The 108554-nt window shown below is 41.2% G+C and overlaps 3 protein-coding genes and 1 pseudogene across 3 annotated transcripts; all 4 read left to right on the top strand.

Annotated features, from left to right (window-relative positions):
- Positions 1–24386: 24386 nt before the first annotated feature.
- LOC147306422 (tumor necrosis factor alpha-induced protein 2-like) lies at positions 24387–46648 on the top strand. Its single transcript, XM_086274762.1, has 14 exons — positions 24387–25923; positions 26705–26906; positions 28605–28715; positions 30842–30946; positions 31207–31843; positions 32097–32208; positions 33370–33492; positions 40446–40540; positions 40656–40748; positions 40851–40974; positions 41076–41195; positions 41311–41466; positions 42075–42196; positions 44396–46648. Exons 2-14 carry the CDS (start codon positions 26726–26728, stop codon positions 44583–44585), a joined length of 2169 nt encoding a protein of 722 aa, XP_086130888.1. The 5' UTR covers positions 24387–25923; positions 26705–26725; the 3' UTR covers positions 44586–46648.
- A 1199-nt stretch (positions 46649–47847) lies between these two features.
- Positions 47848–78736, top strand: LOC147306421 (tumor necrosis factor alpha-induced protein 2-like). Its single transcript, XM_086274998.1, has 23 exons — positions 47848–47913; positions 48505–48785; positions 51768–51878; positions 52984–53097; positions 54649–54759; positions 56609–56713; positions 57317–57427; positions 62909–63022; positions 63632–63742; positions 66031–66144; positions 67549–67659; positions 69029–69139; positions 69507–69590; positions 70097–70730; positions 72671–72782; positions 72926–73048; positions 74303–74394; positions 74510–74602; positions 74705–74828; positions 74926–75045; positions 75161–75316; positions 75991–76112; positions 77152–78736. Exons 2-23 carry the CDS (start codon positions 48518–48520, stop codon positions 77306–77308), a joined length of 3198 nt encoding a protein of 1065 aa, XP_086131124.1. The 5' UTR covers positions 47848–47913; positions 48505–48517; the 3' UTR covers positions 77309–78736.
- Positions 78737–80250: 1514 nt separating this feature from the next.
- On the top strand, positions 80251–105160 carry LOC147306419 (tumor necrosis factor alpha-induced protein 2-like). Its single transcript, XM_086275879.1, has 15 exons — positions 80251–80299; positions 80944–81131; positions 84224–84301; positions 95656–95796; positions 96879–96953; positions 97211–97847; positions 98101–98212; positions 98420–98542; positions 99458–99552; positions 99668–99760; positions 99863–99986; positions 100089–100208; positions 100324–100479; positions 101280–101401; positions 103290–105160. Exons 2-15 carry the CDS (start codon positions 80957–80959, stop codon positions 103477–103479), a joined length of 2241 nt encoding a protein of 746 aa, XP_086132005.1. The 5' UTR covers positions 80251–80299; positions 80944–80956; the 3' UTR covers positions 103480–105160.
- LOC147306420 (uncharacterized) lies at positions 91287–93015 on the top strand (annotated as a pseudogene).
- Positions 105161–108554: the final 3394 nt, after the last annotated feature.

Below are 108554 nucleotides of genomic sequence, written 5' to 3'. Positions count from 1 at the left end.
AAGCAACTGATTCCTCCCTCCCAGATGTGCACCATATCATGTAATAAGGGGGCAGCATGTGTCTATTCCAGAACTTAAGAGGATATGCAGTCACACTTGACTTGAAGCAATACCAGAGCCCAGCTCTGTGTCCACAGGTGAAAACTACAGGATTCTTATGCGCACTAGGTGCTCATCCAACAGGCACAATATCATCATGTCAACACATTCCAGCAGTTTCACAATTCAGAGAAACAGGCAACTTACTGTTACACAATGGTGAAATTGGTGCGAAGAGGAAGCAGAATTAAAAATGACATATTTGATAGAGTTGCTTGGTTTCAGTTTAACATCATTTTGTTCAGTGGTCCTGTTGTTCACTGTGAATAAGTAAATTAAAATTCAAGTCTTCATTTGGACGCTGTCCTGTTGGCTCACTGGATGATGTTGGCACATGCCTGTGATCAGGAGTAAAATTCAGCTCACGAAATGTTTTCTAATCGCATTTCACTCTCATTCCCTCTGCCTGTGTCTGCTGCATACCATCTAATAAAGCAGCATTATCTCACATGGCAATTTCACCTGTACAGAATACACATAAATGGGAAAGTGCAATCAAGAAAGCGACTGCATTATCTTCTCTTTGGGGAGTCACAGCAAGCCAACAAAACAAAACAAATTCCTGCTGACGACACGTCTGTGTGAGGCTGACCCATTTCTTAACCTGAAGATCTCTTAGAGACTAACACTCAAGCTACTCTTGCAGCACCTTCATCTAACCCGAACAGAGTATTTTCAGTAGTGACCAGATTCTCCCAACATCAAATCAAATCAAATCACTTTTATTGTCACATCACATGTGCAGGTACATTGGTACAGCACATGTGAGTGAAATTCTTGTGTGCGAGCTTCACAAGCAACAGAGTTGTGCAAAATACAATAATGTAAACAAGCAAAATACAAGAATGGCTACATCTGAAACTAATAAATATATGTACAATATATAATAGTATATGCATTTCTGGATGTGTATACTAAATATTTTTCTACGTGTGTGTGTGTGTGTGTGTGTGTACACATATTTTACAAATTAAATAGCGTAAACAATAAATAAAATATATAAAAATATACAGAGTTGAGACATGTGCAAAACAGTGGCATTTATATACAGTATGGAGTGCATAATGTTAAAGTTCCAGTAGTGAAGCTGAGGTGTCTATGACGTGTTCAGCAGTCTGATGGCCTGATGGAAGAAGCTGTCTCTCAGTCTGCTGGTACGGGATGCTGCAGAACCTCCTTCCTGATGGAAGCAGTCTGAACAGTTTATGGCTGGGGTGACTGGAGTCCTTGATGATCCTCCCCGCTTTCCTCAGGCACCGCTTCCTGTAGATGTCTTGGAGGGCTTTGTTTGGCTTTTATGCCTGAAAACACCTCAGAGGTTCTCAACTAACAGCTTCATTAAAGTGTATCCTTAAACACAAAACCACGTAAAAAGTAAAGAGATAACTCCAGGTCTTGAGGTGACAGTGCTAACCACCACCACATCACTTTTTATGTCCAAATGTTGCATTTCTTCATGAATTCAACAAAACTAGCGGATAAAAGTGGCCAATTAGAATTAGGGATGGGTACCGATATCGGTTCTGACATACAGTAAACGGTAGTAACCAGACCGAAAAGCAGCGCACATTTCGGTGCTTTATTTCGGTGCTTTTTTCCCCCTGAGATGTCATACACTTTGGATTCTAGCCAATCATTTTACCTTTCCAAGGATAGTAGGCGGCCCCGGGTACGTACGTTCTTTTAGAGCGGAGCTATAGCAAAAGATGCAAACTCAGCAGCCTGCAACAAGTGCTTTAAGGTGATACTGTGCAAAGGAGGTAACCCCTCGAATCTGATGAAACACCTGGCGACGCATAGCGTTTTTTTTAAAAGCCAAGAAATGCGCCGTATTTGATAGCTTGCTGCGAGACCTCACACCGAGCGCATCTACTGCGGGTGTGGTGCCTGTTATCGGACCCGGAGTTAGCAACATCCCCCAGGAACCCGAAGAGGAGAGTCCTGGCCCCTAGCCCTGCCAGTGTAGCAGAAATGATGACGGATGATGATGGCACCAGCAGCTGTTCTTCTCTGTGTGAGTAGCTGTTCGTGTCTAATTTACGTTGAGTAGGCTAACCACGTTAGTAAATTAATGCATGTAAGGTGAACTAGCAAACACCGTCGTAGTTACATGCGGCTGTCTTCTTGTTTGATGGCAGATACTCCCTTCACCCTGGCCAAAAAGGCTAAAATGACCAAAGAAAAAGTGGAAAACAGCTAAACATGAGAGGTTTTTGGACAAAGTTTGTGTTTTTTCCGTTGTTTAAGCACTGCTTCCAGCCAAGAGTGATTTCAGAAGTACCGGTTTGGCACCGGTATCAGATAAAACCTAAACAATACCCATCCCTAATTAGAATCAGCAAGTGGCAGATGCATCTACAGTTGTGAATGATAAAAAATATATTTTCAATAAAATATTTCACCTAATTTTAAGGGTATATGAGAAAACAAGCTAAATGCTAATACACAATGTGTTTCAGCATATATTGTTTATAAAGATCTATTTTCATGTGGATAGTCAAAGTGCAACTCCAAACCCCTACACCACCCCCTACATGAAACATATTCCAGCGGCTCTCTGGCCTTCTATGCTGAGCTGTGAAAAAATGTACAAGGTGAAAACATTTTTTTCATACAGAGTTAGGTGCTTTCATCAACTCCAGTGACATACGAGGAAAGATGTTTCATGTTAATTTCATTTAAAAAAAGACATGACAGCATAAACCCTTATTGGTACTTGTCTCATGTTTTCTGTAAATTCTGAAAGTTCTGTATTCTTGCCAAGTTTCATTCAAAATTAAAATGCTGTTACATCCCATCTCTTTTTAATATTACCTGTAAAGTCAACATTCCTACAAAGTGGAAGCATGCAGTGAGAAACAGACATTTACAAAGTCACCCCCCTGATGCTACGTGTCATTTTTTGCTGAAAAGTAAATACCACCTTATTGAAGTCGGGCTGTTCCTCATTTTGCTCGTTGACCCATTTGAAGCCCTGGAGATCCAGCTGGTCACACAGAGCCTCGGGGCCTCTGATCCTCAACAGTCTCTGCATTTTTGGCCCATCCACATGAGACAGTGCTGATGACACTGCATGCATTATTTAAAGTCTATCCAACTCCCAGTGTCATAGCATTTTAATCTGCAACCTTTCATAACCCTCTCTGCTGGGCTTATATTACGTTCCCCTGTTGATACCGACTGGCAGAGCTGAACAGAGGATAAGAGAGAGAAGGCCTGTTATAACATTGATGATTCTCTGCTGCTTCACCTAGTTAAATAATCAGGTCACAAATTTAAATTAGCATTTTTTAACAACAGGCTAAACTAATGACATTTCCATCAGTCCCGGCTGTACTTTGTATTGGTGTAATTTAGCATGCTAATGCACTAATCTGAGATGATAAACAATTTAAACTTCCACCTATTAGCAATCATTGTGTGCACATTACCATACTAAAATCAGGATTATATTCCATATTTCTTTGAAACTCAAGGAAGCCAATAAGGACAGCAAGAAGCTGTGGAAAATCATAAATGATATGATGGGATGAGATCTCGCTCTGCTGGTGTCACACATCAACACAGATGGAATATTTATAAGTAAAGCTAAAGATATAGCCAATTATTTAAAATCTAATATGAGCAGAAGAGATCCCACCCTATCACACTCATACAGGATGCTATCATGAATAATAAGCAATGCCAATTTAAGTTTGAGGCAGTGAAGGTTGAGACAGTGGAGCGTTTATTGATGTCACTTCCTGATGATACACCCTCAGGTTCTGATAATACAGAAGGTAAACTGCTCAAACTGCTTGGAGCCAAGTTTGTGTCCCTTCCGATATGCTACGTATTTAATAGATGTTTGGCATGCAGCTTATTTCCATTGCAGAGAAAAGAATTGAAAATAATTCCTATTCCAAAAACTAAGATGTTTTTAATAGTGTCAATTGCAGACCCATTAGTCTACTCCCTGTTCTAAGGGGTCCAACTCCGAATTGACCAGCGTATAACAACAAGATTTGCTGAACGTTTTTGACTGGATAAGTAAAAATAACAAAAATGTATCTAAATTGAATCTATGTTAACTGGAAGTAGACTACGTTTAGTCAACAGTCCACAACTGAATCTTTCTGTAGCCAGATCAGTATTAGAACAGGTCACCCAGATTAAACTACTCAGTGTTACCATAAATCACCACTTTTCATGGTCTCAGCACACTGACTCATTTATTAAGAAAATGGGACAGGGAATAGCTATGGCTAGGAAATGCTCTTTCTATATCACTTCTTTAATCATGAAGGATGTCATTAATGCACTATTATTATTATTATTATTATTAACTCATTTGGCGTATCATTCAATCATTTGGTCAGCAGTTAATAAGACAGACCTTAACAGACCAAATAAGGCGGCCAGATTAGTGTTAAGATGATCATACTATACCAGTATCGATTAAATGCATAATAAACTTTTTTTGGCTTCCTGTACAATTGGCTAAATTACACTACGGCTTAGTTTTATTTATAAAGAAAGCAATACTGTTAAACACCCCATATTTGTTCTCTGCTCAGATGAAATACATAATCATGCTACATGATTTGCAACAAATCGAAAAATCTGTAACTCCTCAGGTTAAAAACAACTTATACTAAGAGCATCTTGTAAGTGGAATAAATTGCCTCATGCAATTAGAGAACTAACTATTCCTAATTTAAAAAAAACATTTAAAAGCCTATTTAAAAAGTTTTTAATTATTGTAAATATTGTAAGAGGGTAATGGTGTGATTTGTTACTGATTTTTGTGTACTGTGCCTCAGTGCTATTGATATTTGTATGCTTATATTTTAACAATTGTAAAACCTCACTGTGGATTTAAGAGCCACATTTCTCTCTCTCTCTCTCTCTCTCTCTCTCTCTCTCTCTCTCTCTCTCTCTCAGTACTGGAATGTATAGCAGTTGAAATTTTTTAACAAATAAAGTTTTGTTGTTTTCTGGACATGTGCTGTGTTGGTTTAGTGTCACCAGTTTAGTCTTATAATTTTATAATCATAAGATCACATGGATGTACCCACCATCACGTCAGCTCCACCCAGGATTTGGATGGTTGATCCCAGATGTCTAAACTAATCTATCTTCATTATCTCTGCTCCATGCAGCTTCACTGCTACACCTGTCTCCCCGTCATTCACACATTTGCATTCTGTCTTCCTTCTAGTGACTGTCATTCATCTTCTCTCCAGTGCACACCTCTACATCTCTAATTTCGCCTGCTCCACCAACCTAGAACCCTTTCAGATCCTCCCGTGCCACCTGTTCTTGGATCAATGACTTCCTAACCAATCGGTCCGACCCCCCACCACAGATCACTAAGGTTCCACACCCCCAGACTCACAAACAGCCTCTTCCCCCAGGCCATTTGGAACCCCCATACCCCACCCATGTCCAATCACCTTACCAATCTGAGCCATGGTCTAAGTAGCCCTGATCACTCAGGCCACTCACACACAGACTCTATACTCAGACCAAGTCTTTTGCACTACTTCCAGGTGCTTTGTTGTCCAATATCTGTCTTTTCTATTGTGTGCCTTTCTCCTGTTGTGTATATTTCCCCAGTTTGTTATTTATTCCTGCTGTCTTACTATATATATTTTGCACTGCACTGTTGGCGTGGAGCACCCTCAATTTCATTGTACATGTACAATGACAAAATGGGCTATTCTATTCTATTCTATTCTATTCTATTCTATCTACTCTCACTACAGATCACAATGCTGTCTGCAAACATAATAGTAAATAGAAATTCCTGCCCAACATCACCTGTCTGTCCATTATAATTGCAAACAAGAAGGGGTTTAGAGCTGTAGTGAAACCTGTCTGTCACTTCTCATGCACACTTACTATCTTTCTATCTACATACATGTCCTGCACCGCGCTCACATACTTCTCTGCCACTCCTGACTTCCTAATGCAAAACCACAGTTCCTCTCTTGGTATCCAATCATTTGCTGAGTGATGACTTTCTCTAAACTTCTCCATCAACACTTTCCTCCACTGCTGGCTTGGTGCTTGCTCTCTTTCTCACTTTCCACCTTTTCTCTCTCAGTGTGTTTGTGAGGAGGGGCTTATCGCCTACAGATTCCTGTCTGGCACACTTGGTTGTCCTCATCTAATCACCTACCTGCAGTTTTTAAAGCTAGACTCTTCCACCCACTTCCTGCTACTTGTTAAATAAGTTATAATGGCAACAATGTTCATGCTTCTCAAATTTTCTACTTTTTTTGTGATTTACTTTACTTTTTGCTTACTTACCTGTCTGCTTTCTCACCAGTGGCATCCTACTCAGTAGGGTTAGGGTTAGGTTCAACAGAATTTGCATTTGTGTAGCCTTCAACCAACGCAGAGGCTGCAGAGACACACTTGTGTAGCCTTCCAAAAAACCAGCAGCAGGTCACCTGATGGTAGTGGTGCAAAGCGTAGGTTGAATGCTGTTCAGTTGAACAGTTAGACTGTACTGGAAAGGGAACCAAAATTAATCACAAAAAGGAAGAAGCACAAAGTTTAAGGACCTAAAAAGAGAAGCACAGATTACAGATACAGCAGACAATGTTTGTATTCTGTTTAACACCAGGCTTCGCTGCATGATGAAGTTCTTTGACCATTATGAGCAGTTGCCTCTAAATAACAAAGAAATTCTTAATAAAAAGTCTTAAAAAAAAAACCTTCATGTCCTAAAATGTACCAGTTTTAAGAAAAATATTACCTTTTTGAATTTGATGGCAGAAAAACTTATAAAAAAAACTGTGACAGGGCACTCTGCTCAAGGCCATCTTGACCCCATCTGAAAGAAGTAAATGTATCTTCCTCTGTCCCCCCTCCACCTCACCCCCAGTCTACGACACCACTGCAGTTTCTTGTTCCTTTCAGCCCGCGGCAGGTTCGGCTGTCATCTTTTCTCATTTGAACTCATGTTCATTTCCATTTTGATTCAAGTGAATGTTTCAGGTCTTATTCAGCTAATTCATCCAGATCTCTATCTGACAGCAGTGTCTCATTTCCCATCAACCTACCAACCAACCTAAGGCAGGTTTGAAAATCTGTGCGCACAAATCCTAGAAGGGATGATTACCTGAGATCCTGTAAAAAAAACAGGTGTATGATTGACCTGAATTTGACAATAAAATCGTTTATAGCTGCAAACTCAAAGATAAATACGCTCTTATGCAGACATAGAAATTAGGGTGATTTAAAACCTTCATTTTCTGGTGCACCTTCTGCATGATATCTGCAATTGAGTTGCCATTTTCATCTAAGCAAAATAATACAGAAGGGACACTGTGTCAGGAATGTAATTCGGTGAAGTGCATGTGTGTTGAGTTAACTAAAACTTTGTTAAAAAAGTTGTTAAATTTCACTTTTCACTGTTGCTAATATTATGAGATGCTGTAATCAGTAACCACTTATTCCAGTTCTGAAAAGTCCTTCATAAAGGGCGCCTTCAGGTGAAGTACAATTTGTTACTAAATTAAAATAAGACTTTAAAGACCAAACTTGCAATAGAAAAACATATTAAAAGTTAATATACATAATAAGCAAACAAAGACATTTATGATTGGTATTCTATCGGAGGTCTTTGGATGGTCAGCACCCAGAAAAGAGCCAGCAGTTATTTTAGTTACTATTTTGAGTTTCGTTTGATTAGTGCATTTCAGACCCAGAGTTTGAACCTGTGAGTTCAATGTTAACTCTGAGCTACATTTTAATAGTCTTTTTGCACAGAGTGAGAATATGCTGAAAATATTGAGCACTTTAGTGCAGATTAGTAGGAGCGAGAAGAGCTTTTTTGTGAAGCTTAAACTTTGTGGCTAGCAGAATTAGGACCAAGATGCAGGACTCAGGAGAAAAGGAATAAACTCAAAACTCAGCTTTATTGCCAGTAATTCACAGGAAACAAACTAAATCATACGCGGAGTAGAGCAGGAGTAAACAAACTGGAAACACACAAACTTAAGAGAGGACACGACAAAGGGCAAGGGGAGACGCAGACAGTATATACACAAGGTAATGAGGCTAGAAGAAAACAGGTGGGCAGAAATTAGGGGGTATGAGACAAAGGAAGTTAAATTCAATAAAAGGAATGCCACAGAAAATAAATGAGGAGATAGCTTGCACTGAGACAAAGACTCTAACATGTGAACTCCAGGCACAAATAACACATAAAAATACATGAAGAACATAACAAACAGAAGCCCGTCACTAATAAAGAACCAGAACACAAAGCCTTGACAAAACCCACAAAACTCAAGACATAGAAACCGTGACGATTTTGGTTGAACATCTATTCATCATGTTTTCTTGGTTAGGGGTAGAGAATTATTTGGTCCCCTTCTTTTTTTGTTAGAGAAACTATGATTAGAAGCTTTTGTTAGCAGTTCCATTTCTTGAATTGGTGTGTGCTGCTTGTCCTTTCTTATGTGGGAATAATGGGGAGGCGCAAAGTCTGTCATATCTAGGTCCCAATCAGGCTGGGGACATAACGTAAGGATCGCCACACTTGAAATGTCACTTGTAGAGGCCTACACTAGATTTAAATTGATATGTTTCATTGATAAATACAGAGAACAGTGTTGGAAAGAGCTGCGATGAAGTAATACTGCTTATTTTTGATACTGCTGTCTCTATGCAACAAAGAAGGAGGGCGATGTGTGCGTGTGTGACTCTGACAGCCCATCTCACAGCTGGGATACCCAGTCCTCAGGAGTGTGGCGTTCAAGCCGTGGGGGCGCTGGTTATTTTGGGAACCACCGAGGAGGAAGTGCTTATTTTTGCCGCCATCCAAGCCCCCCACCACCAATCACAGCCCGCCTTCCCCTCACCCTTTCCCCTGCCTCCCGCCGTCTGACAGCTCCCCTTGTTAATTTGCACAACCTCAATTAGCCTTCAGCGGGGAGAATAAAGGAAGTGGTCAGACAAAATCCCTTTAAAGGGTCTATTCATTGTAGACAAGGAGAGTGCGTGGGGTGGGAGGGTGGTGGTGGTGGTGGTGTGTGGACGGGATAAAAATACATCTGAGACTGAACGTGTGTTTGATGTTTGCACCATGCAGCAGCGAGGCGGTTCAACCTCTAAACGGGGAACTGGTCTTTGAAATGAGACCTGTGATGTCAAACGCCACTATCATTGAAAAAATCTATTATCTATTATATATGTATATACACTATATACACACTACCTGAAAGTATTAATTCTTCACAGAGAAAAATTATAACTCGGTGAATGAGCATTAGGTGACTTCAGGTTTACAAGCCAGGGTCCCTTGAGGATTTCACCTATTAGGGAGGGCAGGAAAGCAAGGTCAAAGTTAGATATTCATTATCAAAGTTGTAGACGTATACACTGTGCAAATTGGTGTGAGTCTCACCGTCTCATCTGCATGAAGTTTTGAATAAAGAAAAAAACAAACAATTTTATATATTTGGAAAGTAATCAGTTTGGGACTAAAGAAAGGATGTGGAAGAACTTAACTCACTGCCAGTTCTGGTTCATACGATTTGTTGAAACATTTGTTCTTATGCAAAACAATTGCCATTAATGTGAGCAATCATAATTGTAACTATGGCTTACCTTCTGTAAAATGCAAGTTGATTGATAGAACTAGTATCTAGTACATAAAGCAGCCAAATTTCAGTCATTTAGCTGCTGCTCATCCAGATCATGTTAGTCTTCAGTGTTTGAAATGAAGGCAGATGGATTTTTTTGGGGGTTCACCTCTTAACCAAGAGTCCCAGGTATTTATACCCTAATGGGGTGGTCCCCTGAGATGTGGTCCTGAGAGCTAATCATGTGAGTCATTAATGGTCACATGAGCCAATGTGTAGCTCATTACCATCACAGGGGCCAAGGTGTGAGTCCTTTATGAAACACTGTCCTACCCATATGAAGGTCACATGGGTCAAGGTGTTAGTGGGAACTGAATCACATGGGAAGGGATCTTAAGACCCCAATGGATAGCTGACAGCTGGTGTCCTTGGTTCAGTAATGGTCATTCACTATGGACGTACATGACCTTCTTTACTCATGAGTAGTAATTGATATCCTTTAATGGTCACAGAGCGCTTTATTAGGAACAGCAAATTAGTGTCTTAATACCATGTTGTGGCAGGGCGTGGCCTGCGGTGCCATGCAGAGGAGGCGGACGCACCTGCACGGCACCGCAGGCCACGCCCCGCCACACATGTATACTACAATCTTCTCATGATTAAATCACATCATTTTTGCAGTCCCCTAAAACATTAACCAGCAGTGGCAGCAGCAGCCTGGTAAACACAAACAGGCTGGGTCAGTGGATTCACTCTGCTGATAGCAGACTGTGACCTAACGTCTGCAGTATCAGACAGGAGCAAAGTTCAGAGTGGTTGAACTCTGCATTCTGTTCGGTGCAGGTAGAAAACAAAACAAACAAACAAACAAAAAAGAGGTTACAGGTGCCTTAGCTTTTCTGTCAGCTCTTTTCTGACCATTCTACTTTGACCTCTCTCATTCACACACGCATGCTCTGGAGCTCTGGTAATGAAAATCCCAGGAGGTCCTACAATCCGAGCCAAAGGTGTTGAGATCACATTTTCACCATTCTAATGTTTGATGTAAACATTAAGTGAAGCTTTTGCAGGTGTTTCTGCTTTGCACTGGTGCTTCATGATGGGCTTTAATTGCACAAATACTACTGTACCTAATAAAGTGCTCAGTGGATACCCACATACTGTACATCTTTCTTACATCCATGCACTTCATAGCAAGACATTGCAGGTAACAGCTTATCTCCACTTTTTAACTTCTAAAGTCTTTTTTTGCCTTCCTGAGGTGAAGCACAATCACACACACACACACACACACACACACACACACACACACACACACACACACACACACACACACGACTGACAACTTGCTAATGTGTTACATAATGCATGTTCTTTGCTTTGCACTTCCATCTAAATCTGTTTTTACTGACAAGACTTTATGTTGCAACATGGAGCAACTCATGACAGGAGCTCATGTTCACATTCATTTAGTGCCTTGAAAAGACAGACACTGTTGTGGAGTGTGTGTTTGGGGAGTGCACAGTGGTGGAGATGAAGATAGAGGTTGATAGCTTTGTGATTGGGGCATTAGTAGCCAACTGTGACCTTACTTTGTGAAGAAGGCCCACAGCTGTGGATTATTTTGAGGTTGCTCTTTGTTGTATGTTTTTGGTATGACCATGCCAACAACAGTTTTGCCATAATGCTTTTTTGATGACAAATGAACAATAGAGGGACTGTTTATCACCACAAACTACTCTTTTTACTTTTTTCTTTCGTTTGTGAGCTATAAACCTCCCAAATCCCACTCGAACTAGCCGTTAAGACCTGGACTTTGAGCTACGCAATTTTTTAATGCAAATCCTGCCAGGTGAAGTAAAAAATAATGCAAATGTATGTAAGAACAGAATTAAACAGCCGAGTGTGCAATCTTTTCCAAGCTGTTTGAAAAGCCACATATTAGTCTTTTACGTCACGTCGCTGCAGCCAGTGTTGGTGATTTCCAGTACTTTCAGATGTGAATCAGCACATCAAAATAAATAAATATATATATATATCTATATATCTATAGATATATATATATATATCTATAGAATTTGAATTTGATATCTATATCTATAGATATCTATATATCTATAGATATAGATATCAAATTCAAATTCAAATTCAAATTTTATTTGTCACACACACACAACCATACACAGTATGACATGGGGGGTGAAATGCTTGTAGCTGTACAATGCCCGACCATTAAATGACAGAAGAAAAGTTTTACAATATTTACAATTTACAGTGTACTACAAAAATTTACAAATTAATTTAGGAATTTACAGTAAAGAATGTGCAAATAGCAGAAGAGATTATAAAGATAAGGATTATAAATTATAGGAATTATAGGATTATAGGAAATGTGTGGTGGTGCGTGTGGTGACGTGTGTGAGAGTCCAGTCTTATAGTGACGTGTTTGGGAGAGTCCAGTCCTACACCTGGTTCAGGCCCCGAATAGCCTGGGGGAAGAAGCTCCTCCTCATTCTCTCTGTTTTGGCCTTAAGGGAGCGGAAGCGCTTCCCAGACCTCAACAGTGAGAAGAGTCCATTGTTGGGATGGGAGAGGTCCATCATAATCTTCCTAGCTTTGGACTTGCACCGCTTGGTGTAGATGGACAGCAGGTCAGGGAGCTCTGATTGAATGATGCGTTCTGCCGAGCGCACCACCCTTTGCAGATCTCGTCTGTCCTGCTTGGTGCTGTTCCCAAACCAGGTGCAGATGTTTGCCGTCAGGACGCTCTCGATGGTGCAGGAGTAGAATTTCTTGAGCACCTTCAGTAGCAGATGGAAGTCTCTAAGTCTTCTGAGGAAGAAGAGACGCTGACGGGCTTTCTTAACCAGGGTGTTGATGTGACAGGACCATGACAGGTCCTGAGTGATGTGGACACCCAGGTATCGGAAACTGTCCACTCTCTCCACTGGTGTGCCACTGATGATGAGGGGTTTGTAATTCCTCGCCTGCTTTGTAGTGAAGTCCACAATCAGCTCCTTAGTCTTGCTGATGTTTAGGAGGAGGTTATTCTCCTGGCACCAGGTCTCCAGGTTCCTAATCTCCTCCAGGTAGGCCGTCTCGATGTTGTCGGAGATCAGGCCCACAACAGCAGTGTCGTCAGCAAACTTGACAATGGAGGTGGTGTCGGATGTGGCAACACAGTCATAAGTGTACAGTGAGTACAGCAGGGGGCTTAAAACACAGCCCTGAGGCACTCCAGTGCTGAGTGAGATGGAGGGGGAGACTTGTTTTCCCACCCTCACTGATTGGGGTCTGTCTGTGAGGAAGTTGAGGATCCACTGACACAGTGATGAGCTGAGTCCTAGATCCGTCAACTTGGTGAAAAGCTTAGAGGGAATTATTGTGTTGAATGCTGAACTGTAGTCCACGAACAGCATCCTAACATAATTCCCTCTGCCAGTGTCCAGGTGACTCAGAGATGTGTGGAGCAGGTGAGATATGGCATCGTCTGTGGAACAATTAGTCCGGTAAGCAAACTGAAGTGAGTCGATGGTGGCAGGAAGTGAAGAAGTGATGTGATCTCTCATCAGTCTTTCAAAACACTTCATCACAATTGAAGTCAGTGCTACTGGACGGTAGTCATTGTGGCAAGCGGGCTGTTGTTTCTTTGGAACAGGGACAATAATGGACTGTTTGAAGCACGTGGGAACCACAGCTTGGGCCAGGGAGAGGTTGAAGATCTCCGTGAACACCGGTGCTAGTTGATCAGCGCAGATATATAATTATTAATTTCTCAGTTATAAGAAACCCACAAAGAACACAAATATTTATGTGTAATGTGTGTCCCTGGATATTGAATTTTTAAAAAATGTTTTAGTCAGTTTGGTCTTAAAACTCAACAAAGTTTTAAGAGATTTAAAAGATATTTTTGACTTTTTGCAAAATGCAAGCTGGATGCATGAAAATTTGTCTGGCACATACATGATTGAGAACACAAGAGCTTTAAAACGATGTTGGCTGAGTAAAGAAAACATTGTTTTCTCATTGACTGGCGGTATATACATATTTCAATAAAATGTACTTAATATTTTAATAGCTATGTCACTTTTCCATTAGTGTCACTATCACTGTAAATTTTACAGTGATAGTGATGAGAGAAGCTTAAAATGAGCTGGCAGTTTTTCATGACATTTACTAGCAATAAATGTCATAAATGTCTGCTTTTAAGGGTTAAACCTCTTGTCTTCAGGGTTCTTGTCCTTAATGTCAAAATCTTTGTTTACAGCCACACTTTAATATTGTGGTATAACAGGAAAGCAGGTTTCATGCTGTATTTTTGTACAGACAGTAACTAAGTGCGAGGCTTCCCCCATTTTCTTCCTCTCTCCCTTCAGGCTTCACTGGGCAGTCATAATCATCCATTATGTATTTTTCCATTAATTCTCAATATGTGTGTGCTGCCAGCAATAATCAGCCTCTGTGAGAGTTACATTCGTTTTCCATCTGATATAATGCTTAATTGAATCAAACTTTTTATGGATGCTGATTAGGACTCTGGAGACATTCTCAGGAGAGCAATGCAAAATGCCAACACCTTGGAGAAGGCTGCAAATAACAATTAGCAACGTGCACCACTGAGTTAACTCATCATGAAAGGATTATAAAAGCTTGGATTACCATTAAGAAGATCAGATGTCTATTCAGTAATTTAAAAAAATATGTTTTTCATTCTGTTTATTTATGATGAAACAAACCTGATCAGCAGTATGAAGTTGTATTCATAGCGTTCATAGTCTTCCTGTGATACCCACTCTGATAGCTAATGCTGGCTTTCTCCACATCATTGACAGCTGTAGTTTATGCTTAGCCAAAATGCTGACGATAGATGTTAAATTTGATGCACTAACAACGAACAACTCTGCCAGCAGTTGTAAACAAACTAGATGTAGAATATGGCAATGAATGCAAATTCATCTCCAGCACTGTCAAACAAACCCAGTGGTAAACCAACCACGGTTTTCATTGGTGCTGCATTTAAACTTAGATCTGAAATAGGCTTTAATTAGTTTAATGACCCTGTAGCATATATTCAATTCAATTCAATTCAATTCAATTCAATTCAATTCAATTGTATTTATACAGCGCCAAATCACAAAAAACAGTCGCCTCAAGGTGCTTTATAATGTAGGGTAGACCCTACAATGATACATACAGAGAAAAAAAACCCAACAATCATATGACCCCCTATGAGCAAACACTTTGGCGACAGTGGGAAGGAAAAACTCCCCTTTAAAAGGAAGGAAGCTCCGGCAGAACCAGACTCAGGGAGGGGGGGGGGGCCATCTGCTGTGACTGGTTGGGGTGAGAGAAGGAAGCATAAAAGATGGACGCAGCTAGTGACATCACCTGTAGGTTTCTGCAGTCTCATTTTGAACTCTCAAGATCAGATTGTGATTGAAAAGTCTTTAGCTAATGAGTGTATGGTTCAAACCACAGCTAATCCTCAATTTGTGAAGGTAGTGTGAGCAATGTTTACATAGTAAATTCACAATAGGAGCAAATAAGGACCACAGCATTACCAACTTCTAAGCCCTTTTGTTTCTGACTTAATTTGAATTTAATTTCATCTGTTTCAGTACTTTTCCAGTGATCCTTTGAATAGCTTTACACTGATATGATATACAAAGTACCTGCAGAATTTCAGACACCGTTTAGTTTGACTTTAGTTCATATTAAATATTTAGGGACCTGGACACACGTGAAAAACAAATTTGTACTATCCCATTCTCTATAACCCATTTCTGCTAATCCAGTACTGTTCATCATAGCCATCTCCTACTTTCTCTTCCTTCCTCTCTACCCGACTCTCCTCTCTTACCCTCTTCATCTCAAGCCTTCACTTTTCTCTCACATGCCCTCTTCCCGCTGTCAGTTTCCCTTTCTCTGAAGCTCATCTTCTGTGTGTATCTGTCTTTATCTTTTGTCTCCGTCTTTTCTTATTTTCCCCCAAACCTACTTTCATAAAACCATCTCTGACAGCACAAATATAAAAAAACTTACCTCACCTGCTTCCCCCCCTCATTTTTCTCTGCTTTTCCCTGTGCTGCGAGAACTGAACACCGAATGAGTCACAGAGCAGAAATCCTAACACGAAGATAAAATAAGACAAAAAAAAAAATCACTGTTTTTACTGCCTTGTGTAGCTGACACTCTTTTGCCATCTGCCTGTCGCCTTTTACTTCTTTCATTATTGAATTTACTTTTTTTCTCTCCTGTTTGACATAGTGGCTCCCAAATGCTTTCAATGTCAAAATTCCAACTCCAGTGCTGTTTTTAAAACTTAGCTTTTGTCTTAAAAAAGTAGAATCCCCACTACAGCATCTCACATTTTGAACATTGAAGACAACCGAATACACCAACTTTTAGGATTTTAGTAGTTATGTTACAACCACAGGAAACACTTATATGTTAAAGGTTAATTCTGGCAGAATTCAATGAATGTGGATACAAAACAGAAAAGGAATAAACTTGAAGGTTAAAAAAGGAAGGGCATCACGGTGGTTAACACTGTTGCCTCACAGCAAGAAGGTCCTGATTTCAATTCCTCCATCATGTCGGCAACTTTCTGTGTGGAGTTTGCCTGTTCTCCCCGTGTTTGCGTGGGTTCTCTCCGGGTGCTCCGGCTTCTTCCCACAGTCCAAAGACATGCAGTTAGTGGGGATAGGTTAATTGGAAACTCTAAATTTCCCTCTGAAAAGCACATTACCATGAACTGAACTGCCAATATTGTCGCTATCAGTTATGATACAGCATTGGTTTTGGGTTATGTTCAGATATCTCACACAAATTACTTGATACATTTATTGCTTATTTCAGTATCTGTAAACATACAGCTACTCTTCATATGCACAGCTGCAGCTCCTCCAGCTGCTGTCTTTGTCTGTGCTGGTTGAAGCTGCAAGTAGATAGATCTAATAATAAAATGATTGCTGCATCTGTGGTTATATCTGCATTGCATGTGTTTGTGCATTTTCCACTGTGTCACAATACAAAGGATTGTTACTAATACACCACAGTAATTCATGAATTAATAAAACCAGCACAACCATGTCACTGCACACACACAAACCCCTGCGAAAAGCTAATAATAAACCATGCCTCAGATATAGTGTTTACAGCTAAAGCATAGCCATGACTGTATTCACAATTATACCAAGCATGTCTCCCTGCAGACCTTGACAGCAGCAAGTTTTAGCCTAATAATGCACTGGAGCAATGCTAGCTAGAGCTAGCTTCATTAAGTTGTTCTAGCTATGTGTTCAACTACAGCGGTACGGTACTGTATCTAGATAATAACATGAATCATCATCATACTAATAATAAAAAAAGGGTTTACAAAGTGCACTGACAGATGGGCAAAAGTGGAATACTCATAGAAAAAGCGTAAACAAAGAGCCATAAGAGTCACATGAGAAACACACACATGGACACACAATGAAAATTAAAAATGAAACACCCTTAAAAAATATTTTACATTTTTGGTATTACATAAAATAAACAAAGTAACAGATGAAAACCAGAGAGTACACACACATCAGTAACTACCTAAAATACTCACATGCCATCGCAAAAGTGGAAAGCTCGATCTCCTCAGGTAGATTTTTCCAAAGGTGAGGGCCTCCTTTAGATCTAATCCTTGACTTGGGAACAGCCAGGAGGGCGGCACCTGAGCTTGGTGCCAGACCACGACAATTTTTAAAGTGGTGAGTAAAATCTTAAAGTTGATTGTAAAGTGGGGAGATGCTGTCTCCCAGAACCTGTAATGATTAGTTATGGTGATGCATTTGTGTCTTTAGGCTCTGCGTAGGTATTTGCAGACGCAGAGTTTACGGAGAGGGGTTCTAAACCTATGCAGACATGTGCGATCCTCCATAAATCTAACACCACCAAGCGTGATGTGGATGTTGCTGTGGTAGGTCGCTGATTGGCTGAAAATAACCAGAACAGGAACAGGAGTACCAGCTGAGTTTACCACAATGATAAAAAAGCATGAGATACATACAGCATCCACAGACAGTGGTTGGAATGGATGCTTTAATTTGCTTTTTTATCACTCTGCTTCACTTCAGCCCTTTGTATGTTATAACTTTGCTCTTGTCCATTGCTGTCAAGGATCAACAAGATGAACAAAAGGAGCCCACAGCCAATTTGTTTCCTCCTAGTGACAATAAATGGCTACAAGATGTAAAGACAATCTGCAGAAGCTCTCCATAGTCTGTGCGTAGGACCACCACAGGACCATGTTTCCCCCGCATGAAGCTGAGCCGCTGGAGTCTCAACCAGGTGGAGGCGAGAGTGACCTTTCATTAATGCCAGAGAGGAGGGAGTCGCAGAAGCAAGGCTGAGCAACTTTTCAATGCGTGGTTCAACCCTGAGAGCATTAATGTGGTTAAAATAAAACTCCATCATTCTTTAAAGACAATGAAAAATTTAAAAGACATTATGACTGATCATGGCTGAGATGCATAACAACCAGTCTGCCTCAGTGACTGATAAAAGAGTGAAACAGCTCTGCAGCAGTAACACTGATAGACTGACAGCTCGAAGAGAACTTAAATGCACTCGGGGTAAATTGCACAAGAAGCCTTGTGGGCCATTTTCTTCATCATCTCATCCTGGGGAAAAACAATAAAACTACTTAAAAATGTGTCAAAGAATATGCCATCTGAATTTAAATATGAAAAAGAATCTAGGACAGCTCGCTCGCTCTCAATTAGCTGATCCAGCTGAACTGTGCTGAGAGTATTTTACTGAAACTGGAGTCGGTAAAAGGATGAGAGCAATAAAAGGATGCAAATGTAGAAAAGAGAAAATAATTTTTTATATTAAACTATAAGCATGTTGGTAAGAAGTCAATCCTCAATTGTTTTAAAGAATGGACACATCAACGACACAGTGCAGCTTTGCTTGGTTGATTATTCTGCTTCTGCTGTCTCCAAAGAGCAGAGTTCATGCAGTGATGAGGACTCAGCAGTAATGGATGTACAGCTCTGTCAGGTGATTTTCTGTCTGCGATTGATGGGAAGAAAACCTCAAAGCTGTCTGGGTCACCCATAAACTGCAAGTCTGACTGAACAGCATGAATGTATCTGATTTCCATTAGTCAGATTCTCAGTCTAATGTGATATTTTGTTCAAAAAGCATGACTCTGTGGTATTCCAGCACTTGCAGTGTTCAGGCTGTGCGAGCCATAAGTGTTGGTGCATTTCAATGAGCGGTAGCAGCATTAAGATTCCTCTTCACTCCAGGGCTGCCCATGGGTACAAGGTGACACCACACAGTGATGTGGGTGGTATATGTTTCTGCGCGGGTGTGTGGGTGTGTGAAACTAGCGCTGTAACACAGAGATTGCAACAGCCAACGAACTGTAAAGGAGCACACAGCAGAGCAAATCCTAGCCTTATTTACTGGAACTTAGCCCAGTGTTTCCTAAATTGGACCAGGACAGGGCAAGGGGGGCTGCAAAATTTAGCATTTAGAATTTAAACTGAGTTCATTTGATTTTCACTTTCAAACGTAACAAAAAAGAGCAGGAAATATCAAAATGTAGGATGCTCAGGACGGTACCTGGCTGTTGTTTAGATCTCATTTTTTGAATAAAAAGAATAGCAGAAACATTTAGCTAAATAATATTCATACACCATCAACTAGGGGAGGGTTTTTATGACCCCTCAGGTTTCTGCTCTCACTGCAGGTTTTGCAGAGTTTGCAGGCAGAGGCTGTTTTGGGCACACCTGCGTGAGCCTCCACACAGAGCTTAAATAAGCCTGCTATTAACATTCTCTCACTCCCTCTCTTTCTCACCTCCTGATTTTAGCTTTTTTCGGGGCATTTGCTCATCCCATTCATCCATCAACCATTGACGGCCCTTCTACTTTTAGTCCTCACACCTTTTGTTTATCATTGTTATTTATTACCTAAATTATGGTAATTAAAATGATCATTTGTATACTAATTTGTCTTGTCTCTACTTTTTGTCACTGGCTTTGTGACAACCTAATAAACTGACAACCAAATCTGTAAATTAGATATTCATGTGATGGTGTCTGTTTTTATTGCATCAGATTCACACCAGGCCGTCATTATGCACCAAAAACAGTCCTGAACACCTGAGACCAACATCCTGAAGCAAGAAAAAGAAGTGACAACAGACCATCGGCCACTACATCTGGTGAATGTAAACCTGAGGGAGAAAGCAAAGGCCACATCGGGTTTGTCACCCCACTGACAAGGAGAATGTTGGTAAGTGTCATACCAGCAAAGAAAAAAAAGGGTAGATAGCACACACCAAAAGACTGATCAACAAAATATAGACGGGAATCTGCTTCTGTGCTTCTAAAGACGTCTGCCTGGAGTGGAAGTAAAAATGTCTGCAGGGCATTGTTGAAAAACCGTTGTGACAGGCATCTGCTGGAATTCACCGACAACTTTTGTTGCCAGATCAAGACCTGAAGTTATTATTTGCAGGGTATTAAGAGAGGAAAATGTTGAGGAAACTTAAATCATCCTGTAACAGAATGATGGGGAAAGACAAACAGATATGACGATCATGAAGGATTTTGTTGAAACATGCTACTCCCTCTGTAAACACTGGATCAGGTGATGCATGATTTCTGATGGCTAGGTCACTTATGTTTACTGTCGATGTGAAAGAAGAGCTTTAATTTCTGGCCAGAGTAAGTCAAAAGCAGTTAAATGGATGTGACAGTGACTTAGCTACAGATGGACTGTAACACAAACTAGGAGTTTTTTTTTCTTTAAAGGCAAATAAGTGGGAGACTTTAAGGTGTCTGAATCAGTCACCTGATGTCAGACCGGTGAAGCACTGAAACAGCTGCAGTAAAATATCATAAAACAATCTTCCAAAATTCAGACAGCTGATGATGATTAAATATGATTTTATTTGCAATAATGTCAACATTTGTTAAGTGTGACTCAAAAGGACCCAAACGCAGAAACAAGAAGAGTTCACAAAACTGATGAGCTAAATTCAACGAAGGAACAAATAAATATACAAAAAGCAGACTAGGATCGAGGGCAAAATGCACACAGGCGATCTGACAAAGACAAAAAGTCTATTATGAAAGACCTTCCCTTGATTCTAGCTGAACCTCCTTCCTCTTAGTCATTTCTAAGTTCATTCCTGTATGGCTGCTGTTTAAGTCCTTGCTCACCACTGTAATTACACCACAGCTCCAAACATGCCCAGTAAGTAAATATTTACTAATTTTGAAACTTTGAAATGACTTTTGTGTGATGAGAACTGGTTTTTCAGCTACACCTGTACAGTTTTTAACAGATTTACATCTAAGCATTAGTACTTTTCATTCCTGAAGGAAGTGCACCAGGGTTGTAGTGAGCTCAGTAGCATGCTCATCATTTTTTTTTTCAATATTTACAGCATTGTGCACAGTGAGATCATCCCTCAGAGTGTTGCAACATATTTCCAGTGTAGTTTCCTGGAGCAACTGAGGGAGAACATTCATGGTGCACACCAAAATGCCACTGTGCACATCCAGTTTAAGGACCCCTGTTTGGACACACTGGGGGGGATCCAGCAAACTGCAGATGCAAAAGTAAAATGCTGCTTAATGAGAGTTCTGCAAGTCCTGTTTTAACTTTTTGATCACATCACTGAGCCATGATAAAATGAGACTCAAGTGGAAATAATCCGCAGGACAATGACACGAAATAAAACAGCAAAGCATGAAAAAGGAAATGCAGTTACTACAATCAAAAGAAAGTCACTAGAACTGACAAACCACAAAGAGAAACCAGAGGTAGGAAAAGACAAGGACAGTGAGGAGATGCAAGCAAAAGGTTAGTCCAAAGAAACACAAAGAAGCTCAAAAAGAGCACAACACCATAACAATCTGTATATTTCAGCTGCTTCCAGCTGCAAATACTACACTTGGAATCAACTCCAAACCTTTAATCTGTGTCATTTAGGAAGAATAATGAAAGAACACACAAATCTGTTAATGAAAAAGCATTTTGTCGAGTTGCCCATTAAACCTGATCTTTTGTTTGTTTTTTCAATGCAATTTATTTTCCTTGACCCCAGAATTAAATCTGAGTCTACACTTAAACTGCATCTTGGGTAACCCATTGTGTAATTTACCAGATGTTAGGCTTGACAGCTGTTTATTCTGCAGAATATCCTTTTCTTCTCATTAAAAATGTAAAAACAAAGGAGGAGAGAAAAGAACAGAAAAGAAGACACAGTAACAGCACTCCCTCAGCTTTCCCATAATCTCTTTAGCGCCACAGTTTTGGAGGAAGTACTCAGATCCTGAAATACTGCATTAACAGGTTATATGAGTCATGTGGTTTAACTATGATAGACATTCAGACACCTAATATCACACAAACGCTATCAGCTCGCACAAATCATTTACTCAAACCTAGAATCTGTTAAAAAAAAATACACTAAAGCTGTGAATGAATATTTACAATTTCATTTGTAATAGAATAATAATAAAAAAACCCACATTCATACATTTGTGAGAGTTAATATTTAATGCAACAAAGTAGTCGTTGCAGTAGTCGTGTCCTGAGCGGCACATAATGTATAGCTCCTAATTGAGCAGCAGCAGCACTGCTGTGCTTAAAGTCGGAACAGCTGCGAGGCATTGGTGCAGGTCTCTGTACCTCAGACATCACATACACTGCTGCTGGTGAAAGCAGAGAGATGAATGATTTATGACACTGTTAATGTTTGCACATCCATGAGTAATCGAGGGTCTGCTTGATTCTGAGTGACTTAAATGTCTCAGGCGTTTGTTCCCTCTGTTTTATTTTTTTGACACTGAAATAAATTTACAACTAAACATGTATCCTGCAGTTTTACTCTATAATAAAAACAAACACTGTGCTGTTTGCTGCTGTCCACAGATGCAAATGAATTCTTAGTTTCAGGCTTAACCTTAGGCAGAGACAGATAACCTGATTATCAGTGTGAAGTCATTCGACACGGGTTCCTGTTTTCTTTTATATGTGCGAAATGTTCAATGGTAATACTAGGCTAATAACAAACATCCCAATCTGTGCTCCCACATGCACATAACATGCAGTAGAATCTGTTTAGTTTCTCATAAATTAAGCAAATGTTTTATCTGCTTAATTTGTCATGGAGTACTTTGGGAACAGACCTTACCTTGCTGTGGAAGTGCAACTATCCCATTACTTTTAAGCCTCTGAAAATTGGGGACTGTGTATAAAAATGGGTGTAATTCTTAACAGTCAATGCGATACTTTTCCTAAAACCCCTTGCTTCTTGATTGTTTTATTTAAAATCCACTGGTGGTATACAGAATACAGAAGCAAAATGACAAGAACAAATAAGAATGAATAAATTATGGACCTACTGAATAATGCAGTTATTCTAAACTGAAAAAAACTTTTTGAATTGGATTGAACAAAACTATCGTCATACATCATAATGACACGTAATTTATTTTATTTTACTTCATTAAATCATTGTAAAATGCAGGTTCACACAGAGTCAAACAGAGAATAAGCATTGTCTATATATAATAGCACATAACACATTTATAATCTATATTTAGGCACTAGAGGAGACTTTTGGAGCCTTATGCCACATTTAGAGACATCTACCTATCATTTGCAAGTTGTTTCTGTGGTAACAACATGCAAATTAATTGACTAAACACAAACTGGGTCAGGCTTACATTTAAATGAAATGATACTAGAGTAATCAAAGTAGAGAATTTTTAACATTTGTTCGCCACGATACAACAAATACGACCAAATTATCAGATTTCCTCAGTGTAAGATGAGACTTTTAGAGCTCTTCATTAGAATTTAACCTGTAACGCTCGTGGACAGCTGGACTCGCAAACACACATCCGTCACGCCACAGCTTTCTGTTTATTATGCAACACTAATCTGATGCCTGTGCTCAATAGCAGCCTTTGTGTTTCAGAGCTGCTCCTGAGATAAGCAGGTCCATGGAAATCTGCAAACAGCGCAGCACCATCAACAAAATTAAGGAAGTAACTGGTAATGCTCACTATGGAGAAAGGTAACATTTAAACTACCAGTACAGGATTGAAAGTGTGTTATGAAAATAATTACATATACAGGGGCATTAATGACCCTGGATAATTACATGTCTACCTCAGCCTTTCCTATTATAATATCACTGTATTAGTATGTATGTATAATGCTGAAAAAACAGAAACCAAGTGTTAAATAATACTGAAATATTAGAACATTGTTTCACATGGAATCCTTGATTAAATAGTGACATTTCATCTGATAATGGTGCTTTGCATTTGAAGATATTTATGAGTTTTTCTCAGTTTTGCAAACAACACAGAACTTTTGCTCCATTCTCATATACCATAAAAATGTAGGCACGAAGACTCAATGAATAGTTTTTGGCCTGAAACAAATATAGCACGCATTGCCCTCTAGTGGCCTGAGATCACGCTGGATTTCATTTCATTATTACTTGAGCACATTTATCTGCATGTATATCAGCGGTGACCAGGTATTTACTCTATTTTCACCTGTTGTGATATATTGCACATTTTCCCTTCTTTACATCTGTAAGAAAACAGCAAAGAAGAAAAAGTCTCAGAAATACAACACACTGGTTTCAAGAGATTCTACTATTTTTGACATCTATTGTTGTATTTCATTCTTCAGCACCCACTGCAACACTGACAAGGGTTACGCAGCAGAAATAATGCTGCGCCATGTTAGTCTTCTAAGTAAATAAAGCTCAGTATACAAAGTGGTCGCAGCACACGGCACGCATTTCCCTACGTGCTTGATGATAAATGGTAAAGAGTTCTGAATGCTGTAAGGCTCTACTTCATTGATGTCCTTTTCTGTACAATATGAGAGATTGCTTCATCAGCCGTAAAGTATACATTTGACCATGAAACGATGCAAACGAAACAAGCCTGCAGGGAGCTCTGGTTCCGATCCCAGCAATAATGTGTAGGTCGCTACCGAAACGGATCTTTGGAGTGAACGACGCGACCCGATTCCTTGTTGGGAGTCGCAGGTTTTTTTCTTTCTCTCACCCTCTCTGTCGCACTTTTTTCCACTTCACTCCGCTCGTGAGCCTTGTGCTTGCACTGAGCAGAGGGGGGAGGGGCGATAGTTACACTGGCAGTAGTACAGGAACAGAGCTGGAGGGAAAAAGCCAGAAAGAGAGCCAGGGACAACAACAAGAGACAACATCGTCACATTAGAAACGTAAAGTAATCACCCACAACTATTTTCATTTGCAGATGATAAAGGATTCAGAAAGTTCATTCATGCAGGGAATTTTATGTATGCAATTCAAAAAAAGCAGGAAAACACTCCCAAAAAATCATCCCAGGCCTATATGACAGAGAATGTGCATCTTCTTCTTTTTTTTTCTTTTTTTTGCATATTTTAATTTATAATTTATTGTGTTCTGGTTTGCAGTGTTTTGTGATGTTTCACTTTAAATTTGTTTAAAAGGAAAAAGCTGAAAATTTAAATAGTTAAGAGTTGAAATGAAATGAGTTGGTTTTTTTTTTTTTTTTTTTTTTTTTTTTTTTTTTTTTAGCTTTTGTTACCTAGTGGCTAAACAGGAAGTACCAATGACCGGATTTGGTGTGTGATAGTAACAGGTAAATGAAGATTTAAAAAAAAAAAAATTACTTGTAAATATATATATATATATATATACATATACATATATGCTTTCTTTCAATTGTGTAATTTAAGTGATCAAGGTAGCTCTGTTTTGGAAGTTCAGTTAATGCTAGAAATGTGTTTTGGAGTTTGTATGTGTTTTGTCTCTAGGGACCCCCTTAAATACGTATATATAAGCATATATAAATAAAACCACGGTTTTTTTTTTACATTAGTAATTCTGTTTGTGTGTAATTTTATATTGTTGTTAATATTATAAATTAATTAAAGCAGCAAAACAACCTGAAGATTCGGTTGGGAGTCGGAGAACCGGCCCTTTTTTAGTGAGTCGAGCTAAAAGATCCGGTTCTCCAAAAAGAGCCCGAATTCCCATACCAGTTTCGATAGGATGGCTGGAAGTTTATGGGAAAGTGACAGGCTGTCTTTTGCGCCTGCTCATTAATCCCTCGCTCCCTCCCCCCACTGGCCAGACCTGAACTAGAAAACGAAAGTAGGTGAGGCGAGAAGAAACTGCGGGATTTTCTATTACCTGTGTCCGGAGGTAAGCACACCTTTTTTTTCTCTTTACTCTCTTAACTAGCTATACACGGATTAAACTCTTTAGCTATTAAATTATTTTTGTAGTTTGTTTCCACGGATTTAGACTTAAAAAAAAAAATATATATATATATATATATATTTAGTATTACTACACGACCGATAAACTAGCAGTTTTGTACCAACAAGGTAATTCCCAAAGAGCTATTAGCTGAAAACAGGGTATATTTTTATCATGGTTTGCAGCATGTCTTTGAAATATTTAGAAATCTGGACAAATGGAAGTTTTCCCAGACCTTGAAAACGATCAGTATTTCAAAGTCAAGGACCGAAGAGATGAGAGAAAATGCTGCCAAATTATAAACAACAGATTGTTCTGTGTTTTTCTACTGTAATCTATCTATATAAAATGTTAGCTCTAATATAGTTATATGATGATCCTGATGAAAGCCACAGTGAATTGGTTTGTGAATAAACTTGTTCTATATAAAGTGCTATAAATGTGCTGTTGGGGATAAAGTAGGTGTGAATGTACAGGATTTTATTCATAAAGACACTTTCTCACAAATTACTATAATTATTATTAAAATCAAGGGATAGGAGGTAATGAAATACAAATACTTCATTACTTTATTTGAGTATTTATTACTTTTTACTTTTAGTGCCTACATTTTAACATGAACATTTGTGCTCCTGTTCTCCTCCTTACATTTTCAAAACAGACTGGTTACTTTAAGTTTAACATAATTTGTCTTTAAACATTTATTTTGTATTCTTTCTCACAGTTGGGTAGATAATGAAATAAAATGTCACACATGATGGACAAGTCCACTGAGAACCCCGGCAAGAAGAACGGCATGATTGCGAAGCTTACAAGCTTCCGGCGTCCAACATGGAAGAATACGTCACTTGGTGGCAAGAAATTCAAATTACATGCACCCGCAAAGAACTCAGACTCTGCGGCTTCACCACAACCTCCGTCACCCAGTGAGTACCGTTGGGGTCTTCATAAAATCTGCTGTCAAATATAAGCACTGATGGCAAGCTAGATGGTCTTTCTCTTGTTTAGTCTAGAGGTCTGAGCGTCCATGTTTCATCTGACCAACCAACAGTTTTACATCGTGTCCCAGTTTATTTTAAATGACGATCATGTTCACATTTGGCTTCTTCTTTGTGCCACAGAGCTTTAACTTGCATTTCAGGACGTCACGGTGAACTGTGTTCACAAACAGTGATTTCAGGAAGTGTTCCTGATGTCGTACAGTGTGACTGTGACAGAATCACACCTGTTTATAATGCAGTGCTCCCCAATGGCCCGATAATCACAGGGATCTATTAGTTTTGGCCTGGTGCCTCACGGTAAAAGATTTTTCCAGATTCTTTAAAGCTTTTGATGATGTAGTGTAGATGATGAGATATTCAAAGTCTTTACAACTTCACATTGAGGAACATTGTAGTGAAATTGTTCCATGTTTTTGCAGATTTGTGCACCCCTGTCTCCCTAAGATGCTCTTTATACCTGTATAACTCTATATTGTCAGTACAAACACTGGCAGTAAGAAAAAAAAAATGCACACTAGACCTACAAAGTTTCAGACACACATAAAATCCTAATAATATCCTCAGCAGAGGTAAAAACATCAAACAAAGCACAAAAAGACTTGTAAAACTTGTCAGAATATGTCTGTTATGTTTGTTTGCTAAATGAAGGAAAGCAGAGAAGCTTCCTCTGGGTTTTCCCTGATTTTTGTGTAGCCTGTAGAATAAAAACACAGCATAAACCATAAAACATTGTCCAATTCTTTTTGCAGTAGAGCATATCAAAATTTGTGTTACAATAAGACTTTTCAGCCTGTGCAAGAGGGTGGAAGGAGCCACTTTAATGGTCTGTCCTCTGCTGTTCTTTGAGGTGAGGGCTTGGGCTTGTTTGCCAGCCACAGGACACATGAACTCCTCTGTATGTGAGACGATCTCTCTGCCAAAAGTACGCTATGCAACAGGACAATGAACTCATGCACTGCAGCAAATCTACAACAGAATAGTGAAAGAAAACAAAAATCAATGACTTGAATTGTCCCAGAAAAAGTCAATCTGAATTGAATCCTGTGGCAGGACCTGTAGAGAGCATCATTGTGAAGAAGACTGGGGCAAAATTCCTCCACAGTGATGGGGGACTGATAATGTCATACAGGAAAAGCACCAAATCAAAACAACTCCATTTAAGACACATCATACTGGAACATAAACACACTACAGCAGAATTTTACCCAGTGTTTAATTTCCGATGCTAAGCTTTTCAGCCTCTATCAAAGATACAGTTATACATTTCAGTTGTACATATTAGGTAATTTACCACAAGTCATGTGATTAACTCTAAAGCATCATCTGATCAGAAATGAGGTCAGCCTGTTTTTCAAGATTCTGCCGATCAGTTTCACTTTTAGGTGCTGGCGCTGTGCTGCACCAGCCTGTTCTGTTTCCAACATGACTTAAACTTTGCATTCTTCAGTTTGCATAATACAAAGCAATGTCAAAGCCATGGACACACAAACGCCCACGTAAAGGAAAATAAACTTCAGATAGTTGGTTTTGAATCGCTGTGACACCACAAAGACAAAAGTGGTTTTGAAACTAAAGAGTCAGTTTAGCTGTTTTACTAATGTGCTCTTCTTCCCTCTCTGTCAGGTCTGAATGCTGGCTCTGCATCCACCTCTCCGAACAACAACCAGAAAAAAGAGGATGATGAGTTAGATGTTCCTCCTCACAAATCCAGACCACTGACACGATCAAACACAGGTGAAACTTCTAAACTTTAATACTAGATCATTTCTCGTGCCAAATGAAACCATTGGCACTAATTTGCTGCTGGAAAAGCCTCCACCTCATGTTGTAGGGTTTCCATCAGATTGTTGCATCTGGCTCCAAACTGCATTTGTTGCATTTGAACAAGTGCATTACTGAGGCCCAGATCTGATGTTGAGTGACAAGGCCTGATTCCTTATATTTATTCCAGAGATGCTGAGTTTAGGACTGTATGCATGCTAGCCACGTCGTTTTGTCATTGTGTGCTGCACTATTAATAATAAATAAATACATTTTTATTTATATAGCACCTTTCTAGATAAAAAGATCACAAAGTGCTTCACAAAGAGATGACAAAGTATAAAACAGAAAAAGACAAAAGTTAACAAAATGCAATTCTAAAAAGATGTGTTTTTAGTTGTTTTTTAAAAGAGACCACTGAGTCCACAGATCTTAAACTCCGAGGAAGAGAGTTCCACAGTCGCAAAAACTCTGTCTCCCTTGGTTTTCAGCCTTGTATGCTGAATAACAAGTAGGCCCTGATCATATGATCTCAGGGACCTCCTAAGGGCATAGGGCTGTAAAAGTTCAGTGATGGCTGGTGCTTTTCGATGAAGAACTTTAAAGGGCAGAACCAGAAATTTAAAATGGACTCTGAATTCAACAGAGAGCCAATTGAGCTGCATTAGCAACGGTGTCACATGAGAGTACTTAGATGTTTTGGTCAGAAGCCTTGATGCAGCATTTTGGACAATCTGCAAATGCTCCAGGGAGCCCTTGCTTAGACAAGTGGACAGTGAAGATGTAGTGCAATCTCTACATTGCCAGTTTGTAGGATCATTGATTATGTTTGGCCATATACTATGGCCGGATTTAAAAGGAAAAAGATTAAGGTAACCCTAATCTATAAAATTGAGTTTTCAGGAGTCATTAAAAAAACAAACAGAGTCAGCAGACCTGATTGAGTGAGGAAGATTATTCTACAGTTTGGGCGCAACAACCTCAAAAGCACAATTATCTTTGGTTCTAAAGTCAGAGTTACAAGATCCTCTTAAACGGGGCGGAAAGGTCGGCTGCAGAGATCAGGTTTCAGAAGCTTTGCTGTATAACGCCCTGTCATTGTGTTAGTAACAGAATTTTGCAATATATTGAGGTGAAGGAACCAAGTTTGGGTGAACTTTGAGATATGAGTTTCAAAATTCAGGTGTTGGTCAAAAATTATAGCAAGGTTTTTAGTTTTAGAAGTCATTAGTGAAGGGGCCGAGGTACTGACTCATCTCCTTACAGAAACTGCCTGGGCCAAGTACTAGAACCTCAGTTTTACTGCAATTGAGATGAAGTAAATTTGACTGCATCCAATTAGTAATGGCAGAGAAGCTGTCACTGCGGCAGGAAAGGCTGTTAAGGTTGTTGGGCTTGACATAAAAGTAAAACTGTGTAATCTACATAGCAGTGGTAAGAAAGTCCATTAAAACAATTAGTTAGATGGCCTAAAGAAAACTGGTCCAAGGACTGAGGCTTGGGTGCTTGAGTCTTCTCATATGAGAGGTGCAGATGAGGACATATGCTGATTCATATGAATTCTGAAGTATCTGCTCGTGTCTGTTTCCTGAATCCTGATCTGATGCCGTCAAATAACATTTTTTAACCTGGGCAATAATCCAGGCATTAAGAGCATATTTAAAGTATGCAAAATGGCAAAATTTTGCAGTTATAGAATATTTCCAGGATGTAATTGATATCTTAACCATGTCCTCTATAGAGTAAATAAATATAAATATTCAGTCACAGTAGCAATTCAGTTGTCATGACGTGCTGTGTGGCAGGCACTGACTTAAACTAGAAGCCAGAACAACAAATAACATCAAGAGAACAAAACCATGAATAACCAATAATCAAGAAATAGAAATTAAACACAAAACACAGGGTAACACCCGGGACTGTAACAGCACTGACACAGGAAAAATGGTTTCTTTACAATAAAAGCACATGTGAAATTGGCCATATTATTAAATGCTTGTATTCAATTATGTGTGACACTTTGGACACCATCAAAAACAGAAATGATGCCTGCAGTCTGTTATTGAAACTACATTAAACTGTGTGCTTTTCTGTTTCAGATCCCACTACGTCCCCTTTTGATAATACTGTTAAGAGAGTGAGAGAATCTTTTTACTTTAGACGGAAAAAGGACGAGGATAAAGCCACCTCGATCGAGGAAAAAGGTGGGAAGTACAAATATTTTTTTATTTGTTGAATCCCATGTTAATATCCATGGCATAAGTTTAATTACAATTATTTTCATGATATTTAATTATGTGTATATAGTACATGTGCAGCATTCATTTCACTGTTTAGGAAGATTTATTTAGATGTTTAGTGTTAAATACCAAGAGAACCCCAGAGAGCCTGGGTGATTCATCTATAAAATAGTACTGGTAATCTAAAAGAAATTCAAAGATTTGTCTTTGTTATTGTCCACCAGTGAAACCTACTTTTGAGGAATACCTTGAAATGCAAGCCTTTTGTGAGGCCACTCAGCAACTGATAGACAGGGAGAAACATCTGTTTTGGGAGACAGTGGAGGCTGAGGCCAACAAGGAAGCAGTAGAAAAGGTTGCTGCAGACCATAAAGCCCTTGAAGAGCATGTATGGCAGATTCTGCAGAAGAGTCTTTCTCTCAGCACTGAGGAAGAGGTGTCTGCTTTGACATCTGCGGTGAAAGCCATCAACCTTGAGGAAGAGCAGGACCAGCTGTGGAGACAAAATTCTCAAACTCCACCAACCTGGAGGCCCAAGAAGTGGAAGAAACACCATGATGAAGTGCTTCAAAAATTAGTAAATGGGCGTATGGATAATCCATCAAGCCCCATTGGTGATCCCGTGAACCAGTCATCTATAGAGGCAGAGATCCACTCCATGGGCAGGCAGCTGAAGGAGGACCTGCAGTGGGTGGTGGAGGTTGTGAAGAACTGCTACCCACCAGAGATGGACATCTGTAACTTTTATGCAAGAGAGTACCATCAAACTTTCAGCGCAAGGCTCAAAAAGATTGCAGACTTTGTTCTGGATGACAAGGACTGCAGCTTCCTCCTGCGATGGGTGAAGGAGTTTTATCCAGGGTAAGCCACCAGTTCAATTATTGTTTGAAGCAGCATCTTTCTGTGACTAAACATGATGATGTCTGTCAGTGTGAGGTCCTTCATTGGTTTTAGAAGAATAAATACCTGAGCAATTACAGATAGTGAATAATAATACAAATGTAACGGCTAATTTCTTGTTTTCTTAATGTGCAAAATAAAATGCCATTTTTATAGACTAAACACAACTTGGGGTGTTTATAGAAACTCATGTGTTATCTGCTCTGTGTACCAGAATCCTTGAAAAACCTGAGCTGGCCAGTAATATCAATACTGAAGCGCTGGGAAACCTGCTTCCTGACGAGTTACTGAAAGCTCTGGAGGAGCAGTACCTCAGCAAACAACAGGTAACACAGTGTATCTGAGGCGTGTATCCAGTTAATCAGTATGGTCATTGCAGGGCTTAAAGTGAGATGTGTAAATGCAGCATCAAAGAGTTGTTGGTTTTAACGGATATTTTTCTTATACATAATATTGTAGATGTAATTAGGGATGGACCGATCCGATATACAGTATCAGTATCGGTCCGATCCTGACCTAAATTACTGGATCGGATATTGAGAAATAAAAAGTGTAATCTGATCTATTAACTATCACAAAAGCACCTCACAAAACTTGGGACATGGCCTAACCCAGCTTAGTACTTTAGCACGTTGGAGCAGTATGCGTCACTGGTTAGAACGGAAGTTATGTGCGAGACCTGTCAGTGGTCTGGAGTTACTTCACACTGAAAACAATTGGAGCATCGGGAGCCTCACTATGTGCTTCCAAACCAGCATTTCATCAAACAGCAGTGTTGCAAGCGAAACAGTTTCGTGGTTCAAAAAAAAATTAAGAAAACACTTTTTTTCATATGTGTTTTAAGTTTTGTATAGAAATTACACAAAATTCAGTCTCAGGTTAAATGTGACACAAACAGCTTACACTGACATCCATCTTGATAAAAGATGTGTGTGATGAAGCCGTGTTTGCATCTGTTTGCACTGCTTTCCACTCTGGATGTCTATTTATGTTCAGCTTTAAGCATAAAAGGGTCCATTATACAACCTGTTTTTTTTTGTTGTTGAATATAAACATTATTTTGTGCTGATGTTGCACTACTTTTATTTCAGAACCAAAGAGTTTTTGAAATGTGCATAAAATTACATTTTAAATTACTTTTTGAATATTAATTTAAATACTTAGATTTAAAGTTCTGCTAAAAGTTTAAATAAAAAGATTAGTATTGCTGAACTGCAAAATATTTTGGGTGCAGTGTATTTTTTGCATACAAGTATGATAGAATAACTTTAGTGTTTTGTTTTGTAAAACTTGAGTATGAACGTATAAGATATTAAAAAGACAGTTTTATCAATGATAAAATACACTTTATCAGATCCAAATTTATGACATCGGACATAAAAAAGTGGTATCGTGCCAACTCTAGATGTAATTATTACTGTCAGTAATTAAATCTTTACACATGAAAGCGGTTTAAAAGTGACAGCTGTGTGTTGTTGTGTGTTTAGAGCGACCTGATGATTTATATTGACCGAGTGATGGATGAAGCAAAGAAAGAGTGGGATCAAGGAAAGGAGCCGACAAGAGATGATGGTTGCTACGTCAGTCCTGTGGCCTATGATGTCATCCAGGTAGATTTGCTGCAACAACTTGATATAAAAGAGGCTGAAATTTATGCTTTTATAAAAATGTATTAATATAAAGTGTTGGCCTGCTTTAAGGGTCCTTACAGTGAGTCTTGGACAGTGTTGGTCAAGTTACTTGACAAAAGTAATCAGTAACTAATTAGTAATTACTTCCCCCCAAAAGTAATCCCGTTACTTTACTGATTACTTATTTTCAAAAGTAATCAGTTACTTAGTTACTTTAAAAAAATGATTTACAACCTGAATAGGTGATAAAGCGATAGATCTTTCAGCCCAATTCTATTTTTTCTGCATAATCCATCATACTGTACAAAATGTAATCAAATGGAAAAGTGTCTTTTTGAAATTAGTTTTATCAGTATTAATCTTTTAACTTTATGCATCAAGCAAACAATTAATTTATATGCAACATTCTCTGACTGGAAGAAATTAGTTTAACATTTAAACCTATTTTCTGCACATTCCAGCACATAAAATAAAATAGGTTTTTGTGTTTACACTCAGTCTTTCAAATAAATGCACATAAAACACAGCAGAAAAAAAAAATAAATCAAAGACTCAGCGGTCCTGTTGCTCTATTTTCACCTGTATAGCAGGAGTGGGGCAGGTGGAGGTTTGCCCTGGTGCAGGTGTGTCGTAGCGGTCAGTGGAAGGATTTGGGAGTTCCACATTCCCATGGCAGCGTACTGTCGGTGCTTGCTCGTATGTTTAGGGGTTTTTTTCGCTGTAAAAAGAAGTTTTCTTCCCACGCAGTGAACAGTGGACACTAATGTTTTTGTCACTTTTTACGGAATCAAACTCAAAGTAAGGTCAGTACTTCCACGCTTTAAACGCTGCACGCTCATACTCTCTCCCACCCTCCTTATATTATCCATTGTTGATCTGCACGCAGCTGTTGCCACGAACGTCGCACTCGCTTACATCATTGTCATGAGACACTCTCGCAAAAAAATCATGGTTTAAGTAACGCAGTAACGCAGCGTGCTTATGGGAAAGTAACAGTAATCAAATTACCTTTTTTGCAATAGTAAACCCTTACTTTACTTGTTACTTGAAAAAAGTAATCGGATTACAGTAACACGTTACTTGTAACGCGTTACTAGCCATCTCTGGTTTTGGATTGGTTGACTTCTAATTGTTGACCATGATGAGAAGCTTTGAAAACTTTGCTATGTCAGAACTGTGCAATAAAAAAATGTTGTGGTGAAATATTGACAGAACCTTGTTTTGATCATAGGAGAACAAAATGTGCAAAATGACATTTACTCTGTTATCCACTTTAGAACTTTCCAAAGTAGTGCTGACAAATATTTTCATTCTGATGCACATATTAACCAAACTGAAAAAGACTTTGAGAAACTTTGAGAAAAAGACTAACAAACAAGGAAAAGACAGTCATTTATAGAAACTCATTTACTGTCAGATCAGAGTCACAGTTTCAAACCCTCCCATGATTCTGTAGTTTAATCACTTGGGTTTGTCACTAACATTGTAAAGCACTGGGTTTGGTTCCTGGTGCTTAACTGGATCTGAAAATTATGCTTTGGGTGTCAGGCTCAGGAGGGACTCGGAGTCAGACCGTCACTAAAGTTCACGTTTTATTTACACACACAGACACCAGGTGCGAATATATACAGGTGAGGGGGCACAGGAAGAGGGTCTCCGGGAAGCACAGGCACGGGAAGAAGAGGGCTATGTACAAAATCCACTGAAGCTCAGGTAGCTCGGACTCCGGCTTTAGCTCACCAACGGCGGTCCTCAGGCTGGCGAGAATCCTGGCACAGAGAGGAAAGGCAGGTAAGTAGTGGCACGACAGAAACTCAGAAAAAGGCTCAGATAGGTGATGACACTGACGAGTGTTACACAATAATCCAGCGAGGAAGCACTCTCAGCAGCCGCCTTAAGAAGTGAGTGATGATTGCTTGCAGGTGTCCGAGCCAGGGGCTGGAGCCGTCATGACTCCGCCCCGGTAGAGCGCAGTGCAGGGGAGAGAGAGAGATGCAGCACAACAAAAACACTTGTAGCCATACAGAGTCAGCCGAGAAGGCACAGGGTCATGACAGTACCCCCCCCTCAACGGGAGCCCCTCGGCGACCCACCCGGCTTACCCGGATGCCGCCGGTGAAACTCGCGGAGCAGACCAGGAGCCAGAACCGCCGACCGGGGCACACAGGAACGTTCCTCTGGCCCGTAGCCCTCCCAGTCCACCAGGTACTGGACGCCCCGCCAAGAGTCCATAATGCGGGTGATGTTAAACACTTCCTGCCCATCCACGAGCCGGGCAGGCGGAGGGGGCCCGGAAGGAGGGCACAACGGGCTGGAGAGCACGGGCTTGACCTGGGAGACATGGAAAACATTATGGATACGCATATTGCGAGGCAGCTTCAGACGGACGGATACCGGATTGACCAGGGCCTCAATCTCGAACGGACCGATGAAAGCCGGGGAAAGTTTCTTCGACTCTGCACGAAGGGGAACAAAGCGTGAGGAGAGCCATACCTGTTGCCCAACTGTATAGGCAGGCGCAGGGATCCGGTGGCGGTCAGCGATCTCTTTATTGCGCTCCGCCGTCCGCAGCAGAGCGGCTCGGGTGGACCGCCAGGCCCGGCGGCACCTGCGGAAATGATGTTGTACTGATGGGACGGCATGCTCACCCTCCACGGCCGGGAACAGGGGTGGTTGGTAGCCCAATGAGGCTTTGAACGGCGACAGTCCAGTGGCTGAAGAGGTCAGGCAGTTGTGGGCGTACTCAATCCAGGGGAGCTGCTCGCTCCAAGTGGCCTGGTTGAGAGAGACGACACAGCGGAGTGCCGCTTCGAGCTCTTGGTTGGTACGCTCGGCCTGTCCATTGCTCTGAGGGTGGAAGCCCGAAGACAGACTGACTGCGGCGCCGATCTGCATGCAGAACTCCTTCCAAACCCGAGAGGTAAATTGGGGTCCCCGGTCGGAAACGATGTCCATCGGAATGCCATGAAGCCGGAAGACGTGGGTGGTGAGCAGCTGGGCGGTCTCCAGGGCTGTAGGGAGCTTGGGGAGGGCGATGAAATGAGCCGACTTAGAAAAACGGTCAACAATAGTGAGGATGGTGGTGTTATCGGATGACGGTGGAAGCCCCGTAACGAAGTCCAGCGCTATGTGAGACCATGGCCGTCCTGGCGTGGGGAGTGGTTGAAGAAGCCCGGCGGGTGGTCGGTTGGGACGTTTGTTCCGGGCACACGTGGCGCATGCCATAACGTACTCCCTGGCGTCCTTGTCCAAGGTGGGCCACCAGAAAAACCGCTGGAGGAAGGTGATGGTGCGGCGGGCTCCTGGATGACAGGTGAACCGGGCAGTGTGGCCCCAGTGGAGTACCTGAGGTCGGACAGCAGCAGGGACAAACAACCGACCAGGGGGGCCCGTCCCCGGGTCGGGGTCAGTATCCTGGGCCTCGCGCACGAGAGCTTCGATCTCCCATGTGACAGCTCCAACAACACAGGTAGCTGGAAGAATCGGTTCTGGATCGGAGTCTCCTTCCGTACTGGAAAACTGACGGGAGAGTGCATCGGGCTTCACGTTGCGCGACCCTGGTCTGTAAGTGATGGTGAAATTGAATCTTGTGAAGAAGAGGGCCCACCTGGCTTGTCGTGAATTTAGGCGTTTGGCGGACCGGATGTACTCAAGGTTCTTATGGTCGGTCCACACGATGAACGGGTGTTCCGCGCCCTCAAGCCAGTGCCTCCACTCCTCCAGGGCCAGTTTGACCGCTAGCAGCTCCCGATCACCGATGCCGTAGTTCTGTTCTGCGGGTGAGAGACGACGAGAAAAGAATGCACAGGGATGGAGCGTACCTTCAAATCGTTGAGACAGAACTGCTCCCACTCCAGAGTCCGAAGCATCCACCTCCACCACGAACGGTTGCCTGAGGTTGGGCTGACGGAGGATGGGGGCGGTAGTGAACTTCTCCTTTAGTAGGGAAAAGGCCTCCTGAGCAGAGAGGTCCCACTGAAAAGGAACTTTGGGAGAGGTAAGCGCAGTGAGAGGTGAGGCGATCTTACTGTAGTCCTTTATGAAGCGTCGGTGGAAGTTGGCGAATCCTAGGAACCGTCGGAGTTGCTGGCGGTTCGGCGGTTGAGGCCAGTCCACCACGGCCCGGACCTTCTCGGGGTCCGGTTTGAGATCCCCCTGAGAGATGATATAGCCAAGGAAGGCCACCGTGTCAACGTGAAATTCACATTTCTCCGCTTTCACGAACAACCGGTTCTCCAGGAGGCGCTGCAGGACCTGCCTCACGTGACTCTCGTGCTCCGCCTGGGACTTAGAGAAAATGAGAATATCATCAAGGTACACAAAAGCACATCGATTAATAAAATCCCTCAGAACATCGTTAACAAGGGCCTGGAAGACCGCGGGCGCATTGGTTAAGCCAAAGGGCATGACGAGATACTCATAGTGTCCAATATGCGTGTTGAAAGCGGTCTTCCACTCATCTCCTTCCCGGATTCTCACCAGGTGGTAAGCGTTTCGTAGGTCTAGTTTGCTGAACACCGTGGCCCCCTGGAGTAGTTCGAAAGCAGAATTAAGGAGGGGAAGAGGGTACTTGTTCTTTACAGTGATCTTGTTGAGGCCGCGGTAATCAATACATGGCCGGAGCGTCTTGTCTTTTTTTGCAACAAAGAAGAATCCTGCCCCCACGGGGGAGGATGACGGGCGAATTAACCCAGCAGCCAGAGAGTCGTTGACGTATCTCTCCATGGTTTCCCTTTCGGGCTGTGTGAGGCTGTAGAGGCGGCCAGAGGGGAGAGGCGCCCCAGGGAGAAGATCAATGGCACAGTCATAGGGCCGGTGTGGTGGAAGCGAGCCCGCCTCATCCTTACTAAAAACTGCTGCGAGGTCATGATAGACGGAGGGAACCTAAGACAGCTCCGGTGACTTTGAAGGCTTCCCGGGGGGGGAAGAGGGAGCAGATGGCGTGGCGGCCCGAAGGCAGGTCATGTGGCAGCCCACACCCCACCCCATAACTTGCTCTTTCCTCCAGTCGATGTGTGGGTTGTGTTGTGAAAGCCATGGATAACCTAGTACAAGCGGGGTTACTGGAGCCTTAAACACACAGAAACAAACGTTCTCAACGTGGTTACCGGAGAGAGTGAGTGTGACAGGTAGGGTGACGTGTGTTATGTCAGGCAACCGGTGACCGGACAGGGCGGACACGCGGAGAGGATGAGGCAGTGGCTGTGTGCCAATGTTGAGCTTGGAGACTAGCGACACATCAATGAAATTCTGTTCTGCACCAGAGTCAATTAACACAGAAAGGGAATGGAACAACGACCGGAGGGTGAGTTTTGCAGGCAGCAAGAGACGGGGAAGAGGCTTGTTGCTGGACAGGTCGCCCACCAGTACCCTCTCAATTACTGGCGGGCGCCTCCTTTTGCCAGCGCCGGGCAGGCAGAGATGTAATGCCCCTTGCGGCCGCAATACAAACACTCACCCGCGGAAAACCGGCGTTGTCGCTCCGCAGGGGTGAGTCGAGAACGTCCCAGCTGCCTCCTCCTCAGTTCCAAAAGCTCTAGCCTCCCGTGCGTCGGGTTGGGGCTCCCGAGAAGCCAGGGGCTTCTGAGCTCTGGCACGCCCGCAGGCGATCATCCACCTGAATACACAGGGACATCAAAGCATTTAGAGAAGCAGGAAGCTCCCGCATCATTATCTCATCCTTGAGCTCTTCGCGGATATTATTTAACAGAGTGGTCTTCAGGGCCTCAGGTCCCCATTTGGTCTGTGCAGCTAGAGTCCAGAAATCAACAGAAAAGTCAGCCATGCTTCGCCTACCTTGCTTCAGATTAATCAAACGATAGCCAGCAGCCTCCGTACTAGAGCCTTTATCAAACACCGACTTGAAGCGAGACAGGAAGTCATCATAAGACATTCCGGGGCAAGCCTGTAGCTGGGCCTGCGCCCAGGCCAGGGCTCGATCACGTAGGAGCTGGGTGACGTAAGCGATCTTAACCCCGTCAGAAACAAAAACATGAGGCAGTAATTGAAACTGCATGGAACACTGCAACAAAAATCCCGCACATTTTCCCATCTCCCCAGAAAAAGCCTCAGGTGAGGGTAAAAGCTTATCCAGTGAAACCGCGGAGGCAACTGAAGCCACCGCGCTAGCCGCCTGAGTAGCTGTGGCTGCTGCAGTGACGGCAGGAGCGTGTGTTACCTGGGGAGGAGCCGCAGGAGGCTGATCGTCGGCCAGTGGAATCCGTTGGGCGAAGGCCTGAGTTAGAGACGCCACGTCTCCGCTGAGCCGTACTAGCATTTGTTCGTGTCGGTGCAGAAGCTCCTCCAGAGACATGGGGGCTGTCGCTGCCGCGGCTGGGTCTGCTGAGTCCATAGCGATGGCTGGATTATTCTGTCAGGCTCAGGAGGGACTCGGAGTCAGACCGTCACTAAAGTTCACGTTTTATTTACACACACAGACACCAGGTGCGAATATATACAGGTGAGGGGGCACAGGAAGAGGGTCTCCGGGAAGCACAGGCACGGGAAGAAGAGGGCTATGTACAAAATCCACTGAAGCTCAGGTAGCTCGGACTCCGGCTTTAGCTCACCAACGGCGGTCCTCAGGCTGGCGAGAATCCTGGCACAGAGAGGAAAGGCAGGTAAGTAGTGGCACGACAGAAACTCAGAAAAAGGCTCAGATAGGTGATGACACTGACGAGTGTTACACAATAATCCAGCGAGGAAGCACTCTCAGCAGCCGCCTTAAGAAGTGAGTGATGATTGCTTGCAGGTGTCCGAGCCAGGGGCTGGAGCCGTCATGACTCCGCCCCGGTAGAGCGCAGTGCAGGGGAGAGAGAGAGATGCAGCACAACAAAAACACTTGTAGCCATACAGAGTCAGCCGAGAAGGCACAGGGTCATGACAGTGGGAGCTTGAAACTGACACTGATTTGTCAATACATTTGTCTTCAGTTTATCAACGGCATCGTGACAGCAGCACATATAACTGTAAGAGACCGACACAAGGCCCAGGAAATAACATCCAACCTGACAGACTTCATGCAGAGGTAACAAGGCTTCACAAGGCTGTCTTTTAAATATTTAAATTTGAAAATACATTTTAGTTTTATGTTTGGTAATAACAAGATAATAAAAGTGAAAGCTGTTCTTAATCTTCTGCAGGTATAAAGAGTTTCATGAAGACATCATAAGGCAGAACAAACCGCACAGCAAAGCTTTCATAAAGGCAAACCTCAGCTGTGTCGAACAGTTCAGGTATGTTTCTGATCCAGTTAGATGGAAATTCAGATTTTAACTTCATCATAAAAGGAGAATACTTCACTGTGAGCTAATGTGTCCTGTGTGGTCTGTCTAAAGGGACTTCTTTGAGAAGCACGATCTGTTCCCAGAGGATGTGCAGAAAAAATGTTTGCCGATCCTGACTGAGATGAAACAGTCTGCCCACACTTATTTATTAACTCCTGTGCGCAAGATCCTCAAAGTAAGTTCTTTACAACTGCAGATATCAATAATCCTCAGGATTAAATCCTAACATGTCTTAATCAAAGGTTTAAAAAACTTGGTTATTTGTTCCTCACACAGCCACACTACCAGAAGGTGGGAACCAGTGACTGGCTGAAGAAGAACACGTTTGAGAAGCTGCTGAACAGCACTGAAGACCAGCTTCAAGAACTTCAGGGTTCGAGTCAGTCCTCTTACCAGGTAAAAGGAGGAAACTTTGTTTCGGATTGAATGGCCATTATTGCCTTCATTGCTAATGTTTAAGTAAAAGGATTATGATGTGCTCTGACTACTTATATACTTGGGCTAAATTCAGGAGCTGATTGGTCAGCTTCAGCAGGAAGTGACAGTGGAATATGTCCAGAGGCTCCTGAAAGGAAAAGTCAAATTAAAGAACACCAAAAAGCAGGAGGAGGCTTACGAGACTGTGAAAGAAAATGCAGAGAGACTGCACGAGCTGTTTGCCAGAATGGTGAGACTCACCTTCACTGCACACTTTAGCTGAGACATGAATAAAACCCAAAAGTGATCAGATTTCTGCTAAGCTGTGGAAAAAATAAGAATAAGTATAAGAATCAGCTGCATTTCACATTCATTTGGTTTGGAAGTTTTGATTAAAAATAATTTGATTAAAAAGATTTGTAAAATTGAAAAGGCTGTTCAGAGGAGTTGGCTAAAATGTGACCCTCCAAGGCTGGACATAATACACTCAATGGAAAACCAATGGACTCATTCCTTAGGAACAAAAGTGTGACCTATAGAAAGTGATGGACCAAATGGTCTATATGTAAGTCACATTATGAGTCAAAGGCATGATTTCTATAGAAGTCTGGTAATCACTTTAGACTGCAGAAACAATGTTCAACAATGTGCTGTCCTTATTTATTATTCTGTTCCCCTCACTCCCACTTTTTTCCACTTTCTGCATATAAACCCCTGTCAAAAAAAGATACATTTATAAATCTTGGGAAGATAAATGTATAAATTTAAAAATGTGTAACTCAGAAATTAATATCTTACACACATTAGAGTTTTGGGAAACTTGCAGACTAAACTGACGTCACTGATTTGTCTTCACAGGGATCCAAACAAGACTGGTTAAAGGAAATCCTGACCAACATTGCAGAAGTGCTAAAACTCCAAGGTATTCCTGCCATACAGATGCAAATCGTTTCACTGGGATCTGCTTATCCCGACCTCAGGTAACTTTTGAATTGACTCAGACATTATTTACTTTAATACAAAAACATACAGAGTATAACTCACGCAAAACATAATGTGCTCTCCTTTTTTGGGCCTGTTGCATCAACTGTAACATAAACAATAAGGACAGAACTATATCATGATAAGAGGTTTGTGAGACATTAGGTCAGGATAAACAATCGTACTTTTCAGAGAGAGCTGAGGGAAAACAAGAAGCAGACTGAGCGAAACATCTTAATTGGTTTCAGATGTTTCTTGTCAGCAGGATGAGCAACATTCATGGAAACTAATATGAGAAACTGAAAGCTAAATAAAACATGCAGGCCTGAGAGAAGCAGCAGCAGCTGTGTGTAGATGAAGTCAATAATGCTGTTAATTAGAGTGAAAGGAGAGATTTCTTCCAAATGTGGCACCAGAAACCAAACTGTCTCGTTCTTGTCTTATTTCTAACCTTAAAGGAAAAGGAGAAAGGGAATCAGGGGACATAATCACTTCTCTTGATAGCACTCACATAAAGACTGTCTGTGTGTCTGAAAGTATCAGCACCACAGAAGTGTGTGATTTTATGGGGAGTTATTTGGTAAAACTAGTGTATGTCACGATCCAGCATTTTGAATTTTAATATATTTTGATGTTTATGGTTTATGTTTAAGTTCATGTAGTTATCTTTAGCTCATCTATTTTAGGTTGCCCAGTTCTAGTTTATTTTCTGTTAGATTCCCCTTGTGTCTTCGCTTCTTGTGTTTATGTCTCCCGTGCCCATCATGTGTTTCAGTAATGTCTTTGTCTCCCGTCTTCTCCTCTTGTTTACATGTTTTCCCTCATGACCCTTTCCATCCGTCATGTGTTTTTCTGCAGCCATCATGTTCTGTGCTTGGTTATGGCTGCCTCATCTCCAGTTTTTTCCTATGTGTGTATTTATAGTGTTCCTCATCAGTTCTTCACGTTGAGTCCACGTGTCTTAGTCTGTCATGTGTTTTCATGTCTGCGTGTTTCATGTTGTCAAGCGTGTGCCACGTCTGCGTTATGTTTCCTGTTTTATTTTGTAGAGGTCTGGTGTGCCATGTTCATTGTGTTTAGTTTTACTTCCCCTGTGGTGTCATTTTGTTCATTCTAATCAGCTGTTTCCCAAGTGTTTGCACTTCCCCTGATCACCTCCTGTGTGCATTAATCTGTGTGTTTTCATTCATTCCTCATCCAGTCGTCTGTGATCTGGCCATGTCATGCCATGCCAGGTTTCCAGGGTTTCATGTTTTCATGTATTCGTACCAAGTTGTCACATTTTAAGTTTTTTTTTTCATGTTTAGGATATTTTATGTTTTCTTTCTAGTTTTATCCAATTTAGGCTTTTGTTTAGCTTCAAATAGTTTTTACACTTTTATTTTTGTACTGCTCGTTCAGCCATAATAAACGCTATGTTCTCTGTTAGAATCAAGTTTGTTTGTGCGTGTCTGCATCAGCTGACTGTGATTGTGTAAACTGGGAGATTCATGTAAATTTAGGCACATATCAGTGTCACCAATAGTAGTTTCACCTACCATGTATTTAAAACAGAAATGTTTAATTACAACAGCATAGAGCCTTGTTGTTGTGATTTGGTGCTGTATAAATAAAATGTAATTGAACTGAATTGGAAATGGACACATTTTCCACCTCCACTTTTTCAGTACTTTAAATTGGTGTGGTGACGCGTTACTGACAGCTGTTAGTGTTTGCAGGAAGGATGTGTGTCAGGGGCAGAAAACTGAAAAAGACATAACAGGTTCAATAATGCAGATCAGGAAATCAGCTGTTTGATTTGAGACCTGCAGTCTTGGACTACAAGTTTAAAGAAATGAATTAAACTTGTAACCTTTGTATTGACATTTTTCTTATTCACATTGTTAATATCATTTATCAATCATCAATCCTTGTTAATATCATTCATGGTGCATATATAATCATATAAACTAAGCTTGGCAGAAAACAACAGTTATTTGCTTGCATCTCATGGAATTCATACATTTTCATAAACAGTAAGCAAGTCAACACACCAGTGAACTGACAAAGTGCTCAGACTTATTATTTGATGTACTTCCACTGATAGTCTTACTTCAGAGTCTCTAGTTTTGTAATGATAAACAGCATATAAACATAATCATTAGGTCACATCTTTTTTCTTTTTTTTAATAACCTTTTCTTCTTTCTGTCACCAACAGTGAAGAACATGTTTCGGCTCTGCTCAAACTCAAAACAAACCTCTCCCAAGCCGACATGAATACCATCACATCCACTGTGCTGGACACACTAAAAGAAAGCTATACTGGTGGTGAAACCCGGAGGTTTTTCTCCAATGTTGTAATGATGAGCCCTTCATTTCCAACATGTATTACATCATGCAGTGGATAAGATGAGCTGAATTCCAGTGCTTTCAGTCTGTCAGTAAGGATGTACAAAGTGGCTGCCATGGGCAAGCCTGATTCTAATGTTACAGGTACAATAACAAACATCACACTGTGTGTGACCACATGTGACCAGATTGCAGGAGAGAGTCTTTCCTCTCTGCATTTTTGCATTTTGTGTTGTATTGTGAAATGTGCTCTTTGCATGATGCTACAGTACTTTAGAATTTAATGACTCTGTATCTTTTAATATGTTAGATTTGTCTCTAACAGACGATGTCACGATTTGTGAGGCAAACCGTGTGGAGACAAGAGATGTGGACCCAAACGCAGACAAAATAGATGCAGGAGAATGTTTAAATTGAAGACGAGCCTTTATTAGCACTTGAAAAGCAACTATTGAGGGGAACAGTCACTAGCGAGGGGTACTAATAAAACCTACACTGGGAGAAGCTAACATGAAACCTGAAACAAAGAATGAGGAAACCTGAAAACTGGCAACACAGGTAGAGGAATGCAGGAAAAGATGAACAGGGGATGATATGCAGACGAGGAAAAGAGGTTAACACACTAAATATTCACAGAACGTGAAAGCAAAACACTGAAAACAGGACACAAGACTCGCCAAAGTAAAACAGAAAACATGAGACAGTTCACAATGATCCAGACTACACACTAAGACATGGAAACGAGACAGACCTGGGAACAGAGGAAACAGAAGCAGAGACCCTATACTAAATCTATATTAAACATGAGGGTCACAGGAAACAAAAGCTAGAGGACAGGACAGTGACAGATGATAATGAAACATGATAACACACTTGAGAAATGTATTTACATCAAAAAGTCTGTCAGTTTTGCAGCATTTGGCTGAATATGTATCCATGTACACCTCCGAATCCCCCCTGCTGCTACTATCAGCAGTCACATCTAAATCAACACCAGTGGTCGGGTTACACTGGCAGCCAGTTTTCAGACTTTTTGTTGTGTCTCAGGGGAAATGATAATCAGCCTAAGTGTTGCTTTTTATTTACTTATTTATCATTTTTGAAAGATCATCACTTATGTGTTATTTGTTATTCCATTTTGTACAGTTAAACTTTCTCCTTATTTCTTGTCTTAGAGCTGCAGGCTTCTCTCTTAAAACATCGTCACCACGTGCTCTGCTTCACTTGGACGTAAACATAGTTTTGTACACAGAGAAATGGGGACGAGGAAATGTGCATGTTTGTTCCGGATGCTTCTGATTTACTAACATATGCACCGTGGTGACAATAAAATAGGCTGGCATGCACGTTTCACAAATGGGATTTTGCGTTTGATTTCTGCACAGGGTAAAAATATTTCCAGGCAAATATTAGTAAATGAGGCTCATTGTCTCCCCATGTTTCACAGATAATGTGGTCGTGAAATTGGTCACATGCTCTCTCCTCCTGATTTTCTCTTCCCATGGTTCTGATACAAGTTAATCTTGGTTTCATCTTTTGAAATATAATTTTTCGAGAACTGTGCGTCTGTTAGATGTTTTCTGGCAAAGTCTAATCTGACCTTCTTGTTCTTCAGTGTAACCTCATGTTTGCACCTTGTTGTAAACTCTGTGTATTTACAAGACACAAGATGAGAGTTTTATGTCATGGTGGACTCAGACACACAGGCTTTACACCTAAACAGCATTGATGACCCTGGATAATAATAACTCTGCTGGAAGTGTTTCCTAGTCTTCTATTACTGTATTAGATACTGCTGAAATAATAGAACCGACGTCTTGTAACAACATGGATAAATAATACTCTGATGCACTGGAACATTGTTTCACATGTAACCTTATAGCGAAGTTTTCATTTTGATATTATCTATTAGTTTTTCTCAGTGTTGTAAATAATACTATACTATAATATAAGGTACTGCTTTTAAAAAATGTACACAACCACTGAAAAAAGTCAGAATTTCTGCACTAATTTATGTTTGTTTCTTGGTTTATGCAAGTTAGTATAGAATAAGTCTTTATTTTTGTATTTATACAAGAATAAATAATAAATGGAAATATCGTGTTTACAGTGAAGTAATAAAGTACACTCTTTAAAATATTATCCTTTGTCCTGTCATATTTGTTGTGTTTGACATCAGACACAGAAACGTGACATATTTCACATCAAACATATATATTATGTTAATCTGCTCATGTGCGTTATTTTGTAAAGGTAACCAGACAGATAACCATCAAAGTCAATTCATTTTTCAGATAAATGTATAATCTTATGTGTAGTATCATCATCATCATCATTATTATTATTATTATTATGATGATGATGCGCATAAAAACAGCACTTGGAAACAAATCTCACATATTTCTATCATCTTATTTAAAAACCCAATTCTACTTTTTTTTCAAAAAGGTATGGACAAAGACTAAACCCCTGCACGCATAACTACAGCACACACCAGTGGACCACCCTCTAGTGGACATAAATGTCCTAATGTCACGTTGGATTTGGTTTTAATGCAACTTGTGTTCATTTACCTGCCAAACATAGAAACCATGTTGTAAATAATACTCAAAAAGATATTCATGAGATTTTTCTCAGTTCTGTAAACAACACTTTCTTAAAAATTAAGTTTTGCTCCATTTTTCATATACCATAAAAATGTAGACACAAGACTCAATCAACAGTTTTTTCCCCGAAACAAATATAGCACCCACATTGCCCTCTAGTGGACTGTGATCACGTTGCATTTGATTTCATTACTTGAGCACAATTATCCGCATCTATATCAGCGTGAGAGGTTACAGGTATTTTCTCTAATTTCTCCTGTTGTGATATATTGCACAGTTTCCCTTCTTTAGACCTCTAAAAAACAACAGCGAAGGAAAAAAAAAGTCTCAGAAGTACAACACACTGGTTTCGAGAGATTTTATCATTTTTGACACCTATTGTTGTATTTCTTTCTTCAGTACCCGCTGCAACACTGTCAAAGGTTATGCAGCAGACATAATGCTGCGACTTCATTGTCTCACCTGTAAAGTATACATTTGACCAAAACACGCCTGTAAGGTGCTCTGACTCACAGCTCAGACTGGATGACTGGAAACTGTCCCGTTTCTGTGAACGTGACACGCTTGCTTTTGCCCCTCGTTTGTGCGCCTGCTCTTTAAACGGTTAGTGACGTATCGCTTTCATAAAAAAAGGGACGTTGCCCATTATAAATGCCCTCCTACCCCGCCCCGCGTGCTCGCTCTGTCACACCCTCTGACCTTGCCAAACCTGAACTAGTAATCGAAAGCAGGTGAAGCGGGAAGAAACTGTGGAAGTTCTATCACCTGTGCGAAACCGGAGGTAAGTACATCTTTTTCTCTTTACTGTAACTAGGTACGGTTTGCATACACGGACTGAATATCAATCTTGAAAATAAAACTGCGAGAGAAATCACTCTGCTGTCTCTCTCTCCACACACACAGACACACACACATTTGTGTTCAGCGACATCTAATTTCTTATCTCAGCACGGTGTGCAGCATGTCCTTGAAATATTTAGTAATCTGGACAAATTGAAGTTTTGCGAGGCTAAAAACGATCAACAGCAGATAAAAAGTATTTGAAAGTCCAGGACCTGAGAGATGAGATTAAATGGTCCCAAATTACAAACAACGTGTTGCTCTCTGTTTTTCTACCTCAATCTATCTGATATAAAATGTTATCTCTAATATAGTTTTATGATGATCCTGGTGAAAGCCACAATGAATTGCTTAGTCAATAAACTGGTTCTTTATACAGCACTTATACAGGTTTTATTATGTAAGATTTTGTTCATTGAGGCACTTTCTCACAAATTACTATAACTATCATTAAAATCCAGATAAGAAGTAACAAAATAGAAATGCTTCATTACTTTACTTGAATATTTATTACATTTTCACATTTGGGTAGATAATGGAATAACATGTCACAAATGATGGACAAGTCCACTGAGAACCCCAGCAATGACACGGTGTCCACCAAGAGCAACGGATCCATCAAGAGCGATGAGAAGACGTCGACTGATGGTGGCATAAATGTGGGCATGATGGGGAAGTTTAGAAGGAGCCTCCGGCTTCCAACACGGAAGAATCCTCCATCTCCTGGTGACAAGGAATCCAAGTTATCACCAGAATCAGATGAACCTGCAAAGAAGTTGGATTCTGCGGCTTCACCACAACCTCCGTCACCCAGTGAGTACCGTTGGGGTTTTCATAAAATCTCCTGTCAAATGTAAACACAGATGGCAAGCTAGATGGTGTCTCTCTTGTTTAGGCCAGAGGACTGAGTGTCCATTTTTTGCAGATTGGTGCACCTCCGTCTCCCTAAGATGCTCTTTTCATACTCAATCATGTTACTGAACTGTGGGCATTAAACTAACCAGTTGCAAAATTTTCCTCCAGCTGTTTCTTGTTAGCACCACTTACTTCGCTGCCTTTCCCAACTTTAGGACATGTGGCTCACATTTGATATGTCTCCTATGTTCTATGCCTAAAATCTTAACTTACAGTATGAGTGTTTCCCAGCTTTCTGACAGTGCGGGTTGCACATATTTCCCTAGAGGACCCACGTGAGTCAGTCCTCTGAGATGTGGGTACTATTGTACACACAGTATGTGCAGTAAAGCAAAATAAACAAATCTATCAAGCTGACTGAAGGCAGGCACCATTACATTTAGAAAATGTAGGTGCAGAAATGTGTCCCCCTGTCCAAGACATTAACGGTGATGTTTGATTTTAGGAGACATGCATTCACAAAGCTCCACCACGGCAGCTCACTCTGTTTACTTTACAGTATTGTAATTGTAATGTATATATTCATGTAGTTTTCTTTTGTTCTTTTTAAATGTCCTACAGGAAATTTGTAGTGCAGTAAAAATCAGATAAAGATGACAGATTTACTTTGACACAAACATTATGTAGGAGCAGGTAATGGGTAATACACAGCAAAATCTCCAGTGTTAAATTAACACTAGAGAGTGTCTATGTGGGTCCACACCTCTGAGTGTTAAACATAACACTGTTGAGTGTTAAATTAACACTTTTGACAGTGTTATATGTTTAAAAGTAACCTAGTCAGTTTTGAAGATTAACAAAGACTAACACTGAGCAGTGCTGATTTTCTAACACTGGAATATTTCTAACATTTTGAGTTATTTTCCAGTGTTAGAAAATCAGCACTGCTCAGTGTTAGTCTTTGTTAATCTTCAAAACTGACTAGGTTACTTTTAAACATATAACACTGTCAAAAGTGTTAATTTAACACTCAACAGTGTTGTATTTAACACTCAGAGGTGTGGGCCCATATAGACACTCTCCAGTGTTAATTTAACACAGGAGATTTTGCTGTGTAGATATTTATCTGTAATAACTGGACATGATTAACTTTAGCTAATTATACAATATTATACAACAGTATATTTCTAAATAAGACTCTGTATTGTCACTGATTTCTACAAATGATTCAAGTTTGATTCAATTTGATTCAGAAATATTAGAAATATGATCATCTGACTTGGATATGTACTGTCAAAAGAACCCTCTAAACCTTGTAGGGGCGATCGTGGCTCAAGAGTTGGCATCGGAAGGTTGCTGGTTCGAGCCCCGGCTCCGACAGTCTCAGCCGTTGTGTCCTTGGGCAAGACACTTCACCCGTTGCCTACTGGTGGTGGTCAGAGGGCCCAGTGTTGAGGTCATTTTTGGTGAAAAAAGCGTCAGACATCACCATACACCGTACACAGCTGTAGACTGGTGTATAATAAGAAAGCGAATAAGGCAGAAAACTGGTATTGAAGTACTCTGAGAAGGATCCACGCTTTGTGTTCCCTCTTTTGTGGAATCTTATCTGTTTTGTGGAATCAGTTTACCTGTGCTTTAATCGTTTGAAGTTTTATCTGTTTTGTGGAGTTTTATCTGTTTTGTGGAGTTTTATCTGTTTTGTGGTTGTTGAAATGATTTTGAGAGCTTTTAGTTGAGACTCTGACATACGTGGCAAAATACATTTATATTTAAAAATTGATTTAAGGATCCAATAATGAATCAGTATCGGATTATTTAAATTCAAATTGCTTTGAGTTTGGATATCGTTTTTTTTACCCACCCATATTTCTTACTAACTTTCTTTAAAGATATAATGAATTTATGGTTAACTTGTAAAACATGATATTTGTATACAAACTAATGTCATATTTACTTGACCATATATATCATCGCCTATGTACCTTTACGTTGTCAGTACAAACACTGGCAGTGAGAAACAATGCACACACTAAAAATCATAGTTTTAAGCTTTTTGTCAATTTTTGACAAATAAACACATTTTAAGTTGGTATTGAAGATCTCAGTGGATGTAAAGCAAATTTTAATGAGTAGTTAAGATGACCTCAGTCTACAGTTTCAGAATTCATTCCAAACTTTTCAAGCTACTGTGTTTGCAGACAGAATGATGTGCACACATGCACTATGAAAGACATAATTTCCTTAGAAAAATAAAACGAAACACAAGAAGACCGTTAAACTTGTTGGAACATGTCTGTTTGCTAAATGAAGGAGCGTCTGGGTCATACATAAGCAGACAAGTTTTCCTCTGGGTTTTCCTTGAGTTAACATTAACTAGTGCTGGTAAAGATATAAAAACTCACCTCAAACTTTAAATACAAAGAAATGGAAGATGTAAAAATATTGCTCTTTTCCCCAGAAGTTTAATGTCTATTATATTTCATAAAGAAATTTTTTTTTTTCCCCACATTAACAGCAAAATACTAGACTTTTTTCAGCCTGTGCAAGAGGGTGGAAGAAGCCACTTTACTGGTCTGTCCTCTTCTTCAGGTTATCCTTTGAGGCGAGGGCTTTGGTTTGCCTGCTACAGGATACATGAACTACTTTGTATACCAAATTGTTTTACAGTCAAATGTGCCCAAAGTACGCCATGCAACAGGACAATGATCTCGTGCACCGCAGCAAATCTACAACAGAATGGTGAAAAAAAAAGCAAAGAATCAATGTTTTGGCTCGTCCCAGAAAAAGTTCAGAGCTCAACCTGAATTGAATCCTGTGGCAGGACATTAATTGCTGTGACACCACAAAGACGAATGTGTTTTTGAAACTAGGGACTAAAGAGTCAGTTTAAAAGAGAAAGCAGCTTTTACAAATGTCCTCTTCTCCCCTCTCTGTCAGGTCTGAGTCCTGGCTCTGCATCCACCTCTCCGAAGAGCAACCAGGAAAAAGAGGATGATGAGTCAGATGTTTCTTCTCACAAATCCAGACCACTAACACCATCAAACACAGGTGAAACTTCTTAATTTTAATACTAGATCAATGATCCTGCATACTGGATATGTAGAGATTTACTTTCACATACAAATCCATCCATCCATCCATGCACCCATCCTTTTTTGCTTATTCGGGGCCAGGTTGCGGGGGCAGCATCCTTAGCAGAGAAGCCCAGACCTCCCTCTCTCAAGCCACCTCCTCTTGCTTGTCTGGGGGAACACCAAGGCGTTCCCAGGCCAGCCAAGAGATGGAGGAGCCTCCTCCTGGTCCGACATGCCCGGAACACCTCACCCAGGAGGTGCCCAGGAGGCATCCTTGTCAGATGCCCAAACCACATCAACTGGCTTCTTTTGATGTGGAGGAGCAGTGGCTCTACTCTAAGCGCCTCCTGGATGGTTGAATGCCTTACGTTATATCTAAGGGAGAGGCCAGCCATCCTTTGGAGAGAGCTCCTTTGTATCTGCAACCTTGTTCTTTTGGTGACTACCCAAGACTATTGACCATAAGTGAGGGTGGGAACGAAGATCGACTGGTAAATCGAAAGTTTCGCTTTTACGCTCAGTTTTCTCTTCATGAACTCCAGGAAGGCCTGGTACTCTGAACTGTCATTCAGCACATAGAGGCTGACGACAGTCAGGACACGTTTCCTGACCCGAAGGCACAGGGAACATCCTTGCTCCAGGGAGGAGCCCCGGTAAACCTATCCTGGTAAGGGTAAACTGTTCCCTGGGTCTTCTCATATGGGTTTTTGAATTGCTCTTTATCTGGTGCCTCACCCCTACCAGGGGACAAAAGCCCCCCAACATCATAGCCCCTGGGATCTCTGGAATACACAAACCCCTCCACCAGGGTATAGATCATTTATGCATAGATTGTTACCCTTACTATAAAAACTCCAAATGTCATCTGTTTAAAAATCGCTATTATCAGCTTTCATGTTTAAGATCATGCAGTCATGAAAGAACAAACCAAAGTAGCTAAAATCTGCACACTTGCAAATGATTTTTTTTCTCTGTAAAATGTTCTCTTGTCTGTGGAAAGTGGAGGAAACAAAAGATCAGAAATCAGGCCTGTAGTTGGTTATTCAAACTATATTAAACTTTTTGCTTTTCTTTTTTAGATCCCAGTATGCCGAAGTTTGAAAATACATTAAACAGACTGAGAGAATCTTTTCGTTGGAGACGAAAAAAGGAAGTGGATACACTCCCCTCTGAAGACTTGAAGGAAGAAAAAGGTGGGAAGTACAAATACTTTTTACTGTACCTGTTTTTAATTTTCAATGCTTTATTTAAGTATTCCTTTTAACTTTTACTTTTTAATGCAAATATATCTCCTTTCTACTCCTTACGTTTTCAAATCAGACTTGTATTTGAATTTCTTTTTATTTATTTCTTTTTATTTTTATTTCCTGTCACTGTGCACCTTTAAACATCAAGCTGATGCCAAATTGCAACCTCATCCCACATAGCAAAATTGGTATGGCTTAGATCTGGCCCACAGAATGTGCTTACACGTGGCTCACATACCGCAAAGAATGACGACCCTTTGGTGGCCCAGATTTGGTTTGCCAGATGTGGCCCACACATGGGTCAGCACAAGGCCAGTTGCAGACACACTGCTGGCCCAGAACAGTTTCAGCTCTGGCCCCGGATGTCAGCCTAATGTGTACCTTAATCAAGCCATGTAATAACAACAGGTGCCAGAACATAATAGTGCAAAAGAAGCATGACAAAACTCTGTTCAGACAGTGAATGGACTGACTCTTATACAGCGCTTTTCTAGTCTCCCAGATTACTTAAAGTGCTCTATACAACATGCCACATTTATCAAACACTTCCTCTAAACTGAGTGCTTCCTATTTACATTCATACACATTCACACTCTTGACATGCAGACTGGAGGAGCCAGGGATCGAACCACTAAGCTTGCGTTCAGTAGGTGACCTGCTCTACCTCCTGAGCTACAGCCACCCACTGTCAAAGATGTGTAAACCGTCACTAGGTTTTGGATAAAGTGTACCCTCACAAACCTGTCACACCTGCATTTGAAACGTTGGTTACCATAGCAGTATAGTATTGCAACATGGCATTTGGGTCTTCTAACTAAAATGGGAAAATAGGAACATAAATAGTACCATCATTGCCAGACCTTGCCCACATCTGGTTGACATACACCCTGCCATGACTCCAGTCAGTCAGAAGTGCCAGCTTGATGCCAGATCCGGGCCAGATCTGTTTTCTGTGGGCCTGGGCCACATAAACCAAACCACAATCAAGCCAGATGTGGCATTCCATCACATAAACAGTGCCATCTATGCCAGGCCTGGCCCATATCTGGATGACATATGTCTTATCATGCCAGAAGTCAGCAGTGCCGGTTTGATACCAGATCCAGGCCAGACTTGATATGTGGGATTGGGCAGAACAATAACACATAAAAGACAATCTTATTAGAGTGTCCATCGCCAATCTTTATTGCATACAAATCACACTTAGTGGGTAAAGTGACCCCAAACAATCCAAAACAGCATTTTTGGTGCAGATGTTCATGAGTAATAGTTGTGGTACTTCAGGATCTAGTTAGTGCTACAGACACAAATGAGCATCAAGCAAACAGTTTCTGAGAAGTTCATCGCACAATGTGTGAACACAAGCCAGTGCACAAGCCCTAGATAACTGGAGAGAGTTGCATCAGGAAGGCCATCTGGCATCAAATCTTTGCCAAATCAACCTGTTATGAGAAAATTGTGCTGTTACCAGCAGTGCTCTGCTTTACTCTCTGTCAGGTCTTGGCGACGGCTCTTCAGCCACCTGTCTGGAGAATGAAGAGAAAAAAGAGGAAGAAGAGTCAGATGTTTCTTCTCTCAAATCCAAACCAGCGACACCATCAAAGACAGGTATTAACTTTAATACTAGATCAATGATCCTATAAACTGGCAATATTTAATTATTAAACTTCTACTAACATTTGTTAGTATTTACCTTAACATAGTCTGTGTTGACTAAAGTTTATAAACTTGTGAAAAAAGTATGTGAACATTAACTTTGCAATGCCAAATCAAACCATGGGCACTGATCTGCTGCTGGAAAAGCCTCCACCTCTGGTTCAAGGCTTTCCATCAGATTGTTGCATCTGGCTATTATCTGTTGGATAAGTATGAAGAAAACCATTTAAGAGCAGTACCAGTAATGCCAACTCAGCTGTCTAGTCTGTAGCATTAATACTATTAACAGCTGCTGAAAACTCAACCAGAAGTAAAATTGAATGTTGACCAAGTAAAGCTGCTATTTGTATTTAGTAGTGAAACATTAACATTTATGAGTGATTGTTTTGCCCCCTCCTTTTCCCTGGGAAGCTGAAAAATAAAATAAGGAAAAATGTTCATAACTGAATCCTGATCTGATGCCTTCAAACAACATTTTTAACCTGGGCAAGAATCAGTTAAGTTAAAAGCATATTTAATGTATGATAACAGAATAACTTTGCCTCAGTAAAATGGCAAATTTTTTGCACATGTAGAATATTTCCAGGATTTAATGCTATCTTAACCATGCAGTGCAGAAAGTAAACCCACATATAAATATCAAGGCATAGTACCAAGGAAAAATGGGTTTCCTTAGAATAAAAGCACATGTGAAATTAGCTATATTAATAAATGCCTGCATTCCTTTATATAGGACACTTTCAACTTACACTTTTTTGATGGCTGGCTGACCAGCATATATTAACAACTAAATGTACATCATTAATGCACGGATTGTTACCCGTGTCCTTACTATAAAACTCTCAATGTCTTCTGTTAAAAACCCCCATTATCAACTTTCATAATAAAAATTATACAGTCATGAAAGAATAAACCAAAGTGGCTAAAATCTGCACACTTGCAAATGATTTTATCTCTATAAAATGTTCCCTAAAAGGTTTGCTGCAGTGCCCTGGTCATTAAAGTGGACAACAAAAACAACATTTTTTGGGGGGGCACTGACTTCACAACAAAAAGCATTGCTGATGCTTGCCTGTGGAAAAGGGAGTGTCACAGCTACAGAGGCAGACGTATGGAGTGACGACAGAAGGACCCGAGTGCAGATGCAGACGACAGAGTAGTTGGGTGTGATTTTTTATTTACAGTGAGACTCAATGCAAACAAAAGCAGAGTATGGCAGGAATAAACTTACAAAACCTGAACATGGAGAAACTAACAAAAGAACACGAGGAACAAAAGAAACGTAACAAAAACCTGAAACTGGGAACTAGGAGCCTGAGATATGAAACATCGAGGAAGAAACGCAGAGGCAACATGGAGGATGACACACAGGGGAAGATTGACAACCAAACCAGCAATGAACAAGGAAGATGCAGGGCTTAAATACACAAGTAGGACAACAAGAGGATGGGGAACTGGTGGGAACACAGCTGGGACGAATCTGACATAACGAGACACAGGGAAACAAAACTCAATACACTGAACACATGACAAGGGACTATCACAATAAAACAGGAAGCAAGAGACGTTCATGATGACACAGACAAGACAATGAGACATAGAAACATGAGGCGAGGCAAGATGAAGCGCGGAACCAGAAGAGAAACCAGGAACAGTAAATATAATACAACAGAAAACCACAATTCAAAGAGTGAAACTTAAACCAAAAACACAAACACTGGCAGGAGAAAACAAAGGACCAGAAATCAGGCCTGCAGTCTGTTATTCAAACTACATTAAACTGTGTGCTTTTCTTTTTTAGATCCCAGTGTGCCGGGGTTTGATAATGCATTATATAGACTGAGAGAGTCCTTTCCTTGGAGACGGAAAAAGGAAGTCCCTTCTGAAGACTTGAAGGAAGAAAAAGGTGGGAAGTACAAATAATTTTTACTGTACCTGTTTTTAATTTTCAGTGCTTTATTTAAGTATTCCTTTTTACTTTTACTTTTTAATGCAAATATATCTCTGTTCTACTCCTTATGTTTTCAAATCAGACTTGCTAGATGTAATTATTTGAGGTTTTTTTTTTAGCATGTGTGTTTTATTTCCTGTCACTGTGCACCTTTAAACATCAAACTGATGCAACCTCATTGGGCAGAACAATAACATATGAAAGACAATCTTATTAGAGTGTCCATCGCCAATCTTTATTGCATACAAATCACACTTAGTGGGTAAAGTGACCCCAAACAATCCAAAACAGCATTTTTGGTGCAGATGTTCATGAGTAATAGTTGTGGTACTTCAGGATCTAGTTAGTGCTACAGACACAAATGAGCATCAAGCAAACAGTTTCTGAGAAGTTCATCACACAATGTGTGTACACAAGCCAGTGTACTGCAGGTCCCAGCCCTAGATAACTGGAGAGAGTTGCATCAGGAAGGTCATCTGGCATCAAATCTTTGCCAAATCAACCTGTTATGAGAAAATTGTGCTGTTACCAGCAGTGCTCTGCTTTACTCTCTGTCAGGTCTTGGCGACGGCTCTTCAGCCACCTGTCTGGAGAATGAAGAGAAAAAAGAGGAAGAAGAGTCAGATGTTTCTTCTCTCAAATCCAAACCAGCGACACCATCAAAGACAGGTATTAACTTTAATACTAGATCAATGATCCTATAAACTGGCAATATTTAATTATTAAACTTCTACTAACATTTTCTTTAATATTTACCTTAACATAGTCTTTGTTGACTAGAGTTTGAAAACTTATGAACAAATTATGTGAACATTAACATTGCAATGCCAAATCAAACCATGGGCACTAACCTGCTGCTGGAAAAGCCTCCACCTCTGGTTCAAGGCTTTCCATCAGATTGTTACGTCTGGCTACAAACTGCATTTGTTGCCATCCAGGTACAAGTTCATTATTGAGGTCCGGAGCTGGTGTTGAGTGACAAGACCTGATTGCTTCTATTCATTCCAAAGATGTTGTGGTCAGGCCTCTGTACATGCTAGCCAGGTTGTTTTGTCAAGAGCTGCTCCAGGCTCAGAAATGAGCCTTTTAAATCAAATAACCTGATTGAGGGAGGAAGGCTGTTCCACAGTTTGGGTGCAACAACGACAAAAGCACAATCACCTCTGGTTTTAAAATTAGATTTTAGTTTTAGAAGTTATTAGTGAAGGGGCCAATGTACTGGCTTATCTCCTTAGAGAAACTGCCTGGGCCAAATACTACAACCTCAGTTTTACTGAAATTACAATAAAGTAAATTTGAATACATCCAAGTAGTAATGACAGAGAATCATTGATCGTTAATGTTGTTTGGTCTGACATAAAAGTAAAACTGTTTGTCATCAGCATAGCAGTGGTAGGAAAGTCTATTAAAACAATGAAGTAGATGGCCCATTAAGATTATACAGTCATAAAAGAACAAACCAAAATAGCTAAAATCTGCAAAACATTTTTTGTTAAATGTTGGCGACTTTCAAGCCTTTGAGTCGCCGAGCAGCTGAATAGGGGAATAATGTTGACGCGCCCGCTGTTTAAAACGTTAGTCAAAGTTCCAAGTTAAAACTCCTTTATTTGTTATCAAATCCTTAAAATCCGTAGAAAAACAGTGATCAAAAACATTCCAAGCTTGAGCGGTCAGCAAAAGTCGACTTCCCCCATCACCCACTCATTCACAAAATTTCCCTCGGGCCGTGAACAGGTGATATAGCAATCACTATTACAGACACCACGTGACCCAAAGCTACGCCTATCCATAACATTCCGGCCCCTAATTATTACATTTTTACAGTAATAATTACACATCCAACACCACAACTCACAACACACACTTCATCATATCACAGACACCCAGTGAGACAACATAACATACTCAAAAAGTCCACCAAAGTTATTTTCTCATGTCTTCTCTTCTGTCTGCACATGGTCAGTCAGTCAGTCATAGGCCAGAGGTTACCAGCACTTAGCCTAAATATAGTCAGTCTGTAATGTACATTAAACATTAAAGTCAATTCAAAGTTAGTTATGTCACACTGTGTCAAAATGTCATAATCATGGGTCAGAAGTCTCCTGAAGAAGGCATATCTTTGTGATGGGTCTGCACACATGGCTGGTTGGGGTCTTAATCCAGACCTGACGCACAAGCCCCTTTTCATCTGGTGCAGCTCCGGTGACTCTCCCAATGATCCAGGAACCACGAGGTGCAGAATCATCCACTATAAGGACCACATCTCCGGGAACGAAGTTGCGTTTAATCCTTCCCCATTTCTGGCGCTCTAATTCTGTGACTGGGACTCTCTTTGCATATCCTCTAGATATAAGATCTGTCATGAAGGCAGTGTAGTCTTTGTGAAAGTCTTTATCTCTGATGAACCTTTTCTTCAAACCTAAGGCTCGTTGCTCAATTGCACGGTTGTCAGGCATTCTTATGTCTCGGTCTTTTAGTGGCAGGGCAATGCTGTAGTGCCAATCCCCCAAAGTCACCGTCTTGCTGGCCAATTCCAGGAACTTCAAGTCTTCCTTTGACAGCCCCATCTGTTCATCATTGCTGCTCTCAGGAAAATCCATCTTGAACTGCTGTTTCCATAGCTTGTCCAGTATGACAGCAGAAACTCTGTTGGCGGTAACTGTTGCCAAACATCCTGGCCTTCCACAGCATTCTCGATTAAGTGGCCCATTCACAGTCCAGCCGAGCACAGTCCTAATGGCAAAGGGTCCATCACCTACACTCCGGATGACCTCCAAAGGTTCTAGAGCTCTGGGCATATTCATGCCAATCAAAAGCTCAACATTGGCCTTAATTTCTGGCAAATGAACGTGCTTCAAATGTGGCCAGTCATCCAGGTCCTGTTGATTTGGAATGTTACCAGTATCTACAGGCATTTTATGCTGAGTGAAGAGGTTAGGCATATCACAGTACATGTCACTGTCCAATCCAGCAACTTCAAGTTCAGGTACAATGAAACTGTCCACCACTTTCTCCTGTCCCATGGTGCGCAGGAGAATCTTTGTCCTCCTCCCAGCAATATTCAGCTTGTCCATAAGACCCACTGTACAAAAGGATGCTGAACTCCCTTGGTCCAGAAAGGCATACGTTTCCACTATTCTTTGACCTCTCTTTGATTTTACTTTAACTGGCACAATGGCAAGCTTACAGTCCTGTTCACCAGCCCCAGTAAGACCACTAGTCTGGATCGTAACAGGAATGTTATCTGCCTCATTATTAGGTTTGACTTCATTCTTCTCTTTGTGGTGGATATGGAGTATACTTGCATGTCGGAGGCCACAGATTTTACATGAAAGGCGTTTTCTGCATTCTTTGCTTATGTGCCCAGTACACAAACAGCCAAAACAAATGCGGTTCTTTTTAAGAAAAGAAATCTTCTCATCATGAGGTTTCTTATCAAGCAGAGCACATGACTCCAGTGTGTGTCCGCCTTTGCAGAAAAAACAAGCCTTCACAGTGCTGTGACGATCTTGAGCCTCTATCTGATTCTGTCTCTCGACGTCAGAGACTGTTGTGGCGAAGCTACTTCCTTTAGCTTTTAGATGTGGAGAACATTTCCCTCCATTGCTGCCCTTGGCTGCTAGATGTGTTGCTGGAACGTCACATAGATTTCCAAAGATGGGATCTGTTACAATTTTAACTTGACGCTCAAGGAAGGAAACAATGTCAATGAATGCGGCTCTGCGATGTTGCCTCTCCTGAATGTCATATGCTACTGTTCGCCATTTGTCTTTTAACTTATATGGCAGTCTTCTAATCACAGCAAGCATATTGGCAGGTGTATTTAATTCAGAGAGATCATTAATCTCTTCCATTGCATTGCAGCATCCACGTAAGAACAAACAATATGCCTGAAGAGCTTTTCCATCTTCCGATCTAATCAGTGGCCATGAGTGAACTTTGTTCAAATAGGCAGATGCAATCACATGTCCATTCCCAAAGTGCTCATACAGCAGAGTCTTTGCCTTTACATATCCAGCACTTCCAGACATATGTTGGCAGCTTTTAACAAGTTCATTGGGCTGCCCCTTGGTGTACTGTGCAAGATAATGCAGGCAGTCACCAGCATCGCCAGTCTTTGCTTCTATGACCTGTTCAAACAAGCGCATAAAGGCCTGAAAATGTAAAGGGTCACCATCAAAGGTTTGAATCTCCCTTTTGGGCAGTGAAGAAAGACTTTGCTGATGGACCAACATACAAGTTAATTCATTTTGTTTTTCCATAATGGACAACAGATTTTCATTGGCTACTGGAAGAGCAGCTTGTAGCTTAGGCAAAGGTGGAATTGATCCAAAAGCATCAGAAGGCCCCATAAAAGCTGGTGCAGGCCTTTCCCTTTTGATATTCTGTTGCACGGTTTTTACTTGAAGCTCTGCATTCCCAGTGATTGCATTTCCTTTTGTAAGCGTCTGAGGAACAAAAGTCTCTGCATCCGCATTAAGAATTTCAAGGCTGTTTCCCTTTGTTTTAAAATATGATTCCATTCCATTAGATTTCCGTGAAGCGACGCTCCGCATAGCGGATCCAGTTCTCAGCACGTTCACCTTTGCAACAGTTGCAGCTATATCTGCTTCAAGCTGAAGTTGTTCTTTCTTTCTCCTCAATTGTTCCTCTTGTTCTTCAAGAGAGTGTTTTTCTTTCAGCATATGTTGACGTGCGAGCAAGGCGGCCATTTCAGCTTCTGCCCTGAGACATGCAGATGAAGTAGATGATACTCTTGAGCTTGACCTACTGCCTTGATTTGACACACTGTCGGATGGCAACACGTCATCATTAACATCGTTCTGAGGATTAAGAGATGATTGAGGTTCTTTTCCAGTGTGTTCTCGCACCTCCATTTCTCCTCCCAGGGAAGTTTCCTGTGACTGTGCTTTGTCAGATAATGGCCTCCCTGAATGTTTATCAGTTTCAGAAAGCCATATCTTAACATCCTCCATAAACCCTTTATTGTATTTAGAGATGCTTGAGAACCATGTATTTTGTTTATCTTTCTCATCAAATGAGATTAGAGAAAGTAAAGATTCATGCAATGCACTGGCATCCTTAAACAGGTGTGTTAACTCATCAAACTGTTTTTTGACTTGTGAATGATTTTTATCATCTTTCATTAGCTCTTTAAGAGACATAACACTTTTCATTTTGTTTACATGCCTTTTCCGATCTGTTTGGATGGTTTCAATTTTGTTTGCAAGAGCTTTCTCAGTGAGGGAAGTTATTCTTTTATCCTTTTCAGTTTTTCCAACAACAGATGCAGCCTGTGATCCACTCATTTTAAGCATTCAACATAAGCAGCATGCCAAAATCCAAAACAAAGGCAACAGCAATTCCTTCAAACTCAGTTGAACGCCTGCAGAGCCACAACTCACACACACCAAATCCAACAGCAAACGTAGCGGTGGGCGTGTCACAAAAACATCTTCGTATGGTCAGAATCCAAACTGCGTTCAAACAAACAATACGCAGCACAAAAACACAGTTTACATACCACCGTCGTCTTCTCCTTATCTGTCGGTCTAGCCGCTTTTACGGGTGTAGTGGCGGCGGTGTGTGGGCTCGCATCGGCGTTTATTCAGCGCTGATTGCTGGACGGTCCATTGCCGTCGCACTTTTTGCTGACAAATGTTGGCGACTTTCAAGCCTTTGAGTCGCCGAGCAGCTGAATAGGGGAATAATGTTGACGCGCCCGCTGTTTAAAACGTTAGTCAAAGTTCCAAGTTAAAACTCCTTTATTTGTTATCAAATCCTTAAAATCCGTAGAAAAACAGTGATCAAAAACATTCCAAGCTTGAGCGGTCAGCAAAAGTCGACTTCCCCCATCACCCACTCATTCACAAAATTTCCCTCGGGCCGTGAACAGGTGATATAGCAATCACTATTACAGACACCACGTGACCCAAAGCTACGCCTATCCATAACATTAAATGTTTATTAAAATGTTCTCTGCAGTGGTCATTATAGTGGACAAGAAAACAACAATTTTTTGGGAACTGAGTTCAAAACAAAAAGCACTGCTGATGCTTGTCTGTGCAAAGTGGAGAAAACAAAAGATCAGAAATCGTGTCTGCAGTCTGTCATTAAAACTACATTAAACTGTGTGCTTTGCTTTTTTAGATCCCAGCATGCCGAGGTTTGATAATACATTTAATAGACTGAGAGAATCCATTCGTTGGAGACGGAAAAAGGAAGTGGATACACTCCCCTCTGAAGACTTGAAGGAAGAAAAAGGTGGGAAGTACAAATACATTTTAGTGTATTTATTTTTAATTTGCAGTGCTTTAAGTATTCCCTTAAACTTTTTGTTTTTACTTTTTAATGCATTTAGTGTAAATATATCTCCTTTCTACTCCTTACATTTTCAAAACAGACTTGCTAGGTGCAATGCATTTGATGTGCGTTTTTATTTCCTGTTACTGTGCACCTTTAAACATCAAGCCGATGCCAAATTTCAACCTCATTGGGCAGAACAATAACATATAAAAGACAATCTTATTAGAGTGTCCATCGCCAATCTTTATTGCATACAAATCACACTTAGTGGGTAAAGTGACCCCAAACAATCCAAAACAGCATTTTTGGTGCAGATGTTCATGAGTAATAGTTGTGGTACTTCAGGATCTAGTTAGTGCTACAGACACAAATGAGCATCAAGCAAACAGTTTCTGAGAAGTTCATCACACAATGTGTGAACACAAGCCAGTGTACTGCAGGTCCCAGCCCTAGAAAACTGGAGAGAGTTGCATCAGGAAGGTCATCTGGCATCAAATCTTTGCCAAATCAACCTGTTATAAGAAAATTGTGCTGTTACCAGCAGTGCTCTGCTTTACTCTCTGTCAGGTCTTGGCGACGGCTCTTCAGCCACCTGTCTGGAGAATGAAGAGAAAAAAGAGGAAGAAGAGTCAGATGTTTCTTCTCTCAAATCCAAACCAGCGACACCATCAAAGACAGGTATTAACTTTAATACTAGATCAATGATCCTATAAACTGGCAATATTTAATTATTAAACTTCTACTAACATTTTTTAATATTTACCTTAACATAGTCGATATTGACTAAATTTTGAAAATGTATGAATAAAGTATGTGGACATTAAGTTTCTCATGCTAAACCATGGGCACTAATCTGCTGCTGGAAAAGCCTCCACCTCTGGTTCAAGGCTTTCCATCAGATTGTTGCATCTGTGTGCAAACTGCAGGTACGAGTGCATTTTTGAAGACCACAGTGTCATGTAACGGTGTGTGGCAGGCAGGAAAATAGGACCCAAACGCCAACTCACGGGAAAACAGGACTGAACTCAAAATGCAGCTTTATTGCTGACAGGTGACAAACGATAACAGTGATACCAAAGCAATGTAAAACTAAACTGGGAAGAGCTAATTGTAACACATACCAGAAGACACGGGGAGAATCACACACAGCATGAGGGACGACACGACACCGACTCAGAGAAACACAGGGCTTAAATACACAGAGGGATAACGAGGGAATGAGACACAGAAGGAGAGCACAGCTGGAAGTAATCAGGCTGGACGAGACAAGCAGAGCAGGACACATTCACATAAGACATGGACCACCAAAGTAAAACAGGAAGTATCATACAGAGACGCAAACTTGACACAGTGGAGAAAGCAACTAAGGAACACAGAGACATAAACCATAAGGCAGAGGACTCTAAGAACCAAAATACGCGGAGGGAAATACTCAACTTGGAACACAAGAAACTAGACTAGAGGGAGTAACAAAAGACCAACCATGAGAACATAATGCACAATGCAGAGGGACAGAAAACAAGAAACTCAAACATGCAAAGACACACAATTACACAGAACAGAGGGGACACAGAGAGACATGAAGGGCAAGGGAACAAAACTAGAAGCCATAGAATAAATCACACAAGTACCATATTACAAACATCACAAGGAACTAGAAACGCTGGGTCAGGGGAAACATGGAATAAACACAAAGAGAGACGAGGGCTCAAAAATACACAGAGGGGCACACAGGGGGTAAGAGTCACGAAGGGAAAACACTTAGGGAACAACATAACAGGACAACTCAGGAAACATGGCCTAAATAAGAAATGAAATACAGAAATACAAGAAACTAAGAATACTGGGCCAACATGGCCCAGGACCATGACACACAGTTGATTTTGAGTGACAAGGCCTGATTGCTTCTATTCATTCCAAAGATGTTGTGGTCAGGCCTCTGTACATGCTAGCCAGGTTGTTTTGTCAAGAGCTGCTCCAGGCTCAGAAATGAGCCTTTTAAATCAAATAACCTGATTGAGGGAGGAAGGCTGTTCCACAGTTTGGGTGCAACAACCTCAAAAGCACGATCACCTCTGGTTTTATAATCGAGCGAGGGACAGTAAGAAGGCCCTGGTTAGGGGGTCGGAAAGGTCGGCTGCAGTGATCAGGTTTCAGAAGCTCTGTATAAGCAGTGTCCTGTCCATGCAGAGGATTATCTGTTAGTAATGGAATTTTGCAATATTCCTGAGGTCAAGGAAACAAGTTTGGGTGAGCTTTGAGACGTGAATTTCAAAATTCAGGTGTTGGTCAAAAATTATACCAAGGTTTTTAGTTTTAGAAGGGGCCGATGTACTGACTTATCTCCTTAGAGAAACTGGCTGGGCCAAGTACTAGAACCTCAGCTTTACTGAAATTGCGATGAAGTAATGTAACAGATGCATGGCAGACCCGACCACATATTGCACACCTTTAACACTTTTTTCTTAATTACGGTTGTTGTAACTTCACACACGGCTGCAGCTTTTCAGCTGCCAGCCACACACACCAACAACCACCACATCAGGACTGAGTTCATCCCTCTTAAGCAGGTGAGGCGTAATTGCTGATGCAGCTCCAGCGTGTCAGCCTCCCTGCAGCGGCGCCACAGACCACGCCCTGCCACAAGTAAATTTGAATACATCCAAGTAGTAATGACAGAGAATCATTGATTGTTAACGTTGTTGGGTCTGATGTAAAAGTAAAACTGTTTGTCATCAGCATAGCAGTGGTAGGGAAGTCCATTAAAACAATGAAGTAGATGGCCCATTAAGATTATACAGTCATAAAAGAACAAACTAAAATGTTCTCTGCAGTGGTCATTATAGTGGACAAGAAAACAGCACTGCTGATGCTTCTCTGTGCAAAGTGGAGAAAACAAAAGACCAGAAATCGTGTCTGCAGTCTGTCATTAAAACTGCATTAAACTGTGTGCTTTGCTTTTTTAGATCCCAGCATGCCGAGGTTTGATAATACATTTAATAGACTGAGAGAATCCATTCGTTGGAGACGGAAAAAGGAAGTGGATACACTCCCCTCTGAAGACTTGAAGGAAGAAAAAGGTGGGAAGTACAAATACATTTTAGTGTATTTATTTTTAATTTGCAGTGCTTTAAGTATTCCTTTTAACTTTTTGTTTTTACTTTTTAATGCTTTTAGTGTAAATATATCTCCTTTCTACTCCTTACATTTTCAAAACAGACTTGCTAGGTGCAATGCATTTGATGTGCGTTTTTATTTCCTGTTACTGTGCACCTTTAAACATCAAGCCGAAGCCAAATTTCAACCTCATTGGGCAGAACAATAACATATAAAAGACAATCTTATTAGAGTATCCATCGCCAATCTTTATTACATACAAATCACACTTAGTGGGTAAAGTGACCTGTTACGGCCGAGAGGGCCCGGCTGTGGGTGTGGACTCAAATGCAGACACAGAGGGAGGCAAACGGGCGTGAACACAGTGCTTTATTTACAAGTGTCTAGTGAAATTACACAACAGGAGACTATGAATGCTATGAATTATGAAATGCTATGAACTGTGAACTGTGAGGCCAAACTGTGAACATGAAACTGAGTGCTATGGCTAGGTGCTGGATTTCACGGATGGAAAAAAGGGGCAGCGGCTTGGATGGAGGTACGCAGTCACTATAATGAGAAGAGACAAGTAGTCAGTGGCAGTCCAGTGAATCACAGCTGCAGGATTAGGCTATGGAGGTTAGGGCTTACGCGTTGCAGGTTTAAAGTGTCATGCGAGGAAGGGGTGTCCAGGGGGTTCCGGGTGAGGAGTGTCCAGAGAGGATCCAGAATATGTGTGGAGTGAGGGACTTGGCAGGGAGGCAGGCAGGTGTAGTCCGATGGTGGAGAGGAAGAAACCAGATGACAGAACCAGCGTCCAGGCGGAGATGAGAGTAGTTCGGGAAACGTGACTGCCAGGTGGGTCCTATGACAAAGAAAAACACGGTGAGGGAAAAGCAGTAGTTGAGGGTTCTCACAAGGGGTTCGCAACCTAGCACTGACATGGGTTAGCAGAAGATCTGGCAGAGGTCTGTTGTGAATGCTGGTCTTATATGCAGGTGACTTGATTGGAACCAGGTGTGGAAGCTGATTGGAGTCTCTGCCTGAAGGTAGAACCCAGCGGAGTGGAAAAACCCCGTGCTCACCCGGACCATGACATGACCCCAAACAATCCAAAACAGCATTTTTGGTGCAGATGTTCATGAGTAATAGTTGTGGTACTTCAGGATCTAGTTAGTGCTACAGACACAAATGAGCATCAAGCAAACAGTTTCTGAGAAGTTCATCACACAATGTGTGAACACAAGCCAGTGTACTGCAGGTCCCAGCCCTAGATAACTGGAGAGAGTTGCATCAGGAAGGTCATCTGGCATCAAATCTTTGCCAAATCAACCTGTTATGAGAAAATTGTGCTGTTACCAGCAGTGCTCTGCTTTACTCTCTGTCAGGTCTTGGCGACGGCTCTTCAGCCACCTGTCTGGAGAATGAAGAGAAAAAAGAGGATGAAGAGTCAGATGTTTCTTCTCTCAAATCCAAACCAGCGACACCATCAAAGACAGGTATTAACTTTAATACTAGATCAATGATCCTATAAACTGGCAATATTTAATTATTAAACTTCTACTAACATTTTTTAATATTTACCTTAACATAGTCTTTGTTGCCTAAAGTTTGAAAATGTATGAACAAAGTATGTGGACATTAAGTTTCTCATGCTAAACCATGGGCACTAATCTGCTGCTGGAAAAGCCTCCACCTCTGGTTCAAGGCTTTCCATCAGATTGTTACGTCTGGGTGCAAACTGCAGGTACGAGTGCATTTTTGAAGACCACAGTTGATTTTGAGTGACAAGGCCTGATTGTGTTTATTCATTCCAAAGATGTTGTGGTCAGGTCTCTGTACATGCTAGCCAGGTTGTTTTGTCAAGAGCTGCTCCAGGCTCAGGAATGAACCTTTTAAATCAAATAACAGAGTTAGCAGACCTGATTGAGGGAGGAAGGCTGTTCCACAGTTTGGGTGCAACAACCTCAAAATCACCTCTGGTTTTTTAATCGAGCGAGGGACAGTAAGAAGGCCCTGGTTAGGGGATCAGAAAGGTCACGTGCAGTGATCAGGTTTCAGAAGCTCTGTATAAGCAGTGTCCTGTCCATGCAGAGGATTATCTGTTAGTAATGGAATTTTGCAATATTTCTGAGGTCAAGGAAACAAGTTTGGGTGAGCTTTGAGACGTGAATTTCAAAATTCAGGTGTTGGTCAAAAATTATACCAAGGTTTTTAGTTTTAGAAGGGGCCGATGTACTGACTTATCTCCTTAGAGAAACTGGCTGGGCCAAGTACTAGAACCTCAGCTTTACTGAAATTGCGATGATGTAATGTAACAGATGCATGGCAGACCCGACCACATATTGCACGCCTTTAACCCTTTTCTTAATTACGGTTGTTGTAACTTCACACACGGCTGCAGCTTTTCAGCTGCCGGCCACACACACCAACAACCACCACATCAGGACTGAGTTCATCCCTCTTAAGCAGGTGAGGCGTAATTGCTGATGCAGCTCCAGCGTGTCAGCCTCCCTGCAGCGGCGCCACAGACCACGCCCTGCCACAAGTAAATTTGAATACATCCAAGTAGTAATGACAGAGAATCATTGATTGTTAACGTTGTTGGGTCTGATGTAAAAGTAAAACTGTTTGTCATCAGCATAGCAGTGGTAGGGAAGTCCATTAAAACAATGAAGTAGATGGCCCATTAAGATTATACAGTCATAAAAGAACAAACTAAAATGTTCTCTGCAGTGGTCATTATAGTGGACAAGAAAACAGCACTGCTGATGCTTGTCTGTGCAAAGTGGAGAAAACAAAAGATCAGAAATCGTGTCTGCAGTCTGTCATTAAAACTACATTAAACTGTGTGCTTTGCTTTTTTAGATCCCAGCATGCCGAGGTTTGATAATACATTTAATAGACTGAGAGAATCCTTTCCTTGGAGACGGAAAAAGGAAGTGGATACACTCCCCTCTGAAGACTTGGCAGAAAAAGGTGGGAAGTACAAATACTTTTAATGTATTTATTTTTAATTTGCAGTGCTTTAATTATTCCTTTTAACTTTTGCTTTTACTTTTTAATGCTTTTAGTGTAAATATATCTCCTTTCTACTCCTTACATTTTCAAAACAGACTTGCTAGGTGCAATGCATTTGATGTGCGTTTTTATTTCCTGTCACTGTGCACCTTTAAACATCAAGCCGAAGCCAAATTTCAACCTCACTGGGCAGAAAAATAACATATAAAAGACAATCTTATTAGAGTATCCATCGCCAATCTTTATTACATACAAATCACAAAAGATTGAAATCATCTCTGCAGTCTGTTAATCAGACTTCATTAAACTGTGTACTTTGTTTCAGATCCCAACAATAGATCCCAAAAGAGAAAGTTTTCTTTTAAACAGAAAAGGGACGAGGATAAACCCCCCTCGATGGATGAAAAATGTGGGAAGTATAAATATTTTTTATTTGTTCAACCCCATTTAAATATACTTGATATGAGTTTAATTATAATTATTTTTATTATATTTAATTATGGGTATATAGTACATGTGCACCATTCATTTCACTGTTTAGAAAGATTTGTTTCAATGTTTACTATCATAGATATCAAGAGAAAAATTGTTTTGATCAGTTTTTTTTCCCAAAAAAGTGAAAATAAAATTAATTTGGGAACATTGGACATACATCAAAATGGATATTATTTAAATAGTTATAAAGGTCAGAGGTCCAAAAATCCAGTCAGAAACATGTTATAAATAAAAGTGTTTTCCACAGTAAAATTGTGGAACGATAAAATAATAATTGCTATAAACTCTTCTTCTGACCTGTTTCATATTTAGGACTGAAAACTTGAGAAAGTATCAAAGCAGTTTAACAGAGCCTGGATGATTCATCTATAAAATAGTGCTGATAATTTAAAAAAAATTGTCTTTGTTATTGTCCACCAGTGAAACCTACTTTTGAGGAATACCTTGAAAGGCAAGCCTTTTGTGAAGCCACTCAGGAACTGATAGACAGGGAGAAACATCTGTTTTGGGAGACAGCGGAGGCCAACAAGGAAGCAGTAGAAAAGCTTGCTGCAGACCATAAAGCCCTTGAAGAGCATGTATGGCACATTCTGCAGCAGAGCTTTTCTCTCAGCAGTGAGGAAGCATCAGCGTCTGCTCTGAAGTCTGCAGTGAAAGCCATCAACCTTGAGGAAGAGCAGGACCAGCTATGGAAACAAAATTCTCAAACTCCACCAGCCTGGAGGCCCAGCGAGTGGAAGAAGCACCATGACAAAGTGCTTCATGAATTAGTAAATGGGCGTATGGATAATCCATCGAGCCCCACTGGTGACCAGGTTAACCAGTCAACTATCCAGGCAACTATCCAGTCCATGGGCAAACAGCTGAAGGACGACCTGCAGCGGGTGGTGGAGAAGGTGAACAACTGCTACCCACCAGAGATGGACATCTGTAACTTTTATGCAAGACAGTACCATCAAACTGTCAAGGCCAGGCTCAGAAAGATTGTGGGTTCTGTGGGTTCTGTGGATGACTGCAGTTTCCTCCTGCAATGGGTGAAGGAATCTTATCCAGAGTAAGCAATTAGTTTTTGTTTGAAGTAGCATATTATTTTTATGCTGGGATTTATTTATATTTATTTATACGCCTGTCTTTTAGCTGCAAATTTTTGGTGGCTTTCATCCATCCATTCCATTCTCTTCCACTTATCTTTGTCAGCATCGCCGGGGAGTGGGGGGTGGAGCCTATCCCAGCTACCATAGGGAGGCAGGGTACATCCTGGACAGGTCGCCAGTCTATCACAGGGCTAACACATAGAGACAGACAACCATTCGCACTCATAATTACGCCTATGGGCAATTTTGAATCACCAATTAATCTAACCCCACTAACTGCATGTCTTTGGACTGCGGGAGGAAGCTGAAGTACCCAGGTAAACATGGGGAGAACATGCAAACTCCACACAGAAAGGCCCTGGCCAGGTAGAAATGAACTCAGGATCTTCTTGCTGTGAGGCAGCAGTGCTAATCACTGTGCCACCATGCTGATTTCAGTACATTAAGCAACCATTTTACATAATTTCCCAAGTATTCTGATTCTGATTCATTTCTGGTGGCTTAATGCGCTATATTAAATTTTGATACTATTGACCATAATATTTAATCACAGCAATTAGAGCATGCTGTTTGTATTAGAGATACTATGCTGCAGTGGTTTAAATAATATTTATCTAACAGACTTGTTCATGTTAATGTAGAGTTTTCTTCACACATTAAGGTTAATTATGGAGTTCAACAGGGTTCTTAGCTGGGACTAATTTCATTTTAAGGCATAGCATTGTCATTGCTACACAGACACACACCAATTAGTTAAAGAGAAATGCCTTAAAGACATAAAAACATGGATGACCTCTAATTTCCTGCTTCTAAAATGAGATAAAACTGAGGTTATTGTACCCGGTCCTGAAAAGCTTAGAAATATGGCATTTAACCAGATTTTGACTTTGGATCAATTGGCCTTCAGTAACACTGTGATGAACCTAGGAGTCATTTTTGACCAAGATATGCCCTTTAATACACATAGATCAGAAACATTCTGTCTTGGACTGATGCTGAAAAACTAATTCCTGCATTTATTACTTCTAGTATGGACTATTCCAATTCATTGTGGTCATGTTGTCCTAAAAACTCCCCGAAAACTTTCTAGTTGATCCAAAAAAGTTTCCGGAGGAGTACCTACAGGGACTAGAAAGAGAGATCATATTTCTTCCATACTGGCTTCTCTTCATCGGCTAACTGTTGAATCCAGAATCAAATTTAAAATCTTCTCACATTAAAGGTCTTCAATAATCAGATCTCATCTACTCTTAAAGACGTCTTAGTACCATATCACAGCAATAGAGCACTTAGTAGAATGGAAGGGAGAGCCTTCAGCTTTCAGGCTCTTCTTCTATGGAAGAACCAGCTCCCAGTTGGGAATCAGAAGACAGCCACCCTACTTTTAAGATGAGGCTTAAATCTTTCACTTTTGACAAAGCATAAACGGCTAGATCAGATGACCTTGAATCATCCCTTAGTTATGCTGCAGTAGGTCTAGGCTGCTGGGCCTTCCCCATGAGTTTCTTTTGCACTCACCTCTTTTCACTTTCTGTGTGTTTTTAAACCACTCTGCATTTAATCATGAGTTATTATTAATCTCCACCTCTCTTCCACAACATCTGATCCTGTCTTTCTCTCCGCACCCTCAAGTGGTCATAGCAGATGGCCGCGCCTCCCAGAGCCTTGTCTTCCTGTAAATAGGGAGTTTTTCCTTCCTACTGTTTAATCATACAGGGTCGTTTCATTGTTGCAGTTTTCTCTGTGTTATTGTAGTGTCTTATCTTACAATACAAAGTGCTTTGAGGCAACTGATGTAGTGATTTGGCGCTATATAAGTAGAACTAAAGTGAATTAAACTGAAATAACAAATGACGTGTAGACTAAATACAACTTGGGCTGTATCTGCTCTGTGTACCAGAATCCTTGAAAAACCTGAGCTGGCCAGTAATATCAATACTGAAGCGCTGGGAAACCTGCTTCCTGACGAGTTACTGAAACCTCTGGAGGAGCAGTACCTCAGCAAACAACAGGTAACAAAGGATTTGTTGTCATACGTTTAATTTGCTTTGCACGTTTTTAGAATGCTGTTCAAAAAAAGTTATAGTTTGTTTTATTATAGCTCATAGAATATTGTAGATATAATAGTGACAACGGTGTGTTGTTGTGTGTTTAGAGGGACCTGATGATTTTTATTGACCGAGTATTGGATGAAGCAAAGAAAGAGTGGGATCAAGGAAAGGAGCCGACAAGAGATGATGGTTGCTACGTCAGTCCCGTGGCCTATGATGTCATCCAGGTAGAGTTGCTGCAACAACTTGATATAAAAGAGGCTGAAATCAATACTTTTATAAAGCTTGAATAAAGATGTATCAACACAAAATGAAAGGAATCACTTGTGTTGGCTAACTTTAAGGGTCCTTATAGTGAGTTTTTCATTTTGTTTACTTCTTGTGATGGTTTGCTGTGTGGCAGGCAGGATGAAGGTCCCAAATACAAGACTCACGAAACGAAAGATTTAACTAAAGGAGGCCGGCTTATTGTGCAGTTAAAAACTAAGCACATGAAACTCAGACTGGAAAACTAAAAAAACTAGAAACGATGCCAGAAATGGAGAACTAAGATTTAATCAGGAACACAGGATAACACAGAGAGGGTAGTTAATGACACGACTACGGACAGAGGAAAACACGGGGATTAAATACACCAGGTAGTAAACGAGGGAAAGAGAAACAGGAGGACAACAGCTGGGACTAATCTGACATAACGAAATGTACAGGAAGCAAAATTAAAAACATTAACAAAGGAAGCAAGACTGTCAAAGTAAAACAGGAAACAGGACACAGACACAGAGACACGGACTTGACAAGAAGACACAGCTGACAGGGGAGACGCTAGACAGGAAACTAGACAAGGGACGTGTAACACATGGGAGACATGGAGGCAAAACCAAAGAACTAGAAAACTCCAAAAGATATAACCAGAACTTAACAGAAACAAAGCATATTCATAACCCTAAACATAAACACTGAGTCACCAGACTCTGGAACATGATATTTCTAATTGTTGACCATAATGAGAGGCTTAGAAAACATTGCTATATCAGAACTGTGCAATAAAAAATTGTTGTGGTGAAATATTGACAGAACATTGTTTTGATCGTAGGAGAACAAAATGTGCAGACTGACATTTACTCTGTTATTCACTTTAAAACTTTCCAAAGAAGTGCCGACAAATATTTTCCAGCCTGCTGCACATATTAACCAAACTGAAAAAGACTTTGAGAAACTTTGATAAAAAGATTAACAAACAAACAAAGGACCGTCATTATTGTTTGGGTCGTTTGTAGAAACTCATTTACTGTCAGATCAGAGTCACAGTTTCGAACCCTCCCATGGTTCTGTAGTTTAATCACTTGGGTTTGTCACTAACATTGTAAAGCACTGGGTTTGGTTCCTGGTGCTTAACTGGATCTGAAAATGATGGAAGTGCATTGCTATGTAAAGTGCTTTACTTAAAACTGCCACTGATTTGTCAATACATTTGTCTTCAGTTGATCTACAGCATCGTGACATCAGCGCACAAAATTGTAGACGGACACAAAGCCCAGAAAATAACATCCAACCTGACAGACTTCATGCAGAGGTAACAAGGCTTCACAAGGCTGTCTTTTAAATATTGTCATTTGAAAATACATTTTAGTTTAATGTTTGGTAATAACAAGATAGTAAAAGTGAAAACTGTTTTTAATCTTCTGCAGGTATAAAGAGTTTCATGAAGACATCATAAGGCAGAACAAACGGCACAGCAAAGCTTTCATAAAGGCAAACCTCAGCTGTGTCGAACAGTTCAGGTATGTTTCTGATCCAGTTAGATGGAAATTCAGATTTTAACTTCATCATAAAAGGAGAATACTTCACTGTGAGCTAATGTGTCCTGTGTGGTCTGTCTAAAGGGACTTCTTTGAGAAGCACGATCTGTTCCCAGAGAATGTGCGGGAAAACTGTTTGCAGGTCCTGACTGAGATGAAACAGTCTGCCCACACTTATTTATTAACCCCTGTGCGCAAGGTCCTCAAAGTAAGTTATTTACAACTGCAGAATAATCCTCAGGATTAAATCCTAACATGTTTTAATCAAAGATTTTAAAACAATGTGTTATTTGTTCCCCACACAGCCACACTACCAGAAGGTGGGAACCAGTGACTGGCTGAAGAAGAACACGTTTGAGAAGCTGCTGAACAGCACTGAAGACGAGCTTCAAGAACTTCAGGGTTCCAGTCAGTCCTCTTACCAGGTAAAAGGAGGAAACTTTGTTTTGGATTGAATGGCCATGATTGCCTTCATTGTCAACTTTTTAGTAAAAGGATTATGATGCGCTCTGATTACTTATATACTTGGGCTAAATTCAGGAGCTGATTGGTCGGCTTCAGCAGGAAGTGACAGTAGAATATGTCCAGAGGCTCCTGAAAGGAGAGGTCAAACTGAAGGACAGCAATCAGCAGCAGAAGGCTTACGAGACTGTGCAAGAAAATGCAGAGAAACTGCACGAGCTGTTTGCCAGAATGGTGAGACCCACCTTCACTGCACACTTTAGCTGAGACATGAATAAAACCCAAAAGTGATCAGATTTCTGCTGAGCTGTTGGAAAAAAATAAGAATAAGAATCAGCTCAATTTCACATTTATTTGGTTTGGAAGTTTTGATTAAAAGTTCTATAAAATTGAAACAAAAAAAAAAAGAGCAGCTGACTAAAATCTGATCCTCCAAGCCTGGATATAGATGAAATACACTCAATGGAAAACCAATGGACTCATTCCTGAAAAACAAAAGTGTGACCCATAGAAAATGATGGACCACTTTTTTCCCCACTTTTTTCCCACTTGCTGTATATTGTTAAAAAAGATTTTTACATTACACATTTGTATCTGTAGCATATAAATTAATATTTTATACAGATTTTACATGGAGCAAAACATGGTGGAAATGAAGAAAAACCCTCCACTTAAGGACAACTGGACTGTAGTTACAAATGTATCAAATATCTGAACATTAGTTGATGACTATGTGGTGCATAAATAAAGACAATATTCACGAAACTGAAAGAACGTATCAAATACATCATTGATCTTGTCAAACTCCAGTGCAGTAGCTCCAGAATGAAAAACATCATTATTGCTTTGTTGATTACAGTTTGGGGAAACTTGCAGACTAAACTGACGTCACTGATTTGTCTTCACAGGGATCCAAACAAGACTGGTTAAAGGAAATCCTGACCAACATCGCAGAAGTGCTAAAACTCCAAGATATTCCTGCCATACAGATGCAAATCGTTTCACTGGGATCTGCTTATCCCGACCTCAGGTAACTTTTGAACTGACTGAAACATTATTTACTTTAATACAAAAACAACTGCACTTTTTGGCGATAGCTGAGGAGGAACAGCAAGTAGACTGAGCCAAACATCTCAGTTGGTTTCAGATGTTTCTTGTCAGCAGGATGAGCGACATTCATGGAAACTAATATGAGAAACTGAAAGCTAAATAAAACATGCAGGCCTGAGAGAAGCAGCAGCAGCTGTGTGTAGATGAAGTCAATAATGCTGTTAATTAGAGTGAAAGGAGAGATTTCTTCCAAATGTGGCACTGGAAAACAAACTGTCTCGTTCTTGTCTTATTTCTAACCTTAAAGGAAAAGGAGAAAGAGAATCAGGGGACATAAACACTGCTGTTGATAGCACTCACATATAGACTGACTGTGTGTCTGAAAGTATCAGCACCACAGAAGTGAGTAATTTTATGGGGAGTTATTTGATAAAACTAGTGGAAACTTGGAGATTAATGTAAATTTAGGCACATATCAGTGTCACCAATAGGAGTTCCATCTATTGTTGCATTTAACACAGAAATTGACACATTTTCCAATAGTTGGTGTGGTGATGTGACAGCTGTTAATGTTTGCAGGATGGATGTGTGTCAGGGGCAGGAAACCGGTTACACACAGAAAAAGATAACAGGTTCAATAATACAGATCAGCAAATCAGCTGTTTGATTTAAGACCTGCGGTCTTGGACTACAAGTTTAAAGAAATGATTGAACTTGTAAGCCTTGTGTTGAAAGTTAAAAAAATGTTGCAGAATCTTTTTTTTTACTTATTAACATTGTTAATATCATGTGGCATTAATGGGGTGATTTTGCACATTCATGTAATCTAAGGTAGGCTGAAACATCATCATCATCATCATCATTTGTTTGCATCTTACTGTCATATATGACTTTCTTCACCTGACAGTTTTGTTTCTCAGTATCTCATTCTGTAATGACAAACAGCATATAAACATAATCATAAAATACTTGGCATGACATCTTTTTTTTGAACATTTTCTTCTTTCTGTCACCAACAGTGAAAAACATCTTTCAGCTCTGCTTAAACTCAAAGCAAACCTCTCCAAAGTCGACAAGAAAACCATCAAAACCACAGTGCTGGACATACTGAAAGAAAGCCATACTAATGCTGAAACCCGGGCGTTTTTCTCCAAAGTTGAAGTGACGGGCAGTTGATTTGCTTTTCAGAATATCACTGACTGAGAGTTGGGTTGCAGAGCATCTGTCTTATATTGTTTGGTAGATAAGATGAGTTGAAGTGTTTTCAGTCTGTCTGTAAAGATGTTCAAAGTGAACGTTATGGGTAATTTCCCATGTTTCTGTCTCGTTGTCTGTTAGTGTTTGACACAGCGAGTATCAGGGTTTGTTTGTTTTTCATTTAGTCATTTTCCTTTTTGGATGACCATCACTTATGTGGAAACACTTCCTCCTTGGACCTCAGACACTTATTCCATTTTCTACAGTCAAACTTTCTCCTAAATTCTTGTCTTAGAGCTGCAGGCTTCTCTCTTAAAACATCGTCACCACGTGCTCTGCTTCACTTGGAGGTAAACATAGTTTTGTACACAGAGAAATGGGGAAATGTGCATGTTGGTTCCGAATGCTTTTGATTTACTAACATACGAACTGTGGTGATAACAAAATAGGCTGGCACGCAACGTTTCGCAAATTTAACAGTAATTTTTCTGTGTGGACTACTTGTGTATTAGTGTATAAGTCCATGTATTAGTAAATGAGGCTCATTGTCTGCACCATGTTTCACAGATGATGCAGTAGTGAAAAGTTTTTTCTCTCCTTCTTCTGACTTTCCCATGTTTCTGATACAAGTTAATCTTGGTTTCATCTTTTCAAAGATGGCTTTTCGAAACCTGTGCGAGGTCTTTTAGATGTTTTCTGGCAAATCTAATCTGACCTTCTTGTTCTTCAGTGTAACCTCATGTTTGCACCTTGTTGTAAACCTTGTTGTATACTGCAGAATAGAAACCAAGTCTTGTAACAACATGGATAAATAATACTCGGAAGCGCTGGAATATTGTTTCACATGTAACCTTTAGGTAAATAGTGAGGTTTTCATGTTGATATTATCCAATAGTTTTGTAAGAATAAAACAGAATACTTTATGGTACTGCTTTTAAAAAATGTACACATCCACTGGAAGAAGTCAGAATTTCTGCAGTGATTCATGTTTGTTTCTTGGTTTGTGCAAGTTAGTATAGAATAATTCTTTATTCTTGCATATGTACCAGAAGATAAATGGCAATATTGTGTTTACAGTGAAGTAGCAAAACACACTGTTTAAAAATATTACCTTTGTCCTCATGTTTGTTGCGTTTGACATCAGACAAAGAAAAATGACATATTTCACATCAAAATAACAAACATTACATGTTTGTCATTTTGTACAGGAAAACAGACATAACTGTGAAAGTCAATTAATTTCTCAGGTAAATTTATTTTTATGTGTTTTGTATAAGTTGATTCAAATGTTTGGATTTTTTTTTTTTCACTTTTTGTGATTGTAGCTAAGAAAATGTAAACATTGTGTAACTGAAATGCATATTTTATAATACCAATAAAAAGCCACTATATCCACTAAGCACTATCAGCCTAACCCACTCACATTTGTTCGTTTATTTGGACTGGAAATGTTTTCTTTTATTGAAGCAAATATCTGTAACGATGTGCATAAAACAGCACTTGGAAACAAATCTCAAATATTTCTATCATCTTATTTAAAAAAGACAATTCAACTTTTCCCCCCCAAAAAGGTATGGACAAAGACTAAACCCCTGCACACACAACTACAGCACACAACCCCCTCTAGTGGACATACATGTCCTGATGTCACGTCGGATTTGGTTTTATTACAACTTTTGTTTATTTACCTAACATAGAAACCGAAACAACAACATGAGAGCTTGCTTCTTCACCTCTAAAGTATACATTTGTCCAGGGCTGGACTGGGACAAGAAAAATCAGCCCGGGCATTTTGACTAGTGACCGGCCCACCAGGTATCATAGGAAGAGCCATAAAGTCTTTGAATGAAAACGAACGCTGTTGTGAGAGTGATGTACAGTCTTGTTGTTATATATGTATGATTTCTATACATTTTACATCAGATAAACATTTTGGTTGTAGGATTCAGATAATTATTTATTAAAAGCCAGACATTTTAAATGAGAATAAGAAAGAAAAGTATTTATTTTTGCCCCCCTCTCCCTGTTAATGCCCTACCTGGCCCCTTGGCAGAACTTTGCTAGACCCGCCCCTGCACAGTTACCAGCTGTCAGCTACATAGAAAAGGCTCCTGGTGTTATTTGTCTCTCAGAAACAGTTCATAACTTCCCTTCAACTCATTCACGTCACCTAAAAGGTAAACCTGTTTCTCCATCACCTGTTCAGCTCTGATGATTCAGTAAGGACATCTCCTGGTTTCATCTTCATGTTTCCCTCTCACCAGATATACAAACCGACATCATGACCAGCAGCTTTTACAGCTGTGGCTCCAGCAAACATCAGCTGATACTAGAAATTAATATTAAATAAATTCTAACAACAGCTGATCAAGCTTAAACGTCGACATCCGATGGTTTCCTCTTTCTGGCGCAAAGTGGGCGATAAACAAACGATAGACTGGACTTGCGAAAGAAAAGCCGATCAGCTGATCATTGATCAGTTTCATGATTGAAGTAGCAACAGGAGAGGGAGGCGGAGAGAATGGGACAAGAAGAGACAGCTGACAGAGTAAAGACGCAGAATAAATCCAGCTTTGTGTCTATGTTTTCTTTTTTTTACCGTCTAGCTGAAGTACGGGACAAATCGCGTTCCTTTTCACCATGTCGCGTCGTACCATCAGATTATGCCTGTGTGTTTCGGTTCTCCATATTCCATGTTCACTTCATGTTTTGTTTTCGTACCAGCAATAAAGCTGAGGTTTTTGAGTTTCAAGTTCGTGTCTGAGTCCTGCATTTGGATCCTCCTCTCCGCCTGCCCGCACACAGAGCCCTGACACTTATATGGCTTTCTCAGAGAAAGTAACGTTGCCCATTGTAAATGCGCCCCCATCGCGCGCCTCGGTCACACCCTCTTGCCAACCCTCAACTAAACCGAAAGCAGGTGAAGCGGGAAGAAACTGTGGAAGTTCTATCACCTGTGCGAAACCGGAGGTGAGTACATCTTTTCTCTTTACTGTAACTAGGTACGGTTTGCATACACGGACTGAATATCAATCTTGAAAATAAAACTGCGAGAGAAATCACTCTGCTGTCTCTCTCTCCACACACACACACAAACACACACACACATTTGTGTATCAGCGACATCTAATTTCTTATCTCAGCACGGTGTGCAGCATGTCCTTGAATTATTTAGTAAACCAGACAAATTGAAGTTTTGCGAGGCCTAAAAACGATCAACAGCAGATAAACAGTATATTTAAAGTCCAGGACCTGAGAGATGAGAGGAAATGTTCCCCAATTTAAAAAAAACACGTTGTTCTCTGTTTTTCTACACTATCTTTTCTAATCTATCCGATATAAAATGTTACTTGTAATATAGCTTTAGGATGATCCTGGTGAAAGCCACAATGAATTGATTCTTTATACATTACTTATACAGGTTTTATTATGTAGGATCTAATTCACTTAATTATTATTTAAATCCAGAGATGGGAAGTAACAAAATACAAATACTTCATTACTTTATTTGAGTATTTATTACTTTTTACTTCTTCCAAACAGACGTGTTACTTAAAATTTAACAAACTTTGTCTTTAAACATTTCTTTTGTATTCGTTCTCACATTTGGGTAGATAATGGAATAACATGTCACAAATGATGGACAAGTCCACTGAGAACCCCAGCAATGACACGGTGTCCACCAAGAGCAACAAATCCATCAAGAGCGATGAGAAGACGTCGACTGATGGTGGCATAAATGTGGGCATGATGGGGAAGTTTAGAAGGAGCCTCCGGCTTCCAACACAACCTCCGTCACCCAGTGAGTACCGTTGAGGTCTTCATAAAATCTGCTTTCAAATGTAAGCACTGGTGGCAAGCTAGCCATCAGTGCTTACATTTGATGTGTCTTCTATGTTCAATGCCTAAAATCTTCATTGACATTATGAGTGTTTCCCAGCTTTTTGAGAGTGAGGGTTGCATATATTTCCCTAGAGGACCAGCATGAAAGCCTGTGTGAAGTCATTCCTCTGAGAAGTGGGTGCTATTGTACACACAGTATGTGCAGGTGGAAGGAGAAGTTGTGTGGGAAAAGTGCAGAAAGAGCAAAAAAAAGAAATCTATCAAGCTGACTGAAGGCAGGCACCATTACATTTAGAAACTGTAGGTGCAGAAATGTGTCCCCCCTGTCCAAGACATTAACGGTGATGTTTGATTATAGGAGACATGCACTGACAAAGCTCCACCATGGCAGCTCACTCTGTTTACTTTTAAGGGAACAGTAAAAGTAAATAGTTGTAATTTGTACATATTTATTTAGTTTTCTTTTGTTCTTTTTAAATGTCCTACAGGAAATTTGTAGTGCAGTAAAAATCAGATGAAGATAGCAATGACAGATTTACTTTGACACAAACATTATGTAGGAGCAGGTAATGGGTAATATTTATCTGTAATAACTGGACATGATTAACGTGAGCTAATTATATAATAGTATATTTCTAAATAAGACTGGGTATTGTCAGTGATTTCTGCAAATGCAAGTTTATGATCATTTGTCTTGGTTATGTACTGTCAAAACCTTTCCAAATTATGAACAGATCCTAAAGTAGTTACTTTGTATTCATCCTGTTGCCATGACATACACAAAGTGAACTAACTTTTTCTCTACAATTAAAAATTCAGTGGGGAAAAAAAGAAAAGCGTTGGACTACACTGTACACCGCTTTAGACCCGTGCATAATAAGCAAGCCAATGAGGCAGAAAATAAAGATTTCTGGTGGGAAATTGGTCTCAAAGTACACTGAGAAAGATCCACTCTTTGTTTTACATCTCGTTGCTGAATCTGTTTACCTGCTCTTTAACTGTTTGGAGTTTTATCTGTTTTGTGGTTGTTGAAATCAATATTTAAAAAACAGTTCCAGGATTTAATGTATTAATATCAGATTATTTAAATTAAAATCAATTTGAATTTGGAAATTGTTTTTTTTTTAAACCAACCCGTATTTCTAATTAACTAGCAGCTCATTCTCTTTCTATTGATGAAACTTTCTTTAAAGATATAATGCATTTTAGGGTTAACTTGAAAAACATGATATTTGTATGCAAACTGAGATGTCATATTTACCTTGCCAATATATATCATCGCCTATGTACCTTTGTGTTGTCAGTACAAACACTGGCAGTGAGAAACAATGCACACAAGACTAAAAATCATAGTTTCTAAGCTTTTATGTCAATTTCTGACAAATAAACACACATTAAGTTAATATTGAAGATCTCAGTGGATGTAAGGTAAATTTTAATGAATAGTTAACATGACCTCGCTCTACAGTTTCAGAATTCATCCCAAACTTTTGAAGCTACTATGTTTTCAGACAGAATTACATGCATACATGCACACAAACACTATCAAAGACATAATCTCCTTGGCCGAGGTAGAAAAATCAAACAAAACACAAAAAGACTGATAAACTTGTTGGAACATGTCCGTTTGCTAAATGACGGAATGCCTGGGTCATACATAAGCAGACAAGCTTTCCTCTGGTGCTGGTAAACATACAAAAAAACTCACCTCAGACTTTAAATACAAAAAAATGGAAGATGTAAACACATTGCTCTTTATCCCAGAAATTAATTATTCTATAGTCAAATGTGAAACCATCTTTTGGCCCAAAGTTTGTCATGCAATAGGACAATGATCTCATGCACTGCAGCAAATCCACAACAGAAAGGCGACAATCAATGACTTGAATCATCCCAGAAAAAGTCCAGAGCTTGAATCCTGTGGCAGGACCTGTAGAGAGCATCATTGTAAAGAAGACTGGGGCAAAATTCCTCCACAGTGATGGGGGACTGATAATGTCATGCAGGAAAAGCACCAAATCAAAACAACTCCATTTAAGACACATCATAGTCGAACGTAAACACACTACAGCAAAATTTTACCCAGTGTTTAATGTTTCCAATGCTAAGCTTTTCAACCTCTATCAAAGGTTATACATTTCAGGTGTACACATTAGGTAATTAAGGTAATTTACCACAAGTCATTAACTCTAAATCATCATCTGGTCAGAAATGAGGTCAGACTGTTTTTCAAGATTCTGCCGATCAGTTTCACTTTTAGGTGCTGGCGCTGTGCTGCACCAGCCTGTTCTGTATCCAACATGACTTAAACTTTGCATTCTTCAGTTTGTATAATACAAAGCAATGTCAAAGCCATGGACACACAAACACCCACATAAGGCAAGGCAAGTTTATTTATATAGCACAATTCAACAACAAGGTGATTCAAAGTGCTTTACAGAGACATTAAAAAACAAAAACAAATAAAAAGCATGATCTAAAATTTATTAAAAATAATAAATAAATAAAAAAAAACAATAGATAAAATCAGAACAGTAGATAAAATCAGTAGTTAAATGTAAGTTTTGAAATTTAAGCTTAAAAATGTGGATCTGGTGCTTTATTCAAATGCAGCTGAGAACAGGTGAGTCTTCAACCTGGATTTAAATAAACTGAGTGTTTCAGCTGATCTGAGGCTTTCTGGGAGTTTGTTCCAGATATATGGAGCATAAAAGCTGAATGCAGCTTCTCCGTGTCTGGTTCTGACTCTGGGAACTGATAAAAGACCGGATCCAGATGACCTGAGGGATCTGGAAGGTTCATACTGGGTCAGGAGGTCACTGATGTATTTTGGTCCTAAACCATTCAGAGCTTTATAGACCAGCATCAGAACTTTAAAGTCTATCCTCTGACGGACAGGCAGCCAGTGTAAAAAGGAAAATAAACTTCAGAGTTGGTTTTGTATTGCTGTGACACGGCAAAGACAAATATATTTTTGAAAGTAGGGACTAAACAGTCAGTTTAAAAGAAAATCCAGCTTCTACTAATGTGCTCTTCTTCCCTCTCTGTCAGGTCTGAGTGCTGGTTCTGCATCCATCTCTCCGAAGAGCAACCAGAAAAAATCCAGACCACTAACACGATCAAACACAGGTGAAACTTCTAACTAACTTCTAGCTAAATATGCAGAGATCCATACAGCCATCCATCCATCTTCCCCTGCTTATTCGGGCCAGGTTGTGGGGGCAGCAGCCTTAGCAGAGAAGCCCAGACCTCCCTCTCCCCAGCCACCTCCTCTTGCTTGTCCAGGGGTACACCAAGGCGTTCCCAGGCCAGCCGAGAGATAGAGGGGCCTCCTCCCAATCCGACATGTCCAGAAGATAAATTGAAAGCTTCGCTTTTTACGCTCAGTTTTCTCTTCACCACAACGGACTGGTACAGCATTTGCATCATTGCAGCCACAGCACCAATCCGTCTGCCGATCTCCCACTCCCCTCACTCAGCACCCTGGCATATACTTTCCCAGGAAGGCTGAGGAGTATGATCCCCCTACAGTTGGAGCACACCCTGCAGGACCCAGCCCCTGCTGGCTCCTTGGAATGCTGTCGAAGCTCTGTCTGAGGTGGGAGTTGAAGATCTTGCAGATGGGGGCCTCTTCCAGGCATTCCCAGCTCTCCCTCACTATCCTTGCCCGCCTCCTAATCCATCTCACAGCCAGGATGGTATCAGTGGACAGCTCAACTGGACACTCACCTGAGTGTCCACAACGTATGGCTGCAGATCTAATGATACAATTACAAAATCAGCCTGTGCCTTGGGTGTCCTGGTGCCACGTGCACTTATGGACATCCTTATGTTCAAACATGGTGTTTGTTGTGGTTTGTGTTTTGTGGTTTGGCACAGAAGTCCAGTAACAGAACACGGCTCTGGTTCAGATCTGGCAGGCTGTTCCTCCCAATCACGCCTTTCCAGGTGTCACTGTCATTGCCCACGTGAGCGTTGAAGTCTCCCAGTAAGAGAACACAGCTGGAGCACCCTCATGCACCCTATTCATGAACTCCAGGAAGGCCTGGTACTTTTAACTGTCATTTGGAACACCCTGGCTCCAGAGCGGAGCCCCGGTAACCCTATGCTGGGAATCCATGCTATTCCCTGGATCTTCTTCTTATATGGGTTTTTGAATTTCTCTTTGTCTGGTGCCTCACCCAAGGCCAATTTGCCATATGAGACTCTACCAGGGGACAAAAGCCCCCCAACGTTATAGCCCCTGTGATCTCTGGAACACACAAACCCCTCCACAAGAGTAGCAATTGATGTAGGGGCACTCAATGGGCACTAATCTGCTGCTGGAAAAGTCACCACTCCTGCTTCAAGAGCTGCTCAAGGCTCAGGAATGAGCTCTTTGTTATTAAATGCCTGTATTAATTTATATGTGACACTTTGGACTTGCATTTGTTGGCATTTGTTGCCATCCAGGTACAACAAATGCAGGTCCACAGGTGATGTTGAGTGACAAGACCTAGTTCCTTTTACTCATTCCAAAAATGTTGTGGTCAGGCCTCTGTACATGCTAGCCAGGTTGTTTTGTCAAGAGCTGCTTCGGGCTCCGGAATAAACCTTTTAAATCAAATAACAGAGTCAGTAGACCTGATTGAGTGAGGAAGGCTGTTCCACAGTTTGTTTGCAACAACCTCAAAAGTACAATCACCTCTGGTTTAATAATTAAAGTGAGGGACAATTAGAAGATCCTGGTTAGAGGATCGGAAAGGTTGGCTGCAGTGATCAGGTTTCAGAAGCTCTGCTGTATAAGCAGTGTCCTGTCCATGCAGAGGATTATGCTAGTAACAGAATTTCGCAATATTCCTGAGGTCAAGGAAACAAGTTTGGGTGAGCTTTGAGATATGAGTTTCAAAATTCAGGTGTTGGTCAAAAATGATACCAAGGTTTTTAGTTTTAGAAGTCATTTGTGAAGGGGCCGATGTACTGACTTATCTCCTTAGAGAAACTGCCTGGGCCAAGTACTAAAACCTCAGGTTTACTGAAATTGCGATGAAGTAAATTTGACTACATCCAATTAGTAATGGCAGAGAAGCAGTCACTGCGGCAGGAAAGGCTGTTAAGGTTGTTGGGCTTGACATAAAAGTAAACTGTGTCATCTGCATAGCAATGGTATGAAAATCTATTAAAAAGATTACATCGATCGCTCAGGGGTGACATATATAACTGTCACGATCTGGTACAGGGATTCAAACGCAGAGCGGTAAGGTATCTCCAAGGTGTAGTTTATTTACAGTGCCAGTGCAATATATGTACAGTGAAGGGATCCAAAACTCCGGGGGAATCACAGGGTAACTCGCCCACGTCTTCTTCGCTCACACTCACACACGTTCCCGCAGCAGGGAGGTCGCAGGTCCCGGGGGGGGGGAGATCTGAGGCAGACGAGAAGGCAGGTCACCAACTAATCACAAATCACGAATATGAAGCACAAGAGCTGTGAGAACACTAACGTTAGGGGTACAATCATCCAGCGACGAGAGGATCTGTGTTCCAGCCTCAAATAGTGCTCCCGGTGATGATGGGTGAGTGTTGTCAGGTGTGTGTGTGGGCCAAGGGCAGGAGCCCACAGTGAGCTCCGCCCAGGCAGAGAGGGAGAGAACAGAAACAGCAATTGTAGCCTTGTGGGGCCGACCGGGCAGGCACGGAGACCATGACAGTACCCCCCCCTCAACGGGAGCCTCCCGGTGACCCACCAGGCTTACCTGGATGCCTGCGGTGGAAGTCCCGGAGCATGGCCCCATCCAGGACAGCAGCTCGAGGCACCCAGGAGCGTTCCTCTATCCCGTAGCCCTCCCAGTCAACCAGGTACTGAAAACCCCGACCCCGGCGCCGGGAGTCCATGATGCGGGTGATATTGTAGACCAGCTGACCATCCACGAGCCGGGGGGGCGGCGGGGCCCTGGAGGGAGGGCACAACGGGCTGGAGAGCACCGGCTTGACCTGAGACACATGGAAGACATTGTGAATGCGCATGTTGCGCGGCAGCTTGAGGCGGACAGACACAGGGTTCACAACGGCTTCCACGGGAAAAGGGCCAATAAACTGAGGAGACAGCTTCTTTGACTCAGTCCGTAGCGGCACAAAACGGGTAGCCAGCCATACCTGTTGACCGATGGTGTACACGGGGGCCGGTGTCCGGCGACGGTCAGCGAGGGTCTTGTTCCGCTCCTTAGTACGGAGTAGGGCAGCCCGAGTCGCCCGCCAGGCACGACGGCACCCGCGGAGGTGAGCCTGTACAGAAGGAACGGAGTGCTCACCTTCGATGGCCGGGAGCAAAGGCGGTTGATAGCCCAGGGACGCTTCGAAGGGAGACTTGCCCGTGGCGGAGGACGTGTGGCTGTTGTGGGCGTATTCGATCCATGGAAGCTGTTCACTCCAGGTCGATTGGTTGTGCGAAGCGACACAGCGGAGGGCAGCTTCCAGCTCCTGGTTGGCCCGCTCCGATTGCCCGTTACTCTGTGGATGGAAACCGGAAGACAGACTGACCTTGGCCCCCAGTGCGGAGCAGAACTCCCTCCAAACACGGGACGTGAATTGCGGCCCTCTATCCGAGACGATGTCCTCGGGGATCCCGTGAAGACGGAACACATGGGAGGTGAGGAGCCGGGCCGTCTCCAAGGCAGAGGGGAGCTTCGGGAGGGCGACGAAGTGTGCAGCTTTGGAGAAACGATCGATAACGGTAAGTATGGCGGTGTTACCAGCGGAGGGCGGCAGCCCCGTGACAAAGTCCAAAGAAACATGGGACCACGGTCGGGCTGGTGTAGGGAGAGGCTGCAGAAGACCCGGTGGAGGGCGGTTCGAAAGCTTATTCCGGGCGCAGGTCGAACAGGCCGCTACGTACTCCTTGGCATCCCTAGCCATAGCAGGCCACCAGAAGTAACGTCGGAGGAACGAGCAGGTGCGGAGGACCCCAGGATGGCATGAAAAGCGGGCGGTGTGAGCCCACTGGAGAACCTGAGAGCGGACGGCTGAAGGAACGAAGAGGCGACCAGGTGGACCAGTGCCAGGATCCGGTTCGGTCTCCTGCGCCTCTTGGATGAGCCCCTCGATCTCCCAGGAGATGGCTCCAATTACGCAGGCGGCCGGGAGGACAGGCTCAGGGTCCGAGTCCTCCCCAGTGATGGAGAATTGCCTGGACAGGGCGTCTGGCTTTACGTTCCGTGTTCCTGGCCTGTAGGTGATAGTGAAGTCAAAACGAGCAAAAAACAGCGCCCACCTGGCTTGCCGGGAATTGAGACGTCTAGCCGAGCGCAGGTACTCCAGATTCTTGTGATCCGTCCAGACGATGAATGGTTGTGCCGCTCCCTCCAACCAATGTCTCCACTCCTCCAGGGCCAGCTTGACAGCCAGAAGCTCCCGGTCCCCGATGTCATAGTTACACTCTGCTGGGGAGAGACGGCGAGAATAAAAGGCACACAGGTGCAGCTTACCGTCCAGCTGTTGAGACAGAACTGCCCCAACCCCGGAGTCCGACGCGTCCACCTCCACAACGAACTGCCGTGTAAGGTCCGGTTGCCGGAGTATGGGAGCAGTGGTGAACCTGTCCTTGAGCAGGGCGAAGGCTCGCTGAGCGGCAGAATCCCACTGGAAGGGAACTTTGGGAGAGGTGAGTTTAGTGAGAGGGAGAGCGATTCTGCTGAAATCGCGAATGAACCGTCTGTAAAAGTTGGCGAATCCCAAAAAACGTTGCACTTGGCGGCGATCAGGAGGAGTAGGCCATTCCACCACAGCCCGCACTTTCTCCGGATCAGTCCGCAAGTCCCCCTTCTCGATAATGTGGCCCAGAAAACTCACTGACGCCACGTGGAAATCGCACTTCTCCCCCTTCACAAAGAGCCGGTTCTCCAGAAGGCGTAGCAGGACCTGCCGGACATGGACCTTGTGCTCCTCGAGTGTCTTAGAAAAGATCAAGATGTCATCCAAGTACACAAATACACAACGGTTAACAAAATCACGAAGGACATCATTAACCATCGCCTGAAACACTGCGGGGGCGTTAGTCAGCCCAAACGGCATCACGAGATACTCAAAGTGGCCCCGATGCGTATTGAACGCGGTCTTCCACTCATCCCCCTCTCTGATGCGCACCAGGTGGTAAGCGTTGCGCAGATCCAGCTTGGTAAAGACGGTTATGCCTTGAAGCAGTTCAAAGGCGGAGGAAAGCAACGGCAAAGGGTATTTGTTCTTAACAGTGATCTGATTAAGGCCCCGAAAGTCAATACACGGCCGCAGCGAACCATCCTTCTTATCCACGAAAAAAAACCCAGCCGCGACAGGGGAAGAGGAGGGGCGAATCAACCCTGCCGCCAGCGACTCCGAGATGTAATGCTCCATAGCATCCCTCTCAGGCCGGGAGAGGCTGTACAGGCGGCTAGACGGCAGCGGAGCTCCAGGAAGAAGATCGACGGCACAATCGTACGGGCGGTGCGGGGGAAGGGACCGCGCCCGATCCTTACAAAAAACATCCCGCAGATCATGATAAACCCGCGGAACCATCGAGAGGTCCGGGGCGTCCGACGGCGAGGCCGTGGGTGGGAGCGAAACGGGGGAAGCCGCAGCCCGGAGGCAGTTCATATGGCAGGCCACACTCCAACCTAGTACGGCACCCTTCTCCCAGTCGATATGCGGGTTGTGGAGGACAAGCCAGGGGTGACCCAGAACCAGCGGAGTGAGAGGAGCCTTAAACAAAAAAAAACAAATCCTTTCTGCGTGATTGCCAGAGAGAGATAATGAAAGGAATTCAGAAACATGAGTGATGTCAGGCAGGCGCTGGCCCGACAGTGCGTGAACGCGGAGGGGGCGTGACAGAGGCTCCAAGGCGATGTTCAGTTTGGCGGCGAGTGAGGTGTCAATAAAGTTCTGCTCAGCCCTGTTTCTCATTCTCTCTCCGTTCTCATTGAGAGAACGGAGAGAGAATGAGAAACAGTCCGAACACGCAGAGTAGCCGGCAAAAGAAGTCTGGGGAGAGGGCTTTCACTCGACAGATCGCCCACCAGCACCCTCACGATCACTGGTGAGCACGCCCTTTTGCCAGCGTTGGGCAGGAGGAGACAGAGTGGCCTTTACGGCTGCAATAAACGCACTCACCGGAGGCAAGACGGCGCTGGCGCTCCGCGGGCGACAGCCGTGAGCGCCCAAGCTGCATGGGCTCTTCCCCATCCCCGGTGTCGGCGTCACACGACCCATGGGCTGCAGTAGGGGTCCCACAAAAGTCCAGCGGGGCATGCCCCGAACGCGCGCGTGCGCTCCGATGTGCGCACACCTGATCGTCCACCCGCATACACAAAACCAGAAGCGCATCCAGGGAGGAAGGCAGTTCACGGAGCATTAGTTCATTCTTTATTTCCTCATTAATATTAGTGAGCAATGCACTTTTAAGGGCCTCTTCCCCCCATTTCGCCTGTTCAGCCAAGGTAGAAAAGTCAATAGAAAAATCAGCCATGCTGCGTTTACCTTGTTTAAGCGCAAGCAAGCGCTGGCCGGCGGTGGCAGTTGTGGCTTTCCTGTCAAACACACCTTTAAACTTAGTAAGAAAGTCAGAAAAGGTGATGTCCGGCTCCGCCTGAAGCGCAGCTTGAGCCCAGGTTAGAGCACGGTCCTGGAGTAACTGGACGATATAAGCGATTTTCGCACCATCAGTAGAAAAGGCTTGCGGTTGCTGGCGAAACTGAAGGGCACACTGAGTGAGGAAACCAGCACATTTATCAATCTCTCCCGTGAAAGCCCTGGGAGTGGGGAGGAATCTGTCAACGTGAACAGGTGAGGGAGCAGGTGGCGCGACACTTACTGCTGGAGCTGGCGCCTCCGACGGAGGAGCGGCGACCAGTGGAGCGGCCGGTAGCAGTGTTAGCCGGGCCACGGCCTGTGTGAGGTTCGCGAGCTCTGCTCGAAGGTGAATGAACATCTGCTCGTGGCGTGCCAGCATCGCGGCCAAAGTGGCGAGGGTGGGAGTCGAGACCGCTGGATCTGCTGAATCCATTTCCGTGGCTGGATGATTCTGTCACGATCTGGTACAGGGATTCAAACGCAGAGCGGTAAGGTATCTCCAAGGTGTAGTTTATTTACAGTGCCAGTGCAATATATGTACAGTGAAGGGATCCAAAACTCCGGGGGAATCACAGGGTAACTCGCTCACGTCTTCTTCGCTCACACTCACACACGTTCCCGCAGCAGGGAGGTCGCAGGTCCCGGGGGGGGAGATCTGAGGCAGACGAGAAGGCAGGTCACCAACTAATCACAAATCACGAATATGAAGCACAAGAGCTGTGAGAACACTAACGTTAGGGGTACAATCATCCAGCGACGAGAGGATCTGTGTTCCAGCCTCAAATAGTGCTCCCGGTGATGATGGGTGAGTGTTGTCAGGTGTGTGTGTGGGCCAAGGGCAGGAGCCCACAGTGAGCTCCGCCCAGGCAGAGAGGGAGAGAACAGAAACAGCAATTGTAGCCTTGTGGGGCCGACCGGGCAGGCACGGAGACCATGACAATAAAGGAAACTGGTGCAGGGACTGAGACTTGGGGTGCAGATGAGGACATACGCTGATTCATACAAATTCTGAAGTATCTGTTGGACAAGTATGAAGAAAACCATTTGAGAGCAGTACCAGTAATGCCAACTCAGTTGTGTAGTCTGTTAATAAGAGAAGTATTAATACTATTAAAGGCTGCAGATAAGTCAACCAGGAGTAAAATCAAATGTTGAGCAAGTAAAGCTGCCGTCTGTGAAGGTTCTCAGTTATCCAGGTCATTGTAGTCTAAGGAGCTTGGAAAGAAAAGTGTCTGGACTTCTTTAAGTTGAAGACGTTTCACTTCTCATCCGAGAAGCTTCTTCAGTTCTGGGGTCAAATGGTGGAGAGTCCCAGATTTAAGCCCTGTGGGAGTGTCCTCCCAAGAGGGACAATGGACCCCCTAATGATCCTCTAACTAATCACACGAGCCAAGGTGTGAAAACGGATGTAGTTCAAAGTCAGCCAAGGAAATCACTCTATCATGTGATTTCCTGAGGTCGATGACAGAGATGACACAGGATGTGAGTGGGCGTTAAGGTGTCTGGAAATGGATCTCAGGGGGAAAGTGTACATGTAAAGGAAGCTTTTAAAACATGCGGTTCACAGGTCAGCAAAGATGCACAGAAAAGAAGATCAGACACCAACTAGGGAGGCTCTGAAAGACAAACGAAACAACATTGTTGTAGCCGGTGTATCGGAACTCCAGAGAGTCTTCTCCAAGCACGACATCCCAGTGTACTTCAGGCCCAGCAACACACTCAGACAAAAACTGGTTCATCCCAAAGACAAAACTCCTAAACACAAGCTTAACAATGTAGTGTATGCTGTAGAGTGTAGCGAGGAATACCCAGACCGCTACACTGGAGAGACCAAACAGCCACTTCATAAACGCATGGCACAACATAGAAGAGCCACCTCAACGGGACAAGACTCGGCTGTCCATCTGCATCTAAAGGACAAAGGTCACTCTTTTGAGGATGCCAATGTTCACATTTTGAACAGAGAAGACTGATGGTTTGAAAGAAGAGTGAAAGAAGCCATCTATGTTCACTGTGGCTTCTGTTCTGGACATGATTTCCTTGGCTGACTGTGAACTACACTGCCTCATGGCTTACGACACCAACTGTCTGCCATCTATAATCCAGTTCTGAGATCCCTTCCCAGATGCCTTAACGCCCACTCACATCCTGGGCCATCTGACCTCAGGAAATCACATGATAGGGTGGGGCCAGGTTTCACAATGAGCTCACCCGAAACCTTGGCTGACCCACACCCGTCTTCACACCTTGGCTCATGTGATTAGTTAGAGGCTCATTGAGGGGCGGGGGGGACCACCACACTCCCACAGGGCTTAAATCTGGGACTCTTCACCATTTGACCCCAGAACTGGAGAAGCTTCTCCAATGAGCAGTGTTGGGACTAACGCGTTATTAAGTAACGCGTTACAGTAACTACGTTATTATTGTGGTAACGAGCACGGTAACTAGTTATTATGCCAAAATCAGGAACGCGTTAGTCGTTACTGGGATTTAGATAGGGTCGTTACTCGTTACTTCGTGTGGTGGCTATCGCGGAGCTTCCACAGATTCAGTAACATTAGCAAGTGGTGGAGGCCAGCAGGTGGATGAAGGAAAAGGGACGCAGAAGGAAAAGAGACCCGAGGCGGCCGCCGGTCCAAGTGTGAACTGAACTTCAGGTAAGAAGTTATGACCTGCAGTCTCTCTGAGTCAGATATGAACCAAGTTTAGGTGGAGTTTATTTTTGTTATTCTGACTTTTTCGTACTGCGTGCTAGCTAGCATGACGGAGTTTCTACACAGCTGGGTGGTGCTATGAAGTTAATGATGTTGAACTTTATTTTGTTCATAAGTTATTAGAGTTGCCAACCGTCCCGTCTGGTATTCAGAGGAAATATTACGCATTTCTTATTGAGGTGAAAAGGAACAGTTTGTCCCGTAATTCAGCTACAATGAAAAAGACACAAAGCTGGAGTTATTCTGTGTTTACGCTGCACAGCTGCCTCTTCTTTCATTCTCCCCCTCCCTCTCCTGTTTCTACTTCAATCATGAAACTGATCAATGATCAGCTGATCGGCTCTCTTGTTTGTTTATCGCCCACTTTGCGCCAGAAAGAGAAAACCAGCGGATGTCGCGCTAAACAACAGCAGCACGTTTAAGCTTGATCAGCTGTTGTTAGAATTTATTTAATATTAATTTCTAGTATCAGCTGATGTTTGCTGGAGCCACAGCTGCAAAAAAGCTGCTGGTCATGATATGGTTTGGTTATCTGGTGAGAGGGAAACATGAAGATGAAACCAGGAGATGTCCTTACTGGATCATCAGAGCTGAGCAGGTGATGGAGAAACAGGTTTACCTTTTAGGTGACATGAATGAGTTGAAGTTATGAACTGTTTCTGAGAGACAAATAACACCAGGATCCTTTTTTATGTAGCTGACAGCTGGTAACTGTGCAGGGGCGGGTCTAGCAAAGTGTTGCCAGGGGGCCAGGTAGGACATTAACAGGGAGAGGGGGGCACAAAGAAATACTTTTCTTTCTTATTCTCATTTAAAATGTCTAGCTTTTAAAAAATAATTATCTGAATCTTACAACAAACGATTGATAGATTGATGCATATATACCATCAGAACAGTGAACATCACTGTCACAACAGTGTTTGTTTTCATTCAAAGGCTTTATGATTTTTCCTATAATAGTGGGCTGGTCTCTAGTCAAAATGCCCGGGCTGATTTTTTTTTTTGTCCCAGTCCAGCCCTGTATGCAGCTCATCTGCAGTCTGGTGTTGCCTACATCTTCCTATTCAGAAGGCAGAATTTCTGAGTTCTGAGTACAATCAAAGCACCACGACTGCAGTTTTTGTGTTGGATGTAAAAAGCGCACATGACGCTGTGACGTAGGCTAGAATCATGGCGGCGGTCAATGACGGTCCAGGCGTGGGATTTCTCTCGTGGAAATATGCACATTATCTTTTCCTTTCTATTGGTCGGTGGCACAGTGCACTGTGGCAAGTAAGCAAGCTAGAAGACTGGCAAAGTTATGGAAGCAACACATTAACAAGAGAATTCTGAGTAAAACCAAAGTTACGTTCCCTAGTAACTAGTTACTTTGAAAGTAACGAGTAACTTGAAGTAACTGAGTTACTTTTGAGAGAAGTAACTAGTAATGTAACTAAGTTACTATTTTAAAGTAACTTACCCAACACTGCCAATGAGAGGTGAAACGTCTTCAAGCAACTTAAAGAAGTCCAGATGCTTGTCTTTCCAAGCTCCTTAGACTAAGTAAAGCTGCTATTTGTATTTAGTAGTGTAACATTAACATTTATTAGTGATTATATTCATCACAGTTTCCTGAATCCTGATTTGATGCCTTCAAATAATATTTTTAACCTGGTCAATAATCTATGTGTTAAAAAAATATTTAATGTATGTAAAGTGGTACATTTTTGCAAATCTAGAATATTTCCAGGATGTAATTGCTAACTTAACCATGCACTGTAAAAATGAAACCACGTAAATGCCAATATTCATTTATATGTGACACTTTGGACTTACAGTTTTTTGATGGCTGGACAACCAGTATATTAACAACTAAATGTACCTCATTAATGCATGGATTGTTACCCCTGACCTTACTATAAAAACTCCAAATGACTGTTAAAAAGCCCTTTTATCAGATTTCATATTTACAATCATGCAGTCATGAAAGAACAAACCAAAGTGGCTAAAATCTGCACAGGATTTTTTCTCGGTAAAATGTTTAATAAAATGTTCTCTGCGGTGGTCATTATAGTGGACAAAAAAACAACAATAATTTTTTGGGCACTGAGTTCATAACAAAAAGCACTGCTGATGTTTGTCTGTGGAAAGGGGAGAAAACCTGCAGTCTGTTATTCAAACTACATTAAAATGTTTGCTTTTCTTTTTTAGAACCCCGTATGTTTGATAAAAGATTAAAGAGAATGAGCGAATCTTTTCTATGGAGATGGAAAAGGGAAGTGGATACACTCCCTTCTAAAGACTCGAAGGAGGAAAAAGGTGGGAAGTACAAATATTTTTTATTTTTTATTTGTTGAACTCCATTTTAATATAGTTGAAAGTTTCATTATAATTATTTTTCTTATTTTCTTATTATTAATTATTATGTGCATATTGTACATGTGCAGCATTCATTTCACTCATTAGTAAGATGTGTTTAAATGTTAAGTAATAAATATCAAACATTTTTTGATCTGTTTGTTTTGTTTCCCAACAAAACTTATTCAGGAACATTGGACATGTATTCAAATCGTTATAAAGGTCAGAGGTCCAAAGTTGCAGTAGGAAACATGTTATAATTAAAAGTGTTTTCCACAGTAAAATTGTGGAACAAAAACAAAAAAATAATGGCTATAAACGCTTCTTCTGACCTGTTTCATCTTTAGGGGTGAAAACTTGAGAAAGTATCAAAGCAGTTTAACAGAGCCTGGGCGATTCATCTATTAAATAGTGCTGATAATTAAAAACAATTTTTCTTTGTTTTTGTCCACCAGTGAAACCTACGTTTGAGGAATACCTTGAAATGCAAGCCTTTTGTGAAGCCACTCAGCAACTGATAGACAGGGAGAAACATCTGTTTTGGGAGACAGCTGAGGCTAACAAGGAAGCAGTAGAAAAGCTTGCGGCAGAGCTCGCTCCTGTTTCCCTTATTACTCCTCTGAATATCTAAGCCCTGTGTTTTTCTTTGCCCTTTGTCACATCGTACCTCCTCATGTGTGTAAATCTCCATGTGTTTCTAGTTTCAGTGTAGCTCCTCATTTGTAGTTTCTTGGTGTAAGTTTTCTTTTCCCAGTGTTTTTGTTACTATTTTCCATTTTTCTAAATTTTGGTGTTTCTTGTGAGTTTACACTTTTAACAATTTCCCCAGCAATAAAACTGCCACCTTTAGTTCATCCTTCATGTTTGAGTTCTGCACTTGGGTCCACCTCCTTCATGCCTGCCACAGCTACACATGACAATAATGGGCAAAAAGACAACATTTTTTTTGACACTGAGTTCACAACAAAAAGCACTGCTGATGCTTGTCTGTGGAAAGTGAAGAAAACAAAAGACCAGAACTCATGTCTGCAGTCTGTTATTCAAACTTCATTAAACTGTGTGCTTTTTTCTTTCAGATCCCAATAATACTGTTAAGAGAGAGTTTTCTTTTAGACGGAAAGGACACGAGGATAGGCGCTCCTCGGTGGAAGGTGGGAAGTACAAATATTTTTTTATTTGTTGAATCCCATGTTAATATCCATGGCATAAGTTTAATTACAATTATTTTCATGATATTTAATTATGTGTATATAGTACATGTGCAGCATTCATTTCACTGTTTAGGAAGATTTGTTTAGATGTTTAGTGATAAATACCAAGAGAACCCCAGAGAGCCTGGGTGATTGAACTATAAAATAGTACTAATCTAAAAGAAATTCAAAGATTTGTCTTTGTTATTGTCCACCAGTGAAATCTACGTTTGAGGAATACCTTGAAATGCAAGCCTTTTGTGAGGCCACTCAGCAACTGATAGACAGGGAGAAACATCTGTTTTGGGAGACAGCTGAGGCTGAGGCCAACAAGGAAGCGGTAGAAAAGCTTGCTGCAGACCATAAAGCCCTTGAAGAGCGTGTATGGCAGATTCTGCAGAAGAGTCTTTCTCTCAGCACTGAGGAAGAGGTGTCTGCTTTGACATCTGCGGTGAAAGCCATCAACCTTGAGGAAGAGCAGGACCAGCTGTGGAAACAAAGATGCCAGACTCCACCAGCCTGGAGGCCCAAGAAGTGGAAGAAACACCATGATGAAGTGCTTCAAAAATTAGTAAATGGGCGTATGGATAATCCATCAAGCCCCATTGGTGATCCCGTGAACCAGTCATCTATAGAGGCAGAGATCCACTCCATGGGCAGGCAGCTGAAGGAGGACCTGCAGCGGGTGGTGGAGGTTGTGAAGAACTGCTACCCACCAGAGATGGACATCTGTAACTTTTATGCAAGACAGTACCATCAAACTTTCAGCGCAAGGCTCAAAAAGATTGCAGACTTTGTTCTGGATGACAAGGACTGCAGCTTCCTCCTGCGATGGGTGAAGGAGTTTTATCCAGAGTAAGCCACCAGTTCAATTATTGTTTGAAGCAGCATCTTTCTGTGACTAAACATGATGATGTCTGTCAGTGTGAGGTCCTTCATTGGTTTTAGAAGAATAAATACCTGAGCAATTACAGATAGTGAATAATAATACAAATGTAACGGCTAATTTCTTGTTTTCTTAATGTGCAAAATAAAATGCCATTTTTATAGACTAAACACAACTTGGGTTGTTTATAGAAACTCATGTGTTATCTGCTCTGTGTACCAGAATCCTTGAAAAACCTGAGCTGGCCAGTAATATCAATACTGAAGCGCTGGGAAACCTGCTTCCTGACGAGTTACTGAAAGCTCTGGAGGAGCAGTACCTCAGCAAACAACAGGTAACACAGTGTATCTGAGGCGTGTATCCAGTTAATCAGTATGGTCATTGCAGGGCTTAAAGTGAGATGTGTAAATGCAGCATCAAAGAGTTGTTGATTTAATTTTTTTGAACATAATATTGTAGATGTAATTATTACTGTCAGTAATTAAATCTTTACACATGAAAGCGGTTTAAAACTGGCAGCTGTGTGTTGTTGTGTGTTTAGAGCGACCTGATGATTTATATTGGCCGAGTATTGGATGAAGCAAAGAAAGAGTGGGATCAAGGAAAGGAGCCGACAAGAGATGATGGTTGCAACGCCAGTCCTGTGGCCTATGATGTCATCCAGGTACAGTTGCCGTAGAGTTGCTACAACTTGATATAAAAGAGGCTGAAATTGATGCTTTTATAAAAAGGTGTTAATATAAAGTGAAAGGTGTCACTTGTGGTGGCCAACTTCAAGGATTCTTATAGTGAGTCATGCGTTTGTTGACTTGTAATTGTTGACTGTAGTGACTCACCTGACACACTGCATCATGTTGAGGAGTGTTTATTGCAAATCATTTGCTTGTTGACAGGTACGGCACCCACTCCACCTGTTTTCCTGCTGGTCTCCAGCTCACACACTTCTCATCTTAGGTCTCTGGCTTCATTATTTACAAAGAGAGAAACCTCATTAGTTAAATCCCTGACACCTCAAGAGGGGTCCCTCCATCACCCTTGAGCTCACTGCTCCACTCCTCCCCTGCAGTTGAGCCAGGGACCTCACCACCGCCACATTGACCATTGTGAGAGGCTTTGAATACATTGCTATATCAGAACTGTGCAATAAAAGTTGTGGTGAAGTAATGACATAGCATTGTTTTGATTATAGGAGAACAAAATGTGCAAAATGACATTTACTCTGTTATCCACTTTAGAACTTTCCAAAGAAGTGCCGACAAATATTTTCCAGCCTGCTGCACATATTAACCAAACTGAAAAAGACTTTGAGAAACTTTGAGAAAAAGATTTACAAACAAGGAAGACAATTATTTTTGTTTGGGTCATTTATAGAAACGTATTTACTGTCAGATCAGAGTCACAGTTTCAAACCCTCCCATGGTTCTGTAGTTTAATCACTTGGGTTTGTCACTAACATTGTAAAGCACTGGGTTTGGTTCCTGGTGTTTAACTGGATCTGAAAATGATGGAAGTGCATTGCTGTGTAAAGTGCTTTGAGAACTTAAAACTGCCACTGATTTGTCAATACATTTGTCTTCAGTTGATCAACGGCATCGTGACATCAGCACATATAACTGTAAGAGACCGACACAAGGCCCAGGAAATAACATCCAACCTGACAGACTTCATGCAGAGGTAACAAGGCTTCACAAGGCTGTCTTTTAAATATTTAAATTTGAAAATACATTTTAGTTTTACGTTTGGTAATAACAAGATAATAAAAGTGAAAGCTGTTCTTAATCTTCTGCAGGTATCAAAAATTTCATGAAGACATCATAAGGCAGAACAAACCGCACAGCAAAGCTTTCATAAAGGCAAACCTCAGCTGTGTCGAACAGTTCAGGTATGTTTCTGATCCAGTTAGATGGAAATTCAGATTTTAACTTCATCATAAAAGGAGAATACTTCACTGTGAGCTAATGTGTCCTGTGTGGTCTGTCTAAAGGGACTTCTTTGAGAAGCACGATCTGTTCCCAGAGAATGTGCGGGAAAACTGTTTGCAGGTCCTGACTGAGATGAAACAGTCTGCCCACACTTATTTATTAACCCCTGTGCACAAGATCCTCAAAGTAAGTTCTTTACAACTGCAGATATCAATAATCCTCAGGATTAAATCCTAACATGTTTTAATCAAAGATTTTAAAACAATGTGTTATTTGTTCCTCACACAGCCACACTACCAGAAGGTGGGAACCAGTGACTGGCCGAAGAAGAACACGTTTGAGAAGCTGCTGAACAGCACTGAAGACCAGCTTCAAGAACTTCAGGGTTCCAGTCAGTCCTCTTACCAGGTAAAAGGAGGAAACTTTGTTTTGGATTGAATGGCCATTATTGCCTTCATTGCTAATGTTTAAGTAAAAGGATTATGATGTGCTCTGACTACTTATATACTTGGGCTAAATTCAGGAGCTGATTGGTCAGCTTCACCAGGAAGTGACAGTGGAATATGTCCAGAGGCTCCTGAAAGGAGAGGTCAAACTGAAGGACAAGGATCGTCAGCTGAAGGCTTACGAGACTGTGCAAGAAAATGCAGAGAGACTGCACGAGCTGTTTGCCAGAATGGTGAGACTCACCTTCACTGCACACTTTAGCTGAGACATGAATAAAACCCAAAAGTGATCAGATTTCTGCTGAGCTCTGGAAAACATAAGAATAAGAATCAGCTGCATTTCACATTCATTTGGTTTGGAAGTTTTGACTAAAAGTTCTATAAAGTTCAAAAAGGAAGTCAGAGGAGTTGGCTAAAATGTCAGCCTCCAAGGATATAGAAGAAATGGAATGGAAAACCTGACTCATTCCTTAACCCTCTCGAGGCAGGCGTTGCTGATTTGCAACAGTTAAAAACTAACAACCTGATTAACCCCACATACATATTTTATGAGTTTTTTTTACTCAGAAGTACCACTGCAGGACTTGGTTGTGCATTAGCAACAAAAAGTTTAATTTGAGCCTGAGAGGGTTAAGAACAAAGGTATTGACTCATAGAAAATGACGGACCAACAGTCAATATATAAGTTAGATGATGAGTGCCCTTGTCATAAAGATTTTTAAATTACAGATTTTTATCTGTAGCTAATAAATTAATATTTTATACAAACATTTTACATGGACTAAAACATGGTAGAAATGAAGGGAAAAAAACCATTTAAGGACAACTGGACTGTAGTTACAAATGTTTCAAAGATCTGACCATTGGTTGATGACTACATGGTGCATAAATAAAGACATTATTCATGAAACTGAAAGAACGTATCAAATACATCATCGATCTTGGGAAACCCCAGTGTAATAACTCCAGTTATGTTGATTACAGTTTGGGGAAACTTGCAGACTAAACTGACGTCACTGATTTGTCTTCACAGGGATCCAAACAAGACTGGTTAAAGGAAATCCTGACCAAGATTGCAGAAGTGCTAAAACTCCAAGATATTCCTGCCATACAGATGCAAATCGTTTCACTGGGATCTGCTTATCCCGACCTCAGGTAACTTTTGAATTGACTCAGACATTATTTACTTTAATACAAAAACAACTGCACTTTTTATCGATAGGTGAGGAGGAACAGCAAGTAGACTGAGCCAAACATCTCAGTTGGTTTCAGATGTTTCTTCTTAGCATTCATTGAAATTAAAATATGCTGGCATGAGAGAGCATTGTGTGCAGATGAAGTCAATGCTGTTAATTAGAGTGAAAAGAAAGATTTTCTTCCAAATGTGGCACCGGAAACCCAACTGTATAGACCTCTTATTTCTAACCTTAAAGGAAAAGGAAAAAGGGAATCAGGGGACATAAACACTGCTGTTGATAGCACTCACATATAGACTGTCTGTGTGTCTGAAAGCATCAGCACCACAGAAGTGTGTGATTTCATGGGGAGTTATTTGGTAAAACTAGTGGAAACCTGGAATTCATGTACATCTAGGCACATATCAGTGTCACCAATACGAGTTCCAATTACTGTTGTATTTAAAACAGAAACTGACACATTTTCCACCTTCACTTTTTTCAGAAGTTTAAATAGGTGTGGTGATGTGTTACTGACAGCTATTAGGAAGAATGTGTGTCAGAGGCAGGAAACTGGTTACACACAGAAAAAGACGTGTCTGGAACACCTCACCCAGGAGATGCCCAGAACCGCCTCAACTGGCTCCTTTCAATATGGAGGAGCAGCGGCCGAACCTCTCACCCTATCTGTAAGGGAGAGGCCAGCCACCCTTCGGAGGAAGTTCATGTCCTCCACTTGTATCCGTGGTCTCGTTCTTTCAGTCACTACCCACAACTCGGGACCATAGGTGAAGGTGGGGTTGTAGATCAACCGTTAAATTGAGAGCTTCCCTTTTACACTCAGCTCTCTGCACCGCGACAGACCAGTGCAGTGTCGGCATCAATGCAGCCGCAGAACTAATCCATCTGTTGATCTCCCACTCCCTTCTCCATTCCCAGTATCTCAAGACCTCGAGATACTTAAACTCTTCTACTTGGGGCAGGAACTTGTACCGGACGTGGAGTGGACACTCCCCCCTTTTCCGGCTGACCTCAGATTTGGAAGTGCTGATTCTCATTCCCACTGCTTTGCACTCGGCTGCGAACTGTTCCAGTGAGAGGGCATTACCTGATAAAGCCAACAGAACCACATCATCTGCGAAAAGCAGAGATGAGATTTTGAGACAACCCAGGTGAAATCCTTCCGCCACTTGGCTATGCTTAGAAATTCTGTCCATAAAAATTATGAACAGAATCATTGACAAAGGGCAGCCCTGGCAGAGCCCATCACCCACCGACAACTAGTCCGATTTATTGCCGGCATTGCGGACCAAGCTCTTGCCACGGTTGTATAAGGATCGAATGGCCCGTAGCAATGGGCCAAACACCCTATACTCCTGGAGTACCTCCCACAGGACACTCTGAGGGACACGGTCGAATGCTTTCTCCAAGTCCACAAAATACATGTAGACTGGTTGTGCAAACTCCCATTCACCCTTAAGTATCATTAAGAGGATAAAGAGCTGGTCCTGTATTCCACGATCAGGACGGAAACCGCATTGTTCCTCCTGTATCTGATGTTTGACGAATGGACGGACTCTCCTTTCCAGCACCCTACCATCCAGGGAGGCTGAGGAGTGTGATCCCCCTGTAGTTGGAACACACCCTCCGGTCCCCTTTCTTAAAGATGGGAACCACCATCCCAGTATGCCAATCCAAAGGTACCGCCATTCCTCCCAATCACACCCCTCCAGGTCTCATTTTCATTGCCCACATGAGCATTGAAGTCTCCCAGTAGGACAACAGAGTCCCCAGGCAAGCATCATAAACATAATCATGAAATACATGATACACTTTTTTTAACCCTTTCTTCTTTGTGTCCCCAACAGTGAAAAACATGTCTCGGCTCTGCTCAAACTCAAAGCAAACCTCTCCAAAGCCGACAAGAAAACTATCAAAACCACAGTGCTGGACATACTGAAAGAAAGCCATACTAATGCTGAAACCCAGACGTTTTTCTCCAAAGTTGAAGTGATGAGCCGTTCATATCCTTTATGTATCTCATCATGCTGTGGATAAGATGAGTTGAATTCTAGTGCTTTCAGTCTGTCTGTAAAGATGTACAAAGTGGCTGTCATGGACAAGCCTGATTGTAATGTTACATGTACTATGCTAATAACAAACATCCCACTGTGTGTGTCCTCATGTGACCAGATTGCAGAAGACAGTCTTTCCTCTCTGCATTTTTGCATTTTGTGTTGTATTGTGACTCTCTCTTAAAACATCGTCACCATGTGGTCTGCTTCACTTGGAGGTAAACATAGTTTCATACAGAGATAAATGGGGCAGAGGAAATATGAATGTTAGTTCCGAATGCTTTTGATTGACTAATATATGCACCGTGGTGACAACAAAAAAGGCTGGCATGCACGTTTCACAAATGTGACGGTAATTTTGCATTTGATTTTTGCGCAGGGTAAAAATATTTAGTTTTTCTCCAAAGTTGAAGTGATGAGCTGTTCATTTGCTTTTCAGAATATCACTGACTGAGAGTTGGGTAGCAGAGTGTATTATCTATGAAGCGCCTTGAGGCGACTTTTGTTGTGATTTGGCGCTATATAAATACAATTGAATTGAATTGAATTATATTGTGTGATAGATTAGATGGCGTGAATTCTAGTGTTTTCAGTCTGTCTGTAAAGATGTTCAAGTGAATGCCATGGACAATTCTCCATGTCATTTTTCTTGTTGTCTGTTAGTGTTTGACACAGCAAGTATCAGCCTAAGTTTTTTTTTTTTCATTTAGTCATTTTTCATTTTTGGATGACCATCACTTATGTGGAAACACTTCCTCCTTGGACCTCAGACACTTATTCCATTTTCTACAGTCAAACTTTCTCCTAAATTCTTGTCTTAGAGCTGCAGGCTTCTCTCTTAAAACATCGTCACCATGTGCTCTGCTTCACTTGGAGGTAAACATAGTTTTGTACATAGAGAAATGGGGGTGAGGAAATGTGCATGTTGGTTCCAAATGCTTTTGATTTACTAGCATATGCACATTGGTGACATCAGAATAGTCTGGCACGCAACGTTTCACAAATCTAACAGTAATTTTTCGTGTGGACTTGTTTATGTATTAGTACATGAGGCCCATTGTCTCCACCATGTTTCACAGATAATGTGGTAGTGAAATGGATCACAAGCTGTTTCTCTTCTTCTCTTGACTTTCTCTTCCCATGTTTCTTAAGTTACAAGTTAATCTTGGTTTCAACTTTTCAAAGATGGCTTTTCAAAACCTGTGCGAGGTCTTTTAGATGTTTTCTGGCAAATCTAATCTGACCTTCTTGTTCTTCAGTTTAACCTCATGTTTGCACCTTGTTTTAAACCCTGTATATTTACAGGGTATATTTACTGTTATCATCCACTTTAGTTTTCTTCTTTGGTCTTTTGGACCTTTCAGTGTTGCTGAGCTGGTTGGAGCATTCATTCTTCTTATGAATAAATCAGATTGTTGATTCGGCCGTTTCTAATCAAGTTTTTCCTGTCTCAGATGGGTTTATTTTGATTTTTGGGTCTAATCACACCCTCTTTCACTGGCATTAACATCTCTTTAGACCTCATGACTACATTCCAGTGAAATAATATAAACTCCAGATCTTTTGTCTGCTTAAACTGTCATGGAAAAATCATGGAACTGACCTCACCTAATCATGAAAATACTTTATAATCAACTGTATAGTACAGGTAGCCTGCATTTAAACAAACAGTGTAAATTTGATTGAACTTAACCATCTTCATATGTAATTTATTTTCAATCAAATCATTTTGTAATTTTACAAAGAGTCAAACAGAGCATAAGCATGGTGTTACACTTAAATTTGCATTTAAGCATGAAAGAAGACATTTACAGTCTTATGCAACATTTAGCGATATTTGCAAGTTCTTTCTTTGGATAAAAAATACAAATTAATTGACTAAACACAAACTGAGTTAGCTTAAATTTAAAACATTCGTTCATCATAATACAACAACAAGTACTGTTGTTTTTATGCCATGGTGGACTCAGACACATGTACTTTACAGCGACATTTATGACCCTGGATAATAATAAATCTACTGGAAGTGCAGGGCCAGCTCAGTGTTTCCTATTTTCCTATTACTGTGTTAGATACTGCTGAAATCACAGAAACCATGTGTTGTAACAAAATGGATAAATAATACTCTGAAGCGCTGGAACATTGTTTCACATGTAACCTTTGGGTAAATAGTGAAGTTTTCATTTTGATATTATCCAGTAGTTTTGTAAGAATAGAACAGAATAGAATAGAATAAAATACTACAACATAAGGTAATGCTTTTTAAAAAAAATAATAAATACACAACCACTGAAAGAAGTCAGAATTTCTGCAACTTATGTTTCTTGGTTTGTGCAAGTTAGTACTGAATAATTCTTTATTCTTGTATATGTACCAGACGATAAATGGTAATATTGTGTTGACAGTAAAGTAACAAAACACACTGTTTAAAAATATTTCCTTTGTGCTGTGATGTTTTACACACTATTGTTTGACATCAGAAAAAGAAAAATGACATATTTCACATATTTCAGTGACATGTCAATCTCAAGGAAACCAGACATATAGCCGTCAAAGTCAATTAATTTCTCAGGTAAAAATATTTTAATGTGTATTATTGTTATTATTTATTTATTTTGTATTTAGTATAAGTGGCTTAAGCTGTTTTGTTTTTTGTTTTTTTCAGTTTTTGTGATTGTAGCTAAGAAGATTTAAACATTGCTTTACTGAAATACATATATGGTAATACCAATAAAAGGCCACTATATCCACTAAGCAATTGATTCAATGTTTTTTCAACCCTACTCCACTCACACTTAGTCACTTATTTTGATTTCAAATGTCTTCTTTTCCTGAAGCGAATATCTGTAATGATGTGCATAAAAACAGCAGTTTGGGCTGAAACAAATACAGCACACAGCCCCCTCTAGTGGACATAAATGTCCTGATATCATGTCGGATTTGGTTTTATTACAACTTGTTTACATTTACCTGCCTCCCCAGTATATAAGTGGTAACCAGCCTGAGTCAGATATTTTCTCTAACTTCTCCTAATGTTAAATATTGTACAGGCACTTTTCCTTCTTTACATCTTTAAGAAGGTAATACAGAGGGAAAAAGTACAACTCATCTGTTGCAGGAGTTTTTCTATCTGTTATGATACCTCTTGTTGTATATCATTCTTAAGCAGCCAATGCAACACAGCCATAGGTGAGCTCAGACCCTTTTTAGTGGTCCCATTAAAAAAAAACATCCTTAAATTTAATCACAGCACCCCTAAAAGTAACTATAGTAATAGTTGGCTGGCATATCGCCAGTTGCCAGAAAAAGAGCTACTTTATTGATTCAGTTTGTTAAAGATTTCTATTCCTATTCTGTTTAAATTGGGTTTCAGTGTTTATTAACAGCACAGCTCCAGTTCCAGGTGACAGTAAGTTAAAAGGATTGTGCTCTCCTCACAAGTTGTTCTTTACTTTGGAAAACTCTGGTCAAAATGATTGAGACTAAAGTTTCCACCTTAAAGCTGTTTATTATATTTAAATCTGTGATTATTTATTATGAATTATTTTTAGACACTGCAATATGTCATCAGCTATTTAAGCTGTTTTTGAAGTTGACATTCTACTGAAATTGCAAATGTGGAAAGAGCTGACTACATTTGAAAGAAGTATATTCCATTAATATTAATTTTAGAGCACTAACCCTGGCATTGTGGCTGGGGGCTGAGGCCCTCTAAAGCTTCGTATCTAGATTCGCCCCTGAACATAGCCAAAGGCTATGCAAGAGAAATATTTAATGACGCGTCAGTTTGGGTCCTGAGTAAGTAAAGCTCCGTGGATAAGTGGTCCCAGTAGGGGAGACCGGGGATAGTTGTAACATTTTTGACATTTCTGTCTGTAAATTGGAGCTCGTTTAAGGTAGTGGATTCAAAATGTAATGCAAAGTATTTACATGTGTCGGCTATTAAACAGTGCAGCTATTTTCTCTGCAGCACAATTACCCATTGCATGGTATGGTCTCAAACACAAAGAGTGAAATGTTACAATTAACCCCATAGTCTGAGTTAGTTGTAACATATCCTGGGGTGAAATGTAACACAATGAAATAACGGTACTAAGAAAACATTAACATGTAATCTTTTTTATTCAACACATGAATGCACTTACATCCATTTATGTAGCTGTGTGTGTGTGTGACAGAATGCAGAAATCTAGCTTTTGAACATATTCCAACCCCCCAAAAAAGACAAATTATGGAATTTTCTGCAACTGAATATTTCATTAATTTTGATTGGTCTTCCTTGAGTTTGGCCTCATTGGCTCAGTGAGCATTATAACCTACAACTCTTGCACCAATGTTAAACATAACAATGAAGCTGAAAAAATGTAGTTGTTCACCAGCATCGCAATTCCATTTTACTTTTTATCATGGCTTACCTTGGTGTGGTTTGCAAAGTGCTTCAGAAAGATGAGGAAATCTGTTTCTTGCACCCATCCTGATTTATTTCCACTACCAGTACTTCCTACTGGTCCATCTCTGACACAGTGGTCTGCATAATGTATGTGTGGGAACACAAACAGTGAAGTAATTGTGTTGCCAATGGCATTAACCACATATACAAAAGCGACCAGTGAACCTCTCTCTGCTGATGTCGTTGCCCCAACTTGTTTAATATAAGTTAAAGTAATAGTGTGGTAAGTTGTAACATCTGCATTATTGTTACAACTAACCCAGACTGTTGCTGTTACAACTGACCCAGACTCCTATAGCCATGAACTACCATTACAGCCAACGGCTAAAACACTAGCTCTAAAGACCTACACAGAATATATCCCCATAGACATACAAATAACATAATTTAAGTTTGATGAGTTTAACTGCAAAGCAGATAATGCTATTAGAAATTGAAATAAAGTAGAAAAACTTACTTTTTGGCACACAAATTACTTTTTTTCGTGTTAAATTGTCTGTGTTTGACAAAATGTGCTGATTTTTCACGTGATAGAACTGAGTTGGGCATGCACAGGATGAGTCACATCATTTGAAACTTAGCCCTGATTGGAGAAATTGGAAGTGTTA

Source organism: Aulonocara sp. 'chitande type north' Nkhata Bay, linkage group LG19, assembly GCF_057382095.1.
Source record: "Aulonocara sp. 'chitande type north' Nkhata Bay isolate Kocher_YH1m ecotype deep benthic linkage group LG19, A_spYH_male_GT1.1, whole genome shotgun sequence".
NCBI lineage: Eukaryota > Metazoa > Chordata > Actinopteri > Cichliformes > Cichlidae > Aulonocara > Aulonocara sp. 'chitande type north' Nkhata Bay.
Note: the sequence above shows the minus strand (reverse complement) of the source record. Positions and strands in the feature narration are given on the sequence as shown.

Bases quoted from the DNA above. Each gene is read 5' to 3' on its own strand.
- LOC147306419 (XM_086275879.1), top strand. From the start codon at position 80,957: ATGTCACAAATGATGGACAAGTCCACTGAGAACCCCAGCAATGACACG. The intron at 81,132-84,223 runs GTGAGTACCGTT...CCTCTCTGTCAG, and splicing joins AACACAACCTCCGTCACCCA to GTCTGAGTGCTGGTTCTGCA. The intron at 100,209-100,323 runs GTAAAAGGAGGA...GGCTAAATTCAG, and splicing joins CCAGTCAGTCCTCTTACCAG to GAGCTGATTGGTCAGCTTCA.
- LOC147306422 (XM_086274762.1), top strand. From the start codon at position 26,726: ATGTCACACATGATGGACAAGTCCACTGAGAACCCCGGCAAGAAGAAC. The intron at 26,907-28,604 runs GTGAGTACCGTT...CCTCTCTGTCAG, and splicing joins ACCACAACCTCCGTCACCCA to GTCTGAATGCTGGCTCTGCA. The intron at 40,975-41,075 runs GTAAGTTCTTTA...TTCCTCACACAG, and splicing joins CTGTGCGCAAGATCCTCAAA to CCACACTACCAGAAGGTGGG.
- LOC147306421 (XM_086274998.1), top strand. From the start codon at position 48,518: ATGTCACAAATGATGGACAAGTCCACTGAGAACCCCAGCAATGACACG. The intron at 63,743-66,030 runs GTATTAACTTTA...TTGCTTTTTTAG, and splicing joins AGCGACACCATCAAAGACAG to ATCCCAGCATGCCGAGGTTT. The intron at 69,140-69,506 runs GTGGGAAGTACA...ACTTTGTTTCAG, and splicing joins TGAAGACTTGGCAGAAAAAG to ATCCCAACAATAGATCCCAA.